A 113,732-nucleotide genomic window follows, 5' to 3' on the forward strand; every position below is an offset into this window, starting at 1 on the left:
ATATATTTTCATTTACAGATACGAATATATATGTAGATATACACACACACACACGTATGTGTTCAGATAAACAAAAAATATATAATGAAATAAAACAAAATCGTCTGACATAATGTAACAATGTTTGGTCTGAAAAGGAGTAGGAAGAAGTATGAACATACTTATTAATTCCTACCCCTGCTCAACATCTTATTGATCCCACATAATTCACCTAATTCCCATCATCACATACTCCACACGATACACGAGGAGAACCTATATAAACTTGGCTACCGTGACTGATATAATTTGGATATAATTTGATATTTTTATACATACAATGGGTGATCATCTTTATCGGTATCATATTCTTCCAAAATCAGTTTTCGAAGTATTTTCATGAACTTACTAATTCCTGAGCATTGCTGTAGATCTATAGTAAAACTATTCCACAGTTTTACCCCATAAATAGTGACACAAAAGGTTTTAACCTTTGACCGTGCTTTAAGAATCCTTAGATTCAATTTCCCCCTCAATTCATAGTCTCCTTCTCTGTCATAGAACATCCTCTGTATATTTCCTGGTAACATATTGTATCTGGCCTTGTACATAATTTTTGCAGTTTTATATTTTATAAGATCCATAAACTTCAGTATTTTTAATTTCAAAAACATGATGTTAGTATGGTCTCTAAATCCTGCTTTATTAATCATCCTGATTGCTTTTTTTTGAATTTTACATATTGGTTGAAGTGCAGTTTTATATGTGTTTCCCCAAATTTCCACACAGTATTCCAAATATGGCAATATAAGTGAACAATAAAGTACCCGGAGTGATTTGGAAGGCAAAAAATATTTAACTTTACTTAGTACGGAGATGCTTCTTGACAGTTTGGCTTGTATATGCTTTATGTGAGGTTTCCAGCAGATTTTGTTATCTATTATCACACCCAGAAATTTTGTATCCGAAACTTGCTCTATTTCAACATTGTTTACTAATAATTTTGCTCCTGCATCTTTTTTACAATTTCCGAATAACATAAATGTAGTTTTTTCCAAATTTAATGATAACTTATTTCTATCAAACCATGTTTTCAGTTTAATCATTTCTTGTGTGACAATTTCCAAAAGCTGATGTAAGTTCTCTCCAGCACAAAAAATATTTGTATCATCTGCAAATAGAATAAACTGTAGTATATCTGATGTTCTGCATATATCATTGATATAGAGGATAAACAGCTTTGGTCCCAATACTGACCCCTGCGGAACTCCACAAACAATGTCCATACACTCTGATTGATATTCCCCAATTTTCACAAATTGCTGCCTGTCTCTCAAATAACTCTTTACCCATTCTAACACCACTCCTCTAATGCCGTAGTACTCCAGTTTATCAAGTAATATGTCATGATTAATTGTGTCAAAAGCTTTTTTTAGGTCAATGAATACACTAACTATACATTGTCTTTTATCTATATTGTTGGTGATATTTTCGATCAGTTCCATTAATGCCAATGATGTTGATCTATTTGATCTGAAACCATACTGACTATCCGTTATTATTTTGTGTTTATCTATAAATTTGTCAAGTCTATTACTAAAGACTTTTTCCAGTATTTTTGAAAATTGAGAAAGTAGAGAGAAAGTAGAGAGTATATATACACACATATATATATATATATATATACATCTCGCCTCTGGATTCTCTCTTTCTTCTAGTCATTATCACGTGTACATGTACAGTTTTCTGAGAGGTTTGTCTACTCACTGATTCCTGTTGGATCCCCAATAGCTCCCACACCTGCTACTCCATACAAATCACCTGCAGTACTTACAGAGGTCAGGACTCAGGCCTCACACCAAAGTTTCTCATCCATGTCTTTATGGACCTTGCTTTCTGCAGTGGTGCAGAGCCATGTTGGAACAGGATGATGGATCAGGTACATAGAGATTCTGATTGGAAGTTCCTGCTTTGACTACCTCTTAATTAACACACACTTTAACTGTCTTAATTGTGACTCAGCTGGGTAGGGTGGAGATGGAGTTGGCCCTATGGGTTTGTCATAAGATAGATACTAAACTCTGTGTATGTATGCATTTTTGGGTCCACCAGATTATGAAAAGAGATCAATAATTTTAAGACTGCATTTGTCCAGTGTTGGGATTTCTGCTCTGGAAAACTCTGCAGATGTGTGAACATTTAAATAAACGAAGCCTCATTTGCAGATTTAAAGTCAAAATTTCAAAAAAACTAAAAATGTGTCAGAATGTTGTCAGTTTTCATGGTGATCTGATTTATTGAAATTAAGTCTTTTGATGCAGAAGTTCTGAATCTGTGCTGGTGACGCACTTTGTGTTCCTACAAGCTCACCAATGAGAGCATTTTGTGTTTCATTAAAGTTTTCTGTGTGAGTCAGCTGTTAGAAACTTTCTTTTTTTTCCTATCTGCTGTGGAACTCAAACCCATCGGGTGAAGAAAACCAGAGTGACGTGAGTCACACTGATTATTTCTTAAAACAATCGCACAATTACCCAGAACAAACCACAAAGTACCGGAGCACTGACTCATCGTGAACTGTGGCTGAGGTGAATTTGTTTAACGATCCCAGTCGATGGCTTACAAACAAACCCGAGTAGATCATTTGCCTCTAGCAAAAATAGGTGTGTCTGCTGCTTCTCTGATGGATTTCTACTGATTACAGTTCAATCTCCACATTTAAGGCTTAAAGGTCACATAATTAAGTAGAAGTAATTGACATAATAACACTAATACTTCTTTTTTGTTACTGAGACCTCCACAGCTCCAAAGTTTAAAGTAAAGGACAGACTGTATATAAAAGATGGCATCACCTTTTTAGTATTTTAACATTTTAAAACTGGACTTGATGGCATGAATCTCATACTTCACACTGATTGACTAACACTTTGATATTTTTGTATTTTACTAAACAAAAATCATGTTGCATACACGAGCAAGTGAGCTAACGCGCTCATGAGGAAACTGAATGCTGAGGTCAGAAATCCAAAGAGCCGAGGGCCATTTTCTCTTTGCACTCAGAGCAGTTGCCCCCCGCTGGTCATTAGAAATAATGCAGTTTTAAATTCCTCAGCACGTCAGTTCAGTTTAATCTGTGGTTTGCTTTAATCATGTGAAAGCTTGTTTTCATAGGCCTGCCTGTTCTTAAACACCGTACTCATTTTAGTTTATTCTGGGAATGTGTCTTTTACTACTGGCTGCTTCACAACTCGTATGTGTGTACACGTCTATAATATCTTTAATGTGTCACTTTCCTTTAAATTGTGAAGCACTTTCCTACTGTGAATATATTTTTGTTGTGGCTGTGTGTGACATATATCATAATTCTTTAGGAAAAACTTTTCCAGTTACAGGGCAGCATCAAAACTGCTCTTTTATTGTCTTCATGTGTTCACTTTTTTGTGTTTGACTCCTTATGGTTGACTTGTCAGCCTGTGAAGCCACAGTTTGACTGAGCAATTTGTAGTCCTGCAGCACCACCTGCTGGCCAGATGGAGAGGCACTGATCAACTGATGTGAACCATTTGCTATATATGTAATTATTTATTAGGTTAAAAACGTCATTACGCCATTTTTTCATTATCAGACTGATGACAGTTCAGTCTCTGCTGCCACCTGCTGGTCAAACAATGACACAGCATGAGCTCAAAAGTACTGCGTGGTTGAAGGTTTCCCTGTTCTTTAACATTCAATTCTTTAACATTCAGTAAAGGAGGGTCAGCCAGACACTGGACCAAGGACTCACTGCTTAAGTATTAGCATCAGCAGGCAGCCCAAGCCACAGCTGCAGGATTTTCCTGCAAATTTGAGGTTATTTCCACAAAAAGAAGCAGGATGATATTTCAGAGATTTACGGTTTTGTTTTTCTTTAAATAAATCCTGCTGGTGACCACCGAAGAGGTTTTGGATCTTCCCTGAAAGAAATTTAATCTGAATGGTGATCTTGATGTTTTAAACCAGCTTTCTTTAGGGAATTTACTGCAAATCTCTGTGTTTTTAAATAGTTTTAAAATTCCTAAAATGAACTAAATCTATCAGGAAAATGAGAAGAAATCACAGCTTTGACATTATGTGTACAACAGGTAAACAGTGTTTAAGAGTCATCAACTGAAGTGTGGCTGTAGTCAGAGGGCTGTAGTTAATGTAGCAGACTGACAGTAGAGAAAGTGTCATGACTCATGAGGAAATAGATACTGGGCTATTCAGGAGAAATTTAAAAGAGAAGCATGTAAAATACCTTTTTGTTATAGGCTATAGGTTACAGATTATGTAACTCAGACAAATTTGTCTGAACTACATATGAGGCACATTTCTGCCTGCAGGTACAGTCACACCACCACCACGCCCCACAAACCCCTGAATTATCGACTCTTTGCGGTCTGAATCTGACGTTTGAAGCCAAACAGCCAATAAACAGATCACGTGTGGTGTGTCGGAGGGAATATTCATCAGAGTACAGAAATGTAATTGTTTGAAACTCACACCGAACCACTTAATCACACATTACACCCTCAGCTTCGCAGATGTATAAATGCGAACTTGAATTTCTGCATAGCAAAGACAGAAACAGCAGCCTCTGATGTGTGGATGCTTTCATTCAGCTTTGTGAAACATCACGAGGTGATGAGGAGAAAGAAAGTACAGCAACATTTACAGAGAGGCTCGGCATGCGTGTGCTTCCAGAATATGACTGGCTGGTTTATGGATGTCCGCCTCTGTCAGGTGTGCGAATGCCTCTTCCTGTTCAAAGCTCAAAGTCCAGCTGACAGACAGAGACAATCCACACAGCACCGCATACAACCACAAGAAAACATTTTTATTCTTTAAAGGAGGGATTTCCCTCGGCTGCACACACAGAGAAAGACGAGGAACAGTGGACACTTTGGGGAGTCTTTGAGGATCTGAAACATGGAACACTGAATCCGTCCTTACACATGGATTGTACCTGAAGACAGCAGCTTGGATAAAGTCTGAAATCACCACTGACTGGCGGCCATCTTGCAGACAGGTGTGTTTGAACAAACATGTCCCAGCAGATCTGAGCTGTTTAAACAGGACATTTCAGGTGATTTATTGACTGCAGGTGTCGTCAGACACGCATTACCAATAAAAACAAATCAAGTGTGTTCTCACTTTTCTGCTTTTAACCATTTTCAGAGTAAGTTGATGAATGAACTGAAATTATAAATACATAATTAAAGCAATCATAAATGGATGCATGCTGTATTTGTGTATAGGCTTTCTCTAAGAAGGCCTTTTCCCTGCAGGTGATTAGACGGAGCAGCTGTCCATCTTCAAAACAAAAAACAGGTTAAAGCAGGCAGCTTTAATTCAATTCAATTTCAGTTATACAGTACTTAATCACAGCAACAGTCACCTGACAGTGCTTTTTATAAAAGACTATACAATAATGCAGAGAAAACTATGAGCACTTGGCAACAGTGGGAAGGAAAAACTCCCTTTTTACAGGAAATAACATCAAGCAGAACCAGGCTCAGGTACGGGCAGTGGTCTTCCGTGACCATTTGGGGGTGACAGGACAAAGACGTGCTGTGGAAGAGAGCCAGAGATTACTAACAAGTAATGATTAAATGCAGATCAGATTCAGGATCGCCTGATACAGCGCTAACTAAACGCTTTATCAAAAAGGAAAGTTTTAAGTTTAATCTTAAAAGTAGAGAAGGTGTCTGTCTGTTTGGTAACATATTCAATAACAGGGAGCCAATGAAGAGAAGTCAGTAGTTCTTTCTAAGATACTGACATGTCCACCTGACTGTGGTTCATCTGCAAACATAGCGTGGATGGTGGCGTGACTGCTTTCTGTGATTCAGACAACAAATACAGATAAAGGTTAAAGTCAGGAACGATGGTGTGTTTTGTTAAATGTAAAGAAATGAGTTTCTACCCCAAGCAGTTAAAGCACATTTAACTACATTCACCCACTGACACACAGTTATACCTAATGGTCTCTCAAACACACACAGACAAGCATCAAGAGCAATTTGGTGTTCAGGATCTGACCTTCTGCTGGCAGGTCATTTGCTTTACCTCCTGAGCCACAGCTGCCTTTTCACACTGAATGGTGCAGTTAACTAAAATCCCTTGCTGTGTGGTTAATCTGTGTGGCAGGATCTATGTGTGTGGTAAACAAGTAAACAATCTGCCTTTTCTTCAGTCTTTGATGGCAATCACAACATTCATGTATGCAGCTCACTAACCAAGCAGTCCACCAGTAGCTCCTAGTGTGGCATTGCATCCTCTCTTCCAAGTCAAGTCATTTCTAGCTCCAAACACCAACATGGCGACAACCAAAACGCTCCAAAAAGCAGGTTATTTACAGTCTGTGCTTCAAGTTTTGCTGCTTTTTAGTTTGAGCTCAGCCTCAAGTATTTTATGTTGTGATCACATTTTGTCTCTTTAATCTCACTATAATGATGCATGCATATATGTAAGTCTGTATGCACCCTTCCTCCTTCTTGGACGGTGGGCCAAAAAAGCTTTGCACAAACATCGTCAACATGCAGCGGTTATTAACATCATCGCCCTGTTGTTGTGTGTGCTGGTAAAAATAATAATAATTCAATAAAAATTTACCTTTTTGTTTATTCTCAGTGTGAAGAGCTCTGCTGGACTTTCTCCTCATCCCGTGCTCTGCCACTGCAGCGCCCCCTACTGTGCTGAATGGATCCTGAAGCCAGCCGGCTGCCAGCCCAGGTCCTGGGAGAGAACGAGGCGCTGCAGCAGTTCTTCAATGGTGGGATATCCTCCTAACATTAGCAGCACGTCACCTGCGAATATCACAGAATGAGTGAAAGCCTGAGGTTTGGATTTAAGGGGTGGGTCGTGCTGTAAGAATCCGTAAGGATGGTTGAGGATTTTCCGGTGAAAGTGCTGATGTCTTTAAGCAGGATAAAATTCTCTTGTGAGGTGACTTTAAGGTTGGTAATGTGACAGTTCCAGGAACGCTTGATAAACCTGTTATTAAGAGGGTTGTATGGACTTCTAAAGATGAGCTTGGAAGAAGGTTTGGATGAGTTACTGGGAAGTTAAGATCCTCAATAAGGACAGTTCAGAAATTCTTAAGGATTTCTACAGAAACATTCCCATGATCTAAAAGAGTCCTGAAAATCTGAGCAGTTCATTGTTGTCTGTGAGTTTCATTTCATTTTAGCCTTCACTTTTAGTCTGACCCTAAAAATAGAAACCCACCAACTGTCAGTAGGTTAACTGGCCACATGTACAGTACCTTATCTAGTTCCATATTGTCACAAAGCTGATAAAGATCAAAAATTATTGATCAGTGTGTGTGTAGGTGAACTTTATCACGTGTGAAACTGGATGTTATTCAACACCACTGATTATATCAGAGGGACTTTTGATAAATAATGGAACAAATTATTAAGATGCCTCTGCTCTGCTTTTCTTTATTTTCTGTCATGTAGCTCATATACTTGTGATAAACATCACCAGAGTTTCAAATACTATTGGATCTGTTTGATGTCATAGAGAGCAGATATTCCTAATGCGGTTATTTCAGCCACGCAGCTCTGCTTGTTTATGAGGGGCTGTCAATCAGAGAAAGATGGCTTAAACTGTAAGGCTGGCTGGAAGGATGGCTTTTATTGTGAACTGTGGATCATGCAAAACTACTGTAATGGAAGGATTAAAATCTGGAGGTGAAAATCTGAACTCTTTAACATTTGGTTTGTGTTTGTGACGACTGTGAAAATGTCGTTGTAATTTCCTCTGTGTGTGTGTGTGTGTGTGTGTGTGTGTGTGTGTGTGTGTTCAGGTCAGGATGTGAACGGTGTGTTGGACAGCTCTGTCGCGGTTGACACGAGCATCCTGGAGCAGTACCTCAGCAACGATGTGGACCCCATCAGCTTGTAAGAGTCACCCTCAAAGACACATCGACACTTTGAGATCATGTTTTTCATCTGTTGCTCTTTTGGAGGTGAAAAGGGAGGTTTAAACATTTGAAATGTCCTTTAATGTGGATAGGAACCTTTTTTTAATACCTCTCTAATTTTGTACTTTTTTGCGTATTTTTCTGAGAGTGGCTTTGAGGTACAATTATCCGATTTTATTTCTGTCTGACAGCATGAACTCAGTTCTCCTCCTGTTAGGGTCATGACCCTACAGTTATGATGTAGGGTCTATAAAATGAAGTCCTGACTGTATTTCAATATTTTAATTGCCTGATAATCATTTGAATATATCTCAGTTACAAAGTTCACTATCAGGTGCAGAAGGTTTCCTCGTATTTTGCTGCATGAAACAGCTCATCCTGAAGCTGCAGAACTAAATATGAATATCATCATTTCTCCCTGGAGGAGATTCTGTTAGACAACAAACATTAAGTCAGTGTTCAGCTGGTTGGTTATCACCAAAGGGAAAGCTGTAAATGCATAACACAATTAAACACTTATATTAAATATGAATAAGAATTGCTCTTCATGTTGTTTTTTTCCTCCCAGCATGCTGCCTGAGTCTCCTCCTGATTCGGGCTCAGAGGCCTGGTCACCTGCACAGATTCCAGGTACCATTTACAGACATCAGACATGCATTTTTATATGCAATATTTGCATTTTAAGAGACAACAAATTTCGTTTTTTCACATTCCTTTCTCCCATAGACCGCACGCTGACAAGAGCACTGGTTTTATTAACATTTGAAAAGCAAACCTGATCAAGCACACATGGTGACCCCTTTATAGCTATTCATAACTGAAATAATAATTACAACACCGCACAACTTTAACAGCCCCTTGAGTCTGCAGAAGCGTTCTTCACTTGTAATCTAATAATCTAGTACAAATTATTAATTCCAACAAGTGTAATCTTCCTCGTTATGTGTGAAAAAACTACAAACCTGTTACCTTGGGAGTGAGTGACTGGTTGCTCTTGTTGTGATGATTGTGCCAGCAAAGAGACCTCCCAAACATCAGGCATATGCACATCTGTGCTAATTGTTCAAGATATAAAAATAACAATGACTTGAGGCTCATAATAATCATGTTTTATCGCAAATAATTTATGAAACAAAAAAGCTTTTGTAAGACATTTTCTTCTCTAATCAGGGAACCTCCGCTACATGTCATCCTATTGGTCCAACCAGCCAACCACGCAGGAGGCATTTCAACCCACAAATGCATCTGCTGCTTCCTCCTCCTGTCACTTTAAGGGTCGACGGCCTGCCCCCTCCAACCCCAGCGAGCTGACTCATGATCAGCTTTGTATTTTGGGACTCACAAACACTTATGTCAAGTCTGGGAGTCCACCTGCCCCTCCTGCTCCACCTGGACCACCTGCTCCTCTGCAGCAGCACCACACACATAACTCACCTGGACAATCACGCTATCTAAGTTCAGAGAAATACTCGCAATCTTACACCCCACCCACACCTCCTTCTCCACCTTTACCACCTTCAAACATCTATACCACAGCATGCACTGGACCAGGCTTGCTCCCAAATCTAACCACACCCTCTCCAACCCATATGCTGGGCTCTGCCTCCACACTACAAACCTGGTAAGCAGATATTCAGCTTTATGACGCTATGATGTCACAATGTGGTAATTTTATTTTACAATAGGTGGAATTGTTATCATGTAAATGACAGTCTGAATAAATAGTCCTAAAAGTTGACAGCAAGGTAACAGAAACCATGGGATACAATCCAAATCATAAAGATAAAGAAGGCATGGCATGTGTTTTAGAGACAGTCCTGAATTACTTACATTTTAAATCAGTTCTGCAATGACAGAGTGAGTCTGCAAAAGAAGGCTGAGAAAATATTCTTGAATTTAGACTGATTGACAGCCAGAACAAGTGAATGGAGTTTAATCAGTTAAAATAAATATTAAATTATTGTTGAAATGCGGAAAGTTTTTGACATTTAGAATTTAATCCCATTAAGTCACATGATATAGTATGCTACAGTTGCTATTGGTATACACAGAAGACTGTTATTGATATAAAAATGTGTGTGTACATATTATTGGCATAAAAATGCCACGAAGATGAAGCATGTAAAAAGGAAATAGCAGTGGACCTAAGATTAAGCCCTGTGGCACTCCATTGGAGCTTTGAATCTGTCTTCTCCTGTTTCAGCACCTTAGAGAGGAAAAAAAGGAGGAGATCAGAGTCTGAGGAACCATCTGCAGGAGTTGGCACCTCCAGCTCTGATGGTGAAGGAACTCATGGTGGTGTGGGGAGCACTGCAAGTGTTGGTGGAATGGGTGTGGGATCCTATCAACTACTATCTTGGGAACAGTACAGGCCAGAACAGTGGAGCACTTTGCACGACAGCAACTACCAGACACTGTGAGTCAAGGATCAACCCAGTCTCTTACTGCAAAGATAGCCTTTCTTGACCTACAACATGGTTTACCAGCATCACTGTGTTTTAGGTCTCCTCCTGCCTACCACGTTGATACAGATAAAGGCTTCAACTACTCCACAGCTGACGAGTCCTTTGTTTGCCAAAAGAAGAACCACTTTCAGGTCACTGTTCACATTGGTGTGGATGCAGAGCCACAGTACATCAAAACGGCCAGTGGGCCACAGGAAATCGACTTTTTCCAGATAAAAGTGTTCGGGGTAAAGGTGTGTATAGATTTACTTTCAGTTAGAGAAGGAAAAATAATCATGCAGACATTAAACATTAGTTTTAAATCAAAGGAGGTTTACATGCATAATAATACTCTATGAAAATGGTGAAACTCCATTGAGGGGCCAATGAACATTACATGGCTAAGGGTACAAGATAACTTCAGTGGGGTGAAGTCATCCTGTGCCCGTAGGAGAAACACAGCCTCAAAGTATTATGTTCCCACCTCCATTCTGCCAAACACAGTGAGTGCCAAAGACCTTGCAGGCGCTGCAAGATTTCAGTCCATTATGGTGTTTTGCTTTTAGATCATTAATAAACTCCTCACCTGCAGAGATGGGCAGTAACGCGTTACTTGTAATGCGTTACTGTAATCCGATTACTTTTTCCAAGTAACGAGTAAAGTAAGGGATTACTATTGCAAAAACGGTAATTAGATTACCATTACTTTCTCATAGGAATGCTGCGTTACTGCATTACTAAAACCGTTTTTTTTTCTGCGAGAATAATAATAATAATAATAATAATAATAATAATACATTTTATTTAAATAGTGCCTTTCAAAGCACCCAAGGACACTGTACAACAGATAAAAACTGGAAATATACACAATGATAAAAATAGAAGATAAAAGTTAAAACATACAGAAATTTAAGAATAGGCAATTTTAAACAGATGAGTTTTGAGGGTGGACTTAAAAAGAGAGAATGAACTAATATTTCTGAGGTCCGGGGGTAGGGAATTCCAAAGTCGAGGGGCAGAGCAGCTAAAGGCCCTCCCTCCCATTGTGATCAGACGAGCAGAGGGAACAGAGAGAGAAAGAGAAGATGAAGATCTGAGGCAGCGGGATGGGAGCTTCATCTGTAATAAGTCAGAGAGGTACGGTGGAGAGAGAGAATGAATAGCCTTGAATGTATACAGAATTATTTTAAAATGGATGCGAAATTTGACCGGGAGCCAGTGAAGTTGCTTCAGGATTGGGGAGATGTGGTGGGTAGAAGAAGTCCTAGTAATAATACGGGCAGCAGAGTTCTGGACACGTTGGAGCTTGTTGATAGATTTTTGTGTAAGGCCAAATAATAATGAGTTGCAGTAGTCAATTCTAGAGATAACAAGATTATGGATGAGAATGGCAGTGGCGTGAGGTGTGAGGAAGGGGCGGAGGCGATTAATGTTACGGAGTTGGAAATATGCTGCACGTGTAATATTATTGATATGTGAGTTAAAGGATAATGTGCTATCGAGAATGACACCCAAGCTTTTCACAGAGGGAGAGATAGGGACCAGCGAGTTATTGATGGTGAGAGAGAAATTGTTAATTCTGGATAGCAGTCGTTTAGTGCCAACCAGAAGAAGTTCCGATTTATTGCTGTTGAGTTTAAGAAAGTTGGAGGAGAACCAAGAATTAAGTTCAGCTAGACAGAGGATGAGGGAGGGTGGAGGAAGAGTAGAGTCAGGTTTGGTAGAGAGATAGAGCTGGGTGTCATCGGCGTAGCAGTGGAACTGAATATTATATTTACGAAAAATATGTCAGAGTGGAAGAAGGTAGATGATGAAAAGAAGGGGCCCGAGGACAGATCCCTGGGGCACCCCAGTGGATAAAGGAGAAAGCTGAGAAGTGAAGGATTTTAATTGAATGAACTGAGTGCGGTCAGATAGGTATGATTTAAACCAGGCTAGTGGAGTGTGAGAGAGACCAATAGAAGCTAATCTGCTAAGGAGAATGGGATGAGAGATGGTGTCAAAAGCTGCACTCAGATCAAGAAGGATAAGGATGGAGAGGAGACCAGAATCAGCTGCTATAAGAAGGTCGTTTGTTATTTTTATAAGAGCAGTTTCAGTGCTATGTAGAGGACGAAAGCCAGACTGGAACTGTTCGTAAAGGTTATTATCAGTTAGGTGAAGATGGACTTGTGAAGCAACTATTTTTTCAAGGATTTTTGAGAGAAATGGTAGATTGGAGATAGGACGAAAATTATTAAAGTTGTTGGGATCTAGACCAGTTTTTTTCAGAATTGGGGTAATAGCAGCAACTTTGAAGGAAGCAGGAACAGTTCCAGTGGTGAGTGAAGAGTGAATAATAGCAGATATGAGGGGAAGGAGAGGGAGTAAGCAGGCTTTGACGAGGACAGTGGGGATAGGATCGAGCTGGCAGGTAGAAGGCTTTGATTTATGGATGAGATCAGCAATATCAGCTAAGGATGGAAGTTGAAAAACAGAGAGGAAGTGAGAAGGGGGAGAAGTTAGGACAGAGAAGCTACATTGAGCATTAGGGTCCAGGTCTAAGTGTATTTTATGAATTTTATCAATAAAGAATAGCATTAGAGCATCACAGAAGTTAGATGAATAGAGATGAGCAGGGAGAGAATCAGGTGGCCTGTTAAAAGAGTTGAATAGTGAGAAAAGGGTCTTGGTAGAGTTCTCACTTGAGCAGACAATAGCAGAGTAATAAGCAGATTTGGTTTGACTAATACATTCCTGGTAAAACAGAACAGAATGTTTCATGACAGTGACGTAAGCGAGTTCCACGTTTGTGACAACAGCTGTGTGCAGATCAACAATGGATAACATATCGAGTGCAGGAGAGAGTATAAGCGTGCAGCGTTTAAAGCGTGGAAATACTGACCTTATTTTGAGTTTGATTCCATAAAAAGTGACAAAAACATTAGTGTCCGCTGTGCGTGGGAAGAAAACTTCTTTTTCAGCGAAACCCCCCCTAAACTTCCAAGCAAGCACCGAGTGCACTATGACGTAATGGGAAACTCACAGAGAAACTCGCGGATTCTTCCACTGATAACTGCGGCACACCTGCACCAGGGTAAACCTCTGCCTACCCTACTCCTGCTTTACAGGTGAAAATAGAGCAAAAGGACCACTAGTCTTTGATTTTATTCATTTTCTGCTGTGTTTTACTTGCATCTGTTTGAAAGAGTGAGTGTAAACACACACACAAAAAAACTATTTTTTGTGCTGGAATGTGCAGAAATTAGGTTTAAATATTAAACAAATTTCTTCCAGTCAGAGAATGTTGCATATAATTACATTTTTGCTTGATGCATAAAGTTAAAAGATTAAAACTAATAAAAAAAGTTTTAAAAAGAGACCTTTCCATTTGATTACATTTTGTATGATGGATTATGTAGAAAAAGTAGAATTGGGCTGAAAGACCTATCGCTTTATCACCTCTTCAGGTTGTAAATCGTGTTTTTAAAAAGTAACTAAGTAATTAATTACTTTTGAAAAAGTAATCAGTAAAGTAACAGGATTACTTTTTGGGGGAAGTAATCAGTAATTAGTTACTGATTACTTTTTTCAAGTAACTTGACCAACACTGCTCACCTGTAGTTTTGGACTAAACCACCACCTTTCTTATGATCCATGAGGCAACCTCTTGCATGGAGCTCCAGACTGGACATTTGATGGTCATCTTCTATTTATTTGATTTCCAAATAATCACAATAACACTTGCCACCTTCTCATCAAGCTTCTTACTGATGCTCTTGGTAAATGGTAAATGGCCTGTATTTATATAGCGCTTTACTAGTCCCTAAGGACCCCAAAGCTCTTGTAGCTCATTTCTGCCGTGTTCAGGTCTAAAATCTTGTTCCTACCATCCTTTGACAGCACTTTGGTCTTGTCCACCCAATTCATACATGCAAATACTTAGTATGCTTTCCGACATTACTCATCTGTGTAATGTTTGTTTGTCTCCTTCTTATCAAAGCTGGAAACTCCAAGTCACCTTGTGACCATTGAACAATCTCAACCTGACCGCAGCAAAAAACCCTTTCATCCAGTCAGGTATGTAACAGTATTAAAGTCCATATTTTTGACCAGATACATATGACTTAACTACTGTAGAAAAGCTTTTCTTTTGCCTGAATAATGTTTGAGCCTTATTGTCTTCATGGAAGACAGTACAGTATGATGTACAGCAGTTCAATGTTTAAGAAAGCAGCTGGGTGTTGAAGGAGAAAAGCATTTTAGAGCATTCCATTTTTTTTCCAACACTCCATTTTTCAAGACCAAAACTGTCTTATCCTGAATTCGATAAGCAGAAGACCTTGTATGGATTGATTTGATTTAGGCCTTTGTTGTCAAATTATTTAGCCTCTGGCAAGCTATCTAGACTACCAAATGGCAGATGATAGAGTTAAAAATGTGGCAAATACAGCATTTTAAACATAATGCTATCAAAACTTCCAGGGTCAGTCTACCCGGTGGCAAAATAACCAGAGTAACACTTGGCCGACTGCACTTCAGCGAGACGACGGCCAACAACATGCGAAAAAAAGGCAAACCAAACCCTGACCAGAGGTTTGTAAATGTATAAATATAAAAAAATTAATGAAGGCATAACAGCAGTAGATAACAATAATAATTGTTTGTGCTTATTCAGGTATTTTCAGATGGTGGTTGGTCTGTATGCTGTAGTCAAAGATGAGAGTTTTCCCCTGACAGCTTTGGTGTCGGAGAAGATTATTGTCAGGGTAAAAAAATACATCTATGAACCAAAAATTGATAAACCAATAACTCAATGACTGTATTAAAAAGTTTAAGATTCCATTAAAAATAAATAAATCTTTGCCACAGGCGTCTAACCCTGGTCAGTTTGAGACGGATGGGGACACAATGTGGCAGCGCGGAGTGGTGCAAGAAGATTTGGTGTGTCAGGGTCGGGTGGGCATCAACACCGACTCCCCTGATGAGGCACTGGTTGTCTGCGGTAATGCCAAAGTGATGGGCACCATCATGCAGCCATCTGACTGTCGCGCTAAGGAGAACATACAGCAGGTGAAAAAAATTTCATTATCTGAATATCTAAATGATGAGTTTTGTCCATTTGTAGCAGGTAGCTTTTTCATTTGTGGTTGATGTTCGACTCTCTAGTCTTCTGTAGTAGTATCTACATCAGCACAGAAATCTGTAGAATCTGAATCGACAGTTAAGTAGTTTTAGTATAATTAAAAAAGGCAATGTCTTAAAGACCACCACTGATATCTTTGGCATTTATTCAGTGGTTCAGCTGAATTCTGTTTGTCCTATTGTCCCTCTGACTTTACACATTAAAAATGACCAAAAATGTGTTCCTCTTTTTGCTTATTAGGTCGACTCTGAGCAGCAGCTGAAGAGAATTAATCAGATGAAGATAGTCGAGTTTGATTATAAACCAGAGTTTGCTTCCAAAATGGGAATAGACCACACCCACCAGACAGGTGCTGCAATTCATCATGCTGATCATACCATATGTTTGAATCTTTCTATTCTCCTCTGAGACGAGTGGCCCAATCTTGATGAAACGTTGCATAAACATTGCCTAGGGCATTGCGAGTGCCAACATCAATATGGTGTCTATAAATATTTTGTACAAATCCCACAATATTTATATATATTTATATATTTGGCAAATCAATTGAGCACCAAATTGTGACCTTACAACTGCATTCACCATGCACACATTTGGTGACAAGATGACAACAATGTGGTGATAAGAACACAACATTTGGGTGACCATCTTCATGTCATGAGACACTTTATGAAGCAACCCTTTGGGTAGCCAGTCGTCTAGTCTTGGGTCAAGCTCTATACACCAGTAAATTTACCCCCAAAAATATGGATTTTAATACTATAACAAAATAATATGAAAAATATATCAATAGATATATATATATATATAAAATATATATACTATATTTATCCATGTGTCTTCTGATATTAAGGTATTATAGCTCAGGAGGTGAAAGAGCTGCTGCCTTCTGCAGTGAAAGATGTTGGAGATGTCATCTGTTCTGACGGAGAGAAAATTAATAACTTCCTCATGGTGGACAAGGTAAGAAGTGCTTACATATGAATTTTGTGTATTGTTGCACCCCTAATACATATATATATATATATATGTGTGTGTGTGTGTGTGTGTGTGTGTGTGTGTGTGTGTGTGTGTGTGTGTGTGTGTGTGTGTGTGTGTGTGTGTGTGTTTTGTTTTTTTACTGATACTCTACATTTATGCTACTCTTCAAATACAACCAAATTTAGGTTACTTTAGTGATTTTCAAATCTTACATTGGTTGCATGCACACACAACACAAGGAAAAAAATGGTTGTCATTAGAAGAAACATTTAAGATAACATTTTGAAAGTATAATGGTTGCCTGACAACTACATCCTGCAGTGATCTTAGCAACCAGCACTAATGCCCTCCCTCTCCTCTTCCAGGAGCAGATCTTCATGGAAAATGTGGGCGCAGTGCAGCAGCTGTCAAAGCTCACTGACAACCTGGAAACTCGTATCAACGAACTTGAGGTCTGGAACCGTCGACTGGCAAAGCTGAAGAGTCTGACGGGTAGTCTACGATCCACTGGGTATTTACCTTCATCCATCTATCACTTAGTTACATCCATATGTATTCAGAGAATGACACTTTTTCACACACTTCTTGTGTGAAGAATTCAGGTTTGGGAGATTCAACAAAACTGTGTTAAGCTGCTTTCATACACAGTTTTCATTTTGTGAGGCTCAAACCGATAAGGATTGTTCTGCTTCGATAAAGATATTTTGCAGTTGATGACAGTCTGAAGTCTTGAAGCCATGCACATCACCAAATGCTGTGTCTATCAGGGAGAACAGCCCTGGCCATGGGAGAAATGTTTTGTCACTCATCCAAGTGAATTCTTCAGTCTTAAATTGAAGTCGTCTTTCTATTTCAAGAATTCTTGAAAGAGTAGCGTAAAATGGCTGACAAGTATTTTTGAGTATGATGGGACAATCTTTGCACGCCTATATTTAGGCAGTTCTGCCATTCTTCTTTGTAGAACCTCTCAAGTTTCATCAGGTTGGATGGGGAGTGTTGGTGCACATTTTCTGATTTCTTCAGAAATGTTTAATGAGGTTCAAGTCGGGCGCTGGCTCGGCCAGGACTTTCACAGAGTGGTCCTGAGGCCGCTCCTTTGTTATCTTGGCTCTGTGCTTAGGGTCGCTGTCCAGTTGGAAGATGACCCTTCACCCCAGTCCAAGGTCCAGAGTGATCTAGAGCAGGTTTTCACCAATTCTCTATACAGTGCATTCATCTTTTCATTACTCCTTTCTAGTGTCCCGCTTCCTGCTGCTGAAAAACATCTCTGCAGCATTACGCTGCCACCACTACAGTAGAGATGGTTTTGGCCAGGTAATAAGCAGTGCCTGGTTTATTCCAGAAAACACTTGGCATTCAAGTCAAAGAGAATTTTGTTTTTCATGGTCTGAACATCCTTCAGGTGCCATTTACTGAGGAGTGGATTCTGTCTGGCCACTCATCATCATTGGTGGGAGCTGCAGAAATGATTGTCCTTCTGGAAGGTTTTCCTCTCTCCACAGAGCAACAAAGGCTCTCTGTCAGAGTGACCCTTGAGTTCTTGGTCACCTCCCTGACTAAGGTCCTTCTAAGCCAATTACTTAGACTGGCTGGTGGTCAGCTCTAGGAAGAATCCTGTTGGTTCCAAACTTCTTCTGTTTTTGAATGATGGAGGCCGCTGTGTTCACTGGAGATTTCAGTGTTGCAGACCTTTCTCTGTACCAATTCCCATATCTGTGCCTAGTTACAATCCTGTCTCAGAGGTCTACAAACAATTTCTTGGACCACAGGTGGACTCCAAATGACTTACAGAAACATCTGACAGATTATCAGAGGAAACATGATGCACTTGAGCTCAATTTTGAGTGTTATGTATGTACTTGTAATAATTGTATTCTTTATTTTTAACACATTTGCAAAAATGTCAAGCAAACCTTTTCCATTCAACTAAGTGAAAGGGTTTGTCTTAGCAAACCTTCTTAACTGTTACATTTATGAGTTCAATTTCACAAGTTGTTGAATGCTAAAATGGATCAAAACAGAATATTACAATATCATAAAATGCATCCTTTAAAGGAAATCTAATATTTAAAAGGATGCATTTCATAATTTCTCTTAAAATAACTCCATTATGGTTATGTCTAAAGGCAGAGTCCTACTACAAAGTATATAGCACCATGGAAAATGACTCATGAAGTCTTTATTGCAACATTACTGTACTTTATCAGTGCAAAGCACAGGTCAAGGACAACTGAGATTCTGAAGGCTACTGTGGGTAACACTGAAAGGCATTAATAGACAAGAAATCACCACAGGTAACAGATGATATAACATCCAAGGGATCAGTTACTATAGCTTTAGGTCTTATCTTGGGCTAGTTGAAACGCATCTTAAGAAATGTATATAGTACCTTAAGCCGATATCCCTGTAGAAAGTTGAAGGACTGTCGTTCACCTCTGTACAAAATAACCTCTTAACTTTGCTAAATGTCATGGATAGACTCATCACTATTCAAATAAATATAGTTTATTGTTATAATCTTGAAGGAGCTCTATCTTCCATCCTTCAAGAAGCATGTGGAGGGATGGATTTCAGGAGCAGGAGTAGAGTTTTAATTTTCTTCCTTTTTTTGGGAAAATTTATTCTGTGATTTGAAAATGAAGCAGTGTTTATGTTATTTCTAACAGGAGACCTCAGAAACACAGCAGCATGTCGACAATATCAATACCTGATGCATGTAAGACTGAAAAAGTGCAAAGGGAGGAGAAAAGTCACAAATACAGTCGGTGCCTGCGGCATAAAGTCTTCCAGATAAGCGTCTTCGCTCTGCTGGCCACTATGGCTTTCTGGTGAGATATGATGTCACTTAGAAATGATATGTTAAATTAAGAAAGAAAGAAATTCTATTTTGTAATGTGTTTGTGTGTGCAGTGTCATCTCCATCACCACTCTATACCTAGTTAACATGAAGGAGGAAGATTTTGGAACCATTCCTGGAAACAGGTAAACAATAACAGCTTTCATAGTGATTCCTCGTCACTGAAACAGTTCCAGATCACCATCATTACATATGTTGTTTCAGATACACTAAGGCAGTGGTTCCCAAACATTTTTTGCTAGCCCCCTCCCCCTGGTCACGTCATGTGCAGGGCATTTTTGTTTTTGTTTGTTTGAAACCTACTGTGCATTTATTTGAATACTTCCAAAAGAATCATTCTCAGGCTGGTTAAACTTCCAGTGGATTTTAGAACTTTCACAGAGAAAGTAATGGAAACCACACCATAACAGATCAATAACTATCCTCTTGTTGTAGATAGGTCATCTCAGAGATTCGCGTGAGATTCTCTTGGCTGTTCTGATTGTTTTTGATGCATTTATGCTATATGATGACATTTGTCTCAATATGGACATTTATTGAGAAGAAGTCTACCCTCTTCTCTTACGTTAGCCTTGCCATTGTTCCGTAGCCACCAGGTAGCCTCATGTGTGAAATGGCCCTTAACTAACCCTCCAAACATAACTGGTATTTTGTTTTTTGTCTTCATTTATGTCCATCGTCACAGAAATGCTGTACAGTTTAGTTATTTTATACATATTTTGGTCAGAACATAATATATCATCTTCAAATTTCTATTAGTTGGCTAGCTTCCTGATAACTCTACTTCACTTTGTAAAGCAAAAAAAAATCCTAAATATCCAGACTTTATTATAGCACCAGGGGAGACAGCCACACTGATCATTTTATTGGACTTGGACTATTTTTAAGTGTCAAAGTTTGTTTGTTTGGCAAGCTCCAGCATTATTTACCCCTTGAAATGACAAATGAAAATGAAGGGTGCTAAAAAGTTCTGAAATGTAGTACTTGTTAGCTTGTCTCCATTATTATTGTTATGTTAACCAACAAGTTTTATGTTTTTGTGTGTTAGTAATACTACTGAGACTCCTCTGCAAACCTCATCATGGACCAGCACAGGTAATGTTATGCCTTTTAACACTGAGTCTAAAGCCAAAAGGACAAAGACAAATAATGGTGTAAATAGTATTATAAGCATTTAGAGATCAGATAGAGACCTAAATACACTCACCTAAATACTCGGATTAAATTATTTCAGAGTTTTTTCAGTGCTTCTGAATTCCAATAGCAGTGGCAACAGAGAAAACAAAGTAATAATACGATAAATCTCTTCCAGTCCTGCCAACTGGTAGTCCTGGCCTCTGGCCCCCTGCTGTGGACTTCTGTGATCTGCTATACTGTGATAAGGTGTACTGCTGCCCTTCATCAACAGAGGGAACCACTAACTCAAACATCAACATCTCCAAATCAACAGAAATACCTGTTATGAAAGGTAAAGTTATTTCACTCTCTAGTTCTTGCTTACGTTAAAAGAAAATTTCATCATAACTGATTTTTGGTTCACCATTTGATATTTCTGCTCCTCAGAAAAAAACATTGAAGATTTTTATGGACAACTGAAAAGTGCTGGAGACTGTGAGTAAAATTTTATATAGTTTCAATTCATATATTAAAGTTATTGAGAGATCTTTGACTGATTTTAACTTAGAAGGGAAAAACAAAGTGTTATTCAAAAGATCCTTCAACAAGGATTCATGAAGCCTCACCTCGACCAGAGATACTAGTACCCCAGCCTAGGCCTGGGCCTGGCAGTGGGCGAGAGCTCGGTTTCAGAGCACACCGGGTCTTAATGCATGCAACTCCTCTGGGTTCAGCATGAATGCACCAAATGGCTCAATCCTCCTCTGGTCCCACAGGAGGAGCCATAGGGGTTTAATACTTTGTGGACTGATTGTAAGCAGATGCCTTGGTGGATCAATCTTCAGTTGTCAAAACTGGCTATAGGGACATCTGTTTAAATAGTTCGGGTTTCTGATCCTATCAGTATTACTTAGAAGGCAAACAGAGCTTGGATGGAGTCAGGGAGGAGACCCTCCCAGCTCCAGCTGCTTTTCAGTCCCGCTGATGCCGATCGCGTTCCCTCTGAAGGCCTGCTTGGTTGCGTGGCCTAGCCGTCAAGCCCTCCTCCTTCAGTCCCAATGTTATCAGCAGCTCGCCTCTAATCCATGCATTTAGTAAATAACTGGATTTTTTATGCTTTTTTATGCTAATCTTGAGAGGAGAGAGGCTGGCCACAATGCGTTTATCTCTCTTCCATGTAGATGTACTAGAATAGGAAGGAAGCCAAATCCTTGAAAGTTATAATCTTACACAGCAAAAATGAGCAGAGAAAAAGCCAAAAAATATACCCAGAAAACCAATATAAAACCAATTCGTGGGTCCACAGTGTTTGGGCGGTGGTTGCTCTTCTGCCATCTATTGCTGCAATATGTAACTTAATGTAAGAACTAGAGTAAGAACAACACCAAATGTTCCTAGGAGCCATTTTTTACATTATTTGCCCACATGTAGCCTCCTCTCTCTCCTCCCCTTTCTTGATGTCCATGACATTCCTTGTGGTTTTGGGTTGGGGAACAGTCTTTTGGGCAATAACAGTGAGACTTGGAGTGTGAGTGCCCTGCCTGATCTGAACCTGATTGGCATGAGGTTTCATAAGTGCATGTAGCAGCAGTATATACTGGGTCACAGGGAAGATGATGCATTGCCTAATGTTTCTAGTCCACTAAAATAAAGGATGTTTATTACATGTTAAACTTGAACCTTGAATTCCTGGACTTGGATTTTTGATGCTGTTTCTGGTCATAAATTTCATAATTTTTCATTTATCATCATTTACTTGCATGAGAACTGCAGTCTGAGTGACACCAGTAATGCTCCTATGATTTTCTTTGTTCTTTTTCTTTAAAAAAAATAAATAAATTATACATCTGTTTTTCTGTTTCTATCAGGGACGAACACCACTATCCACTCTATCACGATCAAAGAAAGCCAGCTGGTGATTGACAGAAAATACTGCCTAAGAGACGAATGTGGGTAAGTAGAGAAAGCGAACATAAACACACTGTGATTGTATGCAGGTTATAGACTGTTTAGTATATTCTTCATTTGATAACACTGCTGTAAAAAGGGTGTTTCAGCTTTTGCGAGCTTGTTAAATAACCAGATTCACCATGAGAGCCAAATAAAGTGGACTTTGTCCCAATATCAAACATTTATGGGTTAAATGTCATCCTAAGCCCATGGCTCTCCAAGTGCAGCTCGTGGGCAAATTGGTGGCCCTTGTTTATTCTTTGTGTGGATCGTGGGCGTAACAAAGAAAGAATGCACTCCCAAAATCGTCTTTGGCCACTCTACACCTTTGAGCTGTCATTTTAACTATTGCCTTTATTTTCAGTGGTCACGGAATATGAATATGAACATGTAGCGAACCACTAGCAAAATTTAATTTCAAATCTCGTAAATTTTAATTTTAAGGAGTTCCTTGTTATACTTCTATCACCAGCAAGTTGTAAAAAATCTGCTGAGGTTTTCCTATGTCAACATTTTATTTCTATGGCGCTTGCCAACTGTTATTTTATCTGTAATGCTTGTGATTTTGGTATATAATTGCTTGTAAGGTGTCCCTGAGTGCCTTAAAAAGCATGCTCAAATAAAATGCTCTTATTATTACCTTTGCTGTTGCAGAGTTCTACCATAAAGTTCACTATAGGATTCTTTGAGAGGCATGTCACTCTCTCCTAAAGCACTACGTTAAATGTCTTTATATAGACTCAATTATTGCAAAATAGTTCCACAGTGAAAGTTTTCACACCTTTGTGATGTAACTGTCTCCATCTACTGGACGTCCTTCTTAGATCTTTAGCAAGGAGACACTTTTGTAAAAAGAGTGAGAAGACTGTGAAAAGGTAAACTTAAATGATATTTTAAGAAAACAGGCTGCAGTAATGCTTGACTGTGCATGTGGAGTGGATGTCGATGTCAAAGTCAAAAAGACCTTTAATCTTAAATGCCAGTAAAATCTCAATTAAATTTTGGCAGGTCCTCAGTAATGATACATGCTACCTCATGCTATTAATTAAATATGTAGTAAAAATAAATAACGTTATACTTCTGTTGTTTCCTTTAAGCCCCAGTCGATACATCTTCAGAGTTCCTGTCAGTGAGTTTGTTCCTGTCAACATGAAAGTAACCCTGCTCATGAAGTAAGTATCCTAATATACTCACACATGCTATTAAAACATGTATTATTAATATTATTATTCTTGTTATTCTTATTATTATTATTTATATTTAAGCTTAATCTATTCCCTTTTTATCTGCTAATGTTGGAATGACACTTTAGATTTTCAAATGCTAATTTACATGCGACATTGAAATAAATTGACATAAATGTTATTTTCTGTTTGTGTATATAAATCTGTGTCTGGTTTATGTAGCTCTACAGAGGAGTTGGTAGTCCATCTGTGCAATTTTGATGAGTCCACAGTCTGTTCTGCTCAGCTGGATATCAGCGCTGTGTCTGACAGCAGATACCCATCAAATACACAGGTCAGAATCAATAATCTGTTTCCCTAAACGTCACTTATATACAGCATGCAAGTATAAATGTAAATGTAAAAGCTTCACACAAAACAATAGGATAATTAACAGGGTTTTTCTTTATTTGTAAGCTGAGCTTTTATCTTCTTTAGAACATAAATGCCATTTTTAAAATAAGGGAATCTCCTCGTTGTTTTTCATTAATTTAAGGCTTTTTCATCTTTAAGAATATAAGTCAATATTAAGTATAACTTCTTATCATTTACATGAAATTTGAAAAAAAATGTTTTAATAGATTAAATTCATCCAGACTTTGGAACTTAAAAAAAAAATAAAAAAGTAGAATGGTTTGCTCTAATTCATGAAAATTAAAAATATATATATATATATATATATATATATATATATATATATAAATTATTGTTTACTATGTCTATGTTATAAATATGAGACAATCCAGAAATGTGTTTAATATCTAATTGTTTACTGTGACGCTGTGTATTAAAACACAAAAGCCTGTGTGAAGATGCAAATTAATGGATCATTTTTCATCGTTTTTTTGTTACATTGCTGGTCAAAATCAATCCACCCATTCATCAGTTTTCTTCCATTTATCAGGCCTGGGTTGTTCGGCAGTTAGGCAGAAATTTGTTTTGAGGGTCGCTGAGGTTCCAGTTCACTAACTCAGTCACTGTGGCAGTTAATAATGCAGGAAGTGTGGGCCAATCACTGATGAATAATGAATGTGTGGCAGGTTTTCTTCACAGTGGGATGACAACATGCTAATCACAGTAACACTTAAACCTTGATATACAGAGGACTGTCCAGAAGACCAAACATACGAATACTTTGTCATACGTTTACATTTATGTCGAGGTTTTCTTTCTACTAAGTGAGTTTTGAGGCATGAAATGAATCAGTCCTGATTCTGGAATAAAAAAGAAGAAATAAACTTATCTGGATCTGTGAAACTTACTTTGAGTGAATTTTCAGCCTTGTCAAAGTAATTATCAAGGGCAGCGCTGATGAAAATCAACCCAGCTGTAGAAATCGTTTGATTTTGCCCTTGTTTTAAAGTTAAATACTAAGTCTCTTAAAAACTATATTATATTTATCAAAAACCATTTAATTATTCTTAAAAATTAAGTAAAGCTTCATCAATAATTCAGAATAATTTCGAACTTCTAACTTTGGGAATGAATTTAGTTCATTTGGGGAAGTTTGAAGCCTTTTTCTTTCTTCTAATATGAAGTGATGAGTTTGGCTTATCTTCTTAAGACAAAATGAGAATTTTACTAATATTCCTTCCAATCTTACAAACATATAAAATCTGGGGTACTTTTAGCACTTCGGTATCAATTGGCCCAAATGTCACAAGCCAGACTTCTTATGGTTCATGACAAGTGTAGTGTGGGCATCTGTGGCCCATGCTACACTTGTCAAGGAGGAGAACTGGCAGATGAGTTGCAGCAACCAGGCTCTTAATTGCTATCTGAGTAGGTATGGCCATTTTTCACTTTTATGGGCTAATTCCCCAAATGAGCAAAGAAGTGATCATGATAACATTCATTCAGAATTAGCTTCAAATAATTGTTTTTCTGACCTTAATGTGACATTTTTTACTGTTTCCATTGAAAATTAGAGGTTTTGCTGAATAAATAGTAACTGACCTTTTTTGGCCTTTTTTCGGCAGGGGGAACATGAATGGCCTCTTCATGTGGCTCGCCTTTATCAAAGCTGGTATCACTTCCGCTCAACAGTGGCTGTAAGAAACCAAAAATTATTAATTTTTCTTCTATAAAAGACCTACATTTCACTGGTTATGAAACCTTAAAGACACACAGTCCTCTTCTTGCTGCATGAACATGAAAACACTATTTAAACAATCCTCACTTTTACTAAGAACATTGATGGAAACATTAGTGTTATAAAAACATTTTATTTTATGTTGCCTGTCATAGAAATTTTCATTATTGATGTTATTTATATAAATATTTTCACAGAAACATGGATCCTACAGACTGTTGGGCTATAATAATGTATATGCTTATCAATATCTTTCTTCAGGGTCAAGCAGACTGCAGTACCAACTATCAATACGCAGGGGCGATCTTCACAGACTACCACTTCTACTTCTACAGACACTGCACGGAATTTTAGAAACATAATTACAGACAAATTACAAAAACATGTTTATGGAAAATTTGCTTTATTTCTGCAAAGATGACAATTAGAGAAATCCAAGTATGCTCCAATCACTTCTGCAAGTTTTTATGTTTGGTTGTTTTGTTTTGGGGGGTTTCGCGGGGTGGGGTGGGGGATGGGGGGGCAGGTTTGTTATTCTAGAAAAATGGCTGGTTAATTAAAAAAAAAACAAAAAAACGACAAGTTGAAAACATTAACTTTGACGTTGTATTATTTAATGTATTTTACTCATATCTTTGTTTTGTGCTAACTTTTACACAGACTGGCAAACATGGAAATGCCAAAAATAAAAAACATTACAACGACCCATCTTCCAATCAGAGAGGGGGAGTCAGAGATGGGATTTACTGTGACTGCAGTTCAGACAGGATAAGTGTAGGCACACATGCGGGGATCATCGAGATTTTAAAAAAAGTATATTTCTGCCATGTGAAAATTTGTTTTTTATATGCATTTTTAAATTGTCTATTTTTCTGCCTTTTCTCAAATATTTGTTTTTGTTTTTCTTTGATATGAGCAATTTTACCTCCTTGTGTCTGTGAAACTGTTAAAATGTAGATAGATATAAAAATCCTTATATACACACGACATCCCAGATGAGAATGAATGAATAATTTATATTAAATACTTTGTTTCTTCAGATAGTTGAATGTGCTGACAAAAAAATCACACAAAATTTATCAATGGAAATCAAATTTAGCAACCCATGGAGGTCCATATTGTGAGTCACGCTCAAAATTAAAATTGAAAAAAAAAAAACCACACTGCAGGCTGATCCAACTTTGATGTAATGCCCTTAAAACATGCCAAAATGAGGCTCAGTAGTGTGCGTGGCCTCCACGTGCCTGTATGACCTCCTTACAATGCTTGGGTATGCTCCTGATGAGATGATGGATTATCTGTTGAGGGATCTTCTCCCAAGTCCTGGACTAAAGCATCTGCCAACTCCTGGATCAGGCGGGACATGATGTCCCAGATATGTCCACTTGGATTCAGGTCTGGGGGAACGGGCGGGCCAGTCCATAGCATCAATGCTTTGTCTTGCAGGAACTGCTGACACAAGCAGGCAGCAGAACATTCTCCACGGTGTCTCCAGACTCTGTCACATCTGTCACATGTGCTCAGTGTGAACCTACTTTCATCTGTGAAGAGCACAGGTCACCAGTGGCGAAGATGCCAATCTTGGTGTTCTCTGGCAAATGCCAAACACTCCTATCCTCCTAGTTTACGCATACAAAATGCAAATATGGCCATAGGGTTAACTTGTCTTGGTTTATAACTGTAATCATCATTTCCTAAAACAATAAAAGTTCATTTTAAATATTTAAATATTATCTATAAACCTAACCAAGGAAATGGCAGAATAGCTTGTGCTAAAAGACCGAAACACCCTTTGAAGTTGAGGCACACGACGATGTGTCCTGTTGGTAAAGTTTCCGGGTGCCATTCCTCAAGACTTTCACCATTTGAAGCAATGTTTTATCAGGGATTGTAACACTTAGTTACAAAATGATTATTGAATCATTTAAATATAATGTTAAGTGTTTTTAGAATTCGTAAGTTTTATATTCAACATTCAAGTTTATGGGGATGTGCCACTTTCTATGCATTACCATAGTGTAAACGTGGTCCTGACTTCAACCTGTAATCAAACCTTGTAATTACTGACTTTCTATATTGCACCACTATTGGGTAAAAAATTTAACTTTATGTTTACGGCCAGTTTTAGCTTCACAAATGGGCTCCTCCATCATAAATCCAGCGTGCAGTGTGTATTTACTCTAAAACAGACTGGTCACATTTTGTTGGGAAAAGTGTTTTCCTCTTGAATTCTACGAGCTCAGAGGTAAAAAATGCAAAACTGAAAGTTTCCTACTTGAAAGATGAAACATGCTAACACAAACATCAAGGAGATGCATTCAAAATTAAAGTAATACAAATTAGAAACATCCTATCTCAAAGTAATGCTCATGCTTGCTTGCGTATTTATTATTTCTAGGCTCGACTGCTGTATTTCATCAAAAATATGTAGAGGCCACCTTTAAAAGTCACTGAATGATTCAAAGTGCTGTATGTATGAACATAATTTTTTAAGAGAATCTGGTTTCTTGACCATGTGAGTTTGTTCAGCAGAAAGCACACACACACACACACACACACACACACACACATACACACACACAAACACACACTGATGACTAATTCAGGTGGAGGAGGTGCAGCAGAAACACCAAGCTAATTAGGCATCTGAGTGAACCAGCTCAGCTGCACAGAGGAAGCTAAAGTTGCAGGACAGAGACAAAGCAAAGGACCAAGATGGACTCTCAGCACATTGTAAGTATCTGCTGAGTTGTTTTTCTTTATTTAAATACATTATTTGTGGTTACTAAAAAAAATGCTGTATTGAACATTATTTTTAAAAATTATAAGGAAAACAGAAAGCCTAAGCTCTCAGCTGCTGCATGGGTCCGTTGACTTTTGATTTTGACACTGAATGCAGATTGAATTACGTGAGTTTCATATCATAACAGTTAGTTAAAATGATGATTCCCTCTATTAATAAAGGAAAAAAATAATCCAAGCCTATCTGGTCCTGAGTTAAAAATCACGAGTTAAGTGTGATCAACCATATTTGTTTGGATAGCTGAGTACAATTTCATTAGTCACACTTAGATTAGATTACTTAAGTAGAACCTGCGTGACAAAGTGAAGTAGGTTTCAAGATCTCAAAAATCAACAGATCCTGTTACAATCTAAAGAAACAAACAGCTGAGAAACAAAGTGTTTGATATCTATCAGTCTGGAAAGGGTTACAAAGACCGTTATTCACAAATGGAGAAAACATGGAACATCTGTGAACCTACCCAGGAGTGACCAGCCTACCAGAAGTAGTCTGAGTGGATCATTGCCTCAATAATAAAAGAGACTGGGCAAAACTGGCATCCATGGGAGACTTCCATGGAGAAAACCCCTGCTGACTAAAAAGAGCACAAAGGCTTGTCTGACATTACCAAAAAGCATCTTGATGAACCCCTAAGTTTTGGGGGGAAATATTCTGTGGACTGATGACACAAAAGCTAAACTTTTTGGAAAGTTTGGGTTACATTAAATCTGGAGCAAAACTAACACAGCAATTCATAAAAAGAACATCACAGTCAAACATGGTGGTAGTAGTATCCTGGTCTGAGGCTGCTTTGCTACTTGAGGACCTGTATGACTTGTTGTAATTGTAGAATTCTGCAAAAAAGATTGGGCCAAAATTCCTCCACAGAGATCTCAAAGACTTATTGACTGTTGTCAAAAATGCTTGATTGCAGTTGTTGCTGCAAAGATGGCCCAACCTGTTAAAATTTAAATCTACATTTTGCATATTTAACACTACCACTTTGTAATGTATATTACACTGATGGTGAGTTCATACAGACTGGTACTCAAAGGCCTTGGGTAACAAACAAAAGCATCAGCTGAGAGCTTGTGAGGTCATTCAGGACTGGAGTGACCTCTCTGGGTTAATTTGGTTGGACCAGTGAGGTAAATCTACACAAAACAAAAAAGACAAAAACCAGGTGTAGCGTTCCTGAGCCGATATAACCACCTAATCTCTACTCTGTGTGTGTGTGTGTGTGTGTGTGTGTGTGTGTCTGGTGTCGTCTGTCAGCCCGGAGACTGATGGACAGATGTCTCCTGTCACCACGGTAACTGTCTCCTCCTTTTCCAGGCTTCCGTCTGTCCTCTGACAACATGTAATTAACTGACACTCTACCCTCTGTGTGCGTGCATGCGTGTGTGTGTGTGTGTGTGTGTGTGTGTGTGTGTGTGTGTGTGTGTGTGTGTGTGTGTGTGTGTGTGTGTGTGTGTGTTGCAGGGCCGGATCGGAGTTCGACATCTCTCTCAGATTCAGGAGGAGTCGGACAGCAGAGAGCACAGGTAACCGGTCAGGTGAAGAGATACACCACCGATAGAAAGAAAAGAAAGAAAGAAAAAACAGGAAATGACAAATTGATCTGAAACAAACGAGTCTGATTAAGAAGCTACCAGGCAAAGGTAGGATTACACAAGCAGGAAGAGAGGCTAAAAGGGGAGGGGGACAGTCTTGATAGTGCGTTCGTGCACATCATTGTTGTCATCATTTCACATAGGAAGGCTCCTAACTGAGCAAATTGACCTGGGAGTATCTGTATTAAGAGCTGTTTGATTTCTGTAGATGCTATGGAAAGGCGCATGTGTGCTTCCTTTGTTACCTCCTTTAGCAGAGGATACATTGGAGCATCTTTTGAAGCAGACAGTGCCATCTATCTATTCATAGCGACGCACCACCTGACGATTAATGAAAGCAGTAAGCAAAGCAAAGTAGTGCATATCATGTAAATGTTGAGTATATGTGTCCATTTCATAACATAATTTGATATGTTTTCAATTTTTAATAACAGACCATTAAACCCACAGCTGAACTCTGAGCATCAAATAAAATCTGCAACAGAGATTTATATAAGCTCTCTAAATCAAGATTATAAGCAATATTAATTATACTTAAGTTTCCCTGTAAATAAGCTTCCATTAGTTATGTCCCCACAATGGCCTCTTAATTGCATAAGTAATAGTCATATAAAATCCTAAACAAGGAGGAGTTAGAGTTAGAGTCCAACATCTCTCTAGCAGGAAACATTATAATGCTGATGATTTATAATTTATTTCATTCAGAAATCAGGTTGTTGTTTTTATGATCTGCATGAAACAACGCAGTAAGAGAACACTGGGGAAGGTTTAGGGTTAGCATTTATACTGCATGTATTTAATAAAATAGCTCGTTAAAAACACAAAATGAACAATCGATTAGCCTTAACTATTGACTTAAATTGATTAAATAATAGGAATAGAAGGTTCAAATTTCCAAAAGAGAATAAAAGCACAACTTAGATTTTGGTGGTTAGTAAAGTGGTTAAAAAAAATTAAAAATAAGAACTATAAAGCAAAGTCATCCAAACTAAACTTGGATGGAAACATTGCTGCTGGCAATAGAGGACCTGGAAACTCAGTCAGGGCAGTTCAATCTGATAACCGTGTGTGTGTGTGTGTGTGTGTGTGTGTGTGTGTGTGTGTGTGTGTGTGTGTGTGTGTGTGTGTGTGTGTGTGTGTGTGTGTGTGTGTGTGTAAGAGAGAGATAATCTGCACTGAAGCACAACCTTGGCAGAGGGATACTTTACTGTGATCAGACCCACTGTGTAAACAAATCTGAATGGAAACTGGTTTACATGGAGGAGTTTGTGTGTCACAGTGTGTGTGCGTGTGTGTGTGTGTGTGTGTGTGCGTGCGTGCGTGTGCGTGCGTGCGTGTGTGTGTGTACGTGCGTGCGTACGTGTGACTATATGTCTTTGTGAGGCTTAGCTCTTTTATAAAGATTTAATCTTCAAAGGGCTCTTTGAGAGTTCCGACTTGGTTTTTAGGGTTCATGTTTAAAATCAGTTTTGGTCCTGAGAACATGATATTAACATGGGTCCACACAAAGATAGGATGGCAAATTTCTGTGTGTGTCTGTGTGTTAATTGCTATGCCAATCAGCACGCACTGTCAGCTTGACAAGATTAAGACATGATGGGCTGAAATATGAACTCATCACTCTCCCTCCTGCTCTGTCAGTTCCTGTTTCCTGCCGCCAATCATCCAGCAGCAGCAGAAAGGCGAAAGAAGGAAAGCACGTGTGGTGGAGAGACAGGAAGAGAGGAGTCCGTCTGATGATCCATCCTCGCTGCCTCTGGGCAGCCAACAGGAGAAGCTGGAGGACAACAGGAGTCTGCTGGAGGAGGTAATGTTTACAAAGATATTACAAATTCACATCACAGCTGTGGTTGATTGTTAGAAGAAGATCAAGATGAAGCAGCTCACCCACTACAATTTCTGAGGTATATTTAATATATAAATACCAGATAAATACTGATTTTAAGACTTAATACTGCACAATGTAAAAAATATGTTTTAAAAAAGACAAGACAAAACGATCTAGCTAGCTGTGCCTGTAACATTTGGGTATGGGTATATTTAAAGACAGTCAGTTTTAAACCTTATAATTTTTTTTCTTTTTGTTACTTTGTTACTCTTACTTCATAAAATTCGATAGTCTATGTTCTTCAAATTAAAACGGCCAATCACAAGAAAGCGGACAAACTGTGAACTGTGACTTATACACAGTGTTTACATTTGAAGAGAGATGTGAATTAATTAATTTATTAGTATTTATAAATCATTTTTATCAGCTAAATTAATGTATGAATACCAAAATAAAATACTTTCTTGGAACTTTGCCCAGAAAATGGAATTAACTGATAAGCTAAACCTTGCTAGGAATTTTTACAATCTATGATAGGAATTACAAGATCAATAAAATGGACAGTAAAAAAGAGTACAGACGAGTAAGAACAGAAGAAAGAATCAATGCATTTAAAAAAGATTTATTGAAGGAAAACTGGGGTGAAGTATATCAGGAACAGGACGTTAATAGTGCTTATAATAAATTCCTTAGAATATTTACATTACTGTACAATACCAACTGTCCAATAAAGCAATATAGTAGGAAACAGAAATATATGGACTGTCCATGGATAACAAAAGGTCTGCAAAATGCATGTATAAAGAAAAATGCTCTATACAGAGAGTTCTTAAGAACGAGAACTAAAGATGCTGAAATCAGATACAAAAGATATAAAAATAGGTTAACTAATATACTTAGATTTAGTAAAAAGGAATACTATAAGAAGCAATTAGATATAAATAGAAATAATAATAAAAGATTATGGGAAATCCTGAACAGTGTTATAAAATGTGGGACTGGACAAAAGAACTATCCCAAGTATTTCATTTGTAATGACCATGAAGAATACAATATGGATGTTGTGGCAAATAGTCTCAATGAATTCTTTGTAACTGCTGGACCAAATTTAGCAAGAACAATCACTCATCCTGGGAAAGCACAGGAAAAACCCGATACACTGATTGACAGAAATCCATATTCTATGTTTCTCACAGCCGTTGATGAAAATGAAGTTCTTGAAATTGTCAAAAAATGTAAAAATCACAAATCTTTGGATTGTAATGATATTGATATGATAGTGGTTAAAAGAGTCATTGAGGCTATTATAAAACCATTTACATACATCTGTAATTTATCATTTCAAACTGGTCGATTTCCAGACAGAATGAAAATAGCAAAAGTTATACCTCTATACAAATCTGGAAACAAACACCATTTCACAAACTACAGGCCTGTCTCTTTACTACCTCAATTCTCAAAAGTTCTTGAAAAACTGTTTAAAAACAGACTGGAAAAATTTATAGATAAACATAAACTACTCACTGAGAGTCAGTACGGATTCAGATCAAGCAGATCAACATCATCGGCACTATTAGATTCAATAGAATACATCACAAATTCCATAGACAAAAAGCAATATGTGGCTGAGTTATTCATAGACTTGAGAAAGGCATTTGACACTATAGATCATGATATATTAATAAGAAAACTGGAACGTTATGGTGTCAGAGGGGTAGTTTTAGATTGGGTCCGGAGTTATTTAAGTGACAGAAAGCAGTTTGTGAAAATAAATGGTGGTTGCTCCTTATGTATGGACATTGCTTGTGGTGTACCCCAAGGGTCAGTTTTGGGTCCAAAATTCTTCAACTTGTACATTAACGACATCTGTAAAGTGTCCAAAGTATTAAAAATGGTTCTCTTTGCTGACGATACAAACATTTTTTGCTCTGGTGATGATCTGCAGAATTTATTGGAGGATAATTCAATCAGAGCTCCCTGACCTGCTGTCCATCTACACCAAGCGGTGCAAGTCCAAAGCTAGGAAGATTATGATGGACCTCTCCCATCCCAACAATGGACTCTTCTCACTGTTGAGGTCTGGGAAGCGCTTCCGCTCCCTTAAGGCCAAAACAGAGAGAATGAAGAGGAGCTTCTTCCCCCAGGCTATTCGGGGCCTGAACCAGGTTTAGGACTGGACTCTCCCAACACGTCACTATAAGACTGGACTCTCACACACGTCACCACACGCACCACCACACATTTCCTATAATCCTATAATTCCTATAATTTATAATCCTTATCTTTATAATCTCTTCTGCTATTTGCACATTCTTTACTGTAAATTCCTAAGTTAATTTGTAAATTTTTGTAGTAAATTGTAAATATTGTAAAACCTTTCTTCTGTCATTTAATGGTCGGGCATTGTACAGCTACAAGCATTTCACCCCCATGTCATACTGTGTATGGTTGTGTGTGTGTGACAAATAAAATTTGAATTTGAATTGAATTTGAATTTGATATGACTAATGAAATAAGTAAAGTGAAGTTCTGGCTTGATAAAAACAAATTATCATTAAATTTGAATAAATCTAAACTGATGTTATTTGGAAATAGTAGTTTAAATACAAATGCAAAGATTCAAATAAATGGTGTTGATATTGAAAGAGTCAGTGAAAATAAATTTCTGGGGGTAATAATAGATGAAAAACTTAACTGGAGAGCTCACGTAAGATATATTCATTCCAAAGTATCACGAAGCATTGCAGTACTAAACAAGGCAAAACAGGTATTCGACAGAACATCACTTCATATTCTCTACTGTTCACTGGTTTCACCATACTTAAGCTATTGTGCAGAGGTCTGGGGCAATAACTATAAAACCACATTACATTCACTTTTTACTCTTCAAAAAAAAGCAATTCGAATCATCCACAATGCAGGTTATAGGGAACATACAAACTCACTATTTTTGCAGTCTGAAATATTGAAAATTGACGATATAGTGAAATTCCAAACAGCACAAATTCTATTCAAAGCAAAAAATAAAGAACTGCCAGGTAATATTCAGAGTATGGTTTTTTTGAAAGAAGGAAGTTATAATTTAAGGGGTTTTTGTAACTTCAAAACAATGAAGGTACGTACTACAAGAAAAGGCTTTTGTGTTTCTGTTCATGGAGTGAAACTATGGAACAAACTGAATATGGAATTAAAGCAATGTCCAAACATAAAACTGTTCAAAAAGAGTTATAAAAATATGATCTTCTCGATCTATAAAGAAAAGGAAAATATTTAAATTAAGTGAATGTCTCTATTTAAAAACAAACAAACAAACAAAAAATTCATGATGTGATATTATAGTATATAGTATATCAGAAATCTGTTCACTATTTTTATTACAAATTATATCAGTAAGGAAGCTGACTAAATATTCACTGATAATTTATGGCAAAGGGGTGGGATTAAATAAGTGTATACTTCTTCCCACTCCTTTTCAACATGTAAATTAATCAGAATGTTTTTTTGTATGTAATTTGTATAGTATTTTTTTTCTCTCTTATTTCTTTTCTAAATGTACTTGTATATTGTTCACATGTTGAAATAAATTACCAATCAATCAATCAATCAATCAATCAATCAATCAATCAATCAATCAATTAATCAATGTTTCTGTGTCTAAAGCTTGATGTACATCCTCGTGCTGGGTGATTAGAGTGGGTTTTTCTTTTTTTTTTCAGTTAGCTCATATTGAGAAAGAGCTTCGAGAGTCTCAGCAGCTGGATGAGGAGCGACAGCGGGAAGCTGAATTCCTCCGTCAACAGCAAAACAAGCTGCTGTGGCAAAACCTCTGTTACCTGAGTCTCAGCCAGCGGATCACCAAGTACGCAAAAATACGCAAACACACCCGAGGAGTTAAAGTTATGTAGTATTTTTAGCCTGTTTGCTTTAAAACATACAAAATAACCTCTCCACAAAAACCCTCTGCTTTCTGTGAGTACTCTGGTTAAAAAGAGATCCTTTAAAATCCTTTAAAATATTGTAAGAAACAGTCATTTCTGATAAAACTCATTCAAGCTGAGCTGGTTGACTCAGAAATATTCAAGTAAAAATAAAGATTTGAGGAATTTTGCTAAAATTCCTCTTTCTAAAATGTATCAGAAAAGCCTGTTGAATGTTTTATGTTTTCCTTTTGTTGTTGCTCCTCTATTTAACCCTGCATTTCTCTTCCATTCAGCTTCATTAACCACAAATTTAAGAAAAGAAAAAAAAAACCTTTGTCAGCTTCACCGTCCGATCTTTAAGTGATGACGTATGAACCCTGATTGCGGGTCCAAATTACTCTGCGTTTATTAAGGCTGTTGTGTTTTTAACATGCTTTAATGTTTTGTATCTTGTTCTATTTAAATTGAACAAACCAGTAAAAACAGGCAGTGTTCACTTTCTGTCTCTCTCGGTTTTTCTTTTCATTATAAAGTTCGGTTTTTAAAACCTTACAGTGTCACCACAGCCCAGCCCATGCAGCAGTAAATTAATGACTAACCTCATATTGTGGATGGATTATCTCAGTTGTTCTCCTGACTGAAGTTTGGTCTGTTTACAGCATCCTGCCATGCGATTGCATTTGTCTCTAACCATCGGGAACCCTCACGCTAACTTTTATTGAATGGAAAAAAGTTAGCGTTCATCTTCCAGCTTCACTGTGTTTATGTTATGCTAACATAGTTGTGTCGCCAGCGATCACGTAGCACATCATTATATACCAGCAAATAGTTTACAGAAAATTTCTCTTTCAGCCAAGCCGTCTGATCTTTTATTATAACATCACCTTGTACTTACAGCTTTGTTACCGAACCATCATAATGGAAGGGCTTTTAACAGAAAAAGACTTCATTTGAAATCTAATGTCTTCTAGTCTCTAGAAAAATGTGGCTAAATCTCACCCACCCCTAGCCCTAGAAAGTTGATATGGTGGATGTTGAAATATTAAACGGTTTTATTGTTGGTAATTTAGAAATTCTGAACATTTTTTTTCTAACCTGAAACATGGCTGGGCTCTGAATTAAAAAGTATAAATGAGTCTAAGAGTAGATAAATTAAAACAGCTGCATTTATCCTGACACATTTACAGTGTCAGGGATAATTAACTGATGATTAACTTTTTTGAGTGTAATCTTTTCCCTGTATAGACCCTGGGTCAGCAGCTACTTCAAGACGTTTCCCATGCACATCTACTGTCTGCCAGTCCAGGGCCCCAGTCGCAAAGGCAGGAGGTGGGGACTGAAGAAGAGGAGATGACTTACACTTTGTAAATTTGTTGGAAAAATATGCGTTTATTTATGTTTTTTATCATACAAATAAATGTCATTTCCTCATTCTTGGCAAAACTTTCTGATTTATTGTTTTTAGTTTAGTTTAGATGCTGATCATTGTGTCAGGTGTGTTGATCATCTAGATAACATCATGTAATGATAATAATAAAGAACTGGGGAGATTAAAAGTGTTTATTGTCCACTGCAGTGTCTTTTATCCGCAACTTTAGGGACTGATGATACCCCCTAGTGTTTGCTTTCATTAACACAAAGTACTTCTAAGTGCTTCTAATTTTGAAGTCAAAAGATGTCTCTGCTTTGTGAACGACCTATTGATTAGTTTTGCTAGCTTTTGCTCACGGGAAAACATATATTATACTTCATATTTCAAATATGATCTGGATATGATCATATACTATGGTCATACCAGACCTCACCTTTCAGTGTGAGAAAATGAGCCTTTCATATACTGCATTTGAAAAGGGCAAGTGTATTAATCTCACTAACACAGTAGACACAAGGATAAGTTAGAATTTAAAAATCCCAAACGAAGGTAATTAAACCACATTAAGCATCCTTTGATGAAGACTATGGTTTAAAATCATATATTTGTTCTTCTGTATGATAGCCTACATACCGTATATGGGTGTAAAATTGAACAGATGTTGGAACGGAGTGTTTTCCGTGATCGACTCTGAATGCAGCACTACGTTTGTACGTCACAGCGTCACAGCGTCGTCCCTCCCTTCTTGAGTGTGCGTGCACAGCTTCTCCGCTGAATACTAGACATTATGGTGAGCTTTTACCGTTGTTTCTTTAATATTTTGGACAGGTCTAAATAAACAGATTCGCTCCTATTTGTCTACAAGCGCTTACAGATTCAGTTCAGCAGCTTCTAAGTCATTAGTCAGTTTCAGAGGCAGTTTGGCTCCCCATTAGCTGGCGGTGCTAACCGGCAAGCAAGCACATGGACGTTGTGAATGCGCTAGCAGCTAAGCTAACAGCTTAAATGTGGACCTGTGTGTCATTACATAGGTTGTGATGAAGCTGGCAGATTTATGGCAGCGAACGGAGAAAACTAATCTGTGTGGTTGCTTTGGTGCCCCTCTGGCTGCTCTTGTTCCTCTTGTTTAACCCGTTAGCATGCTAACGGAGGGTTGGTTGTCATTTGTGCTTTGTGACTGTTTGAGGAACAACTCAGCAATTCTAGACGGTAATAAATGGTTAATTGCGCTATAGGCGGGAAAAAGGGAACGTGACCGACAAGTAAATGTTTAAACAGCTAACATGAGACAGAGATGTTTAAATTTTTACGTTGTGCTTATTTTCTTATTAATTTGTCTAAAAGCTTCTAGCGGTTTCTAGTGTATTAGGGGCGGGTCTCGACTGTCGCTGCTGCTTTCACGGCCGCAGGAAAAAAATACCCTGTGCACGCCTAGCAGCAACATATAGATATACATTTAATTCAAGTTTGTTAAAATGTAACATTTTGTGGCTTTTTTGTGAACTGTACAAAAGTTACTGTAATGATCAGTAATCAGTGACTGACTGTTTGATTGTTGCCTTTCTTTGTAGGCGTCCTTATCGATGGCCCCGGTCAACATCTTCAAACATGGAGCAGATGAAGAAAAAGCAGAGACTGCTCGACTGGTGAGTTGCTTTGTATGAGATACATACTCGCCATAAAAAAATGTGTTTATTCTGTTTCAAGTTCAGTTAAATCTTTGAATTTTTCTCCCTCTAGTCATCTTTTATTGGTGCCATCGCTATTGGTGATCTGGTGAAGAGCACTCTTGGCCCAAAGGGGATGGTAGGTTGATTCAAACCTCAAGAGTGCTACTGTAGAATTTTAGTCTAAGGAAACACAAGAATAAGTTGTAATCAGAGGGTTTCTCTTTCTCTTCAGGATAAGATCCTGCTCGGTGGCGGGAAGAGTGGCACAGTGACTGTGACCAATGATGGTGCAACCATCCTGAAAGCTATCGGTGTCGACAACCCAGCTGCCAAAGTTCTGGTTGGTGAGTGGAGACGCTTGACACTTTAAGAGCCAGGTTAAAGGTTTAAAAGAAAAAATAAACATTAATGAAGGTTTCTTGGTGCTGAATTTGCACTACCTCACTAAAAGTAGGCTAACGAATAAAAAAGCTGATTTAAAGTAGAGTGTTCATGCTTATTGGTTAAGACACAGGAAAAAATACTAATTAACCCTTTAAGACCTACCATAGAACCAAGTGCGCCAGAGCTTATATTATATTTTTACATGCTGTAGAGCCATTTTTGGGAGCATTTCAAGTTGATATACATCAATACAACCATTATAACCCAAATTTTAATAATATGTCTGCATTAAGTGTATAGTAATTACATAAATTGCAAAAAAGTGCAATAAACTACAAAACAATTTAAAATTGTTTTTGTTTTTTTAACATATATTTTTAGTTAGAGAAATTTAAGAGGCTTATCCCTCAAAACTGTAAATACAAAAAAGTTGCACAAAATAGTTTCCCACCACAGGAAATTTATTTTAAGTGTCTTCATAGTTTTATTTGTGAAATACACCAATTTTTATATACTGCAGGAAAAACGAAAATAAATATTATAGTGCAAATTTGCAAAAAAAACAGCATATGCATCAAAATAAACTCTTTCCAGCAGTGCAATATGAGTCCTAAGCACCACAGAAACGACACAGAAAGTCATAAAGTCAAACATAACTTTTAAAAACACCAGTATAGGCTCATAAGGCCCTGATGGTAAAAAAACTACATTTCCGCAAAATGACGTTACTTCCGGTTCCGGGCAGGGCATGGCGGACATGCGATAGTTTGCGCTGATGGAAGTGTTACAAACAGCTGATCAGATCGGCAAAGCGTGTTTCTGGAATATTGTGTTTTTGTTGCTGCAAGTGCTTTTATGCAGTTTTTGCAAAGCTATATGTGGAAGGAAACTGTGACCTAGGACAAGCTGATGGCATAAGATGTAAGTACAACTCCTCCGGTCTCATATGCAAAAAAAAAATATTGTGCTAGCTTACGTGGTTACTAGGGGTGCAACGATATTCGTATCGATATTGAACCGTTCGATACAGTGCTTTCGGTTCGGTACACATATGTATCGAACAATACAACATTTGTAATTTATTTTATCAATTTTCCTTCTGACGATGCTGTCTGTGTGGAGCGCTCAGTGAATCTGCGTTCGACTACTCCGCCTAGGCTGCACTGTCGAGCGCAGATCCACTGAGCGCTCAACACAGACAGCATAGTCAGAAGGAAGAGCGCAGGGCAAGCTAGCAAGACAGAAGTTAAGCTCTCCTTGCAAGATGGACCTCCCCCACCCTCATTCAGATCTGGCGTTTGGAATTATTTTGGTTTTCATGTGACGTATGACCCTGAAGGTAAGCGAGTCATGGACTAAAGTAAAACAGTATGTTGGATGTGCCACGCAATGCTCAATTACATTGGTGTGAACTAGTGTGTTAGCGCAGTTAGCTCGTTAAGGTGTTGGCCGTCTAGCCCCATCCGCGGTAGCTCGTTAACGGAGATTTGCCGTGTTGTGGCGTTAAGGTCATTTCAACGAGATTAACCTGAAAGCACTAGTGGGAACACAACGAATATGACTGCATATTTACGCCGACATCATCCTAGTGCAAAGACAAAAACAACAAGCATGCTACTAACTTTAGCCGAGTCATTTAGACAGCTGTTAGCACATGATTCTCCTTATGCTGCTGAGAATATAGCCCAGAAGAAGCGATAGTATAGCTTTTATTTTGGAAAGAGCCATTTCTCTGTAATAAACTCTCTTTTCCAAAGATGAGTGATTCCTCAATCAGATACAGGGCTTGCAATATCGCTAGCCCGACGTCCCGGAGCTAGCGATTTTTTCAGTCGGGCTACCAAAATCTATCTCTTCCCTGCCCGTCGGGCTATTGTAGGAAAAATATATGTCAATGCTTTTGCATTCTTTCGGAAATGTAGCTGGGTAATTATGTCATTGGCATCGGTGAGCCACTGTCAATATGTGACATACAGTGGGGCAAAAAAGTATTTAGTCAGCCACCGATTGTGCAAGTTCCCCCACCTAAAATGATGACAGAGGTCAGTAATTTGCACCAGAGGTACACTTCAACTGTGAGAGACAGAATGTGAAAAGAAAATCCATGAATCCACATGGTAGGATTTGTAAAGAATTTATTCGTAAATCAGGGTGGAAAATAAGTATTTGGTCAATAACAAAAATACAACTCAATACTTTGTAACATAACCTTTGTTGGCAATAACAGAGGTCAAACGTTTACTATAGGTCTTTACCAGGTTTGCACACACAGTAGCTGGTATTTTGGCCCATTCCTCCATGCAGATCTTCTCGAGAGCAGTGATGTTTTAGGGCTGTCGCCGAGCAACACGGACTTTCAACTCCCGCCACAGATTTTCTATGGGGTTGAGGTCTGGAGACTGGCTAGGCCACTCCAGGACTTTCAAATGCTTCTTACGGAGCCACTCCTTTGTTGCCTGGGCGGTGTGTTTTGGATCATTGTCATGTTGGAAGACCCAGCCTCGTTTCATCTTCAAAGTTCTCACTGATGGAAGGAGGTTTTGGCTCAAAATCTCACGATACATGGCCCCATTCATTCTGTCCTTAACACGGAGCAGTCGTCCTGTCCCCTTGGCAGAAAAACAGCCCCATAGCATGATGTTTCCACCCCCATGCTTCACAGTAGGTATGGTGTTCTTGGGATGCAACTCAGTATTCTTCTTCCTCCAAACACGACGAGTTGAGTTTATACCAAAAAGTTCTACTTTGGTTTCATCTGACCACATGACATTCTCTCAATCCTCTGCTGTATCATCCATGTGCTCTCTGGCAAACTTCAGACGGGCCTGGACATGCACTGGCTTCAGCAGCGGAACACGTCTGGCAATGCGGGATTTGATTCCCTGCCGTTGTAGTGTGTTACTGATGGTGACCTTTGTTACTTTGGTCCCAGCTCTCTGCAGGTCATTCACCAGGTCCCCCCGTGTGGTTCTGGGATCTTTGCTCACCGTTCTCATGATCATTTTGACCCCACGGGATGAGATCTTGCGTGGAGCCCCAGATCGAGGGAGATTATCAGTGGTCTTGTATGTCTTCCATTTTCTGATGATTGCTCCCACAGTTGATTTTTTCACACCAAGCTGCTTGCCTATTGTAGATTCACTCTTCCCAGTCTGGTGCAGGTCTACAATACTTTTCCTGGTGTCCTTCGAAAGCTCTTTGGTCTTGGCCATGGCGGAGTTTGGAGTCTGACTGTTTGAGGCTGTGGACAGGTGTCTTTTATACAGATGATGAGTTCAAACAGGTGCCATTCATACAGGTAACGAGTGGGGGACAGAAAAGCTTCTCACAGAAGACGTTACAGGTCTGTGAGAGTCAGAGATTTTCCTTGTTTGAGGTGACCAAATACTTATTTTCCACCCTGATTTATGAATAAATTCTTTACAAATCCTACCATGTGAATTCATGGATTTTTTTTCTTCACATTCTGTCTCTCACAGTTGAAGTGTACCTCTGGTGCAAATTACTGACCTCTGTCATCATTTTAAGTGGGGGAACTTGCACAATCGGTGGCTGACTAAATACTTTTTTGCCCCACTGTATTGAAATCGCGTTTGAATTTGCGCTTGTTTTTTGCTTTCACTTTGCAATCGTGTGAACTGTGTATAGAGAGCGACAGCACTGATCTGTGAGTGATGATAATTTGTGCACCAATTCCTCTGACATCGTCTTATTAATCGTTAGCTTACTATGCAAACATGACAAGTGAAATCTCCCGCAGCAAGCTTAAACATGTGAGAGGTTGATCGCGCAGAGAATCGCTGAGCTTATGTGAGTGAGCGTGTAAAAGCATTTCAGTTCTGCTGAGCCAAATAAGACAGGTCAGGGTGAAGAAGTGACAGCCAAAGAAAAGCTTACCACAAAACGGAAAAGTTATGACAAATCAGACTATAAGGCAAAAAGAAAGTGCAGCTTTATGGTTTCATGGACAAAAGAATCTCTGTGGCTGCAATATGATGAGCTAAATAACCAGGGCTGCACATAAGTGGTCCGCAGGTGCGCATTCGCTGTCAAAATAAAAAACACGCACAAGGGTTAGGGTTAAATTTAAAAACTGTACTTTTGAGTTAAAATATATATTTATAATTTTAATAAATGACAAATTAAAAATGCATGAACATTTTTTTGTATCGAAAAAATATCGAACCGTGACACCAAAGTATCGAACCGAACCGAACCGTGAATTTTGTGTATCGTTGCACCCCTAGTGGTTACAGTGCTACCGGGATTTAAAAATAGTTACGCAAAACAGAGCGTGCCCGCTCTGACCGGCTTTAAAGGGTTAAGTGTAATTTAGAGATCCTTTGTAATCAAATGATATCACACTGAGACCTTTTATCTGAGGTTTTGATGGGAGAACAATTGTGTTTGCAGACATGTCCAAAGTTCAGGACGATGAAGTCGGAGATGGGACGACCTCCGTTACCGTGCTCGCTGCAGAGCTGCTGCGGGTAAATACCTATTTGTCAGACTCAGATTTCAAAGTAAAGCCACCCTGGTTCCCTGCTGTGGTGGCCATGTGGGTCTTGCTTGCAGTCTCAGCTGTCAGTGTTGCCATTTCAGGAGGCGGAGCTTCTGATCGCCAGGAAGATCCACCCACAGACTATCATCTCTGGCTGGAGGAAAGCGACTCAGGCGGCCAGAGAGGCTCTGAGGGACGCCGCTGTCGACCACAGGTGAGGCAAAATTAAGATGTCCGTGTTTGTCTCCTTGCTTTCACCTTCCGCTTTCCCTGCCTCATCATTCTCTCTGGTCTCCATAGCAACGACCCAGCTCGTTTCCAGGAGGACCTGCTGAACATCGCCCGCACCACACTGTCCTCCAAGCTGCTCACTCACCACAAAGATCACTTTGCCAAGCTCGCCGTCAACGCCGTCATGAGGCTGAAAGGCTCTGGAAACTTGGAGGCCATCCACATCATCAAGAAGCTGGGAGGCAGCCTCACCGACTCCTACCTGGATGAAGGTGAGGTCATGAAACGTCACGGATCTCCTGTCTCATTCCTGATTGGTTGCAGGACTTTAATGTCTGTTGTGCATGTCTAGGTTTCCTATTGGACAAGAAGATCGGAGTGAACCAGCCAAAGAGGCTGGAGAACGTCAACATCCTGATCGCCAACACCGGCATGGACACTGACAAGATCAAGGTAAAAACACCAGGTCACTGTCAGGAGACGTTGCAAGTTTCTGAAAGAAAGCGAGAGGATCTAAATCAGATGCTTCCTGTTCCTGTGTGATCGATATCGTGATTGTTTGTGTTTCTGCGTCTGTCAGATCTTCGGCTCCAGGGTTCGCGTTGACTCGACGGCAAAGGTCGCAGAGATCGAACTCGCAGAGAAAGAGAAGATGAAGGAGAAGGTCGACAGAATCCTGAAACACGGCATCAACTGCTTCATCAACAGGTACGACTGAACCGCCATTGCACGTTTCTGTAACCTGTCAGGTGTTCTGCTTCTGTCCTCCCCGAGGTTTAATCACATTGTTTTTGTCAGTCTAACCTGAAAGTCTTAGTGATGCTGAACTGTGAAGCTTCTTTTACTTTTTCATAAAGCCCGTGGCAGCTGCATTATTGCCCAGTCTGGCCCAAACTTCACACGTGTAATCAGAGGTTGATGCAAACACTTCTGTTATTGTATTGTATTTTGCACACCTGTTGCTTGTGAAGCTTGCACACAAGAATTTCACTTGCATGTGCTGTACCAGTGTACCTGCACATGTGATGTGACAATAAAAGTGATTTGATTTGATTTGACACGCCTGCATGCCAGAATTCAGGGGCTGTCATAGCACCATCTTGTTGTGCACTTCATAGCTGGATTAACACAGCTGCCTAAAATTTGGTCAGGGATGTTTTAAAAAGTCGAAGGTGCTCTTTGTTAAAAAAAAATGTATTAAATGTTTTTTCTTGGCAACATGTTGGATTTCGATGTGTTCCCATGAAACACAAAGCGGTCCCACAGGGTTTAAAACAGCAGCAGCTAAATCTGTTTGGTGGATATGAGGCTACTACTCACTGATCTCCTACACACAATTAGCAAAATGCAGACAAATTTCAAAGATGGTTAAGGTGTTAGTTTTGTGTAAATAAACCTGAGAATACAGAATCCAATATTAAGTGTGTAAAATAGTGAGCCATGTTCGTCAGCTTCAGCATGATGACCTCCATGTTTGTTTGAGGCAGTGGTCAATGGGACAGTTGCTCACTTTATCTCAGTGTCACTCACCCCAGTGTTTGTTTTGTTTTCCCTTCGTACAGGCAGCTCATCTATAACTACCCAGAGCAGCTCTTTGCTCAGGCTGGCGTCATGGCCATCGAGCACGCCGACTTCGCTGGCATTGAGCGCCTCGCTCTCGTCACCGGTGTGTATGCATATATAGAAACACACAAAAATAAACTGTTCTTTAACGAAAGGCGTGTTTTACAATCTTTTTCATGTGTTAAATACTTGAAAAAATGTGACCTTCACTGATTACTGATGTAATCTGATCAGGTGGGGAGATCACCTCCACCTTTGACCACCCAGAGCTGGTGAAGCTTGGGCACTGCAAGCTGATCGAGGAGGTGATGATCGGCGAGGACACGCTTATCCACTTCTCTGGAGTTGCCATGGGTACGAACACACACTGAGGACTTGAACTCATTTTTCATAATGACATACTCATCTTTAGCTCCTCCTCTTCCTCAGGTGAGGCATGCACCGTTGTCCTGCGGGGAGCGACCCAGCAGATCCTGGATGAAGCGGAGCGCTCACTGCACGATGCTCTGTGTGTGCTCGCACAGACAGTGAAGGAGCCACGCACGGTCTATGGAGGAGGTAGGTGCACATACAGCTGATCTAAAACTACAGCACTGTCCTCATTCTTCGCCCACCTTACAGCAGAGCACAAAAAATGCGGCACATGTGGAACATTAAGGTTCTTAACTCATTCACTGCCAGCCATTGGCAGTGAATGAGTTAAACCCATTGACTTATTCACTGCAATTGACGGCTATAGACGTCAATGGCAGTGAATGAGTTAAGGATGGGAATTTGTGTTAGCAGCATAATAAAGCTGTTTCTGTCCTGGATGCAGTCTCCACTTTACCATTGTGCTCACTGTCTTTAGTGCAATGAAAATAGAATTAATGTTTAAATCCACGCTGCAGAAAGCGCTGCTGTTTTCCTTCTCCGGCACACGAACTGAAATCAGCTGATTGTAGCATAGGTGGGATCGATCAGCAGGCAGACTTACAATTCCGGGGAACTGAACTACTGGGAGCCGGTTCTTGATTCCCATCCCTAATGATGAACTAATACATCTCACACCTGCGTGTTCTCCTTCTCATCAGGCTGCTCTGAGATGCTGATGGCTAAGGTTGTGAGTGATCTGGCCAACAGGACGCCAGGAAAGGAGTCAGTTGCCATGGAGTCATTTGCCAAGGCTCTGAGGATGGTAAATACTAAAACTCCGATTCTACAATTATAAATTATAGGAATTTCTTTGATTACAACTAGGGCTGCTCAATTAATCGAATTTTAATCACGATTACGATCTGGGCTTTCAACGATCATTAAAAATGACTGAGCCGATTATTAGCCCCTCCCTCGTGCTTTACTCTCGCGCTGCTCCGTGTGGCAAATCGAGCGCACCTCTCTGCATTTCGAACACGTGTCACAACAATTAAGAGCAGCGGTCCCCAACCTTTTTGCACCACGGACCGGTTTATGCCCGACAATATTTTCATAGACCGGCCTTTAAGGTGTCGCGGATAAATACAACAAAATAAAACTAGTACCGGTACCGAAAAAAAGAAAATTTATTCATAACACACGTGAAAAGACCAAGGAAAACCAAGTAAACGATAAAAACGTTAACAAAATAACGCTGAAAACCGATAAAAACCCTGAAACCATTTCACACCTGAGCCTCAACTCTCACGGACCGGTACCAAACCGGTCCGTGAGTCGTTTGGGGGTTGGGGACCGCTGATTAAGAGGACCCGAGGGAAGCTCGGAAAGCTGAGTTATTTGGAGAGGAGAGTGACTGCCGTTGGTTGAAAAGAGAGGTTAAAAAAAAGCTTCAGTGGTTGGAAACATTATGGGTTCGCAGAGTCAGACGTGGATCAAGTAGACATAGTGTCGTAGCTGCACCACAGAGCAACACTGCAAAGTTCACTAAACATAGATGTTTACATTTTTCATTTATTTTTTATATTGCAAACATTTGCACTGTTATCAGTATTTGCACACTATTTTATATTATTTTTTGACAATCTTTAAAGTCATTATTCAATACATTGTTATTGTTAAATAAATATCGTCAAATAATCGAGATCTCAATTTCAGTGAAAATAATCGTGATTATCATTTTTGCCATAATCGAGCAGCCCTAATTTACAACCACATGTGACTTTGATCTCATGTGTCATCATCCGCTTCCTCTTCCAGCTGCCAACCATCATTGCAGACAACGCCGGATACGACAGCGCCGACCTGGTGGCTCAGCTCAGAGCTGCGCATCAGGAGAACAAGACCACGTTTGGACTGAGTGAGTGATGCTCACAGACAAGCACACATCACCTCATCTCAGAACTAGAGGAATAATAACTATAATTATTAACAAACACATGTTTGCCTTATTTAAAAAAAATATATATATCAAGGTTTATCCTTGAACCTGTGCTGCTCTACTAACACAGTCAGGACCACAGCTAGCTGCATACCAACTGAATCTAACTTCCTATGAAGATGGGTAAGTGCAGCTAATGCTAGAGAGAAAATATGCATCCTAGAAAGACTAGAACTAATATCATATAAAGAGGGTGAACATCTTAGAAAGATGGTTAACTATGTGACTAAAGTGAAGGATGGCCAAATAACTAAGCTAACATATAAATATCTAACTTTTTTTTTTAATTGCTTATTTATTAAGCCAAAGTCCCAGAAGGTTGGCTAATTGTAGCTAAAGTCACATATAGAAAGCCAATTAAAGCTAAAATCAAAACAGCATGACTACCTAACTCAAGTCATAAACAATTAACATCCTACAAAGATGGTCAACTATAGAAAAGGGCATAGAAAGATGGCAAACATTGAAGAGGAATTGAAAGAGCAATTATGTAGCTAAACACAGAAAAATTAGTAACTACAGCTAAGGTTGTACAGCTAAAGACACTTAACTGTTTCGCTAAACCTAAAAATGTCAGACTAAAGTTAATGTCATAGACAGCTAGTATCATAAACATGGTTAACTACCTAAGTACACTTACGCATAGAAAACTGACGAAAGACTGTTGTACAGACGTGCAATATCTTGTTATCTTGCTCGAATGCTTAGCTAAAGTCACAGGATAATGTTGCAGAGACACCTAATCTAGAAAGATTAACTATGTAGCTAAAGTCACAGGTGAAAATGCTAACTAAGGCTGTGTGAAATAAAAATGACTGTTTGGCTAAATTGCAAAAAAAGTTAACTAACGCTGGTGTTATAGACAAAAAGCTAATATCATAAAAGGATAGCAACTGAGCTAAAGCCACAAAAAGACAAACAACTACCACTTGCACTATAAAAAGGTAGCTAACATCTTACAAAGAAGGCTAACTACCTAGCTTAAATCACATTTTATTGTGAATAATTTAAACTGCTGACTAGCTTAGCATGCCTGTTTCTCCTGTTTTATTCTTGTGATTTGGTGGTTAAGCAGCTGTTAGATTCTAACAGCGTCTGTGTTTCCCCGCAGACATGTCTGATGGCACGGTGGGAAACATGGTAGATCTCTGCATCACAGAGTCGTTCCAAGTGAAGCGCCAGATGTTGCTGAGCGCGTCTGAGGCCGCCGAGATGATCCTAAGAGTGGACAACATCATCAAAGCTGCACCCAGGTCAGTTCAGTCCTTTTCAGATCATCTGCGTTTGTTCGTACCAGGTTACAGAAATTTACTCTTCATCTCTGTTCTGTAGGAAGAGAGTTCCCGACCATCACCCCTGCTAGAGGAAGAGGAGGATGAGAAAAAACAAACGGGGATCACTTTAGTTATTTATCACTTCTGTGTAGTTCAAATTACATCAAATTGTCAAATTTTTTTCTCTGTTGAATTGGCTGATGCTAACCACCAGACACAGCTAACATCAGTGGCTCTGCTAATGCTAGCTTATGCTGTGCAGTTTCAGCATAAAGTGAAGATGAGAAGTCTTCACACTGTTTTGTTTTTTATGCTAACATTAGCTGAGCTGTTGGCCGAGGCTGGTTGGTGCCAGCTACGCTTAGGAAAGAAGTTTGAACGTTGTTTTGTTTACTGAATAAATGAACCGGACACCATTACCTGATTCTTTTGTTGTTGTTATTTATTTAGTTTTTCATTCTTTGGCATTTATATTTAACATTTTCCAAATAATAGAAGTAATCACTGCAAATGAAAAAATCTGAAGCAGATTTAATCTTGTATAATTAGTCAGACTGTACATTAGGTTGGTGCAGGTTTCTGATCGAGTTGTTCTACTGAGATCAGCAGCTTGGAAACTGAAAGTCTATCACTCATTTTCAAGGTAATGCATTTATTGGTTACTTTATTAGTTACATTTTGCTGTTACCTGGCTTTACCTTTGCCTTCAGAACTGCCTCAGATATTTTGGCCCATGTTAACATGATTCCATCGCACAGCTGCAGTCATGCATCAGTACATTTCACATTCATGATGCAATTCTCATTCTGCAACATCCCAAAGCTCCTCTGTTGGATGGCCATCTGGTGTCTGTGACATCATCTATGACTGGCTGATGTGACAGTTGTAGTAACATGTGCACGTAATCAGTACTTTTATAAAAAAAAATGTAAAATATATACAGATTTATTTATGATCAGCTGTTGTGGTGAGATACTCCAGAAATTACATTTCATAACCTGGAAATGAGCAAGCAGAAGATCAGGAGTGCTGATTATTGATTGATCTGCAGTAACTTACTAAGGTCAAAGTGACTAAGACCTCAGAGTGTCAACAGTTACTCAATCAGACTTAACCACACAGATGGCTTTTCATAGAAAAATGTTTAAACCTTTAAAACTAGAAAAAAAATCGCTCATTCGGTGCCAGAAAACACATAAAATGCTATTGTTGTTGTCATAAAGCACACCCAGGGGTTTTTTTTTTCTTTTTTGTAAAGGGGGTTCTGTAATTTTAGAAAGTTCCCATTTACACGAGGAGTGAGGGTCACTTCTGTTTTTTGCTCATTCAGATTGAAGATGTTTAGAGGTATCTGGGATTGTATCTCAGCAAGGTTGTTCTTGGGAGGAGGGTAGGTTTGTGAGTCATCTGAATAACAGTGTGAGGGGAGTAGGTGATGCTGAAAAGCCACCCACAGAAAAAATGTCTGCTGGTTAAAATAAGATTTAAACTGCTAAAGAGCAGTTCCTGTAATGCTTTCACAACTCTCCAGTCTACAGACAAGCATGCAATAATCCACTGTGTGTAATGCAGCACTTGGATCTGAAAGTAGCAAGTACCCGGTCCTGGAGCTGAAGCTGGTGACAAACAACAGAGAAAAGGAGTTTGGAGATCATTAAAAGCAGTATGGCATGTTTAAAGTCAGCTGGAACATTCCCAGTCAGAAGATGGGTGTTAATAATGGACAACACTCAGCCCAACAGTTTAAAAATACTAATTTAATATAATATTAGTCTAATAACATCCTGGCAAGATGGTGTCATCCATTTGACCATATCTTGATGGCATGGTGCTAAGTTACCAGCTAAAGGTGCCAGTATACCCACCATGTTACTCGCATGCCGTCTGTGACATCATTACACATTGATTTCTGCTCGCTGTTCTGGCCGCTGAGTCTCCTGAACAGTAGGTGTCAGCACCAGATGGTAGCGCCACATTAACATTGGTTAAAAGAAACAGGGAAAGATTTAATAACTGGAGCAAAGCTTTTTTCATCTTTGAATCTCTATGAGTCTCTGAGCGTACTGTACTGATAAATCATTAAAATCAACACCATCTTACACTCGTGCCTTCAACCCAGCAGCAGCAGTAAAAGCACAACGCGCCATGTTACAAAAAGCTAGAGTTGTTTAACTTGTAGAAATGGTTGCTATGCATATGATGTCAATTTGATGCCAACTTTATCATACATCGCAGTTAACAAGCCACTGCAGGGCGGGTATAAAATTTAGCGGGCTTTATTAGTAACATCCAGAAAAATGTTTGGTGCCCTCTGGTGGCCATAACAGAGGTCCAGTTCAGGGACTCCAGCTAGCTGAAGTTAAATCTAGCAGACAGTCAGCAGCTTCAGCCGTGTCACCATCCACCTATCAGTCAAAGAGGTCACGCCTCTAATAATGCAAAGTTTAAACCTTTATACAATTTAATTTGTAAACCTGTTTAAATAATTTAAACAGGTTTACATATAAAGGGGAAATCAAACGTCTTTTTTTCTGCTGGAAAGTTTTAACATGGGAGTCTAAGGGGCTCAAGTCAGGTTGCTAGTTTAATAATAAAAAATAATACATTAAAAAAAGCCTTGACCTCCCAGATTTGGACATATGCTGTATTGGTAGCTGAGAGAGCCATGGATGACTTAAATACTTGTTGATCCACGTAATCTAAAATCTTCTGTGATCAAATAACTGAATAATAAAGACCTCTTCTGTCTGTTTAAGCTTTTGGGGGTGGACCTTCTCACAGTTTATTCACAGACTCAGATCCAATCAGACTTACAGTTCAGTCTGATAAACGTCCCCATCGGGTGCCAAACAGCAGTCTCTCAGACTGGCAGATACAGACATGTTCAGGCTGCTGCTCCTGCTGTTTTTAACATGGATGACCTCAGCGCTGGTCAGGTAGGACAATTACACCTTTGTTAATATGGTTGTTCTCTTTATATTAACAGCTGTCCATCCACCAGGGATTTAACAATATAAAGTCTGATTTTCTTCTTTGTTGTACATTTATCGAGGTGCTGTTTAGTGGACCTTCCTCTGTTGAGCCAAAACTAGGCCAACTGTTTTCAAATCAAAAAAGACAATTTGATATAAAAAGTTTACAGAGATACTAAAATGTTCCATCGTCAGCATACCTCTTAGACGGACGCGCTCAATTCGTACTCGATTGCGAGCTGATGGCCTGCTGAATGAGTTCCTGAAGGATCACGCCCCTGACATGATTAATCGCCGTTACGCTCAGTGCTTCCCGTCCAGCACGCCGTCACTGAGGCTCGGACGCACCAGCGAGAGGATCTACAACTTCATGGATGTAAGAAGAACAACACTGAGAGTTAGGGTTGCTGGTTCAAAGCCTTCAGCTATTATCAAAATATCCAGTGAGAAGTTTTAACCTTGTTACAGTGATTTAAATATTCCTCTAGGGGTCAGTGTTGTTCATAAATATGCTGATTTGTTAAGAATGATTATCAGATTTAAGGGAAAGTTGCTCAGTTCCGAAATATCAGTATGTCCTAAGTATGCAACTCAAGCTGGACAGAAGCAGTATTAAGTATTATTACAGAAGCAGAAATAAAAGAAATAATAAATAAAAAGTTATCATTTGTACTGCATTTCCATTCTTTATGTCCTCACAAGATATATGTTCCCAAAGTAAGACGTAGTTATTTCCTACATATAGAAGCTTTAAAATGAAAACAACACAGCCCAGTTTACTGAATAGAAACTAACTTAACTAATTTATACTATGAAAACAAAGGGAGTGCCAAGCTGGCCAAAATATGTTAGCATACATGCTAACATTAGCATGAGCATGTCACAACCAGCTACCTTTTTATTTATCTCAGAATTTTTCAAATTAAAATCTCAGCCACACTTTGTGCCCCTGCTGCGTTTCAGGCTCAGTTTTATGGTGAGATCAGTTTGGGGACTCCAGAGCAGAACTTTTCTGTGATTTTTGACACTGGATCAGCTGACCTCTGGGTGCCATCATCCTACTGCATCAGCGAGGCCTGCGGTAACACCTTACATAGCACCACACAATACCACACAACACCAGTGTTGCATTTGCAGGTCAGGGCAGCCTGACTTTGGTTTATTTTGTTCCAGTCTGATAAGAAGTTCAAAGTCTGTGTGTGTCTGTGTGTACTTGTATAAAGATGTTGTAGGCACATAAATCTGACAAAGGCAAGTCCACATAAAGTAAATAACATGTAATGAATATAAGAAAAGATAATGTCTATGTGTGTGTTTGCATTCACAGCGCTCCACAAGCGTTTCAAGGCATTTAAATCAGCTTCGTTCAGGCATGATGGTCGGAGATTTGGGATTTACTACGGATCAGGTCACCTGCTTGGAACTATGGCCAGAGACACACTGAAGGTCCAAAAGCTCTCAAAATTAAAAAGCTAAACTTCAGTATTAAAATTAACTAACAGCTGCCACGATTAATTTCAAAAATATTTTCATCCATCAAACTCAGTTTGACATTCAGGCACAACTAAAGGAGTACTGTTTTATCTTAATCAACTTGTTCCAGATTGGTGGTCTAACCATCCTGAACCAAGAGTTTGGGGAGTCCGTTTTCGAACCTAGTGAATCATTCCTGACGGCGAAGTTTGACGGTGTTCTGGGAATGAGTTACCAATCCCTTGCAGAGATTCTGGGCACCAATGTTTTTGACAACATGATTGCACAGAAGCTTGTGGACCAGCCAGTGTTCTCCTTTTACCTGAGCAGGTGCATTCATATCAGGAGCTCACCATTTCACCTCAATTAGATGCTCATTGTCATGCTCAGAGGAGCATGAGAGGGAGGATAATTACTTCTTCCTGTCTATTAACCTCTTACTACCCACCTGGTTGTTGGCAGCCCTGCTGAAAATATGGATGGGTTTACTCTTACATTGTAGATGTTAAGAGGGTTTATTTTTAGAATTTCTGGGTAAGCAGCTTTAAAAATCATGCTTTGAAACAGGCAGAAGTTTCACAACTAGTTCTTAAGTTTTGATAGAGTTTTGGTTGGTCAAGAGGGAAAGGCAGAGCAAGAGATAGCCACAGAGAAATGGAAAGGTCAAGGGTAACCAGGAAGTTCAAAGGGGTTTTACTGTGAGCTGTGGAGATGAGAGTTTTTCCCAAGGTTTCAGTTTTTTAAATAGGGTCTGCCTAGTCTGTGTCTAGGTCCAAGACTTATAGACTTCCTACCATCTACAGTGATATCAGAACAAATCCGCTTGGCTTCACTGACAAGAGCATCTGGTGAGCAGTGTTTCAGAGATACTTGATGTTTGGGGAGGTCTTATGGCTTCTAAGTATGCTTAAGTACGACAGGGTAATTCTACAATTTCGATCATAGACATGTTAGGATAAAGAAGAACAATCACCAGGTGAACCAGGAAGATCCACATGGTTGTAATTATTTAAGCATTCCTCCAGTGTTTCAGGGGTCCAGTCCAAGAGTATCTGGTTAGGCACTCGACAGAGATGCTGTACTTCTTGAGGGATATAAATGTGTTTGTTGTTTTTAATATGAGAGTTCTTATCTTTTGTTTATGTAAATGTGAGTTTTGTGCCCGCAGAAAAACCGGCCGTACCAATCCAGCAGGGGAACTGTTGTTAGGTGGAACAAACGAAGCGCTGTATATTGGACCAATCAACTGGCATCCTGTCACTGCCAAGGGGTATTGGCAGATCAAGATGGACAGGTACATTTTTCATATCCCAACAGCACAGCACTTTGGCAGTGTACTATGAACCACTTACAGTAGGGGAAATGGCACAAGACCTTTACCTTTCTTGTGAAGACATTCATTAATAGAAACATAAAAATGCTTAATATTTCAGTGTAGCAGTACAAGGTGTGAACTTGTTTTGTCCAAGTGGATGTCAGGCGATTGTTGATACTGGAACTTCCCTCATTGCTGGACCAACCAATGACATTCTGAGGCTCCAACAGCTGATTGGAGCAACACCCTCAAACTTGGGAGAGGTACCAAAATATGTCATCTCATAGTCTACTGAAAGACCAGAGAAAGTTATGACTTTTTCAAAGAAAATGTTTAACCTACAGAGGGGACACTTAGACCTACTACTTATTCCTGCTTCAAAAACAATATCAGATATTTCTTGAGAATACTATATGACTACCGTAACTGAATTTTTTCAGCATGTCACTCCTCATTTTGTGTGTTTCAGTTTGTTATCGACTGTGCCAGGTTGTCCAGTTTGCCTCAGGTGACTTTTGTCCTGAATGGAACAGAGTACACACTAACAAGTGAACAGTACATCAGGAAGGTAAGGAAGGCTTATTGTTTTCTTTAGCTTGTGTTAGAACAGCTGCCAGTCTTCTCTTTCTTTTTATTTTCTTTTTCTTTCTTTATTTTTTTGATAAAATAGTAGGAAGGGTAATTGTTTTGGCGTATTCAAAAATGCGTATTATTTTATTATTTTAATGATGCACCTGTCAAATGGCTGAAATCAGAGATTGTTTTGAAATGCAGCTAGCATTTAAACTTCTGTTTATAGATTCTTTGCTTTTTTTTTTTTTTTTTTACCTCACGCCTAAAAGAAACCACATAAAAAAATTCATAAATAGATCATTAATACATTGAGACTTAAGTGCAAATTTAGTAATTTGGCAGCTATATTTATTTTATATACTTTCATATTTTTACTAACAATTAAAATTGCTTAAGAAATAGAATGTCTCTTTTATACATGAAGCTACTAAACAACTACACAATCCACTTTTTGTCATTATCAGGAGACACTTGGCAGGAATGAGTTCTGTTTCAGCGGTTTCCAGGCTATGGACATTTATTCCAGCACAGACCCTCAGTGGATTCTGGGAGATGTATTTCTGACAGAGTACTACTCCATCTTTGATAAAGGACATGACCGGGTCGGCTTAGCACGTGCCAAACACTCTCCTGAACCATAACTTATTGGCGAACTCAACAGTAAATAAATACTGCACAATTGAAAAGCATTTTGTCATTCTCTGGCCTATTATTGTTCTCACATCATTCTCCAAATACATCAAGGACAAACAACTGTCTAGAAACTGCTGAATATTGCTGACAATACATTAGCCATTACTTCTGCCCCAATGACCACAAAGTTAACATTTTATTTGAAAAGGTACAGTTATTGGAGATTTAACAGCAGCAACAGGGATTGTACATTCATCACTTTATCTACATTTACAAAAGCACGTGTGATTTACAGTAATCACGGAAAGAAAGAAGATTTTGTTCTTATCCCCTGAGTACCAGTGTTTCATTAAGTGTTACAGTTCCTCTAATGGCCACCAGATGGCATCCAAGAAGAGTTTATTGAAGTGGATGAGAAACCCCCCTCCCCCTCCCCCCCATTCTTTCAGCATAAACAGCTAACTTGAAATGTTCTCATGTGGGCTGGAAATTATTCTTCAGCTAGAAAAATCACAAAGATACATAGGCTTGTTTTTTTTTTTTTTGTTGTTGTTTGTTTGGGGTTTTTTTGCACACGTTTCAACTCTAATAATTGTTGATTATTTTGTCTCATTTTGCCTCATTTCTAATTTTTTAAGGAATCATCTATGGGGGTTTTGTAATCTTTGGAATACCAGGATTAAAGAGTAATTCCAGCAAATTTCTTTTTAATGTGCTACTTAACGTCTCATTGGGCCATGCTTAATTTGCACATTCTGATACAAAAATTCAGGGAAAAGAAAATTCACACAAAACACCATATGGTGAGTTAAACAGCACAATTTTTATGTATCTTTATGGAAAAAAAAATCGCATTTGGACTGTAGATGAATATGCAGATAATTAGCTTAAATCGGCAGTTGCCCTGGATGAAGTTCCTGAATTGAGATGGCAAAATGAATGATCTAAGTGATGGATTTCAGTGTTTAACCATCCAGAGTCTGGCTCATCACAGTGATTCATGATTTCCCATTTTAAATTTGAAGTTCACCATTTAGTACAAGGGTTTACAAGGGTACAAGTTTTAAACTTGTTCAATTTCCAAGGTATTTCAGTCAAGTAATTAAGATTGGGCATAAATATATTGTTGGATAAAAATATTTTTCAGTAACTGTATGAGAAGATCTGTTTTTGGGGGGCTTTTTTTTGGGGGGGGGGGGGAGCATTTTTTTTTATGTGTGTTACTACAATGATTGATTTAATTATAAAATGATTTGATTGCTAGAATGAGGAAGCTTGGGAGAACATTTCTTAAAAAAAACACTACATGCTATTAAACATTGTCAGCGGGGTCAGGAGTATTTATCTTTAATAATAAGTTAAACCTCACAGGATTAAAATGGGGGTTCATGCTAGAACTGAAGAATAGTTGTTTGCGGTTTATTTTTTGATAGATCATGGTGGCAACAACTGATAAACCCAAAAACCTAGCTTAAATACATCCCTTAAGAGGCCATGTATATCCTGTTTTCCAAGTATTTTTGGTTAAAAACAACAACAACATTAAAGAGTCTTCTTCTTAGGCAACGTGGGTATTCATGTTACTCAGTTTGGTCTTACTGAACAGCTGAAGTTGTGGCTGGTTCTTATTTCTTTTCGAAACTCTCTGATTGGGAGCTGGTGTTTTTGACCTCTTCATTGTCGTTGGTTTCTTCCTTCTCATCCTCCTGAGTCCCTGTTATTCCCTGGAAGTCGTAATCGGGGTCAGGGAGCTGCAGAGTGTCTGAGGTTGGACCAGGGGATCTCCTGGACTGGAATCGAGCCAGTCCTTTTCTCCGCCGCCCCAGTCCTTTAGGACTTGGCAGGCTGCGGACCGATGCCTTTGAAGTCTGCCTGGAGAACTGGAGTGAGAACTGACGCCCCCGTGGTTTGGTTGGCTGACGATTATGGCCATTGACAGTTGTCCACCGAAATTCTTTGGGCCCAAGTTGAGTGGGGGAACAACAGAGAGAGGACGCAGTCCTGGAAATACAAAAAGAAAAAAATTAATTCTCACCTAAAGGGCAAGTCTAAGATTATAAAATACTGGGGTATAATTATTAAATTTTCAAAACCTTTTATCTCAAAATGAAGTTTGATGGCCGAACATGGAGTTGAATATCGTTAAAAAGGACACTGGCTGATCACCTTAGGGTTTCTGAGCCTGGGGCTTCATCAGTGGGGGAAGGATTCAGGCCATTCTGAGGTTTGGTATACGAATCCACATTCTGGCAAACGTCGCCACATAATGGAGGGCTGATGACAAGCTGGGGGAAAACAGAAATGGAGCTTTCCGGTGAGGGTGGGTTGCTGTTGACCTCCCTTAAGGTGGACAAAGTGTCCATGGAAGGCTGAGACATGAACAGCGAGGACAGTGGAACATTGATCCCTGGTCCTGCATTGACCCTGGATTTAGAAATGACCAACAGAAAACATAAAAGATCAGATCATTGTAATCTGTGGACAGCTGGATCTTAATATATAAATTATTAAATAGGAACCTTTGGTACTATCAGTAGGATACCAGTTACACATCTATTCATGCTTTAAATATTCTAATACCTGACATCTGGGAAGAAACTGCCAGTTGCATCACTGCTATGTCGTTTGAAGATGGGTCGAGGGGGTCGGAGGTCAGGAGGTTCCTGAACACTAAGCAGACGGCGGACCCGACCCAAAACCTGCAAACATTAAAAATATACTCAGAATCTGAACTTAAAGACTTTATCATTAGTACCTAATGTCAAAGCTTTACATTTAACAGGTTTCAAATTGTTCTATATTTTTATTCTTCTGCTGTACAAGAGTAGCTTTGTATGATTCACAGTTCAAAAATCATTCTTATGTATCATTTACTGGACTTTGATGGTGTCCTTCAGTCCATCTTACTTATCAAACAAGCCATCCCTTTAAGGTCACCATCCCTATAAGCCAACATTTTTCTGATTGGCTGCCCCTCATAAATTAACAGCTTTGACACAACGTGGGTGGGGTTTCTGTGAATCTGATGACCAAAAAAGGAACATCCCTTCTCTGTGACATCAAACAGGTCCGAGTGCAGAAAAAAATCACCAGCAACAAAGCATTTATAACAATTTAAAGCCTTAGGGTTTACCACACAGGGGTTACGGTATTTTCTGCACTATAAGACGCACTTAAAATCCTTTAATTTTCTCAAAAATCAACAGTGCGCCTTATAATCCGGTGCGCCATATGTATGACTTCTGGTTGTGCTTACTGACCTCGAACCGATTTTATGTGGTATACGGCACTCAAAAAATCTGTCAAAAGATGTTTTAGTATGACTTTGGTAAGCTAAGAAGCCACACCACTTGATGGATTGTCGGAGCATTATGGCTACCATAGTCAGGAGTCTCGCGGGGTAATCTCGGACCAAAACACGTCCGCTTCAGGTCCAAAACACTGCGGCATCACTGAGCGTTACAAACTGTCTAAATTCTTTCATCTTTAATAAAATGATCAGCGTTGCTGCTTTACCAGATGTAACAATTAAGTTTAACATCCAGGCACCCATCAAAACAGAATATGTAATGTTCTGACTGAGACAGTTTTTATACTTACCTCCTTTTTTCCAGAAATCAATTTTAAATTAAAAAATGAAAGCAATAAACATTTTACCGACTCTTGGCGCCGCAGCAAAGTATAGTCCTGTTGCCGCTGATGGTCGTGGCTAACATCAGTGTCGTCAAACTGCAGGATGTCCGAGAGACTGGAAGAGACATTGAAAAAGAATTTGTCATGCTGATAAAACTTCTCTAAAAAAAACTAATTCTATAACAACTAGCACGTCTGTGACAATTCACCCACACAGACTGAGCTACAATGTGAAACATAAACTCCAACACGTCCTTCAGGAAAAATGTTTGTTCTCTAGAGGATTATAACTGTGCATCAGCCGCTAAACTTGATCCCTGACCCCATGTCGGTGGTGGAGCCAAGAAATGAGGGGATGCAGTAGTCTGCAGCAGCCAGCGTGTATGGTGGCCGTGCATCGCAGTCATTCCAGTAAATGTCTTTGGTCATGTGAGGCATGTTCATGTGCATCTCATCCACTGCCAGGAGAGACACCTGCAGGAACAGGTAAAGAGGAAGAATGAGGCGTGTTCAGTTTTCAAGAGACATTATTTATAAAAATTTATTAAGTAAGATTAAATTGGTAAGAAAATCTACCAATAATTTAACAGGAGAATCTTTCATAGTCAAATCTAATCCGGTTGATTGATTGTGCTTCTTGGAAGAATGGATATTATTATATAACTATAAGAAGGAAGAAAACTGCCTAAATCACAACTGAAAAGAGCTCAGCAATATTTTTAATTATTTTTTATAGTTAAAGGAATTAAGGAATTTATAAAAGATGGCACAATATGTTGTATTAAATATCACATTTGCTTTTCTTGTTAGTTTATTTTCTAACCTTGTTGTTGTTTCTGATTTATTTTGTCACATTTATTTATTCATTTATTTACTGCTTTCGTTTTCTTCTTATTTACCAACTTGTTCAATGTTAGTTTATTTCTTTATTTCTGTTTATTTCTTTATTTTCCCATTGTATTTCCCCAATAATTCACAGATTTTGAATTACTGATTTATTTATTTTTTGTTATTATTATCTTATTTTTTTCTGCATTTTCTCTTTTTTTTATGTAAACAAGGGTGTGATTTAAAGTATAATATGGGCTAAATGTTTAGCCAGAATGAAAAATAAAACAGATTATGGAAACAACAACTTTGACCAAAATCAATAAATAAATGACAAATTAAATGGTCAGTAAATCAACAGGATGTAATACAAAGAAAAATGAATGTAGAAGCTCACTGAATGAGAAACGGTAAATGGCCTGTATTTATATAGCGCTTTACTAGTCCCTAAGGACCCCAAAGCGCTTTACATATCCAGTCATCCACCCATTCACACACACAATCACACACTGATGATGGCAAGCTACATTGTAGCCACAGCCACCCTGGGGCGCACTGACAGAGGCGAGGCTGCCGAACACTGGCGCCACCGGGCCCTCTGACCACCACCAGTAGGCAACGGGTGAAGTGTCTTGCCCAAGGACACAACGACCGAGACTGTCCAAGCCGGGGCTCGAACCGGCAACCTTCCGATTACAAGGCGAACTCCCAACTCTTGAGCCACGATCGCCCTTAAAATGTCACATTTTAAGAATCAACTGATGTCCTTATATATTTTTTCTATTATTTTGCGGTCTGTAACGCATTCTTCATTTGAGTAATTTAGTAATTTTTTCATGAATGACTGAATTGGGTAGTTTTGGTCTTTTATATGTTTTTGTGATTTCATATTTGCAAATATATAGTCATAGTTCTAGTTCTAGCATGCTAATAAAAGTTTGAATTATTTATTCAGAACATTAACTGTTACACAAAACAATGGAAATGTAAAAACTATTTAATTTTGATTTCTATTTTCTTATAAATACAAAAATCCATGTTGTAAGCTTTGTCATTATGATTTATTTAGTGCGGATTGATGTGGAAATTCATTTAGAGTGAAATGAAACAGAGTAAAAAATAAAAGTTTACTCTAAAACTTGCTTTCGAGTAGCTTGTGTTTAAATTGTGTGTAGCTGGGCCTCCTGTGGCATCATGTGCTTGACTTCCTTGCGTGATGTAAAAATAAAACCAAGTGTGGAAATGTTCCAGAGTATATTTTTGTCCAGCAGGAGAAACGTGTAGGCAGCTCCTTTCCATCTATTCCGTTCTGCTCCCTGACAAACCACAACAGTTTCTCATGTTCCCTTTCTGTCCACGATAAAGTCAAAAGTGTTTGTTCTACCAGAACAGACCCTGGAAATATAAGAGACTTTGAGCCTCCGTCATTGCTGACCTGAAGGTTCCTGTCGATGATCCAGTTTGCCTCAAAGTCATCGTCATCATCGCCAAACGGGTTGATCAGCTGCTCTGCTACCTGCCAAACAAACAAACATGTCTGAAAATCAGTCAAACTAAAAACACAAAACTGCCTATATGTAAAAAAAATAAATATTACTACTGCTCATGACAATCGAGATGGCCGTTGTCACTGCTCTGTAGGTTTCCTTGTCTCTGTTTAAGGGATTTTTCAACATTGCTTGCATTATAGTGATACCAGCATATGTATCTCCAATTTCTACAAAATATTGTTTTTGAGAGGATGTAGCAGCTTTAGTTTCTTTTACCATGACACTGAGAACAAAACATTTATAACCACACTACTTGTGACACTCTGGCTCATGCAATATTTCTGGCTCGTCTCCACCAAGTAGATTATTATTAACTTTGTGTTATTTATATAACAGAAATACGTCATGAGATGAAAGAGGTCAGCCACAAATGTATTGATGTGTTTCAAGCAGAAGAAAAACAAGATAGACACATCATTTTGTGTTATTAAATGTGTTATTAAATAATTAATCTGAAATATCTCATATAAACTTGGTCTTATTTCCCAATCAGCATCCTCCTTCTGCTTTTATTAATTGTACTCCTTCCATTAAAAATACATTTTGTTTGTGTTTGTCTACATTTGAGTTCCAATTTTGTACTGAAGCATAAGAACTGTGTGTGTTTTTGGCTTATTACTGCCTATCTTATCTCTGCATTTAGTACTAGATAAATAAGTACTTGAATTTTTGAATATGCAGTCATGTAGATTACATACATTAGCATATGTTACCCTGTCTCTGTGAAACTGTAGGACACATCTTCCATGAAAAATATCTGCATAAATATATTTTGTTGTATAACAAACTTGAGGAATAAAGAAGTCCAAAACTAAATTTTACTTTTGCCAGAACAGCACAAAAGCCCCTCTGCAGGCTTCCAGACAGGAACCAATCAGACAACAGTGGGCTTTCACAGAGGTGTGACCTAATGAGACATGACACACCAGGCTTGATGAGTCATGCAAAGCTACTCTGGTGGAGTCTCTGACTAAAAATATAAATTCACAAGTTTGTTTTACATATTCACAAATTGTAGGAAAGAATTTATTTGACCTTAAGCCAGCCACAGTAGAAGAAGAACTGCAGCAAGGTGAAAACGGGGACGTACAGGTCAAGGTCATGACCTTGGTAACCACGGGTGTGGTCAAGAAACTGTCGACCAATTAGACAAGCAAAGAAAAAGGTGTAGACAGCAAGAGTGACAACCTAAAAGGAGAGAGAGAGTGAGAGTGTTGTTCAGATTCCTTCTTCTCTCTGTGGGCGATTCAGAGCTCTGATTCAGTTAGTGTAATGATTATGATGTGATTACATGAGCTACATCCGTATCAAACATGCTGCTGTGGCAAGTACGAAACAGAGAGGACGGACACAGACCTGTGTGTAAACCAGAGGGACACCGACCCAGTTGTAGCCAAAAAGAGTCGCACACCAGGTCCTGAAGCGATTCATTTCCTAACACAGAGAGGAAACAGCAGTCTTTCCCCAGCTTCCAGCAAACTGTGAATTTCTGTAACTCAGTAGGCTAGTTGGAAAAAGAGTCTCATTTGCCGTTCTGGGAAAGCTGAGTGTCACATTACCTACATGTCTCCTTTATGTGGTCACAGGCTAACGGGGGTTTTAGGATCTAACTGGCTCCAAAGGATGAATGAGTGTGCTTTGAGTGCTTAAGAGCTTTTTCCTCTCTAACAGCATATGTCTGTAATCAAATGGCAGCGTTGGAAAAAATATTAAGGTTATCTGATTATACTGATCTTTAATGGCCATACTGTATTGTTTTTTACCATGATGTTATCATGATAATGTAAGATATAAGCATGTAGTTAAATTAATAGTGATACATTATGAGACGTAAGTGGCTGAGCCACAAAAATCTTTTTGCAGCTGTAAACAGTATAAAAGATGGACATAGCTTCTGGGTCTGACACCGGTCAACAAGCATTTTGGTACTGGCAGTTTTTCACCTGTGCTGTAGCAGATTGTACTTGCTGATGCCAAATGTAAAAACTGTTTTTGTTTAGCTTGTTGTGTTTTTTAGTTATGAAGTATTGGACAACTTCAATGACTGGGCAGAAACACCGATGCATTTCAGCATTTAAGAAATATGTTTATTTTCCAGAAAAGTGAAGTCAACATTAAGGAAGGTGTTTTTGTTTGTCGTGAAATACGTGAACTGATGTTTGATGACGTGTTCAAAACGAAACCGAAGCCTAATGGATCATCACCACGTGAAGCATTCATGTAGCATGTCCAGAATTTTCTTGGCAATCATGGAGCAGAGAAATTATCCACAGCTGAGCTTGTGGATAACGCGCTGAACGCATAACAGCTAATAAGTGCCAAAATATTAATGAAGATACACGCCTTACATCTCAACTTTCTTTCACCAAATCTGGTTGATGTCAGTCTCGAGGCTTCAAAATAGGGCTTCCAAAGATAGGATGTTGTCATAGAAGCTATGTCCACCCTTAGTCAATATTGCCCATTTCCAAACATGAAAAAGATAAAATAAATAAAATACCCAGGCTAATACTTTAAGCTTTAGTGTGCCCAGGGAAGGGATTTGCTAATAAGTGACTAAATTATACTAATGATAATAAACGTCTTCATGGCAAAAACAAGAACCTGTGGTGGTGGTAAAGTCACTGCGGCGTCGTTCATCTATGCAATTTATTTCTTGTGTTTGAATTTATGCTTACAAAATCATAAAAGTGTTGTGAGTTTATGGAGATTATGTTGCTAAGCAATTTCTATGAAGCGAACCACGGCGACGCTAACTGCCCTGTCGGCCAACAACAGTGACACATTATCCCTGCAGCGTTCTCTCGCCATAAAAGTGGATTTTTATAGTCACGTTGAGAATGTTCTGCAGGTCGATGCTGTCTTGGATGCGTCCTTCCTGCCGAGCTTTAGACGCCAGGTTGGAGAACCAGACAACAGGGATCCAGTACTTCAGGTGAGGAGAACGAACGTTCTCAAACACCTTCCTCTCCTCAGGTGTCATGAAACCTACAGATGGGGAAAAAACATTGTTTAAAATAAGTCAGTGTTGGATTCATGTTGATAGACTATTTAAATAAAATGATGGATCATATTGTTCCAAAGCAGTTTCAGACATAACGCTTCCATGCAGACAGACGTTTAGGTTTTGTTGACAGCCCAAAGTACTTCTTTAATTGGCCAATAACAAGGTAGTCCCTGGAGTGATATCAGGAAGAAATTTAAGTGGCGAGGAGCCGAACTCTGACTTTTATATTTCTAGTTAAGACACATTAAGATCACAGTGTGCTCATTTTGAAATACAGCTGATACACACTAAAATACTCAGGCTCTAACCTGCCTCGACCACATGATCCATGGTCGGGAATCGTTTGCAGACAGCCGTGCTGACGGAGCGGAAGATGAGGAGCGATGTGAGGTTAACGTAACGTACCAATGTCCGGCGCAGCAGGCGGCCATATTCGTCTTTACCCTGAACACAGCTGTAGAAAGATAGAAAACAAAAATGGAGTTCGTGATTATCGTCAGCTAACCACACCTTATCCTTCTTGTGTATTCAGGCTCGTTTTGCACGGGGCACTGAAGTGTTCCCAAATCACTAAACAAGACAAGGTAGCTTCTAAATAAGTTAATTATGGATTCTTAGTGGCTACATTTGTCTATCTTTGATGTAAAGTCTGTGAGTTCCTGTCTGTGCCTGTAGAGGGCAGTGTTTTTGTAGTGGGTATTAGAGATGTAGACTGTACCTGGAGATGTGGAACATGAGTCTGTCCGGCCAGGGCAGGTTAACAAACTGATTCCACCACCGATTCACCACCAGAGTCACATAAAAACCTAAAACATTTATATTCAGTTAACACATAATAATTTGTAACTGTTGTGATAATGCAACCTATCCAAACAATTGAGCTCTTTTACAGCAGTAAATAAATAATCATGTCATGCTGACTTACAATGATGTTGCTGCAAGCACATTTAACATGAAGGACACATTGTGAGAGGCCCTAACCCTAAGAGTTTGATAGAGATCTTATCAAACTCTTATGATATACTTTAGTATTCAAACACAACACATGTCTGTCAGTCAGCACTAAGCCCTGTTCTCAGTGGGTAATATTAGCTTGGCGTATCCTGAGATTATTATAATAACACTCTGGTTCTTTGATCCCCTGTAAATCCAACAAACTGTAAAGTGACAGCCAGGTGTTTGTTAAAATCTTAAATCTTAACCACCTGAAATATATGGCAATGACCCAGTGTGCACACATTTACAGGTGTGTATAAAGGACACACAGTGGTACTAAATACTGTCAGTGGACTTGAGTCTCACACACAGTTCACAGTTGTAGCTTGAAAACTTCATGTTGCAGTTTGCAAAATACCAGAAGTGCATTTATTTCTTTTTCTGCCACATATCCAGACCTCCGTCCAACATAGTCCAGATATATCCAGACCTCCTCTGAGGTCTTCTCAGCTATCAACAGGTGATATCAGACAGGTGGATGTATGATCTAAATGTCTGCTAGGCTTTACCTCAGCCAAATGAAATTCTTTAATTCTGGACCGTGTTTGGAGCACTTTTAATACAATTATCTGACAAATAACATGGCTGGCTGTGAGGTTTAGTTTTGGTGAGTGAGATTTACCTGGATGCTACTTAGCACTAATCATCAGCTATCTGTGAGTAATGCACCCACACAGAAAAACGAAAATCTATTGAAACTTGAAAATAAGCAGAGAATCAATGGATGGCATTACCTTGATTATCTCTTCTAAAGAGTGTATGTGTCCTCTAAGGACTGGTTGGATATATGATGTTTCCTGGTCTATCCAGGGGTTCCCACACAATTTTTCCTGCTGGGAAAACCTCCAGAATAAAGCCCAGGATGCCCAAACTATGTGAAGTGACTGTTTTCAGTGCAATATTACTGATTACTGAACCTGATTTTCTCGTGAGTCCACGTTGTATATTAGAGACTCTAAGGTCAATTCACTTACTGCAAGGGCATTTTTACAGTTCATTTACTCTGGTCCAAATCAGTTGATGAGTTTTTAAACTTGTTAGTTTCCTCTATTGTCTGATTTCACACGTAGAAAAATTCAAGTAAACACCACACAAACTAAAATATGTCACTCAAACCACATGGTAGTGTGAAGTCCTCTTATTGGCCATGTGTGCGGAGCGGGAGTGACAGAAACAAAAACAGGACTATTTTTTGGATAATTCTAAAATTCATATTTATCTGGGAAATGTTTTGAGCAAAACTGTACTCTGCATATGGCTCCAAGTGTGATTAATATTTTCACATCTGAGTTTAATTTAAACAAAACTAAAGAGCACTCGCTGCAGGACACGACACCTATTTTCTTACATTGTGTTGTTGATGTCATCACAGTCATTTAGGACCATGGGTCATTTTTGTCTGGATACTTTGATAAATTGTCAACTCATGCACAAGCATCTCCTGTTTTTGGCATTTACTTTAGTTACTGACACTATTTGTCTTTTATTTTCTGGAAAAACCACATTTTAGGAACTGTCAGGTTTTAATCTTTTTTTCAGTTGACAAACATAGTGAATATGCATCCTGGGATGGTGGTGGTGATGGTGGGTGGAGATCAGCTACACAAACATTCATCCTGCTTTTAGCCTTTTCTCCTCTTTAATGATCCGATTCCATTAGCAGGCTGCTAATGAGGCAACCAAACACCCCCTCTGTTCAGCTCTCCGCTCAAGCAGGAAACACACTTACAGTTATATTTGAGTTTTCATGTCGCTCTTTTTTTATTAGACTTAATTTTTACTTTAGTATAATAATAACACAGGTCGGCTACGTTCTTCAATCCCCTGAGAATCTCTCAAGTCTGAAAGGCATTAGGAATGAAATCTAGGAAGATAATAAAATGTTATGTAATCTCTTCCAGTATCTGAGAATCACTGGTTAAATGATCATAAAGCTTGTTTTTAAAATATAAATATATTAAGTAAAATATAGCAACTAAATATGCTTACTGTATAATTAAGACTTTTTCATGAATGGACAAGATGAATATCAGATATGTAACTCAACCATTCACCACCGTGACGTCTATTTTAGTCTGGAAGTGTTTCTTTCAGAACAATCGTCCATGTGATGATTCATGTGTTTTACATGTCATCAGTTCAGATAGTAGTAAGCTTTAAGGTTAGGACCTTGTGCAGACAATGGTGACTGTAGGACATGGTACACTCGACTCCAACTAAGTCCCTGAACTGGACTCTGTAACATGTTTGTGGAGAATTTTTACTGCAGTTATGTTAAAAAAATTGTGGTTTGCTGAACAGTTAAAATAATAATAATAATAATAATAATAATAATAATAATAATAATAATAATAATAAAGTCTTTTATATAAGCATTTTTCTAAACAATATTATAAAGTGCTTTACAGAAAGCATTTTTAAGAAGTTATTAAACACATCTGTCAAAAAGAAAGCAATAACAAAAAAGTTGCTCTACCTTCCTGCCCAAAAAATCCACTACAACCACAGCACTAACACACTCACAGTGGCTTTACAGTTCTATGAAGTCAGACAGAAAGGTCTAACCGTGAGGTTAAAAATGGAATTAGCCTGTATGTTTCTTTTAAAAGAAAAATACTAGAAGACTATTGAAATAAAAGTAAAGCTATGGTTTGTCAGCTAACATACCCAAGACGAAGGTGACGGGGATCTGTTCAGCATATTTGTCACAGTACATGGAAAGTTTCTCAAACAGTCTCTTCTGATCCTCGGAGAGCACAATCCTAGAGGACAGAGGAAACCGTCGTCACTGCCAGCAACTAAGAATTTAACATATGAGAAATTCTTCTGAAGTTACTCTTCAGCCGATCAGAAAGTTTCTGAATGAACTACAATAAGCTGCAGGTCTGTTGCCCAATATGTGCTTCTATTCAGAAATACAAAGTCAGATAAATCTTTTTCTACACAGACATTTTCTGATATACTGTATTAGTTATTTAATATAAAACCTTTAATGAAATTGCATAGAAGGCTCACATCCTGTTTGCCTGGAGTCAGATATGTGGTTACAACTTGATGAAAGCTAAATAGTCAACTTTCATTTGTAGCATATATAAATGATAACTCAGTCATGTTGTTTGTTTTGTACAACAGTCTCATCAAGTTAATTTATTCTGTCATATTATATTTATTGTAGTGAGCTGTTATACTTTATTTAAGATATTTTGCTAAATAATGTGTTCATTGTTTTCCCTGCTGCAATAAAGGAATTTGGCAGGTTTGGGGCTGTGAAATAGATCTTTTCTTAAATATATATGAAGATAGTATCAAAAACAAGAGCCGCTGAGACATAGTTTTAGAAAGAGGAGATTGTGTTACTAGGTCCCACCTCCTGTTTTACCCAAGTCTGAGCTTAGCTGTTGTTGTATCAGATTCTACTAATATTTTGTTCTCACTGATTGGATAGCAGGGGGAAAAATGCAGTGGTCCCATGGATCTGTCAAAAAAAAAAGTTGAACAATTTAGGGCAACTGATTTAGTGGTTTGTTTTGTATGATTTACGCTTTAAAATAATCCCAGTTCATTGTATACTGGATCTTGATACTAAGGTTATGACAGAGAGCTAAAACTAAAAACTAAAAACCAAAATAAAAGTTTTGGAAAATAAAAACTTCAGAAAGAGCTGAAAGATTCAGACAGAACAAAGCTCATTTAGCTTCTTCCCCTTCTGAAACACTCTAAGATCAAACTTTTGCACACAGAATATGAACATTAATCATTTACAAGATGAAAAAAATGTTTTTGGTTGGCTCATGTTGCTAACCAAAAAGGGGCGGAGCTTATAACCACTAGAGTGAGGATATATTTTGGCTTCACTTCTTGGGACTCATCCGACATTACATCGAGTTTTGAGTTGTATCAGCCACTCTGAACAGTGTAGCAATATTTATTAGTAACTATGTTGAAATTTACAAGAATTTAAAAGAAACACTTGCATGATGCACAGCTGTAATACGACACTGTCGCTTCCCTTCCTGTGACTGTGTGTGTGTGTGTGTGTTTGACCTGTATACGACGCTGAGGACGGTGTACAGCAGAGCAAACAGGATGAACTCTCGGTACAGCAGCTTGTAGATGCTCCCCTTCCAGCGCAGCAGCAGCTGGTGAAAACCGAAGAAGGTGGCGTTGGCGACTTTACTGGAATAAGTAACCGTCATCCTGAGACTGAGGAGCAGACTAAGACCTTCATCCAATGGGAGCTAGTGGATAGTCCCACTGGTTTTCTGGTTACTGCCTGGATAATTAACACCACCTTAACATTATGAACATAAATGATCACTTTTGTCATTATTGCTGTATTTTACTCACAGAAAAATGCCGTTGCTTCCTCCTCAGCAGTGCTCTTCATCAGGCTTCTTTCCTGATTTCTTTTTGCCAAATGCCAACCAAACACACACTCTTTCTCTATCTCTTCCGTTCTCTCTCTCCCTCTTTTCTCTTCACCATGAAGCTGTCCAGTTGCCCAGTAATGCCATGCAGCACACACACACACACACACACACACACACACACACACACACACACACACACACACACACACACACACACACACACACACACACTATTCAGAGCTATATTGATGAGCCAGAAGGCTAAATGTAGTCATGTTTCAGCTGTGTGTGTGCCAGCATACATAACATTCGAGGTAAACATGTATAAACAGAAACACTATAAGAGGCAACATGAGGTCATAACACAGAGTGACAGTGAACAATCAAATAAACATAAATGTTTTAATATGACTATAAAATAATAAAGAAAGATTCATTTTAAATCTTTTTTAAAATTTGATTATAAAACATTTAAATACCAAACAGCACTAACTTTATATTTCTAAAGAGGTTTTCCATTCGCCTCGAGTCAGATGAAATTTGTTTAGTGGCATCTAGTGGACACTAGAGCAACTCAACTAATTCATGTTGAGAAATATGGAGGGCTCATGGTGCCAAAATAACAAATTAAATAAAAAATAAAAAAATAGGGTCCTTCGCAGTATCTTACCTATTCCTACACAGCAAATTCAAAAGTGTTAAATGTTTTGGTGTTAATAGTCTTCTTGCAAAAGTAGAGTTAATTTTACTCTAAGCAGAGTCACATTCTTTTAATGTAACTCTGAGGTGTAAAATGATAGTAGTTAAAATCGAGTGTTAAAAATGAGTGTTTCTATGTCAAATCTGGAGGTGTTACAATGGAAACATTAACTCTTGACCTCTTAACTCTGAACTCCTACAGGGGCTATGACACCAACAGAGTAAATTCACAGACTCCGCCCCCAGCACGGCTCCAATCGAAGCTGAAGTGAAGCCGTTTCAGAACATTTTGCTCTACATGTTTGAGTTGTTTGCGATGCTTGGTAAGTCATTTTTTCAAAGATTGTTTCAATTATTATTATGAGCTTTTACTTCTGTGGCTCTTTGGAGTTGAGACAAAGCTGTGTGAAAGGCATTAGCCATGTTGCTCGCTGATAGCATAATATTCTGTTTTAGTTAGCTGAAAGGTATTGTTTGTGGGCAAATACCACAGCCTTGAAAAAAAGCTTGCATGTGAATTTTCAGTCAAACTTTTGGTCAAATACACCTAAAACAAGGTCTAGAATGTGAAATGTTGGTATAATGGTGCTACTTGAAGCCTGAAAACGATCGCCCATAAAAAAAACAAAAAAACCCCCAAAAACGAGCAAACAGCAGTAGCAGACGTCCTGACTGGATTCTACGTTAGCATAGATCCCTCCAGAGTTTTGTGCACACGGTTTAGGTAAAAATGAAAAAGGTTGAGGTTTTACATTTAGTTCAGTATTACCTGTTGCCCATGTCTTTGTCTTTTGGGAAAATACTTTACATAAGTAATGGCTCAAAGAGGATTCCTTTTTTTTTTTACTGTGCTGCAATTGTTTACTGGATTATTTGTGCCATTAATTAGTGTCAACTAATTTTTATTCAATCTCCACACAGGATATGCTTGTGAAGATGGAATATGGGGGAGAGCAGAAGTGCGTTGCAGTTCCACAAAGGGATGAATGAAGGACATGCATATTGTATTGAAGCAATAAGTGATGAGATGCTGTTATTTGCATTTACCATGTCAGACCTTTTGATAAACAAAATTCTAATGAAAGTGAGAGCATGTATACTGTTACATCTTTCAGAAAATGTTTTGAAATTGTGGTGCACAGTTCAGAATAAATGTTTTTCAAAAACCATTGCATCTTTTTAGTAAATGTTTATTTCCAAAAGAAATTTCTAGAAGTTCAGAACAGTAAAATTCCCGCTTTTTAGAATGAATTAGAAGATAACTCTTACGTAGTTAAACTAAAATAGTCTTTGAGAGTTAATATATAAACTCTTAACACCAAGTGTTAAATTATCAACTCCAGACAGATTTGGTGTTTAACACTAAATCAGAGTTAACGTACCAACTCTCCAAAAAGAGTTAAATTAACACTCTCTGGTGTGGACCCATATAGACACTTTAATAGTGTTGAAATCAAATCCGACAGTGTTAATTTGGACATGCTGGATTTGCTGTGTAGGACTGCACTCTTCTGGACAGAGATCTCAGATGTTGTTCCCGGGGTCTGCTGGAGTTACTCGCCTAGCTTGGGGGCCACTGCATCGAGTACTCAGATTACAACTGGGACCACTGTTGCCTTCACCCTCCACATCTTCTCGAGCTCTTGTGCTCCTTATGCCCTACATTGTCTCAGGAGCATCGCTGCACAGCCTACCCTTGGGGTCTTTCCTGGTGTGGTAAACCCCAACCTTTTTTGCTTTTGTGCTCAGAGCGTGTTACTGTGAGGTCATGGTCAGTGTCCCTGTGCTGGCTTTCAGTCCAGGTTTGTCAAGCCACAGTTTCAGATTGAAGAAGTCAGTTGGATGACTCATGAAACGTAGTCAGTATCTGTAGCCAGTCTTGTTGATGGGGTTCAGTACAGCAGCGGGATCCAGGCCTGATCTGCTCTTCATTTTTTTCGTGTTTATATCATGTGAGACAAATGTCTTGGTGCATGTTCAATCATCCGAGGAAGGAAATCCCAAAAAGTTTCTTTTCTTCTGGACGTAACGTTTTTATTGGGAGAAACGTTTCATCACTCATCCAAGTGACTTCTTCGGTCTAGGTGACTGCAGGTTTTCCCAATCTTATAAACAGTACATTTGCATAATGACTGAAACTAGCACCACTGAAGGAACAAAGGGCTTGGAGGTCAGTGGTTGATCAACAATCACTGATGAAGCAAAGCACAGCAGGACAGCTGCTCCTTAAGACAAATATTGTTCCTCTTCTTCTCAGAATCCAAGCTGGGAGCTGGTTCCACAGACGAGGGGCCTGAAAGCTGAAGGCTCTGCCTCCCAGTCTACTTGGATGGGAGGCAAACACATAAAACACCTCTGCTCCAAAACATATTTCAGAAAGCAGTTGCACATCTTTAGACACAGAGAAGGCCTTCGGTAGAGACAAACAGCACTGTTTGTTCAACGTGTTATGAGTTCATGTCAGGAAAAACATCACAGAGATCATGTGACATTAAAAAACTCGACTGCAGGAATTTTACAGCAGAAATATTACCAGTGTGAGGCTCTGCCACTGCTGCTGGTCACGCCTTATCAAACCTTATCCAATAACTGTACAGTCGCACTGTCCCTAAAATGTCTGTTTTCTTAGAAGACATAATGATAAATAAATGGTTTTAAAGTGCTTTTGTGGATATTTTGTTGACTCCATTTACATATGGGGGGATTTTGACATATTTTTGTCACTGAAGAGGTATGTGCCACCCTACCTAGACCTTAAGCCTTTCCTTTGGACCTCTGATGAAAGAAATTACTCATAGATTGATGTCTACACCCATTTAATAAAGTAAAAAGGTCAATATTTAAAAAATAATTTTGCATATTTGCATGTTGTATGTTTTGAACAGATATTCATCAACAGTATTTTCAGTATTTTTCATTAGTTATTATTTTTATGAGGGTTTTTTTTTATTCAGTTAACTTTTTATTAGTATATTTACTTTTAGTTTTGTTTTCGTTAGTTTCAGAGTAAGCTTTGAGTTTATATTCAGTGTAATGTTGGGATATTTGTTTAGATTTAGTTCAGATCCCAGTCTTGTAGAAACCTCTGCACTGCTTGTTCTACTCAAAAATCTAACCAAAGTTAATTCGCTTAGACTGACCTAAAGACCTTTCTCTTGGATCTGAGTTGACCATGGTATCATTGTAAAGGATACAGCAGGAGGTTTTGTTCTATATAGTGGAATATCCCAGGAGTCAAATCTTGGCCTTATTTTATTTTCTATGCTGTTTGGGTCATATACTCTACAACCATGTTCACTTCAGCCATTATGTTGATGTTATGCTATATGGTCCACTATCTCAAATGTCTTCTATGATGTTTAGTGCTATATGTATCAAATCTTCCTTCATCACACCGAACTTCTCTAAGAAATTAATCAAGCAGAACATTCAAATACGGAAACAAAATTTTCTGTTCAGAAATGCAATTAAATAACTAATTCAACATCTTAGAAACATAAAATGACTCTGATAATACCAATACTGGCTGTAGGCTTGCCACTCAGATAGACATTAGAAACAGTACTTAAGCTTTCTGTCTTCATCTTTCTAAACAAAAACATCTTTTTTAAAACATTGTGAATGGGTGGATACTTGTTTAAGAGGAATGAGCTAACTTTTATCCACAGCAAGAGCTTTTTTCAATATATGAAATTAAAAAAAGATATCTCTTAACATTTGTCACAAGCTAACATAACTGAATTTTAAGTTTTAAATTTAGAAGCAGTTATGCTCCTGTATAAGACCTTGCATGTAGTTATATGTACTGTTTATGTGGTGATTTATTCGTGCATTTATTCCAGAGGGTTTAATATAATATTATGGAAATGCTTTTAATTTTAAATCTGATGAGACACTTGACTCTTTTAAAAAGTGGAGACTGAAATGAACCGATGACTGTCAAAGTAAGATGTTCCAGTCGTGTGAGTTTAAAAGCTGGTGGGGTTCAACGGTTTATTTAACACAGTTTGCAAATACCATTCAGAGTACATTCATCTTAATTATTGGTTTTGTGTAAAACATTACAGTGTGGCTGTAGCATAGTGGCACTACGGGAATCCCCCACATGCACCTGCACACATTGTTTCTTTGTTCTGAACCACAGACCACACCCTATCAGCACAATAATCAACTGCATGTGTAAATAACCACCTGCAGTGTCTGGAGAAATGTATCCTCTTTAAGAGCTTTAAAGTCTCTAAAGAACTGAACACTGTAATGATCTGATAGATCTTGAGCCAATTGCATGAAGAGAAAAAGACAAATGTTGATGTGGATGCTCAGTTATGAAGAGCCCACAGTTTCTTCTAAGCCACAACATTTCTGGTAAATGTTATAATGCAGCAATGATATCATACTTTTACTTTTACTTTCATTCACCTCTCACACTACATGACATTGGCTCAAAGCCTGTGGGAAGGCTTTGTCAGGGGCAGATCTCCAGTCAAAGGTCGCTGAACTCTATAAAACAGTGCTGATAAGATTCACTGAGACGCAGCTGCATCTACACAAACTGGACCGAGCTCAGAAACACAAAGGAAAGGTGAGTACGTATTAACTGTGGAACATTTTTGTGTGTGAGTACACGCATGTGTGTGTGTGTGTGTGTCGGTTACTTTCATTCACTGCAAAGCCGAGTTAGCTCTACCAGGGTTAAAAGGTTTAATAAGGATGACAGTGAATCGTGCAGCTGTGATCAGAGAGTTACAAACACTAATCATGGATTCATGGCATGAATTTAAATACATTCTGCTAATTCTGGTCAAATATCCAACTGTATTTAGGCCAGAAATTTGTTGAAGGCAAAAAGTTAAACCCTATATTAATGCGAGCGTATGTCTGTATTTGAGCTTGTCTGTATATTTTGGACTGTGTGTGGATTAAGTCATCAAGGAGGTATGCTGTGTAATCAAGAACAGTTCGAGGAAACTGTGAAAAGCCCAAAACTGCCCTGACATTCATGCCCATGATGAGTGGATGTAAACGTCTGACCACAAAGATATGCACATATTCCCATATTGTGGTTAAAACACCAAATCTGGGAATTTATTTTCTTAAGAACTGTGCTCATCCCTCCAGAAATACTTGGAGAATAAATGCCAACAAGCACTAAACCTGTTCTTGCAGCACATGATCATCCAGCATGTGGTCTAAGATGCTTTATGTTGGGCTTTCCTTTAATTTATCCATCTTATACACATTGTTTTTACTTAGTTTTCTTGTGAAAAACTGTTACCAAACTTTGAACTTTTGAATGAACTTTCATATTTGCTGCTTTCACATTTGATGTGGTTGAGCTTCCTTTTACTGTCAGTTTTGTCTAGTTGACAAGTTTGGTACTCTCCACTCTTTGCTCATCGGTAAAGTCCCTGCTGCCATATTCCTCCATTCTTATGTGGGCTTTCAAAAATATTAGTTTAACATTTTTTATACATACAATATAATCAGGAGCAGTTCTAAGGCAAAAGACAGTCGTTAGAGCAGCTGACAAATAACTAGGTAGTTTGGTCTGAGTCCCTGTTCAGATGCAGATGTTTTTTTTTTACATGATAGGAAAATGACTGAGAACTCATTTGTTTCTGTCCACAAACTGAAGGACTGCAGTCAATGCAGGAATCAGCACATTTGTAAAGGTAACAAAGTAGACAGTTAATATATAAAGGAAGAAGAAAAAAACCTTCAAGTCAGAGACAAAAGTTAAAAAAACAAAAACAGGGAAAAAGCCACCTTTTCATTCTTAGTGACCTTAGAGAGGACGCAGTCAAAGCCAGATGTAAAGAAACACTGAAAATGGTTCATATTTACCAAAACACATTATGATGACTTCTGACCACGGATCATTTTTTGTTTAACTTCACAAATCTCAAAAAGCTCAAAAACTTCATGTGCAGTCAAAGGTCTGCAAATATTTGTGACATTCTTTGCAGTTGAAAATCATTCATCACACATCACAAACACAAATCATCACGCACACAGATCACATCACACGTGCGCAGACACAGTGCCAGCATTGTGGATCACAAGACATGTATAGCCTTGTAATTATAGAAGTTAATGTTTTCAATGGAACAAGTGTGTCAGGGGTGATTTGTGAATGAAGGATAGCAGGCAGGGTGAAGGGGTTGGTTCACATGTAGATGGAAAAGAAAACCAAAAGCAGCATGTTCACTCAAGTGTGGTCAGTTTCACTTTGGGGTTGTTTTTAATACAACAACAAAGTGTTAGATTTCAGAAATGCTAATATTATGAAGCTTTTCTTATAATCAGGTGTTTTCACAGTGTGGTACTTCTAATTTTACTAAATTCAGAACCGGTTTTCAGTTTGTGTCACTATGTCTTCTTGTTAGTCTGGGCAACAGTAGCTCTCCGCTGAAATCTGTTTGCTGACCTGCTAAGGTCGCAGTTTATTCTGTATTTGTTTTGGGGAAAAGCACATTAGTTGTTTAAAGTTCATTTCTGCAATCTGCTGCTATGATAAAGTTGTGGTTTTTTTCCTTGATTCAAAATGAAACCAAGATGCAGTTATTTAATTTTCTGTTTTCTGTAATTTTCTGTTTTAATCTCTCTTTTTGAATCATCTCTGATAGATTACACTACTGATCTTCTGCTTGGATGAAAATCCACCGAGATGGAGGAGCTTGAGCAGACAGCAGAAAAGAAAGGAGGAAAAAGAAACCGTAGACTTTGTAGAAAAAGAAGAAAGTGTAAAATCTTCCGTTTGTGTTGCTGTTGCTGTGCCACAGACGGTACTGTGTCATTTACTGTGATCTCTCTGTACACACTGGTGTTCTGCTGCTAGCTGATTTTGTAGTTGATTAATTCATCTTTTAAATAGCACACTCGTTCTGCTTGTAAAACACAAATTAGGCAGGGACCCCGTATAACTAACTGCAGACTGTGCCTGTAGCATTTCTGTAATGAGTGTGTTTTTTTAGGTGAACTAGCTTAACCGTTAGCAAACTAACTATGTGCTTCTGGCTCTGCAGCTGTTTCACCAACACTCCACAGCCCTGCTAAGTGGTGCATATAATAAATGTGACTGTTTTGTAGTTGTAGATGGCAGGTTTAATGTTCCACATTGTTCAAAATAAACTGTCAGCTAACCGGGCTCTTTAGTCAGTGCAGGCCGAAGAAGCCTACTCCTTGTTAGCAATGCCTGAGCCAGTCTTTCCAAGCAGCGAGGAACCCATGCCGGCTTGGAGACCATGATAAGGAAGCATAATTCATTCTTATTCTCAAATTGATTTTCCCACTTTGGAATAAACCCACTGAGAAAAAAACTCAAACATAAACTAGAGACTCCAGCAGCCACCGTTAAAGACATTTTATGGTGAAGAGCTAGCATTGCTAAATACTGACTGTAACATTCATCTGTTTTAATGAATTATTAGATACAACTCAAACTGCTAATGTAGCACACTTAACGTTTTAATTGCTCTTTACAGTCGTAGAAACTGAACATTGATAACTAAATCGCAAGTAAGTGATAAATCATCTGACCTACATTTATATAAAGTCGTTCACTTCATTTATTTTATCTGCTTGATGGAGCCCATGATGGGTTTCCCTCATGAGGACCCAACAGGGCAAAACTGCTGTGGACCCTGTGTCTGCACAACCACTTGGGCCCCATATTCCATGAGATAAATGTGGATTTGTCACACCTACAGTTCCACAATACACCCACATCTACCCACTGTGGGCCTGCACTGGCATGTCTGCTGGATCAGCTTATTTCCCTGACTTCCTATTAAATCCAGATTTGAATGTACAATACTTCATCGTATCTGAAATACCTCATAGTACCATGTTATCCCACAGTTGAGCGGGCTTGTTCACTTCTTCACAATGCGGATCATTTACTTCAGTCTGAGCTCTTGCATTTTGTCTTTTCTCCCTATGCACTTCTTTTTTCTTCTTTCTCACCTTTCTAGCTGGTTGCATTGATTGCTGCCCGTCTGTTTCTGCCAGAGGTCTACTCGTTTCAAAAGGGTGTTCTTCCTTCCCACTGACGCTAGGCGCTGCTCATAGGGGACTGCATAGTGTAATGTGCTTTGAGGCGACTGTTGTTACTTTAAAAGTAACAAACTGAAACATTCAGGACTTAAATGTAGTAATCAAACCTGACATTATGTATAAGTTGTGTTTTTTTTTCTTTTTCCATAGATGAGTTGGATGAAAGTGAAACGACAACAAAGGTAAAATATATATATATATATATATATAATTCTCACATTTAATCGTACAGCTGTCACACATATTCATTTTCTAAGAGTTACATTTCAAGATATACAATACAAACATGTCCATAAGATACATTTTGCTTAAATCTACAAAAACCAATGACAAGCAATTGTTGTTACCCACAATGCCCAGTTCCTTTGCAGATTGATTAACCTCTGCCTATCTTTACTTGCCACAAACCCTAAAATGCTCTGCTCATGTTGCTGACCTGTCAACCAAATTAGCTGTAAATGTCCTTCCAGCTGTTTGTCTTTAGTACCTACTAAAGTACTTACTTTCTGAAACATGTTGCTGCCATCAAATTCAAAATGAGCCTGTATTTTTAGTGAAATACTAAAATGCCTCAGTTTAAACATCAGTTATTTTTTGTGTGGTCTATTAGGAATAAAATATCAGTTTATGGGATTTGCAAATAATTGCATTTCTGTGTACATCCTTACAGTCAAACACTTCAACATTTTATCTCAGATCTAACCTGTTATTTATTACCTGTTTTCTCAGCCTTTATTGAATAAAACTGGTGAAGCTCAGCACCTAGAGCTGAACGTTACAAGCACAGGAAGTGAAACTGAAAATGCATCTGTACCATCTTCCACCAATAATAGAGGTAATCTAATCACGACAGCCTGACCGAGCATTTTAAAATATATTTTTTGGAGTTGTTTGTTGGACATTGGAGTTTAAACATGAAGAAGAATTATTAATCTTATTAAACACAAAAGTGTGCAAAGGAGAGAAGCTCTGAAGGACAGGAGTCCAGCTTGGTCCAATCTGTGTTTCTACAGATATCAAATGTGTAATCTCTACTTACTGTTCCTTCAGTACTTTTAAGTGTTTTTGTTGGCTGCTCTTGGACAATTCTCAGTACATATTTCAAGCTCTGATCTCTAAAAATGCATGTCCCAAAACAACTCGTACATACAGCAGAAAAATGGAAAAAATGTCTTCCTCTGTCATGATTATGAAGAGACATGAAGCTCAGCACAGAGACATATGTGTAAACATTAATTAAAGTTATATTTCTGTATGAAATCCGATGTTTTTACACTACGCTTTACACTAAAGCAACAGCAACAACAAAGTCAAATATCTTTTGCAAGCAGCAAAATAATTTACCTCAGAGTCAGCATACTAATTACTGCCTTCCACACATTGTTATCAGTGTGGTCAGAAAATCTTCTCGGTTTGTTGAACCAATATAAAACTCAGTACTGAGTATTGATCCATGTCCAGTCACTAAGACGGCGTACAACCCCATTTACCATGGACAATATGCAAATAACATGAACAAAGAACAGTTGCCTTGACTGCACAATCATCTTTTCTATGTCCTCTTGCAGTAGAAGAAAAAGTGGAGATCACACGTGAAGTCAGAGGAAAGGTAATGTTTTACCCTTTAATGTTTGTTCATCATTAAAGGACAACGTCTGTGTTCTGAACATAATAACAAGTTCAATTCGATTCAGTTTTATTTATATAGAGCCAAATCACATGTACAGTTTGAATCTCAGACATCGCAGCCAGCAAATAAAGTCATACAAGTGACTTCTTTACTCAGACTGAGCCACAAGATGAAAATGAAGATCAGTCAGAGAAAAGAGAAGACACCGCAACAGGAGGAGGAGAATCTGAAACCTGGACTCCATCACAACCTTTAAACATTGAGAAGGGTAACAATGAAAACTTTACTTCTACAGTAACATGCATTGAGGGAAATAACTATTTTATGCTTTGCTCATTTGCAAAGAAATAAACAGTCTTACAAATCCAACAGATTCAACAGTTCAGATCCAAAAGTGTCTAAACGTCATTCAAAATGAGCGATATCATGTAAAAGCTGTCAGTGTGCACAATAACTGAGCTGGTTCACTTCTAGACACTGACCTTCTTCCAAAACATGGTTTATTAGCAAATACCCAAAAATGTCACTTCCCTTTGTCCTGAAAAGTGACCATGTCCTCAGCACCACCAATCAGAAGATGTAAATCAGATCATGTGACATTTAAACAGGCAATTTATCAGTTTGTTCACACAGTTATAATTTTGTTTGCTAACTTTATGTGCTATTTTGTATCTTAACAACAGTAGTCTTTTGATACATCATATTATTTTACATTACCTTATTTTATATGTGTGTCGTTATTTATTTTAGGCACAGTGTAGTTTGTGAAGCGTAACTTCTGTTAATGGATTATTGCTCATTCTGTTACTGTTTAGCAGTGTGTAAAACGTTTGGCTCCAATCCTTCAGTTGGACGGATTGAAAGTAAAGAGGTCACCTTTGACAGGGGCAGCATCTCGATTAATACATCAATGTATAAATACAACTAAGACTCTTTATATTTAACTGAAGGAGATTCATTTCTTCAAAATAACATATTTTGACACTTGATAAAGCATTTCTTCAATGTTCGATCTTTTAACCTGCCTGTTGTTAACTTACCCTGCAGGAGAGGAGTCAGCGAAGAGCGCAGCTGAAACAGAGGTAAAGATGAAGTCTTTGTATCGTCCCTGTTCACTGTCATAGCAAAATGAACACCAAACTGCTCCTCTAAGTCTACTTATAGCAGTCTACTCTGATGAAAAGAAAGTACACTGTCAATTTTTTTGTTTTACAAATATAATAAAATCATCTGTTCCTTACCAGGTTCTGAAACACAACCTCAGGTGCACAACAAAACATGACAGACTACACAATGTCATCATTTATTTAACAGGAAAAAAAAGCCAAACTGCAGTAGCAGTGTGTTAAAAACTAAGTACACCATCGTCATCAACTGTGACCAAGTTTTGGCAATGTGCAGATCTGGAGCAGTGTGAGAAATGTGTGTTAATACAATCTTCCAAGGAGTGGACATAAATGTCGGACGTGAAATGATCAGAGAAACTGCAAAAGCATGAGAGCTCTTGACTCTACATGCCCCAGTTAGCATACTAAATGTTAACCGTCATGTCAGTAGAAAAGGACTGAACAAATACAGGTTCTTTGGAAGGTCTGCAGGAGAAAGTCTCTATTCTCTCTCTAAAAAAAAGTTTAGATTTGCAAAGCTTCATATGAACAAACCACAAAATATATCTGGAACAATGCACTTCGGACAGATGAGAACAGAGTGGAGATGTGTACCCATAATGCATAAAACCAAACTCAGCATATCACCGCAAACACCTCAAACCAACTGTCTGCACTGTGGTTGAGACGTGATGATTTTGCATCCACAGAAAACCTTACAGTCGCTGAGTCATCCAGGAAGTCTGTATACTAAAGAAGTCAAAAGATATTTTGAACTAAATGTCACACAACAAATCTACAACAGAAAGGCTGAAAAAGAAAAGAACAAATGTGTTGAAATTGTCCAGTGAAAGACCAGACCTCAACCCAACTGATATTCTGTGGTGGGAGTTTAAGAGAGCTGTGCAAAAATAAACGACCACAAATCTCAAAGAATTGAAGCAACGATGTGAAAGAGTGATCACTTCAAGTTATTGCTGCTAAAAGTGGTTCTGCAGTTTACTTAATCCTGGGGTGGACTGGTTTATCTTACGTAGTTTTTCACAAACTGCTTCATTTTGGTTCAGTCTTTGTTGAATACTGACAGGGAGCAACAAGTTACGATACATGTGTGAGATGTTTATCAATATGTTTTATTCTCTAATGCTTAAAATTTTATTTGTGAAGAAAGTAATTTCTAGCCATAACAGCTGAGGTTAAATAACAAGAATTTGATGAGATAAATTAAGTTTTCAGTTATCGAGTGGTTAACACTGTCATTTGAGAGCGAGAAAGACCTTGATTTCACAAAAAATCAAGAGCTTGTCATCATTTTGTTATAAAGGTCGGTGGCTCTACCTGCACGCTAAGTTAAAATATCTGTTTTTTAGAGCTACACTATGAATGAAGACATACAGTCAAAGAGTAATGACACTGCAGCACCAGCAGAAAACTCTATAATCAAGATTCAAGCGACATCTGAAGCCAATAAGAAGGGTAATATTTTCTATTTGAACTTTGATCATACACAATAGCAAAACATATACATATCTCACACACACACACACACACATACATATATATATATATATATATATATATATATGCATTGCCTTATATATATATATATATATATATATATATGGGGTCCTGATCCCCAAGGACCCCAAGAAGGGACCGGTCCCCTCCAACTACCGACCAATAACCTGCCTCAGTACTACATGGAAGCTCCTGTCAGGCATCATATCGGCTAAGATGAACAGGCACATGGGTCAATACATGAGCGGGACACAGAAAGGAATTGGCAAGAATACCAGAGGTGCAAAACACCAGCTACTGGTAGACAGAACAATCAGCCGAGACTGCAAGACCAGACTGACCAACCTGTGCACTGCCTGGATTGATTACAAGAAGGCCTATGACTCAATGCCCCACAGCTGGATACTGGAATGCCTAGAATTGTACAAGATCAATGGGACCCTAAGAGCCTTCATCAGGAACTCAATGGGGATGTGGCGTACAACACTAGAGGCCAACTCCAAGCCCATAGCACAAGTCACCATCAAGTGCGGGATCTACCAAGGAGATGCTCTGTCCCCACTGCTGTTCTGCATAGGCCTGAACCCCCTCAGTGAGATCATTAACAAGACTGGCTACGGATACCGACTACGGAACGGAGCAGTTGTCAGCCACCTCCTGTACATGGATGACATCAAGCTGTATGCCAAGAGTGAACGAGACATCGATTCACTGATCCACACTACCAGGCTATACAGCAATGACATTGGAATGTCGTTCGGACTGGAGAAGTGTAGTCGGATGGTAACAAAGAGAGGGAAGGTAGTCAGAACTGAGGGGATTGAACTACCAGAAGGCAACATTGCAGACATAGAGGACAGTTACAAGTACCTGGGGATCCCGCAGGCAAATGGGAACCATGAAGAGGCCGCTAGAAAGGCTGCAACCACCAAGTACCTGCAGAGGGTCAGGCAAGTCCTGAGGAGTCAGCTGAATGGTAAGAACAAGATCCGGGCCATCAACACATACGCCCTGCCCGTGATCAGGTATCCTGCTGGGGTAATAAGCTGGCCAAAGGAGGAGATAGAAGCCACTGACATAAAGACAAGAAAGCTCCTGACCATGCATGGAGGGTTTCACCCCAAGTCCAGCACCCTGAGGCTGTACGCTAAGCGGAAGGAAGGGGGCCGGGGACTGGTGAGTGTCAGCACCACAGTCCAGGATGAGACAAGGAACATCCAAGAATACATTGGGAAGATGGCCCCAACTGACCGAGTGCTCAGTGAATACCTCAGGCAGCAGAAACCCAAGAAAGAGGAGGGAGACGAGGAACCATCATGGAAGGACAGGCCCCTGCACGGTATGTACCACCGGCAGATAGAGGAGGTGGCTGATATCCAGAAATCCTACCAGTGGCTGGACAAAGCTGGACTGAAAGACAGCACAGAGGCACTAATCATGGCAGCACAAGAACAAGCTCTGAGTACAAGATCCATAGAGGCTGGGGTCTATCACACCAGGCAAGACCCCAGGTGCAGGCTGTGTAAAGATGCCCCAGAGACAATCCAGCACATAACAGCAGGGTGCAAGATGCTAGCAGGCAAGGCATACATGGAACGCCATAACCAAGTGGCCGGCATAGTGTACAGGAACATCTGTGCCGAGTATAACCTGGAAGTCCCGAGGTCAAAATGGGAGATGCCCCCAAGGGTGGTGGAGAATGACCGAGCTAAGATCCTGTGGGACTTCCAGATACAGACGGACAAAATGGTGGTGGCTAACCAACCGGACATAGTGGTGGTAGACAAACAGAAGAAGACGGCCGTAGTGATCGATGTAGCGGTTCCGAATGACAGCAATATCAGGAAGAAGGAACACGAGAAGCTGGAGAAATACCAAGGGCTCAGAGAGTATCGAAAAAATATTGAACCGTGACACCAAAGTATCGAACCGAACCGTGAATTTTGTGTATCGTTGCACCCCTAATATATATATATATATATATATATATATATATATATATACGTGTGTGTGTGTGTGTGTGTGTGTGTGTGTGTGTGTATACAGAAATGTGCTGATTCCAACTTGCTTGGTTCTGCTTCATTGATATCCCGCAGGAACGTCAGATAATGACGCGAGTGAAAATGAAGAGGAGGTAGGAGAATAAACATTTCTATCAAATGATCGAAATGAATATTTGGTTTGTTCTTTAATGTGACAAGATATTTTAATTTCATTCTCACAGAAGAAGTCATGCCATCGACAATTTGAGACACTGCTCAGCAGACTTCATCTTCAAGACAAACTCCAACTCAAGTTTTCAGTAGAAGATTTTTTTCAAATACGCCCACCTATAAAACTGCACCACATCACATCTGAGAAAGATCTAGCTCAGATGTTTCTCTACAGACTGATGATGTTAGACTACAGGGCCAGATGTATTCTTGTAAGAACAGACAGTCTTGAGATGGCCTATTTAAATCCCACGGTGTCTGAAATCACTGAGACGGATGACGGTGATTTAGAGGCTTTATTGAGAACAAGCGTAGACACACATGAGAAAGAACAGACTCCTCTGCATCCAATGGATGTTCAGATGGCAGTATATCACTGCTCAGACAGCTTCCTTAAACAGATCATAATTGCAAAGCTCGCTCAGTGTCAGTATGCCTTACCTTTGCTTGTTCCTGACCCAGTATCAAAGGAGATTGTGTGTCCTTTGTGGACATTCAGACAAATAACAAAAAGCTGGAAGGTAACTCAAATCGAACCTGACTCACAAATTGTCACCATGAAGAACATCCCAGTCTACAAAGCTCAGACACCCTTGGTGTCATTTTTCCGCCTGGGTTCTTTGTCAGTGTCTAAATCTCAGCTGATGAACACTTTGCTCAACGATCGTCACAGCACCTTCTTCCACAGAAACTGCTTAGGAAGCATCAAGTCTCGCCATCTGATGGATGGTGTGGCAGAGATTGCCTGGTACTGTCCTGCTGGAAAACCCAATGATGCCTTCAATGACTGCATTGCCTTTTGTAATCTTCATGGTGATGCGCTGTCACTTCAAGAACAGTGTGAAATATTGGTTGAAAAATCCTCCATCAATATTTTTCTTGTTGAAACTCTGCAGAAAAACAAAGAAAGTAGTTCTTTCATAGCAACTCTTTTTAAGTCCAAGAAGTCGCTCATTTGTGTCACTGTTGATGACTGCTATGATGTTAAGACAAAAAATGGAAAATACATTATCGGGCTCAAAGATAAAAACCAAGCGGATGTATCTGAACAGCTGAAAAAGATAATTAGAGAAGTTTTATCTTCTCCAGATGGTTCCAACTTGAAGCCATTTTTCCATCTTGAAACCATGGCTGAGCTCTCTGGAACCAGAGTGGATGAAAGTGACCCAGCCTGTCAAAGAGGGAAATCTGCTGCTTTGCAAATAATGAATCTGCTCACAAAAGACAACATGGATGTCTCGAAGATCAAAGATGAATTTCTTGCTGTTCAAGGGCAGCTCTGGTGTGACTGGTGCAAAATACACAAACAGCTGTTTCATCTTAGAGGAGAAATTGAAAAGGAGAGAAGTCAAAAGCAACAAGAACTGATGAGAATCCGTCAGAAACAATGTGCTGCTTCCTGCAGTAAACTGATGGAGCTGTTCATTGGAAGCCTCTCATCATTGCCACCAATAGACAAAGAATATTTCCTAAAATGGACTCAGATCTTAATAGATGCGCTCTCCACAAATTATCTTTCTTTGATTCTCAGAAGTTACAATACAACATGGTCTGAGGTCTTGGTTTTGAAAAGCAAACATGACAAATCAGATTTGCTATTGAGAAAACAGGCTGAGCTCGAAGGCATCTCCAAAAAACTGCAGTCTGCATCTTTTGGCTTGGAGCACATCTTCAGGGAAATGGGACAGCTCTATGAGGCCCATAGAGAAATACAGCAGGAGAGAAACAACACTGACTGGTCTAAATATCCTGAGCTGGCTGCACAGTTGATGATATCAGGATATCCAATGGAGCTGATGGATGGAGATGCAGGTCACGTGCCTTTAACGTGGATCTCCAGTCTTTTAGAGGAAGTCATCAAGAAACTGGGTGACCAGAGAGTTTTTGTGTTGTCAGTTTTAGGCCTACAAAGCAGTGGAAAATCAACAATGCTGAACACCATGTTTGGTTTGCAGTTTGCAGTAAGTGCTGGCAGGTGCACCAAAGGTGCCTTTATGCAACTGCTCAAAGTATCAGAGGAGATGCAGAAAGACTTTCAGACCGACTATGTTCTAGTGGTGGACACTGAAGGACTCTGTGCTCTTGAGTTGGAAGGTAATGCCACTCCTCACCATGACAATGAACTGGCAACATTTGTTGTTGGTCTGGGAAACTTGACATTGATCAACATCTTTGGAGAGAATCCATCTGAGATGCAGGACATTCTGCAGATTGTTGTTCAGGCTTTCATGAGGATGAAGAAAGTTCATCTTTCTCCCAGTTGTGTGTTTGTTCACCAGAATGTTACAGATGTGGCAGCAGCAGAGAAAAACATGGATGGAAAGAGACGCCTGCAGGAAAAACTGGACCAGATGACCAAGCTAGCAGCTGAAGAGGAGGTTTGCGATGCAGAGTGCTTCAGTGATGTCATTGAATTTGATGTGCAAAAAGATGTGAAATACTGTGCCCAGCTATGGGAGGGCAGTCCACCCATGGCTCCTCCAAATCCAGGTTACAGTGAGAGCATCCAAGAACTAAAGGACGTCATCCTGTCTAAAGCTTCAAAGTCTGCTGGAATCACACTCTCTCAGTTCAAGACCAAAGTTGAGGACCTGTGGAATGCCCTTCTGAATGAAAGCTTTGTTTTCAGTTTTAAAAACACACTTGAAATCGCAGTATACAGAAAACTTGAGGTTCAGTATGGGAACTGGACCTGGGCCCTTAGAAGCAAGATGTTGACCACTGAAGAACAGCTTCATAACAGAATTGAAAATGGTGATCTTGACAAGGTTGAGAAGAAGTATCTTTTGGAGGAAACAAGCAAAACATTTAAAGAAATTAGGAAAGCGATAAAAACATACTTTGAGAGTGACAAGGATAAAGAAATGTTGACTCAGTGGAGAGGACGATTTGAAATCAAAATCAGTGAGTTTTATGATGAGCAGGTGAGCAGATTAAAAACAAAACTTGATGGAGTTATCCTCCAGAAGAAAGCATGTAAACAGTTGGATGATGATAAGACAGGCTTTGAGAACAAGCTGCTACAGAAGAGCAAAGAGCTCGCTCAGCAACTGAAGGATAAAGTCAGAGATGAAGAAGAGCTTAACAAACAGTTCAACTCTGTTTGGAGCGGCTGGATTACTGAATTAACAGCAGATACTAAAACAGTTGTAGACGTCAACTTGGAAGAAGATTATTGTACTATTCTTCAAGAACTCGGTTTTGAACTGGCTTTTGTAGATGAATCAAAAAGACGTGGGAGATACAAGAAAATATCTGAGATTGGTGATTATTCAGACTACCTGAAGACAAGTGGACCAAAATTTCTGGGGACTGTGGTAGATCTTTACAAAAAATATGCTTTCAGCAGTTCTTTCTCATTTAAAGAACAACAACAAATCAGATCGCTCATTGAAAAAGCTGAAAACGAGTCCCTTGGTGCACTGAAAAGTAAACCTGTAGTAACAAGAGGCTACACACCAACTTACTTGCATGAACTTGCCAAACATGTGAAAGATGAAGTCGAGAAATTTGTGTCAGAAAGGAAATTTGCTTTGAAGAAGGATTTTACAGTTGATCTCTTGCTGTATGTGTTCGACAGAGCAGAGACTTGGCTTCTCGAGTCCCATAAAAAATTCAAAATGAGGAATGATCCACTCACATATTTAGAAAGCAAGGAAGCACAGTTCTTCACAGTTTTTAGAAGCTTTTGCAAAGGAAACTCATCTGCTGTTGTCCTTGGAGAACTGATCTGTGAAAAGCTGAAAGCTTCCACTGTTGAGGCTCTCTACAACAGGACTGCCATTGATCTGGCTGACCAGATGAAGTGCAATTTCCCAGCATTCAGTGGCAACACTCTGGACTTGGAAAAACATATACTGAAGTCCCTCGCTGAGAAAGAAGTCTTTGATGATTTCATCACCTACATCAAGAACCCAAGGAAACATACAAAAGCTTTTATCGCAGCAGCAGTAGAGAAATACATCTTCAAAGATCACAAGGATGAAGCCATGAATTTACTTGAGAAAAACGTTCTTGACATCAACTCACTTGTTAGTCAAGCTTTATTTACTGCAACACATAAAGTCCAAACTCAGGGAGGAGAGGCAGACAGGTGGCTGAAGGAGTTTTCCAGTGCGCTAAATGATAAGCTTACTCTGGATCCCATTTGTTCTCAAAACTTCAGTGACATAAATGATTTTAACTTTCTGAAGGGAGAGATAGAGAAAGGATTTGCTGCCATCATTGTGCAGATGAGCACCATGTCACTGGAAAACTTGAAGGAATCCAGACTGAAGCCGGATGAAATCCTCACAGATCAGCTGTGTAAGCGTTGCTGGGTAAAGTGTCCATTCTGTTCCGCTGTTTGTATCAACACTATTGAAGATCACAGTCCCGATGACCACAGCGTCCCTTTCCATCGACCTAATGGGATCCAAGGATGGCACTACAAAGGCACAGAGGAGTTGTGCATCACTTTCTGCACAACAAACGTTTCGAGCGAAGGCAGGTTTTACCCTCATCATGATTCAGAGGAAAGCATTCCTTATAAACAATACAGAACTGCTGGCTCAAAGTATGCCACATGGAGAATCACTCCCGATGGGTCGAGACTATCGTACTGGAAATGGTTTGTGTGCCGATTTCAAAACACACTGGAAGAGCACTATAATCTAAAATTCCAGGGCAGAGGAGAGATTCCTGATGACTGGAAAAAAATCTCTAAAGAGGAAGCCATTAAAAGCCTTGATGAAATGTACTGCTAACTCAAACAAACTGAAGCCCTGGGCTAAATTATCTTTTCTTTTCACCTCAAAAACCCACCTAATATCTGAATTAACCACTGAAAAATTTTGTTTTAGGATTAATCAAGATTCTTACAACTAACCGGTGACAGTTGGTCAGGGGGTTTGCAGCATAAACAAACGTTTGGCAGCCACATAAAGAAAATCACCTGCATTTAATAACTGTACACAGACCTTGTGTGTGTGTGTGTGTGTGTGTGTGTGTGTGTGTGTGTGTGTGTGTGTGTGTGTGTGTGTGTGTGTGTGTGTGTCAAATCAAGTCATTTAGTTTGATTAATATGTACAGATTTATCAGATATGTTGTCACAAATTATGTAACATTTAAAGGATGTAAAACTTTTTACACAAATAGTTTGAAACTACTGCCACTGAAAACCATATCAGATCCACAACATTGTTTTATTTTAATTTTTTAGTTTTAGATTCTATGTTTATGCTAAAGAACATTGTCCCATATAAGATTTAGGATGGTGTTGTCTAGCTTATGCTAGAATCATATAAAACAGTTACTATATCCTCACTGTATGTAGTTAGTTAGACTTTTGTTTTATGCTGACAGTTTTCATATACATATAATTTTTTTTATTTGAAATTGTTTTAGACTTAAATGTGATATGAATAAATGACATGTACATTATCTAAAAATGCTTAAAAAATAAACACTCTAAATTTTCTAAAAGTCTTTTTTTGTTTGTTTTTGTTCTGACGTACAGTCTGAACTTTGTGAATTTATATGCACAGAAGTGAGTATTTCAAAACTCCTATCAAGCCAAGTTTAATTAAAAGAGTAGTACTTAATAAAGTATGTTTATGCAAAAAATACATTTTCCAACTGATAACAATGAAAATACGTTTTAAAATTTGTGAAAGTGTTTATGTGTTACACATAGGAAGTAGCATAACTAACTTGCATAATCAGCTAATATTATGCCTAAAATACCCTAAAATTCATATTTTGCCTCTGATAAAAAGTTAAGTGTAAAGTTACACAGCCCAACAGGGTTAGATCCACTTCAAAGGAAGGAGCTAACAGAGGCTAACAGCAGCACCCCATACCAGTTGGTGGCGATAATCCACCATTTCCCTGTTTGCCAGCCACCAATAAAACGCACAAGAAGAAGAAAGACGCCGACGGCGCTGCGGCTCCTCCCGTCAGTCAGCGCTGACTTGCGGTTAGATTGGTCCGTTACCTCCGCCTCTGCTTCTCCTCCCCGGAGGCATGGTATCGCGGCAAAATTAAGCCTCGTTGACGCAGTTAGACAGCAGCAGAGACTCGTGAACAGGTGAGACTTAAAAAGCTTTATTTGTGCAAATCTATTTTTTCCTGCAGCTGACTGTTGCACTTTCTGCTACCTTTGCATTAACACCGGCTTCCATAGCTAATCGGTGTCTTTACCGCCAAGCCTTAGAAACTCCTGAAGACCTGTCACGAGGTCCATGGAGAAGTTATCCTCATGCGTACAGGCTCATCTAATCATCCGAAGAAAAATATGCCCGCATCTGAAGTACATGTACGGATTTTAATACGCCTCTTTCAAGACGCCATCTTTGTTTTGGTTCTGAAGCAGTGGCGTAGTTTTGTGAAAATAATAAAAATAGTCTCTGTGAATATACTTTATCCCGTATTGTTAGAAGAGTATTTGAGGATTAAAAACGCTGCTACGTGTTTGGATATGTCTTTTTGAGTTGTTCAAACATGGCATAGAATTTCAAAATAAACGGTTAGATGAGGGACTGAGGATGCTGTGAGTCTGTGGAAGCCTGTTAGTATGGAGGGCCAAACTCAGGAATAAATAAATAACGAAAATAAAGAACCGAAATATGATTGAAGAAACACATTACTTATTATTATTATTATTATTATTATTATTATTGTTGTTGTTGTTGTTGTTATTATTGTTACTTTTTCAGACTTATGGTCTAATTTTGCATGAATATCTTTGGTGATGGTTGGGACATCTTTAAAAGGTTACAGGTTAGAGTATAAAACTCATAACAAGTTTCTGTGCAGGTAAAGTTAATTTTGGTGTTATTTAATCAGGTACAAACACATTGCATGTTTTGTATGTACTCAGTAGAGCCATGCCATCCAATGTGGAGATCAAAGCCAAAGTGAGCGACCTGACACAGTTTGCCCAGAAGGCGGCTGAGCTCAGCCAATCGGAGGGGACGATCATCAGGCAGCATGACACTTTCTTCAGCTGCAGCCAAGGACGGCTGAAGCTGCGAGACTTCATGGTACAGAGAACAACCGATGAGGTTTAGAGAAGTTTAAAATACAAAAAAATTACATTTTTGGTTTTTTTTGCTCCTTAGAACGGGTCAGGTCAGCTGATCTTCTACGAGCGTCCGGACACCGATGGACCCAAACTGTCTCGTTACTCCATCACCCCCACCAGTGACCCACAGAGCCTCCAGGTAAAGCACCAACATATGTAACTGTTAATGAAATTAGGTAGCGTAGGCCATGCCCCCAAACCAGAGAAATAACTTAAATCAAGATTTCTCTGTGAATGTGGATTTTGTTTTGTTTTTTTAATTTACACTCGGACCGGCGGCTGCCTGGGGTCTCTCCTCCTCCTTCCTCCCCTTTCTCTCATCCACCTGCTGGCCTCCACCACCATCTGAGGAAGCTCCGCCATAGCCACCACCAAACAACTGAGTTATTTTTACACACCGACCAGCATCTGGCCAATCCACCACCTTTCATTGTTTATACCGTTACAAAGAAGAAAAAAAGTCACCGGGCCACCGAGCAAATGCCCAGTATGCCGGATTGCCAGTCCAGCTATGGTCGTGCCATCAGTTAACCCTTCACGCGTGCCTAGGGTTGCCGACCCCTGCAGTAGACCAATAAAATTGATAAGTAGTGTATATATATGGTATATATTTTTACCGGTTGTTAAGAGACATAATGTTGTTTGTGCACTGTTCTGTAAAAAAACCATAAGCAACGTAATTTGTGTGTTACTGATACGTACGTATACTTAAGGCGCTGTTTGAGGAAAAAAAGCATTTGCAGTATGTATTTTTGTATGTTACCATCACGTTTATGTTACCTTACGGATGAAATTAAACGTTAAAAATCCTCACGTGTAATATTTCTGTGTAAATATCTCATATTACGAGTGAAACGCATACGGTTTAAAATCCAGTGCGGCCTGAACAAGTGCAAAATTGATTTTCTTTCTAAAATTACAGCATGCGGCTTTTAATCAGGTGCGCTCTGTAGTCCGGGATTTACGGTAATAATTGTTTTTGATAGTACAGCCAAAGTGTAGAATGAGAGGGTGTAGAGCTGTAGAGGGAGGTTAAAGTTGGGGCTACAGATGAAGCTAGGCATACAGCAAAGAAAGAGATGGCAAAGGCTCATACTGAGACTGAGGAAGAAGTAAAGGACTTTTATTATTGGCTAGGCAGACAAATCAAGGTGATAAGGATGTGCAGCAGGCTAGAGTGATTAAGGATAGAGATGACAACCACTAAAAAAAGAGTTGCTTAGATGAAAGGAGTACTTTGAGCAGCTAACATGGATGAAGTTTGTGTTTGGAGTTTTACAGTGAGTTTGGGGACGGGGACAATAACAAGCTGTTGAAAGACAGCTAGAGCTACTGAGGTAGTTAAGAAGGCTATTTAGAGCAGTGGTGGGAACTCCAGGCAGATGTCTTGCAGGTTTTAGATTTCACCCTGGGTCAACACACCTGAATCAAACAATTAGTTCAGTACCAGGCCTCTTCAAGACATGTTGGGGAGGTAATTTAGCCCCTTAAATCAGCTGGCCAGAGTGTGTGTAGCAACCCCTGGTGGGCTTTGAAGGTACCGCATATGAGAAGCTTTATAATCAGTATGTTTAAAAACAAAAAAGTTTAATTTTCAGATCTTTAATTTATTTTTGACACTGAGCTGAAAATTCAGCATCTTGTGTATTTGGATCTTTAAGTATATCTCAGTGGCAGTAATCTTAATAACAGTAAATATGTTTGTGCAGGTTGTCCTTTCAGAAGCCCTCGGGGTCAAAGGTGAAGTAAAGAAGGAGCGGCGGCTGTTTCTGATTGGTCAGACCAGAGTTCACCTGGACACGGTAGAAGGACTGGGTCACTACATGGAGCTGGAGGTCAGCAAACCTGTCACCTTTACCTCGAGCTATTGATCAGTGAATAATCAGAAAACCGGCTGAATATCTGCTAATATCAGAAACTTAAACTGTGTGAAATGTTGTGCAAAAAGCTTAAAAAGCTTCGATTTCACCAACAAAATGTGCTTAAAGATGACACGCTGTGACTTTAAATGCGGTTCCTGTTGGTTAATGTCAACACGTCAGCTACCCTCTCACATAATGAAGATGAAAAGAAATAAAGACCTGATGGTAGTGTAAAGTGTGCACACTTTATATGTATTAAAGTCAAAAACTAAATTCTGCTAAAACTTAGAACTCTGTCGCTTTTTTCATGGACTTGGGTTGAATTTAGAGCTGGGCGATATAAGATTTTTTCATTTCAGGCGATAACGATATCTATCACGATATAAGCCAAATAACTATATTTGTAAGATTTAAATGTGCCGTTGCTCACAAGTAAAATGTGAAATAATCAGCAGCTTGTTTTTATTTAAATATTTATTTCCCATAATAAGTTCAACAGGGTAGATGTACTTAAGGAACATGAGACTTTTTCAGATAAATAAAGGCAAATATTGCAAACTACACAAAAGGCAGCCGCTAAAGCGTTTAAGTTTCAAAATAGAACAAACGAAACAGACTAAATTGTCAATTCCACTTAGAAACAAAATATTAATTCTAAAAATAAATCTTAGTTTGTTTTACAGAAGAACAGACAAAACTGACTAACTTTTGTCAATATCAAATAAACTGAGAACTAAAAGGAAATTCTCAATCTCTCCTTGTTGTATAGCTTAGCTTTTCAAACAGTTTTAACAGTTACTTTAGTCTGACAAAAACCGAATGACGAATTAGCGCTTCCAGTCAGAGACTGAGCATGCACCGGTTTATTGTATTTCCAGACTAGCTTTCGGCACAATTTACAGTGCGCGCTACTCTGTTTTTTGTCAGACTTGAAATAGCCGAAATACCTTCACACTACGGAACTTCTATGGCTCTTCCGTTTGACAATCTCTCCGGCATTGGAACCATCATCGGTTTTCTCTTCGGTAACCTTCAGTCACGCTCTCGGTTGATTTTTCTCTAGTCGGCACACTCATTTCCTCCATTACCCGGGCGGCACGGCGGCTGGCTGCTTCCCAAACAAATACACATGTGCGGCTTGGCACTTGTGCTGTACGTAACAAGTCACGTGACGTGACGCTGCGGCTGTGATTGGTTCGGCTCTGCGCTACTTAACCCTTTACAGCCGATCGGAGCGGGCACGCTCTGTTTTGCGTAACTATTTTTAAATCCCAGTAGCACTGCAACCACGTAAGCTAGCGCCAAAAATTTTTTTGCATATGAAACCGGAGGAGTTGTATTTACATCTTATGCCATCAGCTTGTCCTAGGTCACGGTTTCCTTCCACATAAAGCTTTGCAAAGACTGCATAAAAAGCGCTTGCAGGAACAAAAACATAATATTCCAGAAACACGCTTTACCGATCTGATCAGCTGTTCATAACACTTCCTACGTTGGAATAAACGTCAGCGCGAACTTTTGCATTTCCGCCATTACCTGCCCGAAACCGGAAGTGACGTCATTTTCGCGGAAATGTAGTCTTTTTTACTATCAGGGCCTCAGGGCCTATACTCGTCTTTTTAAAAGTTATCTTTGACTTTATGACTTTCTGTGTCGTTTCTGGGATGCTTAGGACTCATATTGCACTGCTGGAAATAGTTTATTTTGATGCATATGCTGCTTTTTTGCAAATTTGCAGTATAATATTTATTTTCGTTTTTCCTGCAGTGTATAAAAATTGGTGTATTTCAAAAATAAAACTATGAAGACACTCAAAATAAATTTCATGTGGTGGGAAACTAGTTTGTGTAACTTTTTTGTATTTACAGTTTTGAGGGATAAGCCTCTTAAATTTCTCTAACTACAAATATATGTTAAAAAAGCAAAAACGATTTTCAATTTTTTTGTAGTTTATTGCACTTTTTTGCAATTTATGTAATTACTATGCACTTAATGGATACATATTATTAAAATCTGGGCTATAATGGTTGTATTGATGTATAGCAACTTGAAATGCTCCCAAAAATGGCTCCACAGCATGTAAAAATATAATATAAGCTCTGGCGGACTTGATTCTATGGTAGGTCTTAAAGGGTTAATTTGGATTGGCTGTTCTTCTTTTCTTTTTTCTTTCTTTTTTTTTTTCTTTTTAAGAGGACAAGCGAGATGAGGTCTATCGCAATAGTTTAACTTTTCTATCGAGAAAAAGTTATTTCGCAGTACATATCGTTTATCGTTCTATCGCCCAGCTCTAGTTGAATTTATACAAAAATCTGAACACTGATGCAAACAGTTCGTTTGATAAGTTTAAGCTGGTGAGATTTGGTTAGGCAGGAGAACTGAGGAGCACTGGCTGGATCAGACCATTTCCAGCGGTGTCTGAACATATTTTAAACCCATCTTTGCTTCAGGGGGACAGAGTTCATGATCGTCAGCATTTCTGACATCGTGTTAGATTTATTTTTTATTTTTTTTAATAGCTGTCAGATCTCAATCTGAAGGGCTCTGAGAGGACAGGAAGTCCTCAGTGAGTTGGTGGTGAGTTCTGTGCTGAAATGGATCCAGAGCTCTGTAAGTGAAAACCTGCCCACTGAATAATCTGTTGTGTGTTTGTTCAGGTGGTGATGCGACCAGAGCAGACTGTGGCAGAGGGACAGCAGGTGGGGTTTAAACGGTTTATCTACCAACAGATGCAGCCCACAGTCTCACACTGTCTTTGGAAAAGACACATTTTTGTCTCCCTTTATTTAAATATTTATTTAATTTTAGGTTGCTGAGGATCTGATGGAGAAGCTTGGAGTTTCTAAGGAGAGTCTGGTGACCGGAGCTTACATGGACCTGCTGCTGAAGGAACACAAAGAGATATAAAACAAACACACACCTGAGTTTCAGCTGCAGTGGTGTGATTGTGGTAGACTGTGATCTGTTAGTTTCCGTGAAATGATTCATTAAAATTCATAATGTTTTTGTATGAAATCCTTTTTTAAACTATGATTTATGTTTTTGTTTTCTAAATAAATGGGCTCCTGTTCAAACAGAGCTGGTTAATGTATGAATGGGTGTGAACTAGTGAATTGTACAAAGTGCTCAGAGTAAAAAAAACAACAACAAAAAAACGCTATATACAAACCAGTCTGTTTACCATTTTACATTTAGCTTAAAGCTTTAGTTACTCATAGTTCTGTATATTGAGATTATTATGGAAAGTAAATGCTAAAAAAAAATCTGTATATAATAATCAAATTTGGCTTTTGTGTTGGAGAAAAATATACAAGAGTGGTCAGAAATTTACATCCAGTCATGGGTGTGAATGTCAGGAGAATTTGGTTTTTTTTAATGATTTCTTTGAACTTTTTCTATGGGGGAATGATTGTAGAGCATACATCTTTAATGACTTTAAAAACAAGATTTTCTTCAATCCACAAAGGCTCAAATACAGGGAGTGCAGAATTATTAGGCAAATGAGTATTTTGTCCACATCATCCTCTTCATGCATGTTGTCTTACTCCAAGCTGTATAGGCTCGAAAGCCTACTACCAATTAAGCATATTAGGTGATGTGCATCTCTGTAATGAGAAGGGGTGTGGTCTAATGACATCAACACCCTATATCAGGTGTGCATAATTATTAGGCAACGTCCTTTCCTTTGGCAAAATGGGTCAAAAGAAGGACAGGCTCAGAAAAGTCAAAAATAGTGAGATATCTTGCAGAGGGATGCAGCAGTCTCAAAATTGCAAAGCTTCTGAAGCGTGATCATCGAACAATCAAGCGTTTCATTCAAAATAGTCAACAGGGTCGCAAGAAGCGTGTGGAAAAACCAAGGCGCAAAATAACTGCCCATGAACTGAGAGAAGTCAAGCGTGCAGCTGCCAAGATGCCACTTGCCACCAGTTTGGCCATATTTCAGAGCTGCAACATCACTGGAGTGACCAAAAGCACAAGGTGTGCAATACTCAGAGACATGGCCAAGGTAAGAAAGGCTGAAAGACGACCACCACTGAACAAGACACACAAGCTGAAACGTCCAGACTGGGCCAAGAAATATCTCAAGACTGGTTTTTCTAAGGTTTTATGGACTGATGAAATGAGAGTGAGTCTTGATGGGCCAGATGGATGGGCCCGTGGCTGGATTGGTAAAGGGCAGAGAGCTCCAGTCCGACTCAGACGCCAGCAAGGTGGAGGTGGAGTACTGGTTTGGGCTGGTATCATCAAAGATGAGCTTGTGGGGCCTTTTCGGGTTGAGGATGGAGTCAAGCTCAACTCCCAGTCCTACTGCCAGTTTCTGGAAGACACCTTCTTCAAGCAGTGGTACAGGAAGAAGTCTGCATCCTTCAAGAAAAACATGATTTTCATGCAGGACAATGCTCCATCACACGCGTCCAAGTACTCCACAGCGTGGCTGGCAAGAAAGGGTATAAAAGAAGAAGAACTAATGACATGGCCACCTTGTTCACCTGATCTGAACCCCATTGAGAACCTGTGGTGCATCATCAAATGTGAGATTTACAAGGAGGGAAAACAGTACACCTCTCTGAACAGTGTCTGGGAGGCTGTGGTTGCTGCTGCACGCAATGTTGATGGTGAACAGATCAAAACACTGACAGAATCCATGGATGGCAGGCTTTTGAGTGTCCTTGCAAAGAAAGGTGGCTATATTGGTCGCTGACTTGTTTTTGTTTTGTTTTTGAATGTCAGAAATGTATATTTGTGAATGTGGAGATGTTATATTGGTTTCACTGATAAAAATAAATGATTGAAATGGGTATATATTAGTTTTTTGTTAAGTTGCCTAATAATTATGCACAGTAATAGTCACCTGCACACACAGATATCCCCCTAAAATAGCTAAAACTATATACAAACTAAAAACTACTTCCAAAAACATTCAGCTTTGATATTAATGAGTTTTTTGGGTTCATTGAGAACATGGTTGTTGTTCAATAATAAAAATTATTCCTCAAAAATACAACTTGCCTAATAATTCTGCACTCCCTGTATATACAAATGCTCTCATTAATATTTAGTTAAATGTCCCTTGACTAGACACTTCGGGTAACATCAACAAGCTTCTGGAATAATTCAGACTATATATTTGACCACCCAGGCAGAACTGGTAGTTAATTTACATTGGCTAGTTTCCTCGCATTCTCCTGGCTTTTAAGTATAGTTGACTATAGTCTTTGTTATTGTAAGGTCTTTACTTTATAATAAAAATGCACCGTGAGGCAGTTGTGATTTGATGCTAGATAAATAAAATTAAGTTGAATTCAGCATATTTTCAACAAGGTTTTGGGAAGCCCATTCTAGAAGCTTAATGTTAGCCAGCTTTATCCAATTCAGAACCAGTTTTGATATGTATTTGTCCTGTTAGAACACCCGACTGTGTCCAAGTTTCAAGCATCTAGTTCTTAATTTTAATTTAATTTAATTTAGTCCTCCATTATTCCACACACTTTGTGCAATGTACCAGCCCATAGCATGATGCTACCACCACAGTTGGTACAGTGTTCTATACTGTGCAAGTTTCAGTGAGTCTCAACGGTGTTGATTGTAGAGCAGAGACTTCTTTCTTGGTACGCACCATCTCAGTCCATGGTGGTGTAAAACTGGCTTCATTATGGACCGTGCTGCTGGTGTTCCAGCACTTTCCAGTTTATAACAGGCTTGATCCTTGGTGTTTCCTGGGTCGTTCCTGAACATCCTAACCAGTTTCCTCTTATCTGAGGGTGAGAGTTTGGGTCTTCTTCTAGACCTTGGTAAAGTTACACATTTTAATAATTTGTACTTGCATTCAGCTGTTTGAACGGATGATCTTAGAATCTGCTGCTGTTCAGAAATGGCTCCAAGAGATCTTCCAACTTAAGTAAATCTAGAATTCTTGTTTTTAGATGATGAGTTCCTTGAACTTTTTAATTGATCTGAGTATTGATCAGTCCACCGAGTGCTGTCAAACAAGTCCTTTTTATGCTGTAAAGAGAACCTACCATTTGCAGTTAATCCTGATCACTGATCAGAAGTTAATAGTCCTTGGACCCATCAAGTTAAAAGACATTGCAAAACCCTCAATATCACTTATAAACAAATTTTTGAGTGTATGTATATATTTGAACCTATGTGGATGAGAGATCATTCAAAATAAATTCAAACTTGTGCACTCAGGTCTTGTTTTTTATAGTCATTATTGATGCATGCTGCACAGTCATTCGACCATCGAAAAAGAACAGTTCCAAGTATTCACATTGATGCCAATGATGAAACCATGGCCAAACAGTATAAGGTGGATTTCACTGTGATACATGGTGTAGGTTTCTTCCTCAGTAGATGACACTGTTTTATGGCTGCTGCTCATTTTTATTTTATTTTAATCAAAACTGAGTTGAAAAAACCTTTTAAGTGCTCACTTTAAAGCTTTACCCTCAATTGCAGTACACCTGGAAACACCTCATATAGCACATGTTAACAAGGTGCTTAATCTCCCGTCCATGTGCTGTTGCCATGGTAGCGAGCCGATCTGCCTCTTATTTAAATGTAAATCCCCAAAACACAGATATTCAGCTCTGTGGGAAACTATTTTTTTCCTCTTTCTTCCTTTAAATCCAGCTTGGCTGGAAAATCTCCTGAAAGGTGAGGAGGAAGAAGAATCAGGAATTTCAGGAGGTTTTTAATCTGCCACAGGCCTTATAACTCAGATCACATATCAACCTTTAACCTGCGTGTATTTCCTTTAGTTAGACAACAGTAAATGAAGGTTTGTTTTCTGCTCTGTGCAGTTTTACCTTGGAGCCAAACATGCTGCAGTCCACCAGAGAGCGCTGTGGTTCTTTAACAGGCTCAGTGGCCTGCGGCCCTGCAGTTTAAGAGGTTTTCTTCAAGCCTGCAAACTTTTCTCAAAGCGATATTAAAGACGTTTTAGTGGGAAACTGGAGTTAGTTTTGTGGTACTGAAGAATGACCCACAAAGAGCATCAAGGACTAGCACAGATTAACGGACAATACAACTTTATTTAACCAGAAGTTGGCGTGAATTTCTGTATAATCACTTCCCTTTGCATTAGAAGGGCACTGTGACGCACCAATAGCAACTTTTTCTCTGTGTGATTGGAAGATAAAGAACAAGTTCTGCACACAGTTCTGCAGTATAACCACGGACAACAGGGGGGAAAGGGGAAGGTCAGGATGGAGAAGGTTGGTGTGACAGTGCGGCAGATGCTCAGGATGGGATGATACACTGAGGCAGCCCCTGAAGTTAGTGGCCCAAGAAACAAGAAGAAGCACCACAGTCAGTGTAAAACATGGACAATATGAACATGATGTCACCTGTTGATTTGTGAAGTCCTCTTCTGAAGCCTTGAGTGTTTTCAACGTCACCATCTTGATTGTTTGGTATTAGTCCTTTCCTTTCTTTGAATGGGCTCACAAACTCATCAGGAAGGTATTTAGAGAGGTTTTACCGCACATTTCTATAGGACCACAAGACCTTTTGCAGCCACAAGTGTGGCCCCCTGGTGGCCATTACAAAGAATACAAGTCTAAAACAAGGGCATAATTATTTCTTTTGGCTCTTAAATGTACAAACAGTATTTAAACTTATCTGTTCATGTTTTCTGATTTTGAAATACTTCAGATTTTCTTCTGCCAGTTACTGTGACCACAACGTTGTAGGTGTGCCTTGGATCCACCTGTTTGTACTCTCCTTCCTCAATATTTGAACCTTAACACTGGTCAAAACAACTGTTTATTGTTTGTTTATCACAGCTGATGTCTTCTGCCGCTCCCTGCCCTTAACTTTAGGTAGCACGTCTGTCTATAACACTGAAACCAACATGTCTCCATGTTAAATGATTGGAAAGTGCATATAAAGAGATTTATTCGGGTTTTTCACCCAAACATGGAACACTTCAAAACATTTTTGTCCGGGTCAATCGTTTACGCCCAGATTTAGCTTTCAGAGGAGGTCTGTGGTGACGTGTTAAACTCCTCAGGGTGGCGCTCTGCGAGTGGTGCATGCATATAGTATGGCTGAGTGACGGGTGAGAGGTTTACATGTGAAGAAGGGGAAAGAGTCATGTGATTGTGGGCCACGTGCACTCTGATTGGTCGAGTGTCTTGAAATTCAAGTTAAAAGTGTGTGATTTATTTATTGTTTTTCCCACATCCATCTTTAAATGGGGCTCATCATCATCATCATCATTGGATGAGAGTGATGATGCTCAGATGCTGAATTCCCCCCCCAACCAGGTTTCATCGTTGCCATGGTGATGGGGCCGCTCCTCCACGCCCACACTGCTTACCCCCTCTCTCTCTCTGCTCTCTCTCATGCTCACAGCGAGCGAGCGAGGGAGAAAAGACAAGGAAAAAAGAAAGAGAGCGAGAGAGAGGTGTGTTTTCTAACCCACGCATTGGAGTGGGAGACAACGTGCACACTCACACGTGCACACACACACACACACACACTTGCATCCACAGTGTGTCATGCTAGCAGTGTGTGGGCTGAGCCGACCAGCCTTCCACTCATCCTGCTTCTCTCCCTCTCTCTCCCTCTTCTTCTCCTCTCTCTTTTTGTCTCCAGATACTCCTCTTCTTCTTCTTCTTCTTCTTCCTCCTCTTCTTTTCTCCTCATCTTCCATCCTCTCCCATCCTCTCCTCCTCTGTGTTTCTCTCTCCATCTTTTCTTTTCAGTTTATCATCATGGAGAACGAGTCGGCAATCTTCTGGGTGAGTCTCTCTCTGCAGCGCTCTGTGTGTGTGTTTGTGTGTGTGTGTGTTAAAGGTTTGTTTGGATGATGTTTCAGCAATATGTTTGCAAGTGTGTGTGTGTAGGTGTGTGAATCAGTAATTTGTAACTTTAAAACTCACGATTCCTTTTATTCACACTTAACCATTTTTACCTCTTCTTATCATATGTTTCCTTCCCTCATCCCTCCTTCCCATCTCTTTCCTTTCCCTAACTGTCTTTCATCTCCTCCTTTCTATCTCTTGGTCCTTTTTTCTTTTTTCTTTCTTCATACTTTTTTCTCCCCCCCCCCCATTAGTTTCCTTTGCCAATCTGTCCCCTTCCTCTTTTCTTTATCCCCGTGTCTCTGTTTTCCATCTCACCTCTTCTGTACCTTACCTTGTCTGTTCCTTCCTTAATTTTTATTCTGCTTTCTTCCTTCTTTCCTCTTGATTCCTTTACTCTTCTCATGTCCTTCTCTATCTATCTTTTAATTCCTTTACGTCTGCATACCGCCTTCCCCTTCTCTTCTCCTCTCCTCTGCTTTCCTTTCCTTTCCTCTCTTGTCCTGCCTTTTTATTTCCTGTTTCTATTTCCTCCAGCATCACTTTACTGTCCTTTGAGTATGTGTGTGTTATGTAAGCGCAGCTGTCAATGTGTAGGCTGTAGTCTCAGACCGACCACCTAAACACATGATCCCCTCCAGCCCATCCCACTAAAAAAAGAGAAAGAAAAAACCCCACTTAAAACAGGAACAGGAAGTAGATCTTCTTCTAAAGCACTGACTCTCTTTGACATCTTGTTGCTGTCACAGCTAGGTGGTTAAAAGCTGTTGTGAAAGAAATTTATATCACAAATTAATGCGAAAAGAAAGTGTAATTTAAAAAATTATAGAGGCTGATTTTTTTCTGGAAAGCTTTGGAAAAACTCCATTCTTAAATGCCAGATCGTGGTTTTGAATGAATGGTATAAATGGCGTTCTTCACTCATCAAACAAGACAAGACATCTGACATCTGATAATTAATCCGGTTTGCAGTTTGTGGAAGCTGGCTTGTGACTGAAGCTGGCCAGATTTTTAAAAATCATACCTTTCCTCTGATATTGATTACATTCTCACATCGTAGAGACAATGTTAGATTCAATTCAAAGACAGTTTCACTAAGACTAGCTACTAGCAGCTAACCACAGCTAACAAAAATAGCAGCAACAAAAAAGCAGCGCTTTCAGACAGAAAAATTCAGCATATCCTCAACAACTCACCACAGTATAGTTGTCATCAGTCAGAAGTGACTTGTATCAATGACTTGTATCAGTTCTGACTGATGACTCCATAGTAAAGAGTGTAGAGACTTCTCACCCAGCATTAACAGCTGAAGTAAGCAGTGGACTGACAGCCTTCCACAAATAGGGAAAATCTGCAGGTTCCAGTACAAACAGTAGTAGAAACACACATGTTGGCTTAAGCTATTTTGGAGATTGAAACATTTTTGTCATACAGCAGCCATCTTAGCTATTGTTATGCACTTGAACTGGGAGGGGTAATAAAGCAAAAATCCGCTGATCCACTGACATCTAGTGGTGAAACTTTTACACATTAGCAATTTTAGAAACCTGTTTATTTCTTCTGTAAAGTTAGACATTTGAATGTAGGAGTCTGTGGGGACTGGCTGTTGCAGCCAGCTTCAACTTTTTTAGTTAACCTAATTGTTAAAAAGGGTTGTTTTGTTGTCCATTAAGCTCATTTACATTTCTCAGAGGAGTGATTACACTATTAGAATTTATTTGTGTGGAAAATGGTGAAAATTGTAGTTAACAGATGTTTCCAAAGGTCCAGCTGTGTGGAAACCTCCGAAAGGCCCCGAACAGGCTGGCCTTGGCCACGCTAACCCCCATTTAGTCCATGAAGGCCCTGAGGCCAGAAACACTAATTGTCTTGTATCTTTGTTGGAAAACATGTTTGAATTGGCATTTGCATTTACAGTCTCTTTGAGTCTTTATTGTCCGTTTGTCATTCTGTGGTCTTTGCGGTTGTTTTTGAGCCTCTTTTTCTCAATATTACATCTTGTTACAGCCTTATATTTGATATTGATATTTTTAAATCTTTTAATGGTCATGCTATCTTTAAAAGTATCTCTGTGGTGATTTATGGGATAGAACAAGAGTGTCCACCCTTGGGCACTCTTGTGCTGTTGTTGATCCATGAGACAGCTGCAGAGAGATGTTCTAACATGCAAAGAGCTGAAATTAAAACAACCGTTAAAAACAATAAAAAGTGTCCACTGTACCCACTGTCTGAGCTTTTTGGTCTTTGGTGTCTTTTTCTCCTCTTCTCCTGTTCCTGGTGAACTCCTTTGTCTCTTCTTTCCTTGTTCTGGTCTACTAGTCACCCATTTAGAATTAGATTTGCATCCGGTGTGCAGTTCGCATTTTGGAGGACTGCACAGGAGCTCATTTATGATGAATAAAAATGCCTCTCCATAGGCTCTCTGTAAGCAAATTTCTCTGTAAATAGTCAAAACAACAGTAGCATAAGCTAAACTAAGTAGTTTTTAGTACCTAAACCAAACCAGGTAGAGTTCAGGAACTAAATCAAACTAAGTTTTTACATAAAACAAATCAGCAAAGAGAAAAACACATGCCTGACATACATACAGTGTATTCTTCCACCACCTAAAGTGGGCACTGTGGGGCTGTAAAACGAGGCCTTTATCTCTTGGCTACAGATATTGCTGCAACCACTTCGTCAGGGCACCGATGCCAAGTGATGCCTTGAGTATAATGAGAAAACGCTGGATGCATATGTTGAAACAATATTATGTTATGTCTCAAGATCAGAAATCGTTGTTTGGTTTTTATCTTTTCCAATTTGCTGTGCTTTGTCTCATTCAGGAGAAGACACTGATGCTCATTCAGTCCATTGTATCAGATGCTGTAAGAATTCTTGTTCTTACTCTAATGTGAGAAGTACAGATTCTCCTCAGATTTTAGGTTCCCAGTGATGTGCGAAACTTGACAAGATAAAGTGTGTGTCAGAGGGAGAGAAATTCAGTGTGTATTATCAGCTCCTGCTATTGGTTACCATGGTAATGGCCAGGGGAGCTGCATTTCCAGGACACACACACACACACACACACACACACACACACACACACACACACACACACACACACACACACACACATCTTGTTCACACCTTACAATAAAAAGCATCTTTGGTGATCTGACCACAAATGGATGGATGGCTTTAAATCCAGCTGTGAGCACACCTGAAGCATTCAGACGTGCTATCAGGATGTGGCTGTTTATATTCAGAGCGACACATGTGGCGAGAAGTGCAGCAAGAGCGCAGATACATAATGAATGCAAATGCAGTCAAAAGCTCTCTCAACTGCTGGGAGAGGACTGAAATTATCATCAAATTAAAGTCATGAATTCAAGATTCAATTTAGGGATGTTTTCACTTTGGTTCGGCTAAAACAAACTGGTCTGTTTGCGCAGCTACTTCGACTCATTTAGGCGAGTGAGAAATCTCATCTCGTATAAGGACAATTGTTTGAAATTCAATTCTGGATTTTACAGCAAGGCAATGAAGAGAAGCCAATATGAGAGAAATATGATGTCTCTTAGTACTCTCACAGCAGCATTTTCGGATCACCTGGAGGCTTTTTCAGAGAGCTGTTAGGACTTCCTGATATTAAGGATAAAGGCCATTTTTCACTTTCATTCTGAGACAGGGTGTTCCTAATTTTGACAAATTAAGTAACTGAAAGAACGTGGTCCTCCAGATGTCTTTTGTGTGCGAGTTAAAGGATATGATGACTCCAAGATTCCTTACAGCATCACTGAAGGCCAAGATAATGCATCCACAGTGACTATTTGATTGTTAAGTGTGACGGTATTAACCTTTTCTAGGTCCATATCTTCTTTTATTTCCCAAAAGTAAACAAGGACAGAGTTAGCACTAAGAGTTTCAAGGGCCAAAACCTATAACAAGTCCAATAAAGTTTCCAGATATTATAGTCAAACATAGAGGCCAGTCATCCGTGAAGGAGATAATTTAGTAGGTTGAGGTGAATTGGAAGTTTGGAAGTAAGCTAGCTCAAACAAAAACATAGAGAAGTTGGTATAAACCTTCAACCTTTAAAATACTTTTGTATTTTGTTATTTGGCTGATTTACGGTAGCGTGAACCTGTACGCAATCTTAAGGAAGGCGCCTCTTTGCTTATGAGGTCAGTCAGTAGTAAACCAGAAAGGATATAGGCTCCAGGTCGGACACAAAGGATAAAATAAACAAACTAGTAAGCGCCTTGAAGCAACTGTTGTTGTGATTTGGCGCTATATAAATAAAATTTTATTGATTTGAATCTGGAGAGTTAGCTAGTTTGGCTGGTTTACATATAATTATCTCTCATCAGATGGCTAACATAGAAAATAATTTTCAGTGTAAGGGTTAAACTGCACACAGTGAAACTATATATTCTGAGGTTCAATCAGTGAGGTACAGCAGTGGCATCATAAGTTCCTACTGCCATCACATATCAGCACAAACACCATCCCCAGAGTGGTTTGGTGTGACATGCTGCTGTGTGGTTTGGTCTACTCACTGTGATAAAACCCTGATCCTCAGCCTCAGAAAGCTTAGAAGCCCTGATAGTGATTCTTTTATGAAGCATGTGTGGTAATGTACACCATGACTTTTTAAAAACAGTAGTCCTAATAAAAAGCTGGAAAGGCAGAGTTTTTAGGGTTTGTGGTCTATACAAGTTCAATACAATATTTTTTAGTAGTAGTTGCAATTTTGATTTAAAAAAACTATAAGATTTCTAGTTTTTTGGTTCAGAATTTGCCTCTGAGAGATAATAACTTTATTGGCATAAATTAAAAAAGAGAGTTGACAAAGTTTCTTGACAGACATCACACAGTATGGCCAAAAATAAAACAATAGTGTGAATGGGAAATTAAAACAGTACAACTCTCCATAAAAGTATACAGCACATTTTTAAAATGATACACTAGCAATTACAAAACAATAAGATATGATAGAACAATAAATGTCAGAAAGAGCAACGAAAGAGAGAATGCATCATATAAAACACATAAATATGTGATTTTTAGAAGCAATTCTGAGAAGTCACACTGATTTCAAAGGTAGGTCATTCCAAAGTCCTGATGGCAAAAACATCATCTACTTTAGATTTAAGTCTCAGAACAGCCAGGAGGGCTGAGGATCTAAGGCTTTGAATTGGCTCATGTGGGGTCAACATATTTGCTATGCAGCTTGGAGCCAAACCACATCGGGCTTTAAAAATATCAGTAAAATCTTACAATCAATTCTAAAACCTACAGGGAGCCAGTGATGAGAAGCCAGGATCTGGGTGATGTGACGCCATCTGCTTAAACCAGTAAGAACCAGAGCTGTTGTATTTTGAACCAGTTGGAGACGAGTGACATTTCATTTATACCAAAAAAACAAAAGAAAGCTAGAGTAATCTAACCTGGAAATAAATGCACGGACAACTTTTTCACAGATCACATTTTGAAAGCACTGGTTTAATTGTGGCGACAGATCTGATTTCGTTGAAGCAAGACTGGAAGACTTTCCGGATGTCTCAGTTAAAGTTTAGGCCTGAGTCAAACTGTAGCTTTAAGTGTCTGGCGGTTGGGTACATGTTAACATGTGTGTTGGCATGATGGCATCCCACAGTTGCTGCATACTTACATACATCCATGATGGAAATCTGTTGTTTCACCACATCTAGTGAGATCTGGTGACTGTGGAGGCCACTTAAGTAAAGTGAACTCATTGTCATATTATAGCGTCTGTTATAATGGCATCTACTGGGGGGGTCTTCCCACTAAGACCCCCAGAGTGTGTGTGTTGCCTATAGCCATTACAGCCAGCCAGCCACACCTTTCTCATGTTCTCCTGAGGGAGACCTTACCTTTGTAACATGTTGATACAGGTATCTACCTGAAACTGACACATGTAGAGCCGTGGAGACCTGTCCTGTGTGGTCTTGTTGTTATGCCAAATAAAAGCCTAGTGTTCTACCTACCTGCCTGGACTATGAGTTATCTGGTTGTCCCAGGCTAACTAAGAAATTAGTTTGAAATGATAGGAGCTTCTATGACATGGATTGTAATCCTGCTGGAAGCAGCCATCATAAGATGGGCGTAATGCGGTCATAAAGGGATGGACATAGTCAGCACCAGTAATCAGGTAGGCTGTGGGGTGTACAGGTTTCACAGTTGCTACTAAGGGGCACAGAGTGTGCCCAGAAAATACAAGGTATGATGGATCCTTGTTTTCATTTTAGTTATTCAAAATTCTGTAGCAGAAATCAGACAAAGCAATATTTTTCCAGTCTTCAATGTCAAATTTTGGAACTTGTGTGAATTATAGCCTCGGTTTTCTGTTGTGGCATCTGGTGTGTCGTTCTGCTGCTATCACCCATCCACCTCCAGGTTCGACATAAGCATTCAGAGATGCTCTTTTATATACTTTGGTTGTAACAAGTGTTTGTTTGAGATAGGGTAACGCAGATAACCACTTTGATTGTATGGGAAAATCCTAATAGACAAAAAGATAGCATTTCTTCCCCGTGGTTGGTTCGAACTTCAGTAGGTCGTCTTCACCATTTCTATATACCTAGAAGCATCAAGCTGCTGCCATGTGATTGGGGTATTAGACACTTCCGTTAAGAAGCAGTTGAACATCCATCCATCAAGTCAAAGCAGAGAAACTCAGACCCTACACCCTCTTCTAGCTCATCCGGAAATTCCCAGGCCAGCTATGAGACATAATATATCCAGCATGTCCTGGATCTTCCCTGAGTCTTCCTCCCAGTAGGGCATGCCAAGAACACTCACCTTCACCTAGGACAGGGGTGTCAAACTCAAATACACAGTGGGCCAAAATTCAAAACTAGAACAAGGTCGCGGGCTAACGTTAATATTTAATGAAAAATATATTCCTCCAGATTTAAGAATGAATCTCTTCTTATGGACTCAAACAAGTTTTGCTGAAAAACTGAATGTGGAACAAGCAAAGCTTAATACTAAACAATGTATATATTAGCTGTATAATACCAGTAGGCCAGCTCTAATAGTAATTTGGTATGGCTTCGCGGGCCAAATGTAATTAGGCTGCGGGCCAAATTTGGCCCGCGGGCCAGAGTTTGACACCTATGACCTAGGAGATGCCGATTAGGTATCGCAGATATATGCCCTAATCAATTCATTTGTCTCCTATCGATGTGGAAGAGTAGCAGCAGAGCTTAGGTAAATCAACAGCTTCACTTTCAAATTCAGCCCTTTCTTCACACCAATAAACATGTACAGTATGCGGGGCCCCAATCCATCTTTTAATCTCTTGACCTCTGCTGGAAACAGCACCACAGGGTAATCAATATATTTTGGCATAATTTCTGGACAGCTGTTGTGTTCCCTACTTATATTCAGATTTCACATACTCAAACCGTTAAAAGCACTTAAAAGTTTCAGTTGGTTTTGTCAAATCTGTGGTTCATAAAGGCCATCAGAAAAACAAAACAATCCCACAGTAATCATCCCAGTATGTTTCTCTACAAGACGCCTGTTTGTTATTATTCATGAAGTGATTGATTTGCAGGCGAACAATGCAAACTCACTACAGGCCTAAAGGGTAACTATAACCCTAAATTAGACGTGAAAGTGATCGCTACTGTTAGTCTTTGCAGTCGTCTCTGAATAAACTCTAGTGTCTACATTTATAAATAGAAGGAACAGTCTTTCTCTCTGAGCAACAGTGCAGCTCACTGATGGTTTTTTTGGACAACAATGGAGCTCGATGACACAGAAAAGACATGTACAGACAACACTTGTAAATAGGGTACATGCTGTGCTGCGTTTGGTGTTGTGATGGGCTATAATATTTTTTAAAATCTCCAAAGATCGTTTAATCCACACAGGATTTGGGGGGGGATTTGTAATGTGTTCATCACATAATGTAACAGCAGGTTTTAATACTTCATGTTGGATGTGAAATATATCAAATACAAATTAGGACACAATTAATGTGGTCTTGTTCATCCATGTTTATTCGGACTGTGAGTATTAGACCTTTTTTTTTAAGTACTTTTAGTTCTGTTCTGTAGTTACAGCTAAGGAAATAACAATGAGGCTTCTCAAAAAGATGTAAATAGAAGAATATGTGGATGTGTTCTTGTTCAGGTATCAATGTGAGGACTTCTGTAAGCGTTTGACCTTCTGAGGACATTTTGTCAGGTCCTCGCTTTCTTAGAGGCCTGTTTGATGGTTCAGGTTTAAATGAAGTCACATCAAAGCAATTGTCAATGAGGGACCTCAAGAAGATATACAAGAATATGTGTATGTGCATGTGTTCTTGTTCAGCTGTGAGAACTAGTGTGAGTGCGGGGACATTTTATTGGGTAATAATGTTATTGCAGAGTTTAGTGGGGTTTCAGGTTAGAATCAGGTTACAGTTAGGAAAATGTGATTGGATGAAATCGATGTCAATCGCCCAGTTAATTCTCTGGAAACAACATCAACATTCCTGGATGAATAGCGGGAGGGTCTAAACTTTTTCAGTAGCGTTTGTCTTGGTGTTTACCTGATGAGCATCAGTAAAAAAAAAAAATAGTAAGAAATATACATTTTTAGTGTTAACCTTTTTTTCCATTTTATTACTCTGTGAGTATTAACCCTTTAAAACCGGTCAGAGCGGGCACGCTCCGTTTTGCATAACTATTTTTAAATCCCGGTAGCACAGCAACCACGTGAGCTAGCGCAATAATTTTTTTTGCATATGAGACCGGAGGAGTTGTACTTACATCTTATGCCATCAGCTTGTCCTCGGTCACAGTTTCCTTCCACATATAGCTTTGCAAAAACTGCATAAAAAGCACTTGCAGCAACAAAAACATAATATTCCAGAAACTCGCTTTGCCGATCCGATCAGCTGTTCATAACACTTCCTACGTCCATCAGCGTGAACTATCGGATGTCCGCCATGACCTGCCCAAAACCGGAAGTGACGTCATTTTCGCGGAAATATAGTTTTTTTTACCATCAGGGCCTCATGAGCTTATACTGGTGTTTTTAAAACTTATGTTTGACTTTATGACTTTCTGTATCGTTTCTGGGATGCTTAGGACTCACATTGCACTGCTGGAAATAGTTTATTTTGATGCATGTGCTGCTTTTTTGCAAATTTGCAGTATAATATTTATTTTCGTTTTTCCTGCAGTGTATAAAAATTGGTGTATTTCAAAAATAAAACTATGAAGACACTCAAAATAAATTTCCTGTGGTGGGAAACTATTTTGTGCAACTTTTTTGTATTTACAGTTTTGAGGGATAAGCCTCTTAAATTTCTCTAACTACAAATATATGTTAAAAAACAAAAACGATTTTCAATTTTTTTGCAGTTTATTGCACTTTTTTGCCATTTATGTAATTACTATGCACTTAATGCATGCATATTATTACAATTTAGGCTGTAATGGTTGTATTGATGTATAGCAACTTGAAATGCTCCCAAAAATGGCTCTACAACATGTAAAAATATAATATAAGCTCTGGCGGACTTGGTTCTATAGGTCTTAAAGGGTTAATGTATGATCCTATAACAGGGCTTCTGGACCTTATATCAAATTTGCATGTATTCTGAGTCTAGTCTGTCTGAATTCTGTTTTTATAGTTAACATTTACATTCAGGCATTTAAACACAATCTGTGTCTTAATCCCAGAGGTCAGGATTTTTTCTCAATTTTTCTTCCTTCAAATCGTCTTAACTTGAATAATATAGTAGGTCTTTTACAATCTTCCTAATAACAAAACCAGCACAATGTCATATCCTCTTCCATCTATTGATTTATGCAGAAATATGGGAATATGGTACTCAAGAAGCCTGCCTCAAGTGGACATTAGAGCAATTGCAATTTTTCTTCAGCTTCATTTTTCAGCCCTCTGGGTTGCCTCTTAAATTTTCAGTGATGGGGCATAAAATGTTAAAAAGCTGTGTATGTGTATGTCTGTGTTCTTGTATAGCTGTTTTTATGAGGACTAATGTAATAATTATTATTATACCATCATTGGGTTGTCTTTTTATCACATGCCTATTTGAGGGTTTAATGTCAAATCAAGTTGCAGTTAAGGAAATTTCAACAGGGTCTGTCACAAAGATAGAAGTTAAATGTGAGTGTTTGTGTGTTATCAGTGAAGTCCAGGTTCTCAGCTTTTTCCTGGCAAACATCCGTTTCCTTGGCAACCCAGACAGG

General features: G+C 39.0%; 8 protein-coding genes across 10 annotated transcripts; 7 read left to right on the plus strand and 1 right to left on the minus strand.

Annotated features, from left to right (window-relative positions):
* Nucleotides 1-4,794: 4,794 nt before the first annotated feature.
* Nucleotides 4,795-26,697, plus strand: myrfl (myelin regulatory factor like). Its single transcript, XM_026147217.2, has 24 exons — nucleotides 4,795-5,023; nucleotides 6,628-6,769; nucleotides 7,808-7,901; nucleotides 8,493-8,554; nucleotides 9,095-9,545; nucleotides 10,128-10,340; nucleotides 10,427-10,622; nucleotides 14,351-14,427; nucleotides 14,833-14,943; nucleotides 15,026-15,116; nucleotides 15,220-15,420; nucleotides 15,734-15,842; nucleotides 16,347-16,456; nucleotides 16,840-16,985; nucleotides 19,141-19,302; nucleotides 19,385-19,456; nucleotides 20,380-20,426; nucleotides 20,644-20,799; nucleotides 20,895-20,942; nucleotides 22,316-22,400; nucleotides 23,495-23,569; nucleotides 23,804-23,915; nucleotides 25,600-25,671; nucleotides 25,974-26,697. Exons 2-24 carry the CDS (start codon nucleotides 6,697-6,699, stop codon nucleotides 26,064-26,066), a joined length of 2,856 nt encoding a protein of 951 aa, XP_026003002.2. The 5' UTR covers nucleotides 4,795-5,023; nucleotides 6,628-6,696; the 3' UTR covers nucleotides 26,067-26,697.
* A 1,634-nt stretch (nucleotides 26,698-28,331) lies between these two features.
* Nucleotides 28,332-37,425, plus strand: LOC145421578 (uncharacterized). Of its 2 annotated transcripts, XM_080292059.1 has the most exons (5): nucleotides 28,332-28,445; nucleotides 29,977-30,038; nucleotides 31,749-31,914; nucleotides 35,652-35,794; nucleotides 37,101-37,425. In XM_080292059.1, the coding sequence occupies exons 1-5, from the start codon at nucleotides 28,428-28,430 to the stop codon at nucleotides 37,207-37,209; spliced, it is 498 nt and encodes a 165-aa protein (XP_080148185.1). In that variant the 5' UTR covers nucleotides 28,332-28,427; the 3' UTR covers nucleotides 37,210-37,425. The 2 variants fall into 2 exon arrangements, with proteins under 2 accessions (XP_080148185.1, XP_080148184.1); XM_080292058.1 differs by lacking the exon at nucleotides 28,332-28,445 and having other exon boundaries at nucleotides 29,811-30,038.
* Nucleotides 37,426-37,933: 508 nt separating this feature from the next.
* Nucleotides 37,934-49,622, plus strand: cct2 (chaperonin containing TCP1, subunit 2 (beta)). The gene is made up of 16 exons (XM_026146740.2): nucleotides 37,934-38,017; nucleotides 38,799-38,873; nucleotides 38,968-39,033; nucleotides 39,130-39,241; nucleotides 43,695-43,771; nucleotides 43,884-43,996; nucleotides 44,083-44,285; nucleotides 44,366-44,466; nucleotides 44,594-44,721; nucleotides 45,576-45,679; nucleotides 45,811-45,930; nucleotides 46,006-46,134; nucleotides 46,650-46,753; nucleotides 47,749-47,848; nucleotides 49,041-49,182; nucleotides 49,262-49,622. Exons 1-16 carry the CDS (start codon nucleotides 38,015-38,017, stop codon nucleotides 49,290-49,292), a joined length of 1,608 nt encoding a protein of 535 aa, XP_026002525.1. The 5' UTR covers nucleotides 37,934-38,014; the 3' UTR covers nucleotides 49,293-49,622.
* A 479-nt stretch (nucleotides 49,623-50,101) lies between these two features.
* Nucleotides 50,102-56,225, plus strand: nots (nothepsin). The gene is made up of 9 exons (XM_026146744.2): nucleotides 50,102-52,139; nucleotides 52,371-52,551; nucleotides 53,139-53,256; nucleotides 53,503-53,621; nucleotides 53,779-53,978; nucleotides 54,817-54,942; nucleotides 55,082-55,226; nucleotides 55,433-55,531; nucleotides 56,001-56,225. The coding sequence occupies exons 1-9, from the start codon at nucleotides 52,084-52,086 to the stop codon at nucleotides 56,175-56,177; spliced, it is 1,221 nt and encodes a 406-aa protein (XP_026002529.1). The 5' UTR covers nucleotides 50,102-52,083; the 3' UTR covers nucleotides 56,178-56,225.
* LOC113008875 (bestrophin-3) lies at nucleotides 55,767-72,226 on the minus strand. Of its 2 annotated transcripts, none has more exons than XM_026146741.2 (14): nucleotides 70,531-72,226; nucleotides 70,228-70,456; nucleotides 68,851-68,945; nucleotides 65,906-65,993; nucleotides 65,496-65,641; nucleotides 65,014-65,168; nucleotides 63,537-63,614; nucleotides 63,216-63,368; nucleotides 62,066-62,146; nucleotides 60,125-60,276; nucleotides 59,827-59,917; nucleotides 58,750-58,868; nucleotides 58,336-58,593; nucleotides 55,767-58,170 (listed from the first exon to the last, which is right to left on the minus strand). In XM_026146741.2, the coding sequence occupies exons 2-14, from the start codon at nucleotides 70,377-70,379 to the stop codon at nucleotides 57,795-57,797; spliced, it is 1,944 nt and encodes a 647-aa protein (XP_026002526.2). In that variant the 5' UTR covers nucleotides 70,380-70,456; nucleotides 70,531-72,226; the 3' UTR covers nucleotides 55,767-57,794. The 2 variants fall into 2 exon arrangements, 1 of the variants encoding a protein (XP_026002526.2); XR_013902967.1 differs by having other exon boundaries at nucleotides 58,037-58,170; nucleotides 58,263-58,593.
* Nucleotides 72,227-75,388: 3,162 nt separating this feature from the next.
* LOC113009409 (uncharacterized) lies at nucleotides 75,389-82,295 on the plus strand. Its single transcript, XM_026147683.2, has 7 exons — nucleotides 75,389-75,834; nucleotides 77,879-78,037; nucleotides 79,458-79,489; nucleotides 80,037-80,142; nucleotides 80,876-80,916; nucleotides 81,094-81,205; nucleotides 81,985-82,295. Exons 2-7 carry the CDS (start codon nucleotides 77,920-77,922, stop codon nucleotides 82,059-82,061), a joined length of 486 nt encoding a protein of 161 aa, XP_026003468.2. The 5' UTR covers nucleotides 75,389-75,834; nucleotides 77,879-77,919; the 3' UTR covers nucleotides 82,062-82,295.
* Nucleotides 82,296-85,826: 3,531 nt separating this feature from the next.
* Nucleotides 85,827-90,667, plus strand: LOC145421579 (interferon-induced very large GTPase 1-like). Its single transcript, XM_080292060.1, has one exon. The coding sequence runs from the start codon at nucleotides 85,936-85,938 to the stop codon at nucleotides 90,517-90,519; it is 4,584 nt and encodes a 1,527-aa protein (XP_080148186.1). The 5' UTR covers nucleotides 85,827-85,935; the 3' UTR covers nucleotides 90,520-90,667.
* Nucleotides 90,668-91,661: 994 nt separating this feature from the next.
* LOC145421580 (uncharacterized) lies at nucleotides 91,662-97,790 on the plus strand. Its single transcript, XM_080292061.1, has 6 exons — nucleotides 91,662-91,841; nucleotides 92,637-92,796; nucleotides 92,875-92,976; nucleotides 94,547-94,672; nucleotides 97,357-97,398; nucleotides 97,508-97,790. The coding sequence occupies exons 2-6, from the start codon at nucleotides 92,641-92,643 to the stop codon at nucleotides 97,604-97,606; spliced, it is 525 nt and encodes a 174-aa protein (XP_080148187.1). The 5' UTR covers nucleotides 91,662-91,841; nucleotides 92,637-92,640; the 3' UTR covers nucleotides 97,607-97,790.
* Nucleotides 97,791-113,732: the final 15,942 nt, after the last annotated feature.

The sequence above is a fragment of the Astatotilapia calliptera genome, chromosome 17 (assembly GCF_964374335.1).
Source record: "Astatotilapia calliptera chromosome 17, fAstCal68.1, whole genome shotgun sequence".
Taxonomy (NCBI): Eukaryota; Metazoa; Chordata; class Actinopteri; order Cichliformes; family Cichlidae; genus Astatotilapia; species Astatotilapia calliptera.

What these genes read in the sequence shown, in the direction of transcription:
- nots (XM_026146744.2), top strand. Translation starts at nt 52,084, where the DNA reads ATGTTCAGGCTGCTGCTCCTGCTGTTTTTAACATGGATGACCTCAGCG. An exon ending in TGGCCAGAGACACACTGAAG is followed by an intron (nt 53,622 to 53,778) that starts GTCCAAAAGCTC and finishes AACTTGTTCCAG; the next exon opens with ATTGGTGGTCTAACCATCCT. An exon ending in GTGAACAGTACATCAGGAAG is followed by an intron (nt 55,532 to 56,000) that starts GTAAGGAAGGCT and finishes TGTCATTATCAG; the next exon opens with GAGACACTTGGCAGGAATGA.
- myrfl (XM_026147217.2), top strand. Translation starts at nt 6,697, where the DNA reads ATGGATCCTGAAGCCAGCCGGCTGCCAGCCCAGGTCCTGGGAGAGAAC. An exon ending in TAAAAGTGTTCGGGGTAAAG is followed by an intron (nt 10,623 to 14,350) that starts GTGTGTATAGAT and finishes TTCTTATCAAAG; the next exon opens with CTGGAAACTCCAAGTCACCT. An exon ending in ACTGAAAAGTGCTGGAGACT is followed by an intron (nt 20,943 to 22,315) that starts GTGAGTAAAATT and finishes TGTTTCTATCAG; the next exon opens with GGACGAACACCACTATCCAC.
- LOC145421578 (XM_080292058.1), top strand. Translation starts at nt 29,890, where the DNA reads ATGCGTGTGTGTGTGTGTGTGTGTGTGTGTGTGTGTGTGTGTGTGTGT. An exon ending in TCGGACAGCAGAGAGCACAG is followed by an intron (nt 30,039 to 31,748) that starts GTAACCGGTCAG and finishes CTGCTCTGTCAG; the next exon opens with TTCCTGTTTCCTGCCGCCAA. An exon ending in CTCAGCCAGCGGATCACCAA is followed by an intron (nt 35,795 to 37,100) that starts GTACGCAAAAAT and finishes TTCCCTGTATAG; the next exon opens with ACCCTGGGTCAGCAGCTACT.
- LOC145421579 (XM_080292060.1), top strand. Translation starts at nt 85,936, where the DNA reads ATGTTTCTCTACAGACTGATGATGTTAGACTACAGGGCCAGATGTATT.
- LOC113009409 (XM_026147683.2), top strand. Translation starts at nt 77,920, where the DNA reads ATGGAGGAGCTTGAGCAGACAGCAGAAAAGAAAGGAGGAAAAAGAAAC. An exon ending in ATCTTCCACCAATAATAGAG is followed by an intron (nt 80,143 to 80,875) that starts GTAATCTAATCA and finishes GTCCTCTTGCAG; the next exon opens with TAGAAGAAAAAGTGGAGATC. An exon ending in ACCTTTAAACATTGAGAAGG is followed by an intron (nt 81,206 to 81,984) that starts GTAACAATGAAA and finishes CTTACCCTGCAG; the next exon opens with GAGAGGAGTCAGCGAAGAGC.
- cct2 (XM_026146740.2), top strand. An exon ending in AGCTGCCAAAGTTCTGGTTG is followed by an intron (nt 39,242 to 43,694) that starts GTGAGTGGAGAC and finishes TTGTGTTTGCAG; the next exon opens with ACATGTCCAAAGTTCAGGAC. An exon ending in CGACTCCTACCTGGATGAAG is followed by an intron (nt 44,286 to 44,365) that starts GTGAGGTCATGA and finishes GTGCATGTCTAG; the next exon opens with GTTTCCTATTGGACAAGAAG.
- LOC113008875 (XM_026146741.2), bottom strand. Translation starts at nt 70,379, where the DNA reads ATGACGGTTACTTATTCCAGTAAAGTCGCCAACGCCACCTTCTTCGGT. An exon ending in GTCCTCAGCGTCGTATACAG is followed by an intron (nt 68,946 to 70,227) that starts GTCAAACACACA and finishes TCTGTCCTCTAG; the next exon opens with GATTGTGCTCTCCGAGGATC. An exon ending in GGATCATGTGGTCGAGGCAG is followed by an intron (nt 65,169 to 65,495) that starts GTTAGAGCCTGA and finishes CCCCATCTGTAG; the next exon opens with GTTTCATGACACCTGAGGAG.
- LOC145421580 (XM_080292061.1), top strand. Translation starts at nt 92,641, where the DNA reads ATGCCATCCAATGTGGAGATCAAAGCCAAAGTGAGCGACCTGACACAG. An exon ending in GTGACCCACAGAGCCTCCAG is followed by an intron (nt 92,977 to 94,546) that starts GTAAAGCACCAA and finishes ATGTTTGTGCAG; the next exon opens with GTTGTCCTTTCAGAAGCCCT. An exon ending in GTCACTACATGGAGCTGGAG is followed by an intron (nt 94,673 to 97,356) that starts GTCAGCAAACCT and finishes GTGTTTGTTCAG; the next exon opens with GTGGTGATGCGACCAGAGCA.